The sequence below is a fragment of the Primulina eburnea genome, chromosome 8, assembly GCF_022965805.1.
Source record: "Primulina eburnea isolate SZY01 chromosome 8, ASM2296580v1, whole genome shotgun sequence".
NCBI classification, from domain to species: domain Eukaryota; kingdom Viridiplantae; phylum Streptophyta; class Magnoliopsida; order Lamiales; family Gesneriaceae; genus Primulina; species Primulina eburnea.
The window spans coordinates 39132692-39276870 of NC_133108.1; the positions used below are offsets into that span (position 1 = coordinate 39132692).

The 144179-nt window shown below is 34.3% G+C and overlaps 15 protein-coding genes across 33 annotated transcripts in view; 4 read left to right on the top strand and 11 right to left on the bottom strand.

Moving 5' to 3' along the window:
* Positions 1-8866: 8866 nt before the first annotated feature.
* On the bottom strand, positions 8867-10290 carry LOC140837952 (thylakoid lumenal 16.5 kDa protein, chloroplastic). Its single transcript, XM_073204027.1, has 4 exons — positions 9846-10290; positions 9521-9660; positions 9365-9437; positions 8867-9165 (listed from the first exon to the last, which is right to left on the bottom strand). The coding sequence occupies exons 1-4, from the start codon at positions 10210-10212 to the stop codon at positions 9056-9058; spliced, it is 690 nt and encodes a 229-aa protein (XP_073060128.1). The 5' UTR covers positions 10213-10290; the 3' UTR covers positions 8867-9055.
* A 5967-nt stretch (positions 10291-16257) lies between these two features.
* LOC140839643 (glucan endo-1,3-beta-glucosidase 11-like) lies at positions 16258-19004 on the top strand. Its single transcript, XM_073206483.1, has 3 exons — positions 16258-16578; positions 17252-18288; positions 18751-19004. The coding sequence occupies exons 1-3, from the start codon at positions 16530-16532 to the stop codon at positions 18835-18837; spliced, it is 1173 nt and encodes a 390-aa protein (XP_073062584.1). The 5' UTR covers positions 16258-16529; the 3' UTR covers positions 18838-19004.
* Positions 19005-25407: 6403 nt separating this feature from the next.
* Positions 25408-27401, bottom strand: LOC140839644 (uncharacterized). Its single transcript, XM_073206484.1, has 4 exons — positions 27007-27401; positions 26810-26924; positions 26578-26692; positions 25408-26408 (listed from the first exon to the last, which is right to left on the bottom strand). Exons 1-4 carry the CDS (start codon positions 27105-27107, stop codon positions 25483-25485), a joined length of 1257 nt encoding a protein of 418 aa, XP_073062585.1. The 5' UTR covers positions 27108-27401; the 3' UTR covers positions 25408-25482.
* An 8554-nt stretch (positions 27402-35955) lies between these two features.
* LOC140837954 (expansin-B6-like) lies at positions 35956-37242 on the bottom strand. Its single transcript, XM_073204029.1, has 4 exons — positions 36966-37242; positions 36723-36835; positions 36385-36575; positions 35956-36316 (listed from the first exon to the last, which is right to left on the bottom strand). Exons 1-4 carry the CDS (start codon positions 37129-37131, stop codon positions 35998-36000), a joined length of 789 nt encoding a protein of 262 aa, XP_073060130.1. The 5' UTR covers positions 37132-37242; the 3' UTR covers positions 35956-35997.
* Positions 37243-60816: 23574 nt separating this feature from the next.
* LOC140839645 (actin-related protein 6-like) lies at positions 60817-64271 on the bottom strand. Its single transcript, XM_073206485.1, is given in 8 exon segments — positions 60817-61043; positions 61125-61187; positions 61264-61314; positions 61396-61480; positions 61641-61704; positions 61780-61868; positions 61871-61995; positions 63507-64271. Coding segments are annotated over 8 exon segments (1299 nt in total). The 5' UTR covers positions 64199-64271; the 3' UTR covers positions 60817-60913.
* A 1267-nt stretch (positions 64272-65538) lies between these two features.
* LOC140839646 (uncharacterized) lies at positions 65539-74612 on the bottom strand. 10 transcript variants are annotated; one of them, XM_073206492.1, is made up of 16 exons: positions 74477-74612; positions 74209-74341; positions 73871-73934; positions 73689-73796; positions 72485-72569; positions 72320-72374; positions 71757-72149; positions 71187-71267; positions 70231-70290; positions 68715-68813; positions 68490-68600; positions 67536-67607; positions 67310-67426; positions 67052-67201; positions 66449-66549; positions 65539-66031 (listed from the first exon to the last, which is right to left on the bottom strand). In XM_073206492.1, exons 2-16 carry the CDS (start codon positions 74227-74229, stop codon positions 65704-65706), a joined length of 1845 nt encoding a protein of 614 aa, XP_073062593.1. In that variant the 5' UTR covers positions 74230-74341; positions 74477-74612; the 3' UTR covers positions 65539-65703. The 10 variants fall into 10 exon arrangements, with proteins under 10 accessions (XP_073062593.1, XP_073062589.1, XP_073062597.1 ...); XM_073206488.1 differs by having other exon boundaries at positions 74168-74341; XM_073206496.1 differs by having other exon boundaries at positions 73883-73934; positions 74473-74606.
* Positions 74613-75182: 570 nt separating this feature from the next.
* LOC140839647 (uncharacterized) lies at positions 75183-77955 on the bottom strand. Its single transcript, XM_073206497.1, has 3 exons — positions 77854-77955; positions 75967-76166; positions 75183-75500 (listed from the first exon to the last, which is right to left on the bottom strand). The coding sequence occupies exons 2-3, from the start codon at positions 76146-76148 to the stop codon at positions 75314-75316; spliced, it is 369 nt and encodes a 122-aa protein (XP_073062598.1). The 5' UTR covers positions 76149-76166; positions 77854-77955; the 3' UTR covers positions 75183-75313.
* Positions 77956-79656: 1701 nt separating this feature from the next.
* Positions 79657-90209, bottom strand: LOC140839648 (uncharacterized). Of its 4 annotated transcripts, none has more exons than XM_073206502.1 (11): positions 90159-90209; positions 82452-82665; positions 82189-82272; positions 81954-82084; positions 81758-81855; positions 81385-81473; positions 81205-81286; positions 80621-80775; positions 80476-80546; positions 80192-80306; positions 79657-79958 (listed from the first exon to the last, which is right to left on the bottom strand). In XM_073206502.1, exons 2-11 carry the CDS (start codon positions 82662-82664, stop codon positions 79791-79793), a joined length of 1206 nt encoding a protein of 401 aa, XP_073062603.1. In that variant the 5' UTR covers position 82665; positions 90159-90209; the 3' UTR covers positions 79657-79790. The 4 variants fall into 4 exon arrangements, with proteins under 4 accessions (XP_073062603.1, XP_073062599.1, XP_073062601.1 ...); XM_073206498.1 differs by lacking the exon at positions 90159-90209 and adding an exon at positions 83239-83391; XM_073206500.1 differs by lacking the exon at positions 90159-90209 and adding an exon at positions 83235-83356.
* A 5540-nt stretch (positions 90210-95749) lies between these two features.
* Positions 95750-100757, bottom strand: LOC140839649 (DExH-box ATP-dependent RNA helicase DExH18, mitochondrial). Of its 3 annotated transcripts, none has more exons than XM_073206505.1 (3): positions 98259-100757; positions 96478-96536; positions 95750-96179 (listed from the first exon to the last, which is right to left on the bottom strand). In XM_073206505.1, exons 1-2 carry the CDS (start codon positions 100487-100489, stop codon positions 96488-96490), a joined length of 2280 nt encoding a protein of 759 aa, XP_073062606.1. In that variant the 5' UTR covers positions 100490-100757; the 3' UTR covers positions 95750-96179; positions 96478-96487. The 3 variants fall into 3 exon arrangements, with proteins under 3 accessions (XP_073062606.1, XP_073062605.1, XP_073062604.1); XM_073206504.1 differs by having other exon boundaries at positions 96478-96542; positions 98259-100756; XM_073206503.1 differs by lacking the exons at positions 95750-96179; positions 96478-96536 and adding an exon at positions 96599-97873.
* A 9319-nt stretch (positions 100758-110076) lies between these two features.
* LOC140839650 (translation machinery-associated protein 22) lies at positions 110077-113597 on the top strand. Its single transcript, XM_073206506.1, has 7 exons — positions 110077-110318; positions 110410-110451; positions 110928-110989; positions 111814-111895; positions 111987-112054; positions 112152-112235; positions 113275-113597. Exons 1-7 carry the CDS (start codon positions 110171-110173, stop codon positions 113329-113331), a joined length of 543 nt encoding a protein of 180 aa, XP_073062607.1. The 5' UTR covers positions 110077-110170; the 3' UTR covers positions 113332-113597.
* A 3020-nt stretch (positions 113598-116617) lies between these two features.
* Positions 116618-121869, bottom strand: LOC140839651 (tetraspanin-2-like). 3 transcript variants are annotated; one of them, XM_073206509.1, is made up of 5 exons: positions 121632-121869; positions 120733-120915; positions 120129-120285; positions 117795-118249; positions 116618-116933 (listed from the first exon to the last, which is right to left on the bottom strand). In XM_073206509.1, exons 3-5 carry the CDS (start codon positions 120142-120144, stop codon positions 116655-116657), a joined length of 750 nt encoding a protein of 249 aa, XP_073062610.1. In that variant the 5' UTR covers positions 120145-120285; positions 120733-120915; positions 121632-121869; the 3' UTR covers positions 116618-116654. The 3 variants fall into 3 exon arrangements, with proteins under 3 accessions (XP_073062610.1, XP_073062608.1, XP_073062609.1); XM_073206507.1 differs by having other exon boundaries at positions 117795-118928; XM_073206508.1 differs by having other exon boundaries at positions 117795-118928; positions 120733-120932.
* A 1818-nt stretch (positions 121870-123687) lies between these two features.
* Positions 123688-125234, top strand: LOC140837955 (uncharacterized). The gene is made up of 2 exons (XM_073204030.1): positions 123688-124651; positions 124768-125234. The coding sequence occupies exons 1-2, from the start codon at positions 124450-124452 to the stop codon at positions 125232-125234; spliced, it is 669 nt and encodes a 222-aa protein (XP_073060131.1). The 5' UTR covers positions 123688-124449.
* A 2521-nt stretch (positions 125235-127755) lies between these two features.
* Positions 127756-130977, bottom strand: LOC140839257 (uncharacterized). Its single transcript, XM_073205897.1, has one exon. It carries the CDS (start codon positions 130975-130977, stop codon positions 127756-127758), a length of 3222 nt encoding a protein of 1073 aa, XP_073061998.1.
* A 1606-nt stretch (positions 130978-132583) lies between these two features.
* Positions 132584-136481, bottom strand: LOC140839652 (BTB/POZ domain and ankyrin repeat-containing protein NPR1). The gene is made up of 4 exons (XM_073206511.1): positions 135729-136481; positions 134324-135071; positions 133381-133581; positions 132584-132863 (listed from the first exon to the last, which is right to left on the bottom strand). The coding sequence occupies exons 1-4, from the start codon at positions 136272-136274 to the stop codon at positions 132589-132591; spliced, it is 1770 nt and encodes a 589-aa protein (XP_073062612.1). The 5' UTR covers positions 136275-136481; the 3' UTR covers positions 132584-132588.
* A 5521-nt stretch (positions 136482-142002) lies between these two features.
* The window catches only part of LOC140837956 (IQ domain-containing protein IQM1-like), a 3142-nt gene continuing 965 nt past the window's right edge, over positions 142003-144179 (top strand). The window contains exons 1-7 of one of the 3 annotated variants that reach the window (XM_073204031.1): positions 142003-142196; positions 142563-143059; positions 143168-143282; positions 143386-143451; positions 143647-143735; positions 143861-143948; positions 144047-144179. The exon at positions 144047-144179 is cut by the window's right edge and continues 98 nt beyond it. In XM_073204031.1, coding sequence (XP_073060132.1) covers positions 142680-143059; positions 143168-143282; positions 143386-143451; positions 143647-143735; positions 143861-143948; positions 144047-144179 — 871 coding nt within the window. In that variant the 5' untranslated portion in view covers positions 142003-142196; positions 142563-142679. Of the gene's footprint in view, positions 142197-142317; positions 142444-142562; positions 143060-143167; positions 143283-143385; positions 143452-143646; positions 143736-143860; positions 143949-144046 lie in introns of those variants that run through there. The other 2 variants (XM_073204033.1, XM_073204032.1) reach the window with 2 other exon arrangements.

Genomic DNA, 144179 nt, shown 5'->3' on the forward strand with positions numbered 1-144179 from the left:
AGTTCTTCTAGTTTTTCCCAAAATTCCTTAGCCGATTTCAGTTTACCAACTTTTCTTAACACAGAGTCAGACAAGTTCAAAATTATAAACGAATAAGCAAACTCATCCATTTCAGCCTTTTTTTCAGGAGTTTCAGCAGCAGAATATGACAAGTCTATCGCTTTGAAAACTCTTTGTTGTACCAAAATACCTTTCATTTTCTGCTGCCATATTGAAAAATCTGTTTTTCCGTTAAAAGGTTCGAGATGATATCCAGTCATAGACATTTTCAAAAAACACAACGGTTAACAAAAAAAACAAATTTTTCACACAGAAAAAATTTCAATCACACGAGATCAAAACGAACACAGCGGAAGCAACTTTTAGCCACGAAAAATGAAAACACAACAGGCACATAAAACCTAGAGTTCTACCAGCAGCAAATCCCAGCACATAAATCCGCGGCAAGCGGTTACGCTACTAAATGCAGTAAAAGAGGTTCCGGCCAATATACCAGAGCGAAACTCTAAGTAAGAGTTTCAGATTCCGACGGACCGATGATGACGGCACGGCGTGCAACGGGCAGCAGGCAGCGAGGCGGACGGTGGGCAGCAACCAATGGCTCTGATACCATTGTTAGGTGCCAATCTGTCGTGCCGCTGTATCTTCTTCTATGGCTTGCCAACTTGCAACTTTCAACCAAAACAAGAAACAATGCAATATAATATGTTAGGATAAAACGGGGCTCAGACGAACTGATTTTGGCCTCTCCAAATACGCAGTGAACCAAGGAGAAAACCACAAAGGTTTCCCGACCACAAAACCCGGTTACGATACACACAATAGGTAAACTCGACTAAGGAGAGAAACGACACTAATCGAGACAGCACAAGAAAGAAGACAGCAGATACCAATCTCACCATACTCTCTCGTATATCGCTTTAGGGGTATAGAGGAGGGAGAGAAAAGAATGGCTCACATACACAAAGCAAAGAACCCTGCACGCCGAAGAAGAAGGGAACGAACGGCGCACAACTCAAGCTACTGCCTTCTCTCACAAAAAACTCACGCTCCTCACATCTCTTCAAGTCGGCTGCACAATCTGATAATAAAGGAAAAGATTAGGCGGCCCTCTGTTAAGAAAGGAAAGAAGAGAGGCCAATTAAGCCCTACAGCCCATATGCAAAAAGAGCTATGGTAATGGACTTGGAAAAAGTTGGGCCAAATCCAACACAAACAAAGTGATGATATTGTTACTAAATATGTTAATCATTGAAATGTCTTTGGAAATATTTGGATTTATCAAAGTGTTGTCGATCGAAGTAGCGTGGAGGCAGAATTCGGATCTCTTGCACATGGAATTTGTGAGGAAATTTGGATGAAGAGATTACTGGAGGACAACTGAAGATCTCGTTCACTTTATCTATGAAAGTGTAATGAGATAACAAAAGCAGGAATTTCAATTGCACATAACCCCGTTCTACATCAGTGGAAGACATTTACAAGCCAGCTTGAGGTGAGTGTTGGAAGATATGACAGTATATTCATAATATTTTATAATATTGTGTGTATAAGATATTGATCGATTTAGTATCCTAAAATAGCTCTCTTGTATTGTTAAATAATCGTACATTGTATTCTTTCTTTCATATGGAATAAAATGCAATTCTCGAATAGCTTCCAGATATGATCCCCAAAAGGATTTCTCTTTTAATTTCTCTTGTATCTTTGGACTAGAGAACATGCCAACTGCAGCAACGTAGAGATCAAAGGAATCCATGGTACTAAAGACCGGGCTGTCCTCTTCCAGGTTGAGATTAATTTCGTTCTTGTAGGATTAATTTCCCCTTTGATATTCGCTGATTCTACTGGTTCTATACAACATTGTAGGTGTTTCCAAGAGTATAATATCATCATTCCATGTTGATTGTGGTGGGTTACTACTTACCCTAGCTACTATAATATCGTGCATCCAAGAAATTGTGAGATTGTAATCTCTGCCCTCTACGTGTTTGTGATATTGATTCAATGAGTAATATAAACAACAAAGCAGATGGCAATGATGTACAGCAGAATACCAAAGATTTGACTACTGGTTCGAGTAAGGAACAGCAGATGAATGAACATAATGGCACGAATGAAAGGGGACTGAAAACCCAATCTGAAGCTAACACGAAATCAGTGGAAGCAACACCAACAAATATACACAATCGGCCTGAGATTTCTGAGATGCTGCACAAGAAAGTAAAAGTTTCATATGCTAGTTTGTTCAAACATAATAGAATGGCAAATGCAGATTACAAGTTGGAGAAGGTAGATACTGGTAATGATAAACTCAAGTTTGGCTTAAGTGATATTGACTCTATTGAAGAAACTTATGGGATTTGTCTTCTTGGCTACGTGATTAGTGGAAAACCACCTACTGCAGCACTGTTTGATTTAGTTCGAAGGTGGGGATCGGATATTAAGTTCCAAACACATGAGAGTGGTTGGATTATTTTTACCTTCCCAACCATTGAAGCAAAAGAAAAGGTGTTGTGTGGCGGTACTCATATGGTATTTGGTTATCACCTCTTCCTTAAAGAGATGCCGAAATGCTTCAGATTTAGAGAAGAGGACATGAACTCGGTGCCATCTTGGGTCCAGATTCATGGCTTACCACCGGACTGTTGGAACTTCAACATACTGAGTAAAGTTTCATCTCGGCTTGGTACTCCTATTCACATGGATATGCTTACATTCCAGCGTAAACGGGTTAAGTATGCTCGAGTACTTATTGAAATTGAAGCTTCCAAGCCAAAACTTACTGATATGATTATTGAATTGCCGATTGGTGATGTGGAGATTAAATTCGAATATGAGCAGGAACTAAAATTCTGCACAAACTGCCGCAAGGTAGGTCATGCCAAGGATACATGTATTCATCTCTCTCAACATAATATGAAAGATTTTAAGAGTGGGGCTACAGGTAATACCAACACCCTTTCTAGGGCTCGGTCTAAGAGTGTTTCTTGGCGCCCGGGCCCTTCTCGGGGACGATCACAACATAGGAAATCAGCTGAAGCAGGGCCTTCTCGTAAGCCTTCCTCTGCTCCATCCACTTCATATGGGAAAGCTGCTGGTAAATCCCCTGCAATGGCCACTGATAATGTCTTCCAGACAGATGTGTTACCTGCTATGGTAGATATAACAAGTGCTCAACATAGTGGGGCTGCTGATAAAGGAAAAAAAACCTGTTATATGCGAAAGTGTGGAAACAAATCAGTGTCATGAACATACTCTTGCTGAAGAATTCAAGACAGTGGCTAACAAAAAGAAAAATAAGAAGAATAAGAAAAAGAATCAAGCTGAGGCTTCTGAATCTGGACATAATAAGGATATGGCAGTGTTCTTACAAGACATGGTCGAAACCAGCCCTTGTGATACAGATTACGTGGATATGAATAATACTAGCAACTCGGATAGGTTCTTTGGTAATGAAGAAAAGGGGCGGCAACCCAAAATTGCCTCCAAATCTCAATGAAGCTAGCTTGTTGGAACATTAGAGGTTTACACAAACCTCTAAAACAAAGGTGTGTCCAAACTACAATGGCCACACGTAAAGTTGATATTTTTGGAATTGTGGAGTCCAAGTTTAAGGACAAAGACTTGCTGAATTTTATTAGAATTCGATGCTCAGGTATGAATTACGTTCATAATTTTACTCTTAACAATAAAGGTCGAATATTTGTTCTGTGGAATCCTTTGAAGGTTACGGTTGATATATTGGGAATTTCGGATCAATCCATTCATGTTAATGTTGTATGTTTGGTGACTAACAGCATTTTTTGTGCATCGTTTGTGTATGGGTTTAATACGATTGTTCAGAGGAGGGATCTTTGGAGTGATTTGAAACTGTTTGGTAATTCATGTAGCTTACCTTGGATTGTACTGGGAGATTTCAATAATGTTTTATCTCAAAGCGAGAAAAAATGTGGGTTACCTGTTAAGAACTACGAAACAAAAGATTTTGTGGATTGTGTAGCATCGTTAGACTTGATGGATCTTAGATCAACGGGATGCTATTTCACCTGGGCGAGCCCCTCTGTCTGTAGTAAGTTGGACCGTGTGTTAGTGAATCAAGCATGGTATACTTCGAATCTTGATGGAACGGCTGATTTTGTGATTCCAGGATGTACTTCTGATCATGCTCTTGCGTTTGTTTCAGTTCAAGAGCAGCGAAAACAACAGGACAAGCCTTTCAAATTCTTCAATATGTGGACCCTTTGTGATGATTTTCAGAATTTGGTATCGACTAAGTGGAAATTCATGGGGTATGGTACTGCATAGTTTATTCTCAAACAGAAATTTAAGGCTCTTAAGAAACCTCTTCAAGCGATGAATAGAAGCAATTTTAGTAACATATCCATGCGAGCTAATGCAATGAAGAAGAAGCTGGAAATTTTGCAGGTTAATTTGTTGAAGGATGGGGTAATGCCAGCAGACTATGTTGATATTAAAAGACGCACAGAGATAATTTTAGAGGCCGAGAGAATGTTTATTGCCCAAAAAGCTAAGATCAACTACTTGGAACAAGGCGATCGGTGCACCAAATTCTTCCATGATTTGATCAAAAGAAACAAAAAACGAAATGCTATCATGAGTATCACGAAAGCAGATGGTAATTTATGCACTGATCCAGATGAAATAGCAGATTGTTTTGTGCAATATTATAAGGGACTTTTGGGCACTAAATTCGATAGGTCACAGCTGCACCAGGACATATTCAATGAGGGGCAGTTTGTTAATGACGAAGATTGGGTTACACTCACACAATCAGTCACGGTCTCTGAGATTGAATTAGCTTTGTATGATATAGATGATAATAAAGCGCCGGGCTCTGATGGGTTTGGAGCAAAATTCTTTAAGAGTTGTTGGACTATTATTAAGGAGGATGTTTGTAATGCAGTTTCAGAATTCTTCTCCAGTGGAAAATTGCTAAAGCAGTGGAACCATTCCATCATAGCTCTCGTGCCAAAGAAAGTTGCACCTACTACGGTTAAAGACTATCGACCAATCTCTTGTTGCACGGTATTTTATAAGCTTATTTCTAAAATTCTTGTGAATAGGTTGACAGGGTGTTTGGGTGATCTTGTTGATGGGGCTCAAGCAGCATTTATCAAAGGGCGATCTATTGTTGATAATATTCATTTGGCCCAAGAATTGATTCGCAAGTACGCCCGTAAGCGGGGTTCTCCGAGATGTATTTTGAAGGTCGACTTGGAAAAAACTTATGACACTGTTGACTGGGGTTTTTTGCACGATTCTCTAATTTCATTAAACTTCCCCATCAGATTTGTTAAGTGGATTATGGAGTGTGTTACTACGACATCTTACTCCATTATCATTAATGGCCATTACCATGGACACTTTCAAGGGCAGCGTGGTCTTCGCCAAGGTGACCCACTTTCCCCTCTTCTTTTTACATTATGTATTGAAGTACTGTCACGTATGCTGAAGAAAATGACCCGATCACCGAACTACACTTTTCACCCTAAATGTGCCAACTTGAGGATAACCCATTTAGCTTATGCTGATGATTTACTATTGTTTTCATATGGGGATAGACAAAGTGTTTTCATGACTATGCAATGCCTTGAAAATTTCGGAAACATGGCGGGTCTTCGCATGAACTCGTCGAAATCGAACATTTACATGGCTAGCATTGATGAGTATGTCAAGCAGGATATATTGAACTTCACGGGTTTTACCATTGGGGCTTTACCATTCAGATATTTAGGGATTCCAATTGCAGCGAAGAGGCTTTGTGCGGCGGATTACAGTGATCTCGTGAACAATGTGAATTTGAAGGTGAGTTCTTGGCCTAGAAACTCTTTATCATATGCTGGGAAAATTGAGTTGATTAGATCTATTATTCAAGGAATTGATTGCTTCTGGCTATCCATTTTACCCATTCCCAATTGTGTTCTGCATTCGATACAATCAATATGTCGCAAATTTGTTTGGCCAATGAATCACCCACCTATTGCTTGGTCAATGTTATGTAAACCACTTGTGGATGGGGGCTTGGGGTTGAAAGATTTGAAAGCTTGGAACCATGCATTGTTAGCTAAAACTCTATGGAATATTCATTCAAAGAAAGATAGTCTGTGGATTAGATGGGTGAACCATGTGTATAGTTGTTTTGGAGATGTGTGGAACTGGTGTTCGAAGCAGGATGACTCGCAATTAATCAAAAATATTCTGTGCATTAGAGATGAGATTATCAAATTCGATGGATCCACAGGCGCTGCCATTGCTCGGTTGCAAAGCTGGTTTGGTACGAGTTGAGGGCTTTCTAGAGCATATAATTATTTTGTCCATTCTAAGGGATCATGGCCGTGGAAACCTATATTGGCTAAGAGTTACATTCTTCCTAAGCATCGTTTTATGCTTTGGTTGTTTGCACACTCGAAGCTCATGACTCGAGATAGAATGCCATTTCTCTCTGATCGTAGGTGCGAACTCTGCATGGAAGAAGATGAGTCCGTAGCACATTTATTCTTCAAATGCAGGATTTCAAAGCTTATATGGGACAATGTGCGAAGATGGTTGGACATGAGAAAGATTATGGGTTCACGTAACACAGTTCTTAATGCATTCAGGAATAATTACAAAGGAAACTCAGTATTGACAAAGATGAGAATTACGGCACTCTCAGCTACAGTTTACCATGTCTGGAATCTCAGAAATAGGGTCTTGTTCGAAAAAGAGAAGATAAACATTGAAGCTATCCTCACCAAGATTAAAATTCACACCTACCGAAGTGTACCCGAAGCTTATATGATTTTATTGGCTACTGATTAGTAGAGTTTGAATTGCGTTTGTATGATTATTGTGGTTTTATGAATTGTGGTTATCTCCTGGGGATGCCCAGCCTATTTGTACTATAAAACTTTTTACATCTTTTAATGAATTCACTTCATTAAAAAAAAATAAAAATAAAAATAAAAAATAACTTGCCCGTGAAACTAGTTTCTTCAATGCTAGGTTTCTTTTTAGTCTCCTCCTCAGAAAGCAGCATCATTTATGAACCATGAATGAAACCATTATTGGAAGTAGTGTAGTATCAAGTTACAAACCAGAATGAACTCAGCCACCCAACAGTTCATGCTGGTCATGCTGCGGTGGAACGCTATGTATACATGTTAGCGTTTGGGAAAGATGAAAAAAATGGTCACTTTGTTCATTAAAGGAATCTATTAGGAATGTTTTGCTGGTACTTGAATGTTGCAAGCACTTTATAGGTTGTCAATGATTCAGTTCATTTGCACAAGATAAAAATTATCGAATCTTCGTTTACACATGTTTTCAACCCCGAAAAGATGCATATTTGCTCGATGCCTTACAGTGGAGACAACAAATTTTTAAGAGTTGATAATCCCACATATTGTTCATTGTTTCCGTTTGCTTGATGCATATATATATATTCTATTTTCTTGAACCAAATGAGAATCGTCTTTCTATGTTCATTCTATAAAAAATGGGATTTGAATTTGCCTGGGAACAGGTGAACCTGCCAGAGTATGATATGAGTGCGGAGCAAATGGTTCAACGATATGAGGAATTGAAGGCTAAGCAAGTTAGTTGGAGTTAGTAGGAGTTGTAACTGAGAGCATAAATAAGAAAAGAAAATACTTGTAATTGTACTCGAGTATTTGTATTTGAATGAATTCTCTGAATTTCGATCTACCATTCTTTCTTTCTTCTTCAATTCTCATCTCAATTCTTAAAGACTAGTGATCTCAAATTTGCAACCAATGATAATCTATGAGAAGGCAAAAGAGATAACTTAAGCCTAAATATGTCTTTAAGTATGTGGAATTCATGAAAAGTTCCATGCTAGAAAATCTTGAATAAATGAATGCATGAAGACTAAGGGAAGTTGTGGTTCAAGTGTCCACAATCCAAGAAGAATACAACGTGCATCAGTTTTAGAAGAGAAGGGTTGGCTGAAGATGCGTTGATCAAGATCAAGATTGGCACTACACTGGTGATCAACAAGTGGCCGTTGGTCTAAGTGTACAGTTGATCAAGTGAGTGGGAAAGAGAGAATTGTTTTATCATCCTGAATTCAGAGAGAAATCAAAGAAGAAAGTGAGTGAAATCTTCTCAATCATCAAGAATGTTGTGTTCTGAAAAAATATAAAAGAAAAAGGAATGAATTCGGGGAGTGTGCTTTGTTTCTTTGAGTAATTTCTGTAAAAATGAAACGCATTATCAATGTGAGCATCTCCCGTGGACGTAGATAATTAACATCATTTTGCTAACTTGCCATGCATCAATATAGATTTTAAGCTAATCTGTATCTATTCTTCAGAGCTGAAAGCACTTTTGAACTTTTTGACTTGCCACTTCCTCATCTCATCCCTTGGTGCTTCTTAATTCTTGGAATCACATTACTAATGCATCCAAATAAAGTTTTGTAACAGGAGACCAAGTCGCAGTTCGAGTAGATCAATATAAAAAGTACGTTCTAACTTTGTCTTCTCGACGGATTGGCATCACTTGGTAGTCAACTGGTGAAAGTGATTTACGATAATTAAGCCTCGATAAGCATAGCCAAAACTCCGGTTCATTGCGATCACGACACTTTATAAGCGAAAATCGAAAAGAGAAATGTTGTTCTCGACTATATTCATACTCAAATGCAAGTTGCATGCATGCATCTTACCGGACGAAAGATCTTCATATATCAGCCCAGTTTCGACTGACATAACCAACATATACTTGAGACGAACGTTGGAGATATCAATAAACAAATGACTAGCGTTGGATATATCTGTATTGGATTATATGTTTAGTGTTCTATATCGTCTGTCTTATCTTGCGGAGTTAGATATATAGGGAACTCAACAAATACATCATGCATGTATCTCCCATTTTGTCAATAAATATTTATAGATGAAAGAATAAATACAACTACTCGGGGCAGAGAATACATCCGAATCACGCATCTTCCATATTTTGATATACATAAACCGATTTCCATCCAATAGTTGAAAAGCAGAAGAGTTCTGTCCCGCCATGACGACTTTCAAAGCCCCTTCAGCTTTTGAGCTAATCCGGTTAGGGTAGTCCACTTTTTGAATGAATTTGCAACCGCCACAAAAGATTCTTTAGCGGTTGGAATATCATTCTTGTCAACTGTGGAATGGAAGAGAGATAATTTATTATTTAACAAGAACTTTGATGTCCTTGAGTTGAAAGTTGAGATCTTCTTCCACTTTCTACTCTCAAGCAATGAATGAGAGATGTGGTAACATTTCCAACTCTTGGGATCTTGATGCTTTGTTTATTTGTGTATATATATTGACCAAGAATATATGTTTTAAATGAAGCTCACCGGAGGCGATTAAGGATGCCAAATTGATGTTGAAATTGTCAATCTCTACCTTCTCTTCACCGGTGGAGCTCAACTGCATGCCAAAAGAAATTTTCAGAAACTGCCTGTGAAAAGATAACCCACAAAGTCTTGTGCATCATTAATGAATGAGCCTACCTGGTTGAGAGCAAAATTGACTTTCTGGACCCAATTCGTGTCTATGCCGGGGCCAAGAATCTTGCCTGCTACAGAAATATCCTCTTTTTCAATGGCTTGGCCTACTTTACTGAGTTTGTAAATAAGATCTTGGAGCAAGGCTGCAAGTTTCCAAAATCTCACATTTAGATAAGTCTAATCTAAAACATGAAATCCAAGAATTGGAAAATACCCCAAGGGAAAACGCAGAACCCAAATCTGAAAAACCAAGAAGCTGGAAAGGAGCAATATAAATATATAATATATAGCAAAAAGATTGAGAAAAAAAAAACCCAAGAAAAGGAACCTGTCTCGTTGTCCGATGAGTTTATCACACCCTGTCTCTCAAGCCTCTTCTTCCTGTCTTGCTTCACCTTATCCAGCAGTCCTTGATCATCATCCGCCTCCAGAATCGCCGCATCGGCTTCGGAACGGCCCCTGTAGCCGAACAGCAATGTGGTGGCAGCCACAACGGTTACTGAAATCCCCCTCCTGCTCCATGGTAACGATTTTAAAACAATGGAGGGTTCCTCATCAGCTGCTGCCTTGCACACAATCTGTCGTTTTCGGGTAACTTGGTAAGGAGAGTTCGGCAAAAAGGGTGAAGAAGATGTCGATGGAAGAGATGGGAGGAAGTTGTTTGAATTAGAGAGTAGAATTGTTGATGATGCCATTACTTCTTCTTCTTTTTCTTCTTTTTTTCTTGTTTGCTTTCCTGTTTGATCTTTGGTTGTTCTTGCCTTTTTTGATGCTGGGTTCGTGTCTATTTGTAGCTATAATTTTTGGTCGCCGAGCTGCGTCGTGACACTTGGCGTGGCTGAAGATAAGATTACTGGATTTTTTCCAGTGGCAGTATTGAAGGGGGTAGTTAAGTCATTTCCTCTGGTATCCGATTTCTTGACGTCACCTGAACTGGAATTGCTTGTAATTCAGTTTCAATCGCTTCTACGATGAAAAGAAAAAATGCGGATTATTTATTGTATGAATTTACTATATTTAGGTATAGTTTGGTATATTGTATAAGGGATGGATTCATAAATAATTTTTTTATCTCAAATTTGGTTTCATGGATCCGTTATAAATAATTTTATACAAGGATAAAATAATATTTAATTTTAATTTAATAATAAAAAACACCACAAATTACTTAATTATTCTCAATATATAAAATCTTAAATTCTATCAAATATTTTTTTTATATATTATCAAAATAATGGTGTTTTGAACTCGAGATAATTATATAAATGATTTTTATAATTATTTAAAGTTTCCTCTTGTAAAAAACCCATGTTTTTCGACCTTAATATAAATTAAATTCAAATAAATTTTTTTTCTATATTATATAATATAATAATTATATAAATAAACTCGAGATAATTGTATAAATTATTTTTTAAAATCGCAATAAAATTATTAGTATCACTCGATTAACCTTAAAAAAAATTGATATTTAACTTGACTCACAAAATCAAGAGCTCAATTATCATATTTATATAATATATAAAATTAGGTAAAAATAAATAAATCATGCAAGCATTGTCGGCGGATGAACAGATAAGAAATATGAATTCAAGCAACAACTTTGAAATTATAAAATTTATTATAAGGTTAATTTTGTCATTACAATTTAATATATAAATTTAATCTCTCTTATTAAAATCATATCAAACATTAAATATAAATCTCACATCTTATTTATCTTTAACTTATCCTTAGATTATATATCACATGTTTATCCTAGCGTGTATATCAAATTATACTTTAAGTTATTATTATTGTTTAATTTTTTTTAAAAAAATAGACAAATTTCTCTTCGAAGGATAAGATATATAATTTTATTCAAAAGTCACAAGCATTGTTGGCTGCCTCGCTTGCTGTTGCCTTAAATGGGATCTGTTTTCTTTCTTCAAACAGTAGATGTGTACGGAAGAGATTGCGTGAAGTTGCTTGCAATTGACAAGTGTTGCCATTCTTTTGGTTTTATGGCAGAAAATAGTGCTGCGTGTTGGGACATTTGGCATGGCTGAAGATTTTTTTTCGAGTAACTTCTCACGGCATCCATTTCTTTGCGGTGATCGCATTTTCGACCTCTCGAGTTTATGTGAAGCTACGATAATTAGGAATAAAGAAAATATATGTCGATGAAATGTTTAATTGGTAAATTAATGGTCGATATTGTGTTGATAATTAAATTAGTCTATTATTCGACTTAGTTGTTTGAAATTGCAGACTAATTCAGTGATAGAGTACATTGATTCCGTTGTTATTTTAAAAAAGAATTCAAATTTACCGAAAATAGTTTGTTACTATATACATATTTTATTATCAAAATTCACTACTATTTACCATGTCATTTGGAGAATTAGACCATTTTAAGAAAGATAAGGGCCATAAGGCAAATACGCACATAATGAGTGTATATGAGATCGATGCTTTAGTATTCCCCAACTCTTATATAAAGATCTCATATGGTATGCCGTGTTAAGTCCAGCAAAAATTAACTGAATCAGGACGCTGATAGATATTTTAATATTTTCACACCTTTTGTTTCGTTTTCACTTATTATGCTCTTTGATAATATTCTCATCTTGTTCATTGTTTTTGTTTGCAGATACTAAAGTCATGAATGTCATATTGCTTCGTGAGGCCGCGAAGAAGAAGGCTGGGGGTTCATCCCCAGCACCCAAGAAACCAGTTATCCCAGCAGTCATGACAGGCACGAATGGAAATTACTCTATTGCGTGAAAAATCCTGCTGGCTCACCCACCACTGCGAAGAAGAAGGAAGGCTCATCCTCCTCCATCTCCGGATTCTCATCACTTGGGAGGGGTCGTGTCTCTTCAACCCTGCTCTGACGGCCCTCCGTATTCTTCTCTCGTTCCTGACGAGTAGTCTGCTCTTTAGCAAACATAGATCATTGGTTCCTCTTCATGGTATCGTCTACTGTCTTGTTAATGAATTGGCCTAATTGCTGCAAGGTCAGGTTCCTCACATTCTCATTGGGATGAGGTTGCTCGGCCCTCGTCTCAGGACGAGGTTGTTCATGTCTCGTCTCAGGACGAGATTGTCCGAGTCTCATCTGAGGACGTGATGATACCGAATTAGTTCTCATGCTTCCTCTTCGGCCTACCATCTCTACGTCTCAGCTCAAGTGTTCCCACAGTCAGCGCCAAGTGATACTCACTGAAAATTTAGGATTCGGTTCCAGCAGGTGATATTAGTCCGAGTACAGACCTCGAATTTAATCTAAGTCTGAAATCACGAAGGAGGTCGTTAGAAGGGGGACGGGAGAGTGTCCTGACGTAGCTCCTCCGATGCTCAAGTGAGAAATTGAATATATAATGAGAGAGCAGCTAAGGGTGTTGCTAAAAGTCAATATAGTAAACTTGGTATTTATATATATATATATTTTTTTTGAATGAAATACATTCAATATAATAGGTAAAAAGTGTCAAGTACAAATACGCTGGGCATCCCCAGGAGATAGAAAGAGATCATAATTCAGCACCTAAATAAAACCACTAACAGACAGATATATAGTAAACAGAAAATCAAAGCTATAACATGACAATAGTAGACTGAGGCACACATCTATATGTATGAATCTTGATCTTGAATCCAATAGCATCAAAGTCTATCCTCTCATTATCAAACATAACTCTGTTGCGCAAATTCCAGACATGATAGACAGTTGCCGCTAATGCTGTAACTCTCATTTTAGCCAACAAGGAGTTGCCTTTGTAGATGCCTCGGAATGCTCGTAGTATGGATGTGGGAGAAGCCATTGTTTTGTCCATGCACAGCCAATTTCGCACATTGTCCCAAATAAGCTTCGAAACTTTGCATTGGAAGAAAATGTGTGTAACAGTCTCGTCAACCTCCGCACACAGAACACATTCTCGTAAACTTGGTATTTATAGCATGGGCTTGTAATGGGCCACCTACTTTGGATAGGAATGGGCTGGGGATCCAAAGTTCGGTCTGGACCTGCTCCTGATAGGCCTATTCATAAGGTATCAGATACATTTCAAGATACCCAAAAAACTCGATTAAAACGTCATGGTATACATGTTTCGTGTACATAATATTAATAATGCTAAAGGTATAACTAATATAACGTACAATGATATTTACATTAGTTATATCGTAAGATTTTGTTATTATATTGTGAGATTTTAGGGTGAGTCTCATGTGAGACCGTCTCACGGATCATAACCTGTGAGACGGGTCAACCCTAACCATATTCACAATAAAAAGTAATACTCTTAACATAAAAAGTAATATTTTTTCATGGGTGACCCAAATATGAGATCCGTCTCACAGATACGACCCGTGAGACCATCTCACACAAGTTTTTGCTGAGATTTTATATTAAATGTATCATGAAATTTGGATAAATTGAATTTTTGTTTTGAATTTGTTGTTATGTAAAAAATTTTATACAAAGATTGTTATACATATAGCATTATAGCATTACTCATATAATATATATTTATTTGTTTTATTATAATATATGTTTAATTTTCGAATAATTATTTGGGGAAGTTATTGAAAAATCTCCAATCAAAAAATTTCTTTGGCTTCACTCCCTACCCACAAAATTGTGGTACTATGTCATACAAAATGTGGTACACTTCATGTGGAAATATGGTACACTTCATGTGGAAATGTGGTACTAAAAAAGTACCTAGGGACTGAACACAAAAAAAAATGACGGCTGGGGACTGAACCCAAATTTACGGAAATTATTTTAAATATAACTTTTTATGTTTAAATGATAATTAAATACATTGAAAAATAATTTCCCAAATATATTAGTGTCAGTTTAGAGAAATGTGAATCATTATGAGAAAAATAATAATAATTAAAGTCAGTGTCTATTCCCAACGAAACCATTACACGAAAGTACATCTATATATAAATTCCAATTGCCAAATCGAAAGCGATTGACACGGGCGACTAGAGTTATTCCATACAAGTCGAGGCTTATTCTAATAATATTTTTATTATTATAATCATTTAACAAGTATAATTATTAACTTTTATAAACTAATTATTATTAACAATTAAAAGGGATTTCGACATAACTCGAAAGAACACGTCTTGACGAAAAATGTAGCAAGTTAAAATAAATATATGTAAAACAGTTACTATTCTGCTCACAAACCGTGACAATTTTTGTGTTCACCGATGAGATGACATTCAACTCTTGCATATACAATTTTGATATGTCTTATTACATTCAATATGTGAGTAATACCTCATTGTGGACACATATGTGTGCAATATTGGTTTGCGGCATAACAAAGCTGCACACATAAATATATAACTTATAATTTTGATGTTTTGCACACCTACTATGTTAATCTTTGTATATATTGTTATAATAATTATTTATTAAACGTGATAAAACATATAAACATTTCATGAGATCAATATCATAATAATTATTTATTAAATATGATAAAACATATAAAAAAATTTCCATGAGATGAATATCATATAAACTGTGTTCACAAAAATAATGTAGAACTTATCAAAATTGTAAAATATTGTGTTTATAATTTAAAAGAACACGCGTACACTCTTTTTTTTAAAAAAAAGAACAAGTGTACAGTTAATATATTGTATTTATAATTTTAAAAGAAATACGTGTATACTTTACTATTTTTTAATATAAAATGAAAAAGAAAACTTTGTCGGAATGGAGTTGAGTGGTTATCGTGATCAGATACAACCATTTGGCCGCAAGTCGTTGAAATTGTATAAATTTTTTTTTTTTACTATAAATGCATTTTAATTGGTTACGTAATATATAATTATTTTTAAATATTATATTTTAAAAGTTAGATAAATGTAGTTAAAAATTTATGTTACCAAGATTTACAATAGTTTGAATCGAGTCAACTTAAAATATAACACTTTAGGATTCTTTTTAGGTTTTTTTTTGAGGTTTAATATAGATACTAGTAATTTAAGTTTTAGTTCCCATCGGTAGAATGAAATTTAGAATGCAAGGAAATGTAAAGCCATTTATACTTGGCATTATTCTCTCTTTACAATTGAAGTCATTTTTTAGATAAAATTATGATGTTATTTATCATAATGAACCTAAAAAAATGATAAGGGCTAGCAAAAATTACTTAGTTTTCGAGACTCAATAAGACTTCTATGTTTTTAAATAAAGTTTTACAAAAAAAGAAATCTGATTTGTATGAACATTTAGAAATTTTTGTTCTAAACGGGCTCTAGTTCTAGAACTTAAGTAAATTATGCATCAAAGAGTGTTTGAGTTGATAGAGTATGTAAATGTTTGGTCAATAGTTAGAAATTTGATTTCTTATATCAACACTATTTTCGAGAGAGTTTATGATACATAGCTTATCAAGTATGGTTTATCTTACTTACGTAATTTTAACAAAAAACAAAAACTTGTGTCAGACGTTCTCACGAGTCGTATTTTGTGAGATATCTTTCTTATTTGGGTAATCCATGAAAAATGATCATTTTTTATTGTGAATATCGGTAGAGTTCACCAGTCTCACAAATAAAGATTCGTGAAACTGTCCCACTAGAGACGTTATCTTTTACAAATTAATCTCTCTTTATTTATTTATAAAACCACTTTTCTATCATTATTACAATATGATTAGGATAATACACATTATTATACTTTTTTTTTAAAATTTAAGAGAATCATGGGAACACGTACGCCATTATTGACTACTAATTTGAAAGTTTCTTCGTTCATTCTTGACTGAAAATTATGAGCTTCTGAAGACGTCCGCCAAAACCCCGTCTCCAATCACCCTTCAGACCGCCGCCCATACTGCCACCATCGTAGCCGTTTCTGCGTATAAGCATCTTTACTTCATATTTTGATATATGACATGTGGGCAGAGGTTTTGAGGGTTGGTGATGGGATTTCTACGTAAGAGAGAATTACAAGAATTATTATGTATTGAATGAACTGGGATAATTTGCGGATGTGATGAGGATTCTGCCGTTTTTGTTCTTGATTTTCTTATCTCGGCCTAATGGTAACTACTTGTTTCTGCATCTCTTTGTATTTTTTCCGTTGGGTTGCGTGATTTCTGGGATCTTAGTGTTAATTGCTATTTATTCTGAGTTGTATTTCTCTTTTGGATCGTTTTTTTCAAGAAAGATGGGTTAATTTATGTTTTACGCTACTGGAATTTTAATTTCTGCTTATAGTTTTGAATTTCAAAAATCGAGTATTCTGGCATTCACGTGTACTGCTACATGGTTACATGTGTATTGTATACTACATAATCTTCCCCAAAATGAGTTTGCAAAGTATATGGTGCCAAGTATCTTCAAGAATTTTATGTTGATTGGCCCGCAAACTTGCAGGGATGTAATACTCATGGTTCTCGTAGTCCTTCAAAAATGACTAATTTTTATGTGTAGATTATGGAAAAATCAAACCCCTGCTCTTATTTACACTATTCTTGTATTTTTTATTTGGACCGCGATGATAAGTGTTAAGGTTTTTGTTGAGATGAGTTTATTGGATTGTTTTTTGTTGAACTGAATATGGTCTCGTGAACTCCAGTGAGACCAGTGTTGGGGTAAGCATAAATTGTTTAGTTGGTCACAAGACCATGTACTTATACAAAATTTGGGCAATTTTCATTTAAAGGGTCATTTTCAGGCTCTTCAATACTTCTTATGATCACTTTATTCTTTCAGAAAAATTAACGGTAACGGCATTTACTGGAACCTATGGAATAAACTATGGTAGAATGGCAGACAACATCCCTTCACCCGACCAAGTGGTTTCGCTGCTTAGAGCTGCAAAAATCAAGAATGTCAGAATATACGATGCTGATCATAGTGTTCTGAATGCCTTTAAAGGTACTGGGCTTGAGTTGGTAATAGGACTCCCAAATGGATTTGTGAAAGATATGAGTGCTCATGCTGATCATGCTCTAACCTGGGTCAAAGAAAATGTTATGGCATTCCTACCTGAAACGCACATTGTCGGGATTGCAATTGGGAATGAAGTTTTGGGAAACGATAATGAACTTTCCGGATCTTTATTAGGTGCTGTCAAAAATATGTACAATGCCACTAAGAATCTTGGAATAGATGATGTGGTTCAGATTTCTACTGCCCATTCTCAGGCTGTTTTTACGAATTCATATCCTCCCTCTTCGTGTATTTTTAAAGAGAGTATTGTACAGTTTATTAAACCTCTCTTGGAGTTTTTCTCTCAGATAGGCTCTCCGTTCTGTTTAAATGCTTATCCCTTCTTGGCTTATACTTATAATCCAGATACGATCGACATAAACTATGCTCTATTTCAGGCAACAAAGGGAATATACGATGAAAAAACAAATCTTCACTATGACAACATGCTTGATGCTCAGGTTGATGCTGCTTATGTTGCTTTAGAGGATGCAGGGTTCAAAAAAATGGAAGTTATAATTACGGAGACTGGTTGGGCTTCACATGGAGATCAAAGCGAACCAGCTGCTACACAAAGCAATGCTCGGACTTACAATTATAACTTACGTAAGAGGCTTGCCAAGAGGAAAGGAACTCCACTTAGACCAAGAACGATGTTGAAAGCGTACATATTTGCCTTATTTAATGAGGATTCTAAACCTGGTGCTGGATCTGAGAAATACTATGGGCTGTTTAAAGCTGATGGGAGTATCTCTGATGATATTGGGTTTCCTGGACTTGCATCTTCATCTGCTGTTTCGTTTCGATCGTCCCTTAAGGTATTGTAACCTCTCTCTTTTTTTTGCCTAAAATATTGTCAAATTTTTTTTGTGGTGTGTGATTCTTGCAATACTTATTGTGATATGCGCATAGAAATAATTTTTATTCATGATGAGTCATTGAATTACTAATTTTAATAATGTATAGCAAATAAAATGGTTTCTAGTTTGGTGCTGCCTTGTTGTAGATATATTGTTTAGTTCACATCATGTTATTATTCAGTTGATAGAATTTCACATATATTTGTACAATAAAATGTTACATGGTCACACATTTCGTGTAAAATCCATACATTTCTCATATTGATGCGCAACCGTAATGATGGATTTTGCTATTTGAGTAGAAACCTGTTTGTCACTTGTGTAATTTTGAATTCAAGGCTTGCTACTTTTGTTCTAGTTTTGTTTGTTCTATGGACCTTCTGATTACATTTCCACTTTGTGTTTGTCTCAATCCTTTAGGAGTTTCAAGCAGGAAAGTTGTTTGGATCCTATTCGTCCATCTCCGCAATCACGTCTGCAGTAATACTTCTCCTTCTGAGATTATGACTTCAATTTCTCGTGTGAGTCCACATGATTTTAGTTTTTAAATATCTTTTACTTCTCTAGAGAGATGGCTACATTGTCTATATACACATTATAATCTGCTGATCATTTTAATTATCTCAGCAGTACATATTTGATATTTGAAATAAATCGTTGGGTTATGTTTCTGATGTTCTTTGCCTGGCTAATTTCATCTTTTCACTTTGATCTTGTCAAAATTACATCTTCTCTGGATTCTGTTACGGTTTGGGAAATGTTTTTAGAAAATTATTTTGTGGAATAATTTTAGAACCCATGTTATTTCGAACTTTTGCTCGAGGGATCCTACAAAATTGTGGATCATTCGTTTGATGTGCTGTGACTAAAGTTACATAGAGTTAGCTTATCGCCAGCAAATGCTCTTGGTTCTTGAGCCAAATTTGGCAACTGAGTCAGCATTCTAAAATTTGCCTCAGGCGCCGGCCTACCATACCGAAAAGTTGTTAGTCGGCCAACCTATGCGGCCCTAGGGTGGTAGTTTGGGGAAGTAGTCTGGGTAAGAGCGATTGCACATGTTATTACTGTTGTGGTGGCGGTCTTCCGGAGTTTCCATGATTTTGAAGGGAAAATTGTGTTCTAGGCATGATGAGATTTGGGCAGATCCAGAACATTATAAACAAATGGGTTCATCTAGGGTTAGGGAATCTACCAATATATAATCAATTGTGGGTCGGTCAATGTGACAAGCTCATTAACTTACAAATGGGTTTAATGTATTGACTTACAAATATGCTCAATAACTAAAATAGCTTACCTAGTAACTAAAATTTTTAAAATTCTTTTTTATCACGTCTATCAGCAGTCCTAGCGTCTAAGGTCTAAGCCTAAGCGGCTTAGACGCTAGGCGCTAGTCTAGCGTCCGACTAGCGCACAGTGAATTTTAAACCTTGAACTTAGTCAATTGAATGGATAGTTCATCCTCTCAAGTCTTAACACATCTCATGCTTGTATATTTTAATATTTGTTTTGTTGCTTCGTCTTATTAATTTATCTCGAAAGATTTAAATGTCGATTAATTTGATTTAAAATTACCATGACCTCCTCTATAAATTTTTTTGCTTTTTCTCATATATGTATATAAAATATATAGCTTGCCTGTTTCAAATTCTCCATTATATTTTTGTTGCCAAGCATATACGGTGAATTCGGGTGGTTTCTGGGCCTTGTTGAGGACAAATGTTCTTTTCTTTATTCAGTTGAATCCTCTTTGAATTGCACAGTCTCTGTCGCAACCTACACATTGAAGAACACTGAATCCATGTTTCTAGCTACGTTTGTATGCACTAGACATTTTTTCGTGCAGTAACGGAACAGCATGTTAGAATCATGGACTTAGATTGTAAGAAATGTTCAGTGTTGTGGGCTAGTCGCCGAGCGTGTGTGTAAAACTTGCCTTGTGGTGGAGCAGCATTTGCCTTTTGGGAAGTGCTGGTTCTGAGTGGATGTGGCAGTCCTCCTCTCGCGTGCTTACTTTTGAAAACTCAGTCAGAAGCACACTAGTTATTGTACATACTTCTATCATTGTGTTCGGATCCTTGATACTAATTGTAACTGGACCAGGGGTTGGGGACTTAACACTAAAAGATCCTCAGTAAAGTTTGATATATCCCCAGCTTCTCCATAGGAAAATCCTCAAACTAATTTGGGCTTACAGAGTCCTCTTCAGGGCAAGCTTCCCGGCTCAGTCGCCCGGCTCATGCCCGCTTTCCCTTTACCTAAAAAGAACTATCCCACAGTACCCAAATTAGAGGATGCGTTCAAGAATATTTGGCTGAACCACATTGATAGTATGGGTGCCAACGAACTGAATCGAACCAAATGTTGGTTGTGCTCGGTCTTGGATTTTTATTTTATATTTTCTTTTGGCCTATTGGAAACATAAATTATTTTGTGCTTCACTTAAAGTTTGAATTCCCTCTACTCGTTGGATGCAAATTTAATTATCAAGTTTTATTTCATTAAGCAAATGTTTGAATTCAGGTTCAAAATGTGCGACTTTGCATTCCAAAGATAGCACAAAAAATCTCTAGAGAGAATTTTGATCGTACGTTCAAGCCACACCTGTTTAAACAAATAGATGAATTTAACAAAGTTTATTTATTTATCTCAAATCCCCCTCGCACACAGGGAAAATATGAAGTATATTGAAAGTCGTGGATAATTATTGTAGGAAACGAAATACGGAAGTTAATAGAGATGGGGGCAGCTGAAATACTTATAAAGTTCATTTAAATTTAGTAAATAGGTTCTGTCCTTCACGACTAGATAGTCCTTTGATCTGAAAAAAAGAGAGACTAGGCAGTCCTTCTACGAATAATTCTTGTACAATTTTATAAGTCCATTTAATTACATTAATGAACTATTTCTCTTTTCTGTTTTTTTTGGTTGAGAATTTCTCTAAGTTTACAGATAGGAGGGGTTTGTTTCTTTTTATTACACGAGTGAGCTTTTTTCGCTATCACTCGACTCAAACATATTTCCTATTTGATGTGATCTCGCTGAAATGGATGAGCCGGGAAAAGAGCTTCAACGGATCAAATCAACAATTTATAGTGTTTGAGAATTTTGAGTGAAGATAATGACTTGGACAACACCTGTAAATAAGAAAGTAACTTGTGAATGGGCGTCGGAGGGGTGTCCGGCGTGGTCACTCCGATGCTTAAGTCAGCAGGTTTTTCAGTGAACACAAGCAATATTTGAGAGAAAATATGTGTAATGCTTGAGAATTGAAAAATTTCAGAAATCATTAAATGAGAAGTATACCTGCTATTTATAGTAGAAAATGAGGTAGGTTAATGTACCTTGATTCCGGTGCCACCTACTAAGTATGGCAAGTCGGTTGCTCATACTCTAGCTTCTGATGACTTCTAGGACACTCCAAGCCCAAGTTGTTCTAACAGATTAGACGGCATGTATCAATCATACTCGAGTGTGGTTCAATTCTTCGAGTGTGGTTCAATTCTCGAGGTGGCCCGGGTAGTCGGTTACCCGGATACTTATATGAGAGCTCGGGAGAGGAGAGGCCGGAAGAAGTGCCCGGGAAGCCGGCTTCTGATCTGGGCTATCCAACTGATACCCCGGGTCAGTGATGACCCGGGCCCTTACAGAGGTATCACTATTGGAAGAAAATTATGACATTATACCACAAATAAGAGTTAGTACCGTTTTCTCGGACTCAAGGTACAGCGGAAAATTTAAAATTTAGTTTTGACGTTTAAAATGTTCCTTAAGCGTCATATGATTTAAAATATTCATAGGGTATTTACATCTGTTTATTTTTTCGTATTTAGCGCTGGACATAAAATCAGTCCGGGATTAGCGGAGTTGGTTCTTCTTGTAAATCTCTGCGAACGGGTCTCTCGCCATTGATCGCCTAATCAAGTCGGCGATCGTAGACTGTATTTCTTGTTTAGATCACACTAGAGATCTTAAACAATTTTGTGTCGAGAATGGATCGTCGGAATTTCAGAAATCCGGCAGAGATGTGGTCGTGGAAGTGGTCATAATTTTCTTTGTGAAAAAAATAAGGTGGCCGAAATTTATTTGAGAGAGGAAATGAGACTTGTCTGCCAAAATCTGTGTGTAAAACTTGTGTTATTTCATATGACACTCAATGAAATATTTATAAGTATTGATTTTTGATCACATCAGGAATCCAACTCATGTTAGGATTCGTAATCATAATCCCTTTAGGATACCTGTTTTCATTAGTTAATTAAAATTCTCATGTTGTATATATCCTGCAAAATCAACTATTGATAATGCGCCTATACATATATATATATATATATATATATATATATATATATATATATATATATATATATATATAATTATTAGATTCTAAATTTACTAAATAAATAATTGTGAACTCATTATAACGATCAACGATCAAACGATGTCGATGAACTGATTGTACAAATCTTGTTCTTATAATGAAAATTGAAATTTCGAAGATCAAATTTTTATCGATCGAATCTGCAACCATTGGTATATTGAGAGTTGCAAATGAATTCATAATGATGTGATATATCTTTGAGTAATAACAAGGACATGGAATGTGTAATTAGGAAAACATATTTTCCTAAAGCATGTTGCTTATTCTTATAAGATATTCTTTGTACTATTAACTCATCAGGTCACATATGATATCTTCACTATAGGTAAACGGTGAATTCCTGACTACAATGATTGACTCATATGTATTTCGAAACTACACCCGATCTCGCCATTTGATGACTTTCAATAGAGTCGACAAACAGATCAAAGTGCATACTAGTACGTAGAGCTTTTACGTTGTTCCGCGTCTAAAGAATAATGATATACAATCATAACTGCGGACCATTTCACTTGATAAGTAATAACTACTTGGACAGTCAGAGGGAGAGTTGTTCAGCGCATCATTATATGATCATCATCTATATGAGTGGACATATTCATGCCCTTACCCACTGTTTTCAAAACCGGACCGGACCGGCCGGTCGGACCGGTTCAACCGCTAACCGGCCTCCAGACCGGTCCGGAGATAAGGAAAAAACCGGAAAACCGGTTTAACCAAAAAAAACCGGTTAAAATCCGGTTAAACCGGAAAAAACCGGAAAAACCGGAAACCGGTTAAAACCCGGAAAAACTAGGAAAAGTGGTGTTTATTTGGATATTTGTTGTAATTTTCATCTTAAAAATTAAGTAAAAACTATAAAAACATAAATAATCAATATTTTACTATTTTATTTATTATATAAAATAAATAAAATATTAATTTTATTGATCCGGTTCGACCGTTCGGTGGAACTGGTTGAACCGGTTGAACCATTTTTTAAGGCTTGACCGGTTCGATTAACGGTCCGGTTATAAAAACACTGCCCTTACCAATGAAACATAATGCTTATATAACATATATTAGTCTCTAGCTCAAGCAATATTTATAATTATTTTAGATGGCTGATTCGACTAGTAAAATGTTTAAAATATAAGGTACACTTCTTAATGATTTCCATGATCTTACGTTGCGAGACAGATCTTCTGGTACCTATATAATATTCAAATATTTTATCTATGCAACTTGCATATTATATAGATAAATTAATAAAATCATAAAATATCATTAAAATAAAAATTGTTTTTGCACGATAATCGATAATTTCAAACCACAAGTTAATTTCTTGACATCTATTCTAACAAATATATCATCCACCATGAACAATCAATAAAAATGCGAATCTAATTGATAAAAGATTGAAATTTCACGGCATCGCGGATATATGGCTAGCATGATTTTGTTTGGATGGGAAAACAAAGGTATAATGGGACGATTTTTTTTTTTTTTTTTTTTTTTTTGGAGGAGAATGGGACGAAATTAGGGGAAGACGTGAATAAGGCCCCATGCTGACTAATTGAATTGGAAAAGTCTTCCTTTCCCCAAGGCATGGCACGAATTCTTACTAGGGACCACTGCCTCTCTCCATGGAAATTTTTTGGATAGTCCCGTCCCTCAATGTAACCAATGTTGGTGTTAATGTGTTGTCAAACATCACATCCACTTAATTTAACCTCGATAGGACCCATTCTATCCTGCCCTTTCGTAGACTCCACAAATTTAATATATCGCTCCAAAGTCATTATATATAATTCTCATTAATCTTTTGTTCATTTAGTTGCAAGCAACCCCTTTTTTTCATTTTGATTATTTATAAAAAAATAAAATATTAAATGTCAATGATCCGACCAAAATTTCCAGAGCACTCCCTTTCCGTTTTCATCCTCTCTTTTTGAACCATTTTGCAGAAACAGACAGTGCCCCAAAAGCTTCAAGAATATGATACATCACATACAAGTTGTACAACACCATTGTCACCACCAACCTGGCATTGATCACATGGCATTGCACAGACTTCTTCTATCGTCTGTTCTAAATTATTATAAAGCACACAGAAAATCCAAACGACCAAAAATAATTGTTTGAAAGTTGTCCCAACGTGTAATAGACTGCCTCCTGCACAATATCATTCGAGTGAAATGATAACAAACATGTATAATTGAAGGCAACAATCTTTACATTCACAACATATTTGCAGAAGTTATCAACGAACTTCCGTTCTTGTCGTGAAATGGAACCTCGTCATTGCAATTTTCGTCTCTGGTATATCATGCCAATTACTGAACATCATCCCGAATTAGATTAAGAACGCGAATACTTTAAAAACAAGCAATATGGGGTAACAAAGAAGCTTGTAGTAGCAAACCAAAAAAAAAAAAAGAACAAGGGAAGATAATACCATCTTATGAATCGTTTATCAATTCGAGCAGAGAATTCAAGTGTCTGAAGAAATAATACCTTTATCACATGCAACCATGCAAGCAAACATGGTGAGCTTACACCATGTTCATCAATATGCCGTCCATCGATGGTTATTAATTACTAGATTGATTTAAAATTGCTCATATTTCCGATGCCGATAAAATTAGGCCCTCTCGTTCAGAAGAGTACTATCTAGTTTATAGCTTGAAAGGATGAGTCACAAAAAGGGCTCAAGAAAACTATAATGCATTCGCGATACTTCATTTTCCTCTCGAAAAAAATAATCATGCCGCATAAAATAAAGCAATTGTCTACAAGCCTGAACTTTTCATTTGACCATCAAAACGATTAGAAATATAATCTTGTGACCAAAAACATAGTTCATGGTCTGCATCTCCACTACCGAGCTTACGCTTTCTAGAAACTTCTTCCCCGTTTGGACTTTCAACCTCATAATTCCGATTACCTTTATGCAGCATGGATGGATCATAGGCCGAGGAAGATTCAACAGGAAAGAAATGGAACTCCTTAAAGTTGGGCCGGTTTTCGACCTGAGAAACTCTACAAACAACGCTATCGGTTCCATAACCAGGAAAGTTTTCCCTACTCGAGTTTGACCCTGAAAACCGACCCAATCTCAAGGACAAGTCACACCCTATTTGAGGTTCCTTTCCCTTGATGTCCTTTGGATCAGGTAGCAAAGTTCCTCGAGTAATGCCTGAATCTGCAGCACAAGGGAATAGATTTTGCAAGCTACCGATTTCTGCAGGTTTAGCAACTGAAGAAAAAATAGGAACGCCAAAGATTATAGCATCAGATTTTTGGGATTCTTGGAAGCCCAACTGAGAAGCTTCTGGTTTGAAGTTACCATAGTACAAGGGATATATAGAATCCATGTTGACCAAATTGTTAGATCCCAATTCAGTACACCAATTACTGCCGATACCAGGAAGTTTTTCGCATAAAGATGCCATGCCTTTGTTAGCATCTAAAGTTAGACACTTGTTAGACTCTGAAACTAACCGTGGAGAATCTACTTTAGACGGTTTCTTGAACATTGAGATATTGCCTGTATGTGTAGGTATCTGTATAGAATGGTGTTCAGTGGCATTCTCATTTGAAACATTTGGAGACAAATCAAATGATTCTTGATTTCTTGGTCGGAGGTAAGATCTCGGGTTATTGTTCCTTTGGCTTCTCGAAGCTCTTACTGGAACACATCCCAAATTAAGTGCAGCTGAACAACACAGTTCATTTTATATCAGAACATATCACTATCCCACTTTAACAACCATTTAAACTAACAATAATCAAGAATAAAAAAAAAAAAAAAGAAGCAAAACGCTATCAAAAGAAACAGCGACTAAAATCAAAAAATGTTCATAGAAAACAAACAAGATGAGCACCTTCAACACAAGGAGGCAAAAGCCCTCCAGTCTCTGTACTCTCTTCTTTCCTAATGATCGTATCAATGGCTTCATTAACCCGGTCCCATAGCGTTTCAAGACTAGAATACTCAGCCTACCCAAAGCAAAACATCATATGAACACGGGTAAAAACCAGAATTTGAACACCATTTAAAAAAAAAAATTCCAAGTCAACCCGCATTGAATCAAAGGAAAAACTAAACAACTGAACCTCAGAATTGGCTTTGGAGTAAATAATTTCCTCTGATTTCAAGACCACAATAGGCAGCTTCTCCAGCCATTCTCTATTTTTCTTGGTTGCACCACAGTGATTTTCATGCACAAGCCTGCTAAAAAACAGGGAATAATTTTATTTATTTTTACCTCAACAAACAAGGAAATCAACCCAAGCAGAACAAAACCCAGAACCTGAAAATCTGCTGGATAATCAATCCTCTCAAGGGTTGGTGTCTGTCGCTATGCCAAGCCCTTTTCACACACTCATACGGTCTTGGACCAGGCCTAGGCATCTCCTTCCGCTGAAACACAGTCCCGAACACTTGCCGTGCAGGTAAAATGCCAAAAGAGTCGAATCTATGCAACAAAGGAAAGAGTCTTTGCGAGCCTGTGAAAGCTAAGAGGGAACGAATCTAGCTCTAACTTGGACTTCCACCACTTTCGATCTCCCTTCAAATCTCCAAGCCGTACTTTTGATTTGGATTGTGGAGAGAAATGAGAGACTCCCGTTCTGCTTTTGAGCAGTTCTTTTGTGGTGGTTTCGGTACGGTTAATTATTTGTCCAAGGGGACGTGGTAACAAGTAAGACACTCACTTTTCGGTTTAATTAAAGTTTGGCCAAATAGCATTTCTGTTTTCCGCCCTCACAAAATTGCAAAATAACCACAAAAATTTATATGCAAAAATTTTTGTTTGTGAGACGGTCTCACGGGTCGTATTTGTTAGACGGATCTTTTTTTGAGTCACCCATGAAAAAGTACTACTTTTTATGTTAAAAGTATTACTTTTTATTGTGAATATGAGTAGTGTTGACCCGTCTCACAGATTATGATCCGTGAGACGATTTTCCATGAGACTCACTCAAATTTATATGCAATTGATTTTACGCGATATATTTTTAGCTTTTAGGATGTAATTTGAATCAAATCTTTTAAAATCGAATCGAACTCGTGACCGGTTCATTTCTTTTTTATTTTATTTTTTCAAAATTTGATTATTTTCTTTCAAAAAAATTATTTTTTATATTTTAAATTTGATTTTTAGTTATATAATATATATATATATATATATATGATTATTTGGATTTTTGAATTTTGCTAAAAATTTATATATATGTTATTTTAATAAACTTTGATAAATATATTTTATTATTATGAAAAATCTTCACAGAAAAAGTAACAATATCTTCTCGGTAGATTGTCCACCAAACTCACACAATCGACCTGGATATCATCAATAAATATACGAATAACTAGCCAGCGAAAGAACAATGGTTCAGTAGTTTCAATTAAGTCATAAATATACATTTATTGGTGACCTAACATTGCATGAATATCCATAAAGCACGAGAGAGGAGAGACTTGCTCCAACATTTCGTGTATCTAAGGCTTAGGTAATCAGTCTCTGCTCCACCTTAAGTTAGTTTTCATACCCTAAATCGATGAAACCTTATATTTCAGCGAAAAATCACACGACGAGGAATCCAAATGTTAAAATTTGGCAACATACATCAAATAGAAAGGAGTAGGTCTCTTGTGAGACGGTCTCACGAATCTTTATCTGTGAGAATGGTCGATATTCACAATAAAAAGTAATACTCTTATCATAAAAAGTAATACTTTTTCATGGATGACCCAAATAAGAAATCCGTCTCACAAAATACGACCCGTGAAACCGTCTCACACAAGTTTTTGTCAATAGAAAGAAATATTTTAGATGTCATACATACTTCATTACTTCTATTCAAAAGTCGATTAATCTCACTCCCATTTTCAGTTAAGCGCATGTAGGTAAATAAAAAAAATGGGATATTTGATATTCCAATTTTTTTATTTTTATTTTTTTTAAAAAGAAATTCGACAAATATTGTCGATGAGATTAAAGGGTATAGAGATATCCAAATCATATGGACTATACCCTTGAAGCTTATTAAAAATTTACATTTTAACTTATTATGGACAGCTATGTGTCTTAATAGAAATTTACATTTTAACTTATTATGGATAGGTATGTGTCTTAATTGATAGATTGGGGAGTTATGTCTTAATAACTTAAGAAATTTGTTTTACAATTTGTTTTTTTTTTTAAAAGTCACATTATATTATATATGGATAAGGACATCTCCTTTGGACCCAATTTTTTTTAAAAAAATTAAAAATAAATGTGTCCTTTTTTTGGTCCTAATATCTTCAATGCCACGTGGTAGGTCATATGATTGGTTTTAAACGAATAGCAAAACCCCACCCTCAGAAAATTTCTACAAAAGCAACTTTTGCAATACATACATAATAATGTAAGGCAGTGGGCCACAAAACTATGGATCGGAGATTTTAGGTTAATGTGCTTTGGTTGGGGAACAAATTAAGTCATCCTTTTTTACCCCGACTCATGCCTCATAATAATAAATAAATATAGATATTTTTTTTATTCTCAATCGACAATGGAATACGTAGCATGTAATTTATCAGAATTAGTGCACAGATACACGCGTTGCGTGCTTGTATGATATTTTTTATAATTCATTTGATTTATATTTATAATAAGGATCAAAATATAATGATAAGAAATAGTGTTGGACTGCACTGTAATTTTGATATATAAAATAAAAAATAAATTGAAAAATAAAAGAATAGAAAATTAACCTCAGTAAGAATTGAACATATAACTCCTAAATCCAAAGAAACAATTACTCTATCTGCTGAACTACATATAACTTATATTAAAATTTTAATATTTTATTAATATATATAATTATTAAAACAGACCATGACACCAAAGTTAGTTAGCTTAAGTGTCTCAAACTTAGTAAAATAGCATAGATTATTATATGAAGTAAACACAATTTTTTCTATCATTATTTAATGATTTTTTTTGCATGAAAAAAGTTGTTTTCTAGACATAATTCAGTGTGTGTACGCGCGCGCGTGTGACAATGCACCATTGAAGGTGAGGATGAAAATGACCACAGGAAGGTCATTTAAGAGCTGATTATTACATATTTTCGTAAGGCAAGCGATGCAAAAATTAAATATATGCCTAGATTCAATGTCTATGCAAGGCATTGAATGTAGGGGTGTGTGTGTGTGGGTAATATCAAATATATGGCTGGATTCAATGTCTATGCTAGAATAGACTAGGGGTGGGTGGGCACGTATCGACTCAAGCCGAAAATCATGGAAATGTTAAGGTTTGGATCGAGCTCTAGAAAATTTTAATATTTTCTGCTAATTGAATTAAGATTAGAGTTCAAGATCGGCTAAAAAATATTCTAACATGTTTGCGAGTTAACCAATCGTTGTTATCCTCCATTGGTTATCCACAAATTGGTGATTAACAAAGAGGAATCCAATTGAAGCACTGCTTTCTTGGCAAGAACATTGATGATCTCACTCCAAACAAGTCATTTTATAATTAGAAATATTAGTAAAAGTAAAACTGAAAGGAAAAAAGAAAAAAATAAGAAAAAAGAAGAGTATGCTGATTTAAAAATGAAGAAAACCCGATAGAAACATGCGCTAGAACAAATCTTATTTCATTACAATGAATCGGACTCCACTACAAATGCTAGATGATTAGGGTTGGAAACCTCGTCAATTTTAAATACTATATTTGATTTATAGTTGCATGGAACCCTGCACGCGCGCGCGTACACACACACATACAAACAACCTGAAAGCTTTTCCACTCAAATCAAAATGATAAGGGACATTGTTGCAAGCACCGGGACACTCATTGAGGGTGGTTAAAGGTAACGGAGAACCTGAACAAGAAGCTAAGGGTGTTTGTTGAGTTGTAATACTAAGATCAATTTCACTATACAAGAGTAATTCTTACTGAATTTTAAGATTTGTACAAGTGTCTATTGATTAAAGTCTTTTAGTTGTATCTTTTGGAAACAGAAGAAGAAGAGACGTAAAAGGGTTTTCCTTCAAACTTTCAGAAACAAACCTCTTGTTATTTTACCTTATACAGTCTTTAAGTTTCATCAAGTACTGTTTCCGCACTTTTAAGTAGTCCGCTACATTTTCAAAGATCGAGAGCAGTTTCGGACTCCTAAAAAAATTTGAAGCACATATTTTAATATTTTAGAAGCAAAAGAAAGTTGATCAGAGTGTTCATTTAATTCCTCTTCTAAACAATCATCTGATCCTAACAACTATATTAAAAGAATCTAAGCACCTGATAGCAACTCTCGCAACCATATCCTGATTTAAATATATTTTTGTTTCCTCCATGTGGATAACCGTCGTATGATGCAGTTGCTACATCATCTGCAAATCCACAAACTGTGCCTGAAGGACATAAATATATTATGATTATTTATCCATCTAAGGATGTCCTTCCTTCCCTTTATTTTATTTACTTTATAATAGCAAACGTTGCACTCATTTTGTGATTAATCTTTTTTTTAATGAAAACAACATTCATTAATAAGGTAAAACGTAATTATACAAGTACACTGGGCTTCCTCATAAGATAGAAGAACTCAAATATCAAACAACTAAGTAACTAACTAAAGCAAAATAATAGATACTTCAATTGAACTAGGAAAGTAACGTAAAATAAATATCTCGATCTTACTTGTTGATTCGATATCTGGCTTCTCATTTTTGAACATGGCTCTATTTCTTACGTTCCACACCTGGTGAACCGTAGCTACAAAGGCCGAGTAGTGCATCTTAGCTAGCGTGGAATTCTCCCGATACACTCCTCTAAACGCCAGTAGAATTGCAGCTTTGGGGCCCATTAGTTTCTTCATTCCAAGCCAATGTTTAATTCCCACCCAAAGCATCCCTGTAATCGGACACAAGAAGAATAGGTGTGCCAAATTTTCGGTTGCACCATTACATAGTACACATGTTTTGTCCTCCACAAATTCAAGCCTATCACGGGTGGGAAGCTTACCATGAGCGTACATCCATAATGCAAAGCCATGTTTCGGTGGGATGCAAGCTTTCTGGAGTAAAGGTTTCCATGGCCAAATCCCCACACTCCCAGCAAAGAAATTATAGACACAAGACATAACTCCATGACCATTGAACCAGCTGTCCAACATATTAATTGCCCCGTCCACTGAACCCTGTCTTTGAACTATCGCATCATGGATTCAAATCAGCTGCTTAATAAGTGGAGATTCATCTCTATGCCAATCCCAATACCAAATACTGTGAGATGTTACGATAGATATGATTCACCCAGACAATCCACAAGCCATCTTTGTTAAAGTGTATTTTCCAAAGTGTTTTTGTGAGTAGCTAGCGCTTTGTTCCACGCCTCCAAGTTTTTCAAGCCCAAACCCCCATCTTCAATCGACTTTTACCATTTTCCAAGCAATCGGCGGGTGCTTTGTTGGCCAAACAAACTTCCTGCACATGGCATAGACATCCCGAATGATTGTAGACGGTATTGGAAGGATCGAAAGCCAGAAACAGCCCACTCCTTGTACCACTGATCTGATCAACTCTGCTTTTCCAGCGTACGATAATGAGTGTCGCGGCCAGGAATTTATCTTTAAAGTGTGTGTGATTAATTTTGTATTATTGATATAATGTCTTTCCAAGAAATTTTGTCTAGTCTCTTACTTAGTTTTGTAATGTACATAAAAGCTAATGCCTATTACCACTTCCTGGTCCCGTCGCGTTTCCCATACCATGTTGCTACACCCGGGGCATGACCATCGGTGATAGACAAGTTCGATGATTCGGGATTCAGGCAAAAACAATGTTGTGTTACAAACCTTAAAATTTCAACAATTACTATAACCGGGAAAAAAAAAAGAATGATGAACATGATGCTATAATATATATGAACCAAACTTTGTGTTTGTACTGGTCATTACCAGCCTTTTATATTGTCAAAATTATAACAGAGCTTCTTACTATTATAAGTGTGAAGAAATCCTCCAGAATGATGGAAAAGAAAGTAGAATTAACAAGCAATCAAAAACAGGAATATGCCAAATTTTACTTGGTTTTCATTTAAATAATCCTACGTCCAAAGTTCAGGGTTACGACCCCAATTGAATCCACTATCAAAGATGAGTTTACAATATTCAGAATCTCGCAGAGAGTGTACAAAACCCCTCAACTTAGCAGCAGGATTTTGGGAACAAAAATACGCAACCTATATCTCTCAAAGAATGAAAAAGAAACCATTCGTTTTGGACGAGCTAGAGAAATAAGAACTCTGTATCAGAGAGTCTTCGAAGAAGTTCTGTACATACGATAACAACTCATTCCCTCTCATTTCACTAGTGACCCGGTGCAATCTTAGCAACCCATTTCAGCATATAGAGGCAGAAATAATATTCACAAAGTAACCAAAAGCGTACTTGCGTTAATGCTGAATCAGATTAAACTCTATGGTCAAATTTATTAATCTCACTTTCCTTGAGAAATCAAAGAGGTAATCATGTAACTTGGATACGTTTACCAACTAATTAACTTCAACCCACAAATTTAAGTAAGTTCTACCAGGGGCGGAGTCAGAATTATTATTCAGTGTAGGCAATAATATATTACAATTAATAAAGCAAAAAAAAAAAAAAAACCGGTTAAACAAAAACCATAAAAAATGTGTTGTAAGATTAGAACACAAGCTACACAAAGCCAGAAACATCTGTTAGTTGATGGAAAACATCAGAAAAATGACAAAAAATATTGCGTACAAAACCAACAATCAAAACAAAATCTGATATAAAATATAAATTTTACAAACGAAAAATATGCATAAATTCATTCTCGATTGCAAAAAAATAAAACAGTTGAATGATCGAATAATATTAAATGAAAAAAACGATCTTAAATTTCATAAAATTCTGGATTTTGTTGGGAATATAAAAAATGTGACATTAGTTAATATGAATTGGAATGATTATTAATCAAATCATATGAAGTATGGGGCTTATGTGGAAAAAATTGTATAGAATATTACATATTGTCAATCAGAATAGTACTATCAAGTAAAAAATCTAAAATTTGAGTCTATAAATTAAAGAAATATTTTTGTTGTTTTTTAAGTTAATTGGGGGAATTACACAATATTAGAATATCAAAACTTAAAATTTTTGATTTACAACTTATAATATATATATATATACTTAATTTTTTTCCTAAAAATTATAATATATATACATAGTTAGCTAAGGCCCAGTGTAGGCAAGTGCCCACACTGGACCTTAGCTGGCTCCGCCCATGGACTTCTAGCGATCTCCCGCAGTTTGCTTTTGCTTAAAGCCAGTAATGAAAGTGATAAATTTTGGCTGTGGATATATAATTGGACGTTGGAGTTGCATGGATCTAATTAAAATTAGTCATCAAATCACACAAATATATGGATAAATCTACGTAATTAAAAATAAATTTATTTTCATATATTTTTTTGTTTTCATTTAATTTGATTGAATATTTTTTATGCTTTTAGTCCTTTTATTAAATAAATTTTGCTTTGTTTTTATTTTATATTTGTAGCATTTGATTTTACTTTTATTCCGAATGCGATACCACGCCAAATTAAGCTCATCGTGTTGCATGTAATTGTTAGAAGAAAATCCTTAGATAATCTTGTAAAAACTAAATTTCCTTCGTTCTGAAAGCCTTGATCATATTTGGTATCAAGAAGTGATTACAATCATATTTATGTAATAAGAAAGTGTTGTCGGTGTTTTGAAGACGGTTAACGTTTGTTCTGAACTTGTGGGTACTGGCTTGTAATGGGAATATTTCACCCTACCTTATGGGGCAGTACCCCATGAGGAGATCAAAGGCCCAGTTTTAACCACACATATGTCGGTCCACCAATTCATATGCGGGGTCCACCAATTTTTTTAAAATCAACTGCCCAGATCCTATGGAGGCACTGCCCCACAGGTAGCATCGACAAGATACATTTAGGTCAATGGTTTGGAATGTAAGGCACTCAAATTTTATGCATTGATAGTTTCTTAATTCCATGTAATCGCTTTAGTCTACCAGATTCAAGCGTATTTTGCCTCGGCCCTTGGCAGTCGTGCTTGAGAGAGCATTCATGTATTCCTTTTAAATATTAACATGAAGCTCTCGAGGGGCTCTCTGAATTGGTGGAATAGCCGAGTACGTGAGTGTCTGGTCAATGGTCAGTAGTTCGATTTCTCCTATCAACATCTTTTCAGACTAGCTTGTCGCACAGAGTTTGCTCAGTATGGTTTACTTGACTAACGTACGTAGTTTGCAGACTATTGTCTTAGTGCTGAAGTTAACTCAGTACGCGGTTACGGATTTCTACGTCATAAAAAAAATTGTAAACATGGTATGATGATGAAATTGTGAGAATATGTTTATGAAATCCTGATCTGATGTTGTTTTCGCGAACCAAGAAGATGGCCCAAAATGGTCCTAATACACAGTTTTCGACCCAAATTAGTCTCTGCTTTAGTGTGCGGTTTAACTTTGCAGACCTTCAGGGGTTTATGGTTAGAATAATAATACCGATAAATTACGAAGATCTGGAAAAAAAAAACAAATATATAATAAAATTGGAATATGAAATAATTTGTTAACGACACCATTAAAGTTAAATATTCATAACTATTACAAGAATGACGACCAAGTAATAGTACTTTGTAATAAAAGAATAAAAAATATAAATAATTAGTTTTCATGAATCTGTGACTTCTAAATATAAAAATATTCACAAATTTTCATTAAGGTTGGTGCGAAAATAATTAAGAATACAAACGATATTCTTCACCTAGCTAGTCGTTCAATGCATATTTTCTGGGCTTGATGGTACGAATAATCGAATTGTTGTCTTATCAAGTATTAATAAAAAAAAAAATGGGAATTATTAAACTGTTGTCAGAGTCCAACAAAGATATAAGGTAATTTGGAAAATGAAATTTGGCATGTTCGTTAATTACGTAAATGATACGGCCTCACAAGAGTTTATGTGAATGATAAAATAGGGTTGGCATGCTCACTCATTAATTGTGTTTGGTCGGAGATCCGTCACATAAAATTGTGCAGAAAATGAGCCAGCGGAAAGCTTATTTTATTACAAGGTGTCGAAATTGTCTGCACAATCAAACGATACATTGTGAAATATCCAGGGGGAACAGTACCCATATAAGGGCTCAGTTATTTTTATTTTAATGAATCAAAAATAGAAAAAAATATTAGCAAGCTGGCTGGTTTTCTATAAGATGCATCACAGATTAACACCTGAATGATAGTATTTGCCAGGAGCCCAATCAACGGGAATAACATCTCTGGCAACAACTGATCTTCTTGATTCAATGGTAGTTATCTTCACTGAATAAGGACCTTTTACTCCTTCTGGTATTCCGGCTTCCCATGTCGCACCCCACGATTGTTTCATTGCTATCGGGTTTGAATTTGAAGGCGATAGCTCTATGGCGCCAAGGTCCCCATCTGCATTAACATACTCCACTGCAAATGATAAGAAGTTACGGTTGGATCCCGCGTCGATTTTGAACACTATATTTGATTTATGACTGCATGGCACCCTGAAAGAAAAAAATATGTTTATTGAAAAATAACTTCAAGATGTTGAAAACGTTATAAATTTATATACCTTTGAAATTCGATGTCGATTATTCCAGCTTTTCTCAATGCATCTTCTTGCCCGTGTTTTGCTAAGAGCCCGAAAGCTTTTCCACTCAAATCGAAATGGTAAGGAACATTGTTGCAGGCACCGGGACACTGATCTGTGATGGTTAAAGTAATCGGATATGTTGAACAAGAGGGATGCTTGTTGCATCTTACCTGGAAATAACAACATTTAAATTACATTATGTCGAGTACTGGTGCAAAGTTCTTCTTGGGGATATTCCATGTCTCGTGCAGCCATCTCCAGGTCATTAAATTTATGTTTTTTGACACGCAAATTTATATGGAAAGAATTCTCAGCACCTGATAGCAACTCCCACAACCCTTTCCTGATTTGAATATATTATCGTTTCCCGCAGATATCATGCCATTGTATGGCGCAGTTGCCACATCGTCAGCAAATCCACAAGCTCCACCTGCACGTACATAAAATATCATGTTCGTTTATATATAAATATCAACTTTCATTTATTTTATTTGCTTTTAATTTGTTAACTATCTCATTCATTTTTATTATTCATTATTAGAACTAGTTAGGATTATTACCACTTCCTGATCCTGTCGGGCTCCCATACCATGTTGCTACAGCCGGGGAAAAACCATTAGCCATGGACGAGTTCAACGATTTGGGATTTTGGCAAAAACAATGTTGGGACAGGGATATTAAAATTATCGCGATTACCGTAACCGAAAAAGACCGATTGATAAACATGATGCTTGAACTATATAAGAACCAAACTTTTCAAATGTGGAAAAATTTAGTTGACAGTGAGTGGTGACTGTAGTGTTGTGGTAATTGTGGCTCCATGGCCAACATTTTATAATGTTGAGATTAAAATACTTACCTTGTATATCAAAGTAAAATGATAGCTTCTTACTATTTATTAAACAAAAACAATTATTATGCATTATATATATATATATATATATATATATATATATATATATATATATATATATATATATATATATATTGTATATCAAAGTAAAATGATAGCTTCTTACTATTTATTAAACAAAACCAATTATTATGCATTTATATATATATATTGTATATCAAAGTAAAATGATAGCTTCTTACTATTTATTAAACAAAACCAATTATTATGCATTTTATATATATATATATATATATATATATATATATATATATATATATATATATAATGCATAATAATTGGTTTTGTTTAATAAATAGTAAGAAGCTATATATATATATATATATATATAGATATATTAAAAATTGTGAATTTTTGACAAACACTAAATATTAGTCTTTCACATCTTCGACTAAACATTTTTTAAAGTATTTACAAAAGTACAGTTTAAAATTTAATTTGTGCAAACATTAAATTATAAGATCATATTTTTCTAAAATAAACACTTTAAAAAACTCTGCTAGAATTAATTAAATCGTATATTAGATATTACATATAATAATAATAATAATAATAATAATAAATTAATTGTGTTTTGGATGGAAACAAACGCTTAATTTTTTTTATAAATATATATCTACTTATATGAAAGAGTGAATAATTTTTTTTGGGCCTGTTTTTGTTCCGTAGCCGGTAACCCAAAAGACACGTGTTAGATTCTGGGCCCTCCACCGCAACAAAGAAAATAAAGAAACTTGTGGGCCCGGTTGATAAGGCTGAGCTCCTCTTTTTTCTTTTCCTTCTTTCTAACATTCTCTTCACTTGATTATTATTTCTTGAGTTCAGAATCAATACCAAAATCAACTACTCGCAATCCCGAGGAATTCATCTTTTTGGTCTTCTCTTTCCCGTAAACTTCTTTTTCTTCCCCCCTGTGTGTTTAGTATTTGACGGTTGTTTCTGGATTAAGCTCTAGGTTAGTTACTGGGACCAGATTTATATATATATGTCCAGCCCAACTACACCGCCATCCAGGGTCCATTCTTTCGTACGAAGTTTGTGGAAGCGCTAATCCAATGGCTATTACACACAAATCGGAATCTCCGATACGCCAAATTCCTTTCTGCTTGAGAAATTCATCGTTTGATTTTCACAATGTGCTTTTTATTCGATAAAATTTTTGTAACGAATAGCTCGATTCAATGTTCTGATTTTTCAAGCGGTTTGTGTTTCCAATATCGCATATATTTTCGGTTTCTTTGATCAAATCTGATAAGATTCAATAAAGTTTGGTCGTGATAGACGATGTGATATGGAATTGCTTATATGTGTAATTTTGTACTATTACTAGTATTTAACCCGTGCGATGCACGGGAGGATATTATTAAAAATTAATTATTATAAAAAAAATAGATATTTAAATGGTAAAAAATTAATATAATTATAAAAAATAAAAATAAGAAACTATTTTTTTCGCTAAATTTGAAAAAAATTCTTAAATATGAATGTATGTCGATTAATTGTGTTAACCTAATACAATGACATGGTTCTTGTCGTGTTTAAAATATTAATGTCGATCACCAACCTAAATATATATTTAATTCTTTAATATCTGAAAAACTATATATTACTATTTTTTAACATGTGATAAATAAATATTTTTAAATCAAATTTAATAAAATTAATGATAAATACTTTTTTCAAATCATATCACAAATTAAATTGATTAATATAATCAATGCAAAAGTTTTAATGTAGTTTATGTTTTTAATAGAGTTTAGTTTCATTTTGAATAAAAAATAATAAAAGACATACAATACATAAATTATATTTGAATTAATATAAAAATGAATTGAATTCAAATTTGAACTAAATGAATTGATATAATCAATGCAAACAATAAATGAACTTATCATTTATTATAGTGCATATATTTCAATATTCATGAAATATCTTTCTTTTTTTTTTTACAAATGACATTTTCGCGGAAATTACTATTTTTGTCAAAAAAAACTGCTTTTATATAGATATATATATGTTTCATTTTGAATAAAAAATAATAAAAAACATATAATACATAAATTATATTTGAAATATTATAAAAATGAATTGAATTCAAATTTGAATTAAATTAATTGATATAATCAATACAAACAATAAATGAAATTATTATTTATTGTAGTACACATATTTCAATATTCATGATATATATTTCTTATTTTAGAAATGACATTTTGGCGGGAAATTACTATTTTTGGCAAAAACTCTACTTTTTTATATATATGGATATAGATATAGATTTTTAACACTCAACCAATTTTATTTTTAGAAAATTTAAATAAACTAATTAAATATTATATTTCTTTTTATTAGTAATTTGGGCAGTAAATTACTTAAAATAACAAAAATTATTTTTGGATGATTTAACTAATGAGTGATACTGAACATTGCAATCATTTTTATTTTAAATTTATTTACACAGTTTTTACTTAAAATGATTGATATAATTAATGCAAAATGTTTTAATATAGTTTACTTTTCCAATATAGTTTAGTTTTAATTTGAGTAAAAAAATTAAAAACATATAATACATAAATTACATTTGAAATAATATAAAAATTAATTAAATTCGAAATTGAATTAAATGAATTGATATAATCAATGCAGACAATAATTGAAGCGGCCATTTATTGCAGTGCACCTATGTCAATATTGATGATAAATCTTTTCTTTTTTAGAAATGATATTTTGGCGGGAAATTACTATTTTTAGCAAAAACTCTGCTTTTATATATATATATAGATATATATAGATATGTTTGAAGCAAGAAGGTATAACAATACTTTATTCAGTAACTCGCTGTAAAAGAGTTTCTGCAGTCAATTGCTTCTATTCTTAATAAGCTCGTGAGAATGTTAGTAGTTGTTTGTTAGAATAATGCATTATTACGAGATTGTAGAAATAAGCATTCTCAGAAGTAATTTCTTTTGTTGTGTGCTCAGAGCTCTCAAATTAACTCTTTTTTGGTTGTCAAACTGTATGTATGAATTTCGGCATCTATACCTGCTATTTCATATAATGATTTCCTTCTCTCTTTAAATAGTCATGGTTATCTAGGTATGCTAGCTTGAGCTATCTTACCTGTCCTTAAGGAACATCAAAGAGATAATTAGAAGATGAGATTTGTGGCCAGAGCTGATATGTCCTTAAGTGTTATTCCCTTGCATGTATGAAAAATTATTGCTCTATTTCTTCCAGTGTAATGCTAAAAATGTTAGAAAATGCTTGTTTATCTTAACTTTGTTTGAATAAAAAAATTTAGTTAGGAAGAAGTAAACCTTTATGTGGAGAAGTTGTGGATGCTGTTTCATGTGGATCCCTCAATCTGAGGGAACCTAATGGTAAATGTAGCTGCTTTTTCAACAATGATGTGCTCATGTTAGTTGTTGTGCAAAAGATTTTTGTTAGAAATATAGTTGCTGACTTGAGAACTTCTTCACTTACATTCCAAGTTAAATCTTCCAGGTGCTTCAACTGGACATCCTGAAATCAATAAAGACATTTCTGGGTTTGTAAAAAGGTTCAAGCAGAGGAGAAGTCGAACCAATAACCATGCGTCAGACAGCCTTTCTGATATTGATGATGCTGAGGTATATGCTTCATTAATTCATACCCATCCATTTTACTTACGTTCTACCACTTTAGTTAAATGTATGCATCCATTTTTACAATTGCTCATGTTCAAGTGCATTTTGGCTCTTTGATAAATTCTTCTTTTATATCTAAGCCTTTTTAAAGTTTCTTTCCAATAAATCATTAAATTCAAGTTCTATTGGTGCCTATTTCTGGAATACTGTCAGCATTTGACTGGTCCTTACATTTAATGTTGTTTAGGTTAGTAGATATCTCAACACCAAGGAGGAGATGCTTTATAAAAGGATGTTATGGGAAGCTATCAATGGAAAATATGTAAATGTAATTTCTCATTCCTTCTTCTCTGCCTCTATTCTTTTTCATTGCCAATTTAGACATCTGATAAATTTCTCCCAAAGAAACAGGAGAAGGCAGCTGAAAGAAAGAAAGGTGCCCCCCTCAAGAAAGCTGCTAAAACCATGGAGAAAGTGAAGGTTAGTTTATGCTTAACGATGATATTTTTCATAGTTTGGAGCTCCATTCTATGTTTGCTCTGTAATTCATGATAAGCTCTATGAATAAAAAAAATGGAATCTAAAGAAGTTGCAATCTTATAATATATTCATGGAATTAGTGGTATTAAATATCATGATGCTTATATATTTTTACTTAGATTGCGGTTGATTGTGGATTGTGTTTTTTGTCAGTTTTTATTATGTGTCGAGTATGACAGAATTCTTTTCTTCAGAGGCGAAGTTCCAGAATTAACTATGAAGCTTTGAAAATTCTAAATGAAGAATTGGTAAGCATGCATTTTTATTTCCAAGATAGTCTTCAATCGCCAAGTAATTCTGGTAATGCATTACGTTATTTATTTAATTTGTATACCAGTAAAGCTCGTCGGCATGTCTATGAGTCTTAAACAAAGAATGCACATGCAACATGCTTGAGTAAACATATCGTTGGACGTTTTAAAAAAAGAACGATCATTTATTCATACACAACTGATAAAATTGTAGGAACACGGTTCCAAGGTATCTCAATCTCATATCATCACTGCAGATTCTTGTGCTCTTAGAAATGACCACACGCTAAGCCTTGAAATGAATGGATCTAATGAAAGTAATGACAGTGGTTTCCAGCCAGAGATGAGTTACGACGAAGAGAATGAAACATCTGCCCTTCATAGTGGTGATTTCTATGGTCAATATGGAGATGAACATGACATTGGCGATTTTTATAATTGATATGGAGATGAAAATCACAGCAAAGATTATTTTTTGTTCGATTAGGATGAAGTCTTTTGGAAAAATTAGTTGGACTGGCGGTACCAATAGGCATACGATTTAATTGTTGATATGCTATGAGTGAGTAGCTATCATGCACGAATTCTACTAGAATGGTGTACTCGTTATCATAATTTGTCAGATACGTCCTGGCGTCCTGCATATTGATATTTGATAAATACATATCGAAACCTTGTACATGCAAAAATAGAGATATTCGTCAGATCAAATGTGGTGGTGATCATATTTTTTTTTATCATATCCAATGATATTATGTCTTGCCAGCGATATACTTTTAGGGCCAATTTTTAGTTATTATATAGTTATTGCCAAACGTAAATTTTATAAAAAATGAAAATTAAGTATGACATTAGAATCCTTGAAAGAGATGATATAGATTATAAAACTCAAATCCTCGGCATTATTAATATATAATTATATGGTGGTAACACCGTAAAACTATCTTATAAGTTTATTTTATTTTCATCCTTTAAATTTCTTTTGATTTGTTTTTACTCTTCCTTCCATGAAGTATAGGCATGGTGCAAAACATGTGAGTAATTTTATAGTGTCAACATTAATTTGACAACGTCATAAAAATATATAGCTATAAAAAGAGTAAAGAACAATAAAAAGCAAAATGACGGGCCCAAGACTCCATTGAGAAATGGCAGGACTAACGATCAAACGCAACCTTAGTTTTTATGTAAGACTATTATAGTGTATTGTATTCAATCCACTAGGGATTCTTCAACTATCCCTTTTCCCGAATTTTAAATATCATTTTTTGGGAATAAAATATGAATTCCACCTTTGAATATATTAAATTGTTGATTTCAATTTTATATAAAATTATTGTTATACCATAAATTATTAATTTTTTTCAAAAATTTAAATTGATTTTGATACAATGTCATTATATATTTTTAAAATTAATAACTCAAAATTTTGTATTGATATATTTAGTATTTGCAAATAGTTAAGAAATATAATTATGAAATTTTCTTTTATAAAATTGTGGTGTTGGGATTGAATGTTTAGTTATTTGTGGTGTTGCTGTAACTATAAGCACAAAGATCAATCCTTAAGTCATTCATTACCTTCACAAATTTGAAGATGAAATCTATTAAGTATATTTGTCAAGGTTTGACATTTAACTATGGGGTTCTTGTAACATTTTTAGGTCTCTTTTCAATTTTTGAAACTAATTCTTAGAGCTAGAGTCATTTATAATTCCGATTAACTTGAAAGTTTTGTTACTTTATCAGCTCTTCTGATTTTTTTGTTATATGTTGATATTTACTCAACGTAAAGATATTGAAACTTGATGAACTAGCATATTCTGTGATTGTGAGTTGAATCAAAGTTCTATGGCAGGATCAGAATTGACCATCAGGCTGGAATTCAAATGGTATTTTGATTATTAAAGTATATTGGGATACTCTTCAAAATTAAGATGAATAAATTAGGCTTTTTGAAAATTTATGAAGTTGTGGTGTTTATGGATTGTTGAGAAATAGTTGGACTTTGCTCTGGAATTTAGAGACACTAGAAAGAGATATGTTTTCAACTTATACAACATTTTCTTTTGTGTTTTGTATCTTTTTTCTTCGAAGATCATCTTTGCACAACCATAGAAAATATTCATGTTATTTCTCACAGTTAGGGAACATGTCCTAAAAAAAACCTTATATATCATATGTAAAACTATCCAATTTCATCGTGAAATGAATTTAATATTCTTTGCTCCTTTTTGATTGTAGAACATGCTTTGTAAGGCTATTCTTGCATTTCTCTCGCTTTAAAAAAATATAGCAAAAAAAATTTTTAAAAGGAAAAATCACAGGAGAACGTAGAGGAAGAAGGTTGTTTACGCGATCGACGTGATAGTGGTGGTTTTTTTGGATCGACTCAAACGTTTGTAAGGCTTGGTGTTCTTGAATGGGTTGTGATTGGCTGGGGATTGAAATTGTGCTTTCTACTTGATTTTTCGGAATTTTTAGAATGTTTTATTTGTTTGATTGATTGTTGTGGGTTTGTGGTGATTTTTTTTTATATTTTTTCTGTCACTGTTCTACGTTTGTGATAATGCTCTGGTTTTAAAATTATCACTAAGTTTTGATTATGTGTGACTGATAGGAAGGCAAAACTGGATTGCTCTTGGTGAAAGTTTTTGGCAAAAAAATTGTTTTTGTTGGGGAAATCTCCTTATGTGTGTATGAAATCATATTGGATGATCCGTATCTATCTCTCATATCAATAATACTAAAAGATAGTTACTATGCTGATTGTTTTAGAGTAGCTGCGCGAACCTGGGCAAACACCTCAAGCATTGAGGTGATGATACCTAGTGTATATATATATATATATATATATATATATATATATATATATATATATATATATATATATATATATATATATACTAGAAAAATGCACGTGCGTTGCACGTAAAAACCTAAACTACTGAAAATATATGTACGAAATTTTGATAATATTTATTTGAATTAAAACATGGCTAATAATATTTCTCAACTGAAACAAACCAAGCCATAAAAAATAAAAAAATCATGACCATAGACGGTATATGAATAAGAGAAATTATCTTATCCACTCGACACACTTTCCAATATGCTTCTTGGTTGATTTTGACAACTCAACAACTCTTTGTCGTAGTTTGTTATAATATGCATATAACTATTTTGGTATGCTCAGCAAGTATCTGATCGTCTTTAACATCTTTTATGTTATTTACAATCTTTATCCGGGATCTGACATGCTCATAGTTTGCTTCTTTATCACGACATTTTTTCGGTTTTCTACATTGTTTCTATCTGATAATCTTATTTTTCCGAATATTTTTTTGTTGTTAAATGATTTTTCAGTTTTTGAAAATCATCAACTATAACTCCTAAGAAAAAATGCTTTTACTCGTGATAAGTTTTCACTTGTGACTAAAAGTATGTATAACATATATATTCTTCAACAACATAACCAATGAATAGTGTTGCACCTTCTTCAAATATTGTGATATTTGTGATATCATTTTTATATATTTAGTATCAATATTATCAACATATAGCTATAAGGTTAACAAATTTTTAACAACTATTTCTCAATCACTGTGAGAAAAATACTTGAAATCTCCTCAAATGGCTATATCTTAGAATTGTGTCCTCATTTAATTTGACGCAATTCAAGAAAGTCATCTTGATCGTCATTTTTTGGAAGCTTTGAAATAATGATTGCGTGCATCATGTCATGAGGATGATATAGTTTCAATATTATTTATTGCGCTTAGAACATAATATTATATTATTCATTGAAACAAAATAAATTTTCTTATATCGAGTTTATATTTTGTTTTATAATATTTTATATCTTGTGGAACGATATACAAAATTAATTATTGTATTTTAAAAATCTTGAGAAGAGATACGAATAATGTAATTAAGATATTCATATGAGATATCATTCAAATATATGTCAAAGTATTTGTCTTATTCAATATCTCAACTAATAATATAACCATTTAGATTTCATGAGCATTTTATGATAGTCAAAATTAATTTGATGAAATATTGTAGAATTTTATTTGAATTTCAATATTTGGCTAAGTGAATTTATTTGACGAGGAGTTTTCTATGCTACCATCATATATGTTATGAATTAGCTGGTTAGACACTTTGACTAAAAAAGAGACAAAAACAATCTCGTAGTCACCTCGAAATATATCGAGATAATATTGGAGGAAATAAAGTGAAACTGGCTTAATGTCTCAATAAAATACACAGAATTGATCTATTATATTGTGTCAACAAAGTTTTAGAATTGTTCTCATATTATTATAAATAGAATGAGAATCATGCACAATTTGTTTTTCATGTATTTTTTTTTCTGAATGAAGAATTTTTTCTTTTTGAAAAACTATTTTATTGAAAAATATTAACATTTTATATGACATCCACATGTCGCACAACCATGAAGTAGCAACATAATCATTACATAACACTTAACATACACATACAATTCTTCAATTTCTTATTCATTGTGCTTCGTTGAAATTTAAATCTGAATCATTCTTGATCTTAACATTTTGCTTTAAATATGATTTAATATATATGTATATGTTTCATGTTACTTAGTTGGACCTAATTTCAAATATCTATTAAAAAATGTGCTTGAATTATATCATACGGAAATTAGGACATAATATGTAGGACCGAGCGCTTGCTGCTTTACCAAAAGCTATAGCTAGTAGTAATGGTGCAAATCAAATCTTTTAAACCACACATCTGCTCAAGCACCACGGTTCGACTGCTTTACCAAGCAGAGACAATTATTGCACCCAACAATCTTCCTCCCAAGAATTGAACTCCTTGCAATCAATGAGAATCGAACCCGTGACATTGGCTCTGATACCAATTGTAGGACCGAGCGCTTGCCGCTTTACCAAAAGCTATAGCTAGTAGTAATGGTGCAACTCAAATCTTTTAAACCACACAGTAGCTCAAACACCACGGTTCGATCGCTATGGTGCAACATGTCTCTTTTCTTTCATCCACTATGTTTGTCTTAACTTTTTTGTTCGAAATTTGACGCATTTCGTAGACTATATGTAAGAAAAAACAAGAAATTATATAATTCACAAAAATCATTTATTATTCTCTTCGTACAACAGAAGACCCAAAATATGTGGCTTTGATTGATGTACTCTCATACTTATTTTTATATAAACAACAAGGCACATCATATAATATCAGAAAAATCAATCGCAGCCAACAATACTAACCAAAACGTATAAAAAAATCATAACGCAAAGAACCTCGATAAGAAAAAAAATGATAACTCAAAGTTTAAAAATAATTTATTTAGTACAATAACAAAGAAATTGAAGTATATACGAGCAATAAAAAGCATAAATCACTCTCCAATTAAATATTAACTCATATTATTCACAATTTGTATAAATTTTCCAAAAAAAATTTCAAATAAAGAGAAGACGCCTTATTAATGTCATCGTTTTATAGATATTCATTCCACTTCTTTAAAAAAAACACAAATGAAAAATGGTGACTTGAAATCATAATAAAACCATTTAGAAAAGCAGCCGTAAAAATATAATACAAAGTCACACAATTTTTCTTAAACCATAGAAAAATATTATACTATTGACAAAATATATCTAGCAACAACAAAACATGCGTTAACTTGTGATATAATTAAAATTTAGAATAATGCATAATTACTGAATTAGAACAAAATCGCATGCCAAAAATCTACTGGATATTATATATTTTAATAACTTATCCATATTTGTCGTTCATCAGAGGACTCTTAGACCTACCAAATTTTGTAGTTCACCTATTATTTTCATAATAAATAATATTACAAAAATAATATAAGCAAGAACATAAAAACTCAAATTAAAATGTCTTCTATCAATCTAAGTAAAAAAATTGATTAGAGAATATAATAATGTCGTAAAAAAATTAAATATTGATTTATAGACAGAAGTTTGGAAATATATTTGCTCCAATAAATAAAAAATATTATCTCTTGATATTCTGATACATAAGGTAAAAACGAAGAAATATTTCAATTTTTTAATATTTTGTAAGTCATTTCAAACTAAGTAATCTAAGGAAACAGAAAACATGCATTATGTATTTAAAAATTTTAAAAATATCTCAACAATAAAAAATTGAAAAATAAACATTTTTGTTGGATATTTGATTTTGTTTCTCTTTTCTTTGTGCAAACAAACAAATCACATAAACAATCAAAACACAATCACATGATCAATACAAATGACATATACCAATCAAACAAGTTAACGCTAGGGTAAAAAAACTCATCTCATTGCAAGAACACAAAATAATCAAATGAAGCATATTATTTAGTAATATTTATTTAGCAGCATTTATAAAAAAAATTGACTAAATAACTTAAAAACAGTGTTTGAAATCGCTTACAAACAAACATTTCTCTCAACCACATATCTCTATTGACACATAAAGAGTCTGAAAATATTTTTATTCTAAACGGGAGAAAGAAATTTTGTATGACATTAATATTTATTAATAATTTATTTTTATCCAGTCCGACTCATCTCCCTTTGTCTTCCTATTATTATTTGACGACAATATATAAATTTAAGTAATTAAAATTAAATTAATTTAATAATTAGTTTGATTGAGTTAAATACACTATTAATGATCTTATTAAACTAAGATAAAAAATGACTTAAATAACACCATTAACATGACAAATTGTAAAACAAAAAAAAATAATATAATAGTAAGCTCACAAATGAAAGTCATATATTTAATAGATTAATTAATAGATAATATATTATTTAGTAATATGTATTTAGCATCATATATTGAAAATTGATTAAATAACTTAAATGTTTGCAATGAAATCTCTTACATACAAACATTTTCTCTCAATCACATATTTTTGTTGATACATAAGTAATCTAGATATATCTACCTTCTAAATGAGGAAAAATGTTTTATACGACCTTAATATTTATTAATAATTTAATTTTATTCAATCACAATCATCTCTATTTGTTTTCCCATTATTACCTTAATGTTCGTAATATTAACAATTTATTTAAATTTATAACATTATCATAGTGATTTTCTGTGAATTTGATGTCAATGTAAATATAAAGCAAATAATTTAAATTTAAAAATAAAAATATATTAATGATTATTATTAAATTAATAGATGGAAAAAACAAAAAATAAATATGTATTTATGATAGTGCTTTTATGTGAATTTGATGTCAATGTAAATGAAGGTAAGAATATTTATGTAAATTATTATTATTAAATGAAGATAAGGATATTTATGTAAATTCACAATTCACATTAATATATATAGATTTGTATATAGATATAGATATAGATTAAACCTCGACATATAAATTCATAATTTCTTATTTTATGTTTTGTTAAATATAAATTTTTTTGTATTATTTGTAAAAACTAAGATTATGAAAAATATAATTAATACATAAATTGTAAAAATAAGTTCGAAACCTATAAAAATTTTTGTATTATTTGTAAAAAAAACTAAGATTATGAAAAATATAATTAATACATAAATTGTAAAAATAAGTTCGAAACCTCTATTAACATAATTTTTTGTATTATTTATTTTGATAAAAGAATGTATAACACTATTACTATTATTTGTAAGGTTTTTTCACAAAACCAATTCATTTTTTAAATAATATTATTACATATTGATTCGAATCATTAGTTGTTGAACAAATACTTTGATATTATTTGTAGTCATGCCATGAAAGTGAGTGAAAGAGTAATAAATAATAATTAGTCAATGAATTAATAATAATTAACTAATTATATAAAAAGATAAAATAATGTATAACACTATTACTATTATTTGTAAGGTATTTTCACAAAACCAATTCATAGGAAATTCATAATTCAATTGGTATATTTATATAGTCAATGAATTAATAATAATTAACTAATTACATAAAAGGAAGATAAAGTGTCTTTAGTTTACAATTTTAATGAGGATAATAGAGGAAATTCATAATTCAATTGGTATATTTATATAGTCAATTAATTAATAATAATTAACTAATTACATAAAAGGAAGATAAAGTGTCATTAGTTTACAATTTTAATGAGGATAATAGAATAAAAGGAAGATAAAGTATCATTAGTTTACAATTTTAATGAGGATAATAGAGGAAATTCATAATTCAATTGGTATATTTATATAGTCAATGAATTAATAATAATTAACTAATTACATAAAAGGAAGATAAAGTGTTATTAGTTTACAATTTTAATGAGGATAATAGAGGAAATTCACAATTCAATTGGTATATTTATATAGATATATATATATATAGATATATATATATATATATATATATATATATATATATATATATATATATATATATATATATATATATCTTTATTTAAAGAGTTATCTTGTAAAATTTTCGATTTTGTGAGTCAATTATAATCCTTATCCAAACAAATGCAAATTGAAATTGAAAAAATAAGTTTTTTTTAATCTTGTAACTTGCGCGTTTTTTCGTTTTTAGTAATATTATTGGTCAATCATAGTGTTGACGTGTCACCAGAGACGTCAGCATTTTCTTGTACCATGTCAGCATTTTTTGTGCTAAATTAGCATTTCCCGACACCACATCATCATTCAATCAAAACATGACTAAAAATAAATAAATAAAAAATTCAAGTTAGTGCATTACAATCGTGAATATCACGATAGCATAACAAAAAATGAAAAATTTATATATTACTAGCTAGTCCAAAAATATTATTGTCCCAACTTAAATGTAGGGCTAGTTTGATAGCAATATTCACCTAACATATTTTTTTTTTCGATCTGCCTTTCGAAAATGTTTCTTTTATAAAAATATATTGAAAAAGGTGCTCATGCATAGTTGGTTTTGTTTGAATGGACACATTCTTCATTATACATAGGTTAAATTATGGAATTAAACTATTTGATTTATATAAATTAGTTCTGATTTTTATTTATTTTTTAAAAAAACTCAATATTAATATTATTGTCTAACATTAATAATTTTAATTATGGATTGAACTATTTGATTTATATAAATTAGTTCTGATTTTTATTTATTTTTTAAAAAAACTCAATATTAATATTATTGTCTAACATTAATAATTTTAATTATGGATTAAACTATTTGATTTATATAAATTAGTTCTGATTTTTATTTATTTTTTAAAAAAACTCAATATTAATATTATTGTCTAACATTAATAATTTTGAACAATTAGTTTCACTATCTCACATATATCATTATATTATTTTTCTCTCTGGGTATATATATTTATATATATATATATATATATATATATATATATATATATATGTGTGTGTGTGTGTGTGTGTGTGTACATGACAACAGGTGGGACATGATCAGGGTCCAGGAGATGAGGAAAGATCGTGATTAGAGTGGAGGCTCCGGACTTGGATTAGAGATAGGGTTGGACACTTGACATTAGATGTTTAAACCTTAGTTGAATAAATGTATGTGGTACAGGATTTGTACTTTTATATACTGAGAAGTATATATGTATGTTTTATGTCACTACGTCCGCATTTTTAAAAAAAATTTTAGACCCTGTTTTATAATTGATTTTATATATATATATATATATATATATATATTTTAAACAGGAAAAATATTTTTTTGCTTTGTCAACTAACTTATTCCATTTTATGTTACCCTATTTACATTGTAAAAAGTCCTATCTTTAATTTGTTTTATGTTACCCTATTTACATTGTAAAAAGTCCTATCTTTAATTTGTCGGAGGTTTACGTTAGTCCAAATCCCACATTTTTATTTATATAGATGTTCGGGTCTGTCACTCTGTCAAACCTCACATTCCAGTTGGATGGATTTTTCTTTTAAAAAAAAAATTATTCAAATTTCGGGTCTAAGTTAATTTACTAGTCAATTTTTTTTTTTTTCTGGTCTTGGTACATTAAATTTCTATGATTAAAAACACAAAAAACAAAAAACAAAAAAATTTAATGCACCAAACCCAATTTAGTTTTAATTTTAGTATATTTAAACTCAAAATTAAACAAATTAATGAAAAAGTTACTTGTTGGGATGCCATGAGTGCATCTACTAGGTAGAGCAATTGAAATGTAATGTTTGGACTTTTATATATATAGTTAAAAAAATTTGAGTTGCATTGTCATCATCACACTAGTAGAATTTCATTGATTTACTGTGCATATTCAATGAAGTCGTAGGTAGATAATTGTCGAATTAGACGCACATGAAATAATAGGGTATTATTGTACTTCGTATTACCACCGAAGTCGTATCCAAGAAATTAGCGAAGACTTTGGCCAGTTCAATGAGGAAAAACCGGTCCGAAATTAGACCGATGCCGAAGTAAAACAACGTCTTCTACGTCATCGATTTCGTAAAGTGCAAAAGTAATATCTTATATATACTGCATAGTTTACATTGAATGACGAAGTAAATGTGTTGTATAATTTCACATGTTTTGTATTTTTGTGAAGTTATTGATGTGAATGAGTTTGGAGTAATGGAACTAAATTAGCGATGGTTATTGAGTGTTAACACAAAAATCGTCGCTAATTAGCGACGGTTAATCCAAATATCGACACTTCATTATTTTTTTGTATTATAGTGAAATAATTTAATATGAAGAGTTATTTTGTATTTTATTATTTTATCATTAGGTTAAAATATAATTTAAGGGAAATAAATTAAAATTATGGTTCATTTTTTATTTCACTAAATATAAATTTCAATTTTTTTTAACTTTTTACTTCATAAAAACTTGTCTAAGTAAAAAGTTAGAAGTGAAGCCCGTGTCTTTTAAATTGTGGAGTAAAAAATAATATTTTACTTCGCTAGGGTGTTATTATCGAAGTTGATTGGTATATACTACTTTATAATTAACAATCGTCGAAGTAACTAGTGGCGAAATAAAAACTAATAATTCTACTAGTGTCAGCTATAATTTTTGGTAAAAAAAACCAAACATTTCGTCTCCAATTGATATCAGATTCAAAGTCATATGTTTGATTTATATGGATTGTAAATGTTGCAATTATTATAAGAAAATTTTAAATTGTACCATTACCACCACTACTATTTTTGTAAATTGACAAGTTTTACATTAATATTTTGTAGACACTCCAAAATATTAAAATAATTTTACAACATATTATATTCTTATAACATGCGACATCAATCAAAATATTAAAGTTAAGATCAATTTATGGTTCTTATTACGGCTCTGGTTCTTGTTTCAGTTTCGATTCCACGGATCTTGGGAAACGTTCGGGTCTATATTCGGGTCTATATCACGCCCCAGTGACGGGGTTGGTCGCCACAAGCGTTGCTCTCAAATTTACATTCGAAAACAACAAGTCTCAGAAGTACAAAATTCAGAAACCAGTCTTTTATTCGTAATACTGAATATTTCATTGTCTGATACAAGCTCAAATAACTAATGTTTTACATCGAAAATGTAAAACCAGACATAACAATGTCTTAACAGATGCAGCGGAAAATATAATTTATAACTGAGAAATAACAATCTTTTTCACTATCCCCAGAACTAATTCTGCTCTTCTTCTTCTAATGTTTCTTCCTTATTCTTATCTGAGATGTGTTTGGTGGATGATTGATATAGTCGTCACTCACTAAGCGGGGATGGGAATAACTCCAAGTTTTCAAAATCATTTCAACAGAAACAATAATAAAAATAATATAAAGAAACTCTTATTTTCATAACATGAATCGGTATTCAGGAATAACATGTTTCATAACATAAATCAGAACTTAAAATTTAGCAAGCAAGCACTGAGAACGTTTGTGAATTTCATGGCTAAAATGATATCAGTCATCTATATGTTCTCTCCTCTAAGGGATGAGGCCAGTAATCGGTAATCAGAATTCAGTAATAAGGAATGTTTCAGAAAATATATTCCTACAATTAGTTCACTTGGTTTCAGTGCTTCAAAAATCAGAGATAAAAAATACATATACTTTGCTTCAGAACAGGAATCATCAAACTGGTTTCAAGATATTTATACATAAGCCGACTTACTGTAATTTGCTAGAAAGTTTCGGTTGAAGTCTAGAATTTGCTTGCTCTCGATACTGGATTTTACTGCTCGAATTTCAAGTGATAACTCATGTCACGCCTCGAAACTCAGGGTTTTGACACCGGTGTTGTTTAACATTCACACAATCGAAAACAACCAGCCTTGTAGCACAGTATAAACCAAACCAATTTATATATCATAATTTAAACGAAAATAACCATTGTCTTTACAATACCGAAATAAAAAACGACTGAGTTTAATGCGGAAACGTTCAACTGAATAATAATAAGCTTAAACTTAAATATAAAGTCTTGATTGATCACCAGCCCCAAAATTGGTCTGATTCATCTTCCTCGAGTTCCTCTTCGGGTTTATCTGGGAAGGGTTGTAAAGGGGATGAGTATTTTGGGAATACTCAGCAAGTGGGGGCGTATCGAGCACAAGAAAACAACATGCATAATTTCAAAAATTTAAACATTTATCACATGACTTGCATACATAATCCATAGCACATGCATAACATTGACCAAGCACTGAGATTCATCTACTTTTTATGGTTTACTGATATCAGTCCCTAATTTTTACTCCTCTAAGGGGGTGAGGCCGTATAGCGGTTATATCCCCCACCGCGTAAGGGTACGTCATGGTTGGGATTCCCACCCATATACAGTTGACTCCTCACAGTGCTTAAAACCGTGTGACAACCAACACAAGAAAAAAAGGGAATTTGTACTCGACTATTTTTGAAAACCGAACACATGCATAATCCGAAATGTAACTTTAAAACAGCTCACTTACAGTATATCTTGATGCTAAAAATGTGGATGCTCGGCTTCGGGAAGTGGATCGTTCTTTGTTCTTGCTCAGACAGCGCTTCGGCTCGATTTCTTGGACGATTTTTGTGCAGAGTTTTGGCTAGGGAGTCACTGAAAATTTCGAAAATTTCAGCTAGGGATTTCGAAATTGTAGTGTCTTGTGGAGTGGGGGTGATGGCTTATTTATAGGTGAAGGGAAGGGAGCTAAATTTGGTGCATAAATCATGTCCAAACTTGGCCTAAATCTCATAATTTTTGCTCCCAAAATCCATTCCATGATTGAATTATTTGGCTACCTAATTTGTTGGATTTAATCATTGATCTTCTTTCAACCTTGCTTGGCTCAAAAATTGTGATGCTAGGTCAAGGGATTTTTTAGCCAACTTGAATGATTTAGTTTCCAATTTACCTTGTATCTATCCACCTCAATCATAGGCATGTAATCTACTAGGATTTTCGAAAATTTCTAACAATATTCATGCCTTAATTCTTTTGATTGGTATGATATTCAGATCTTGCAAAATTTCCCTTCCAATTTTCGAAAATTAGCATGCCTTAGTGACGTAGGTGTTGTTGACTTGGCCATAAAGATTTTCCAACAATTATTTCCCATAAGCATATCCTATTTAATACAATAATAAAATCTTATGCTAAACTTTCCCTACAAATTATGAATTACATTATTGAAAAAATTTCGCTTCTCACAACTCAATATTTGTGTAACATCATTTCAGATATTTGAGGGTGTTATATATAGGCAAAATTTTGATTGTTAGCCTCCTAATTAATGACCATAATATGTCATTATATGCCACTAACATTCTTTATTCCATGTTAAATGCTTCAGTTATAAGTCATAAGCAGAATCAATAGATGTATGCTGGAATTTCGCGCTACTGAATTCTTCTACTGCTGGATTCTATCTGATGAAAAAATACCAGCTTCTGAAATATTAGTTGCTGCTGAAATTTTTGTATTGCTACTGAATATTGATATCTGCTGCAAAATGCTCTACTGCTGTAAATTCGGGTTTTCACACACACACACACACAGATATATATATATATATAGTTTAATAAATGAATATAATATACTTATTGAATATTTTTGAAAAACTTAAATTAAAATTAATAATTATAAAATAATGTGAATAACCATGATGATCACCTCCATATTAGCCAATTTAATTATTTGAACTAACTGAAAAATAATTTGCAAGTTGATAAAACCAGGTGGTCGATTTTCCATCTCCGATGAAAGTCCGAGTTCTGAACGACATATTAGTTGTATGAGTCAAAACTTTGTTCATCAAAGCAAAAGATGCGTCAAAAGTTGTTCAACATATTGAGTTGTTGAACAAAATAAAATCGGATTTGCTTTGCAAGTTGATAAAACCAGGTGGTCGATTTTCCATCTCCGATGAAAGTCCGAGTTCTGAACGACATATTAGTTGTATGAGTCAAAACTTTGTTCATCAAAGCAAAAGATGCGTCAAAAGTTGTTCAACATATTGAGTTGTTGAACAAAATAAAATCGTATTTGCAATAATAAACAAGTGTCTGGCGAACATTCCTAGTTAGAAATCTTCCTTTCTGCTTTCAAGATTTGGATTTGACACATAATTTCGAATTGCGAAAAGCCTACTGATCTTCTAATCCCCCTTCCCAAAATACCACTTATGGTCACTTCTGGATTTAATAAGATGCTACTATGAGGATATTATTATGTAAAGGTGAATATCATGGTCATCTCCATGAATGTGTCACAAGTCACACATAATTTCGAATTGCGAAGAGACTATGATCTTCATATCTCCCTTCCCAAAACACCACTTACGATCACTTTTGGATTTAATAATATGCTACTATAAGGGTACTATTCTAAGGCATCGTTTGATTCGTGTGATAGGATAAGTAAATGATATATAATAAGAGTGAATATAAAATAAAAAGTAAGGATAGATAATATATTATGATAAATTATATGATATTTGACATATATGTATGTAAATGTGATCGTTTATCAATACATATGTATAGTTTGGTACATATGATAGGATAAACATGTGATATATAATATAAGAATAAGTAAATGATAAAAAAAGATGTAGGATATTATATTTAATGTTTAGTATGATTTGAATAAGAGTGATTAAATTTATATATTAGATTGTAATGACAAAATTAATCTTATCATAATAAATTTATTAATTTCAAAGTTGTTCCTTGAGTTCATATTTTTTATATGTTCATGCGCCGATAATGCATGCATGATTTATTTATTTTTACCTAATTTTATATATTATATAATATGATAATTGAGCTCTTGATTTTGTGAGTCAAGTCAAATATCAATTTTTAAGGTTAATCGAGTGATACTAATAATTTTATGGAGATTTATAAAAATTATATATATAATTATCTCGAATTCATTTATATAATTATCATATTATATAATATATAAAAATAAATAAAAATATTTATTTGATTTTAATTTCTACCTACTAGCATAGATTTATAAAAATTATTTATAAATTGAGGGTAATTAAGTCATTTATGGTGTATTTTATCATTAATCTAAAATTATCACACCTAATAGAAATGACATTTTATGCTTCTAAAAAATTATTTATCAAGGGCTCATCATATTATAATGTGCTTTTTAAAAATATACCAAACATGGGATAAGAATGATTATTTATCAATCTCTCCCTTATCCCATGTACCAAACTATGTCATAGAGTTTATTGATTTTTCAATATAGACTCATATATATTATTAAGTATTTTACTCTTAGATATACCATTGGGTTAGCGCGCAGCTTAAAATTCTTTGATTGAATGTGTGTTAGAATTTAGAACTTGGTCGCTTATCCTTTGAAGAGTTACTCTGTCATTTACCATGAGTAATTATTTTCATATCTCAATAACATTAGATCATATGGGTTCCTTATATTTAATAAAATAATGAAATTCAAAATTATTCTAGTAATTGTGATGAATTCATATCATGTTTATAATACGACCTGGAGATGGCTGCACGAGACATGGAATATCCCCAAGAAGAACTTTGCACCAGTACTCGACATAATGTAATTTAAATGTTGTTATTTCCAGGTAAGATGCAACAAGCATCCCTCTTGTTCAACATATCCGATTACTTTAACCATCACAGATCAGTGTCCCGGTGCCTGCAACAATGTTCCTTACCATTTCGATTTGAGTGGAAAAGCTTTCGGGCTCTTAGCAAAACACGGGCAAGAAGATGCATTGAGAAAAGCTGGAATAATCGACATCGAATTTCAAAGGTATATAAATTTATAACGTTTTCAACATCTTGAAGTTATTTTTCAATAAACATATTTTTTTCTTTCAGGGTGCCATGCAGTTATAAATCAAATATAGTGTTCAAAATCGACGAGGGATCCAACCGTAACTTCCTAGCATTTGCAGTTGGAGTATGTTAATGCAGATGGGGACCTTGGCGCCACAGAGCTATCGCCTTCAAATTCAAAACCGATAGCAATGAAACAATCGTGGGGTGCGACATGGGAAGTAGGAATAGCAGAAGGAGTAAAAGGTCCTTATTCAGTGAAGATAACTACCATTGAGTCAAGAAGATCAGTTTTTTTAGGATTTGTGATTATTTTTTTATATTTAATTATTATTTGGATCACAATTATGCAACTATATTAAATATGAAATTTATAAGAGATAATGTGTGAATATTTAAATTTAAAGAAAGTGGATATTAATTTTTAGGAGTTAACGTGTGAGTATTTGAATTTATTGATAGAGATATTTTAGTAAATATTAATTGGTGTCACAAAATCAGACCAAATTTTGTTAGTATAAGGGGTTCTTGCTTTATAAAATTGTATATACATATATATGTTCATAAAAATTAATGATGTCACAAAGCCACACCAAATTATGTTATTATAAGGTGTCCTTGCTTTATATAATTGTATAAAATTATATATATAGTTTTGATATTTTGTTCTCCAACTGTACCTATTTTCGTGTCCACCGAGAAGGCTTGAAGTAGTAATTCAAAAATGTAGAAAACCAGTAGAATTGACCTTCCACAGAGCTTATTTTTATTACATCAATGAATCAAAGGATATATCTTGCAATATCCATCGACACACCCACATAATAAGGGCTCAATTATTTATTGTAATGAACCAGAAAAAATTTCAAAAAACAGACTACCTTGGCAAATAATATTCTAATCAGATGTATTATAGATCAACATCAGCATGATAACATTTGCCTGGAGCCCAATCAACAAGAATCACATTTGTGGGAATGACTGATCTTCTTGATTCAATTGTATTTATCTTCACTGGATAAGAACTTTTTACTTCTTCTGGTATTTCTGCTTTCCATGTTGCACCCCATGACTGTTTCATAACTATGGATTTCGAATTTGAAGGCGATAATTCTACCACTCCAACGTCCCCATCCCCATTAACACACTCCACTGCAAATGCTAGCTAGGTAGTTGGGGTTGGAATGCTTTATAATTGCATGACGCTTATATCTTTGAAATTCGATGTCGATTATTCCAGCATTTCTCAGTGTATCGTCTCTTGCCTTTGCTTAGCTAAGAGCCCGAAAGCTTTTCCACTCAAATCAAAATGATAAGGAACGTTGTTGCAGGATCCGGGACACTGATCTGTTTTGGTTAAAGTTATTGGAGATCCTGAACATGAGTGATGCTTGCTGCATCTTACCTTGAAATTGTAGTCCAATTAATATATTTTCATGCTTTGTTGATTTATTCGAACCTTTTGATCTACCGAAACAAAAATTATCGTAGCATTCCAGAAGCAGAAACAATAAGTAAGAAATAGCTGGTCAAAGGCTCTTGGGCTAGTGTATTTAAGCCATGCTTGTAAAATGTTTCAAGAATTGATTATTCAAGGGTTAAATGACGGTAGCTTGTATGTATGTGAAACAATCAACATGGTATTGCAAAGATGGGCGCTGAACATAACCTTTGGAGGTATCATTCTTAAAAGTATCAGTCCTTTTAGAACGATGTCTCTATTTCATTTTACCGCAACCACAACCATGTTTCCATGCAGGGCTTTGATCTTATATGTTGCAGCCGGTGCGTTGCCAGAGGCACTGGCAGCACTTCGGGATGCACATCTGCCTGACACAGCAGCGATGTTCATACTTGTTTGCCGTGAAATCCATGCAAAATTTCTCTCAAGCTTGGATTCTGAGGAAGAGACATCTTCAATCAAAGATAAGCTGTCAAACTTACCTGGGCTGAACCCCGTAAATGATGATGTGATTGCAGTAAGTGAATATTATGGACAGTACCAGAGGAAACTAGTACATCAGTGCATGAACTCTCAGACTTACAGTAGCTAAACAGAGTTAGTAGCTTCTAATTTCTCCCTGATCCTATTGTTCTACTAAGTATTTTTATTAGCATATGCTTATATCAAGGTGTTATTCAAAGGTTATATAGTTCCTTATTTATTTGCTTTTCATTTTTTGACCCATCATCTTTGCAGATCCCGACCCTTCTCGGTGGACGGTGGGAACCTTCCTGGCTTGATTTTTTTTTAACCGTGGCATAGTTCAACAAATGTGTGCAGGCTTTTCTAATGTGTAGATTTCAACGAATTGATGAATGTAATTTCATTATGCCAAAGATTCAAAGGCGTGTAGGCAGCACAACACCAAAGAAGAATTGCTGCTGCTTGTGGCTGTATCACCACCTGAAAAGTGATATGCACGCATCACCTAGTGTTGTTTGTGGTATAATTGTTGCATTATTATTCATTCATTACACTTGTCAAGCGAGAACTATACAGCTTGTATCATTTAAATTCAATAATATAATTTTTTTAACTTGAACCTCCAATATTTTTCTCAATTTTGATCCTTGAAACATTCACAAAACAAGTCTTGAATTCTTCTAGCCACGCCAAGAAATCTCCTATGCGACAAATCACTGCACGTGCAGGAAGCATTTGTAGATTTTCCTTTCATTCGAGAAACAATTGTATAGCACTTCGTTTTATTGTTGCACTCAGTATCATATTCTTATAGCGAATTGAAGAAAAATAAAACATTACAGAAAAGCATATTTCTGATCAAGAAACGACAGCAATGGTCCTTGAAATATGCATAAAATCAATCACACATGCTGTACACAACCGGGTTCTAAGGAGAGACTCTCGTACAACATTACCTGGACGATCTCCAAATTAGTTAAAAAATCTCTTGTGACACCTAGCAGATCCGCACTCCTCGTATTCGGACTTGGTAATACACATAGCCTCAAAATCAGGACTAGATGCTAAAAGAGATCCCCCACGCCAAACACCTATAATTGGACTGTGGAGCAAACGCAATCGAGTCATATTCAGAAATGAAACATGAATCATTTACAAAAATATTCAAGAGAGAGGTGTTTACTCTTCTTGAGTTGTTATTTTCACTTGGTAGTCATCACGAATAAGGGGTCGAAGTTCTCTTTCTCTGGTTACATTAATTAATGTTAGTATCCGAGCTGTATCAAAAAGAAAATTCAGAGAATGTAGAAGATGATGCTCACAGTCTTTGAGCAAATCGACGGAATAATGTGCTGCCACCAGTCAAAATAATACTGCACAGAAGATTGTAAAGAATTGAAGAAAATCCACAATAAAATTCCAAGATAACAGAAAATTATATTTTTTTATGCTACCTTTCATATAACACAGGGTGAAGATGAGGATGGCAGGAGTTGACAGCTCGGATGATACACTCTGCAAGTCCTGCCTGGTTCATTCCTGCGCAACATTGGCATTGCCGAAAAAAATACAAATTGCAGCTGTTTATTATACAAAATTGAATATAGAACAGAATCTAATACGTTGCTGACAAATATTGATTAAGCATGGATTTAACAAACCATTGATAACCAATTCAAGTATGGACTTGTAAACATACCCAAATCAGCTGGTCTAAATATCATCTCTGGAACTAGGAACCGCTCATTGGTCAGACTAAATTCCTACAACAAAAGGTTCATTTACAATTTGGGAGTACAATAAATGATTGTAAAGAACTTGAACAAGATGAGGAATACATTTTTGGTAAGGTCAATATTTCTCCTGTCCTGACGTTTCTCAGCAACATCATGACACTCCATGTAATCCTTTTCTCCTGCAGGGAAAAAGGTGCAGCATCATCCAAGGAGATATGCCTCTTTGCTTCATCAGGATCTTTCACAAAACCCTTCATATAAGTGATGCCATCAGGAAGCACGTAAGTACACCTAAATATATTATCGTTACCAGGTCTCCTGTACATTCATTTTCACGCATGAAAACATGCCAAAATGAATTTCTAGAAAGTAAGAGTTCATAATACACAGAAGCGGGAATCAGTCGATGCATAAAATTGGAGTATAAGATATCATTTGATGATGCGGTAAACCAAAAATGCATCACCTAAATCACATGTGCAACATCAAAGAGATAATACAAGGTAGTATTTCAGTATTTCCACGGATATTACATAAACATAATACCCTGAGTATATTTTCCTGCAGGCTCCTATAAAAAAGATTAGGCTTACACTGTTGGATAAATTTGTCACCACATATGACTTAATCGCGAAAGACCTAACATATTGTCAATATATTTTCCTACATGGTAACCAAGAAAGGAACAAGATGAATTCCACTGCTAGATAAATCATAAAGAGCAGAATGTTTTACATCAACAAATAAACATGACAACGAAAGAATTAAAATTCCAATTAATGGTTTAATTTATAGTTGTTAAACCAGGTAAATAAAAGTAAGATATTTTATTTTTCGAAATAAATGAGGATTCAAGATGGTAAACCCAGGAAATCTTGTTAACATGATTCCAATTGAAGTAAGGAAGTGTTTCGGAGATACTGCAATAGGCTGGATGACTATATTCTTTGATAAGATATCCGAGATAAAAAAAATAACTCGAGTGTAAAGAGAAAGTATTACTGTTCCAGAATACAGAAACAATAAAGAAGATATTGAGAGTTGAACAGCCACAGCCAAAATTTTAAATAACACTAGCAATGTTATACGAATTTAATCGTGTGTGCTTCTTGCTACTGCTTAGCACTTTTGCTTTTTCTGATATAACTTGGTAAATTTTGCACAAAATATTTCACGTACTTCAAAAACTAAAGATCTTACCAAAAGCTCGAAGGAGATAGCCAAACTATAGTATTTCAACTTTGTCACTACATGTGTTAACTGTTAAGTCCATGATTGGGAAACATAAGACCGAAAGTAATATCCAAACTTTATATGCACACGTTGATCATCGAACAATAGGCAATAAAGACTACCAAGACCACCCAAATACAACATATAAAGTTTACTATCATCTGTCATTTTAAATATGTGAATTCATGCTTTTTTTATTCCATGATAGAAATCTCTTTTTTTGCCTCAAGCTCGAGCTCATAGTAGATAGCTCAACTGTGGCTCAAGCTCAACGTTTTACTTTTGTATAAAAGAATTGTTCAATTATAAAATTATATTTAGTTACATTATTATTAAATAAATCTTCGATATAGAAACCAGTTATCTGTAGCTTTGACCACGGAAGAGATCATTCACGTAAAACTCAAAAAACTACTTCATATGGACTGAGCATTTGAATTTTCTCAATAATGGCATTTCAGTCGGCTAAAGATTTCAACAAGCTACTCGCTGGGGATAGACAAGATGAGTCGTTGTTGTCAACCTAGTTAATTCAACTTCAGAAACAAAACAAGCAATGCAAAGACAACGAACTCAAGGCAAGAACGCATACGCACCTGGCAATCTTGAGGTCTCTTTGAACATCAAGAGAAACAAAGCAAAGCCTCTCTTTCACATCATCCATTATAAAGCTCTCATCCATCACATTCACACTCCTATAACTCACCAACTCCTTCAGATAATTCGTCAACGCCTTCCCCCCAAGATCCATCCTTTTAACACCATAATTCAGCGTGAAGTTCTGAAACACCGGCGCCGCATGAGTGAAACTGAACCCGCAGTCCACCACCAAGCTACACTGCGCTTTCGAAATCAAACCGTATGGCCTCCTAGACGCCTCATACAAATGAACAAGCGACGGCGAATCGGCCACGAATAGGGACCTGAAGTTGAACTCTTCGAAGATGATTTCGTCGACGGAGCGTTGAATGGAGGGGAGCGTGAAGAGGGGTTGGGTGAGGAGAATGGAGGTGTTGGGGGGGTGGATTTTGAGGAGGGTGGTGAAGAGATGGGCCCATATGGATGACTGGAGGTCGGGGTTGATGAGATGGCCACGGTCGAAGGGGCGGCGGAGGGTGGCGGAGGTGAGGTCTTCAGATGGGGAGAGGAGTTGGTCGGCCAGGAGCCACTTCTTGGAGGAGGGCGGGCGGGCGGTGCAGTTGGGGACAATGCAGGTGGGGTCACGCTCGCCGCCGAACCCTGCTTTGATGAGGCCGCCGCCGTTGTCTAGCACCACCACGTTAGACATTTTTTTCTCCGAGAGTCTCTGGAAATAGCACTCTGAAATTTTATATCAGCCAAAAATTCAATCTTGAAAAGAAAAAAGAATTACATTTCAATTCATAAATGCCCATTTACTCTTTTATCAGTAATAAATAAGAATTATAATATATTATTAAAAAATATGAGGGTGCATTAGATGGAAATACAATCAATAACTACAAATCCCAATGTACAATTCATTTCAAAAAAAAAATCCCATGTACAAATTATACACTAATCTATAAAGAAAAAATTGTTCATGTATTCCAAAGAAAATCCATCAAGACTTTGATTATTCTTGTCATTTTTGGATTTTAGTTTTAAGTGCTCACTTCCTTATTGTCACCCAATTCTATGCTTCAATCATCCACTTCTTTTCCTTTCGTTTTTCAAAAATTTTAGAAACATATTTTAAAGTTAAGTTTGTACAAACTCCATAGATATATGAATTACATTCTAGAGAAAATAACACGTAGAGATGTCAATGGGACATGTTTGACCCTCCCACTGAAAAAACTTTGATCCATCGCTCATCCTACATCGGTTAAATATTCTTTGGACTCACCCCACCTCGAATACGAAACGAGACCGAGTAAACCCGTGAGACCCAAATTTTTTAAAATAAAAAAATAATATTCTTCTCACATGACTAAATTATGAAACAGACAAGCCTCTAAATACAAAATTGTGAAAAATTAATTTATGTTTTCGACCACACTTAATAATAACAAACAAAGTATTTTCATGACATAAAAATTACGTAAAAAAAAGAGTTACTAGCTCTCCAAAAAAATCTTGACATCCCCAAAAATAAGTCATAACATAATTTAAACAGATCAATATAAAATCAGCGAGTAAGCAATATTTAAGTCTACTAAGATGAGGACCAACTATTCTTCCATTTTTGCTAAAAGCAAATTCAAATGCAACAGTTGACTTATGATAGCTAAAATCATTATGGTTGAGGTGAGCTACTAAAAAAATGAAAATTAATAAAACTAAAACCCTAGAATATTTATATCTACATATATGAGACGGATATGAGACGAGTATTATAGAACCCATGACCCTCCCCATATCTGGACGAGTCTGAAAAATTGGACCTGAGACCAACTCCATGACCCATTTAATATGCCCAAACCCACCCCATACACGTTGGTCCATTGCGAGTCTGGTAAAACCCGAACCCATTGACATCTCTGATAACATGCAACATGCATGATCGGCAAACGTGACTTAGTCTGGGTTGGATTCAGAGTTCGCCATGGCTTTCATGCTTTATTTGGACTACACATTTAACTTGATTTGTATTTCGTTAAACGCAGATTTACGCATATAAATGAACCCTGGGCATTACAAAAGACTTTCAGATGCGTCCATTCATATTAACACCTTACTTTCCAAAAACATAGGATATAATCAGACTCGAGTAGTAAAATGTATCTCCGATTTTTTCTGTACGGTGCTCCGAGTATAGCGATGAATGATAATCTAAAGTATATCTTCATCTTGTTGAGGATATCTTGAGGCATCCTCAATTGGCAGTGAAGGAGGAGTTCCGGGCGGAATACAAGCTGCGCCATTCTCACCAGCACATATACACAGTGCCTCGGCATCCCTGAGGATTGTGTCGAGGTCAATATGACCACTCAGCTCATTGATAAATTTTAGAAGGGAGTCAAAATCCATATGTTCCCCAATTATCTTATTTTGGTATCGCTTGAGGATCGCAACACAAACATAGAGATGCAGATGCTCGCTTGGATAATGAGTCCATAGTACCTCCCACATACGCATTGTCTTCTCATATTCGAATTCCCTGCAATAATCAGAATCACCCACTGAGCTAACTGAAACATAGATACAACGTTCATGAACAATACGTTTTTCTATCTCTAACGTGTTTTCCAAATTTATATTGACACAATTCTTTACGCTTACAGCTCAAAAATCAAATAGAGGGTGCATGTGCTTTGTCTTGGATAGGAATTCACAACATCCACCTCAGTAGTCTTTTATGCTACATCATTTAATTCATGCTTAAGGAAATAATTTAAGAAAAAAAAACTAGGAACCCGACCGTGGTTTAAAACCTAGAAAATCAAATGACCATGATTTCGCCATTAGCTGCCAACCTGAAGGTGGTTATTTCTTTATTGAACTAAATGCAAAATTCAAAATATCTGAGATGAGATGAGATGAGATGAGATGAGATGAAAGCAGCAGTCTCACTTGCCTCTTAAATTGTATAAGAATCCAACGGAAACAGAAGAAATAATTCAAGCAGTCATTCTGCTGAAAGTAGTTATGCAATGGGCTGTCTAACAACTCGACCAGCTGCATGATATAAAAAATATATAAGTTACTTGTGTTGAAAAAAACTCGGAAAAAAAAACCATATTATAGCCCAAGTGAAACACCTAAGATAAGCATATGGAGCAAAGCGTCAGAAAAGAAGACATGTTGAGCAAAGTGCAGTGACCAAGATATGTACGGAAAGGCAAAAGAGAGAGAGAGAGCTCCAATTTTAAAAGCTTCTAGCAGGATAACTTTTAATTTGATCACACAACAGTAAAAAATCTATTTTTGTGGTTTCCAGCACAAAAATATCAAGTGATCATGTGAGCACAACATAGACAAAGGACATGAAAAAATTCCTGGGAAATTATAACCAATGTAAATATCAATGTCATGTTGAAACCTGATAATCGAAAGCAACAAGTTTGCAACAATAATCATAGAACTACAAAAAATAATAATAAATCCACTTCCCGTAACATAATCAATAGATGAAATGCACAGAGATGCAAAGCGATAAATAGTAACAGAAAGAAAGAACCTTTGACAATGCAAAAAGTTGAGAGTGCATCCCACTTTGGTCACGATTGAAATTGGGTCCTAAGCGTTCCATAAGCGAAACAAAGCACCAAAAGGATTCTGATTCTTCTCTCATGACATACACAATGGGAGAGAGGAGATCACTCATGCCCTATGAAAAAAAAGTATTAGCTAGCAAGTAAATATAGGTATTGACCATGGAAATGCGAAGAGTGTTTCACAAGCACTTGTCAAACTTATAAGGCTTAAAGTTGGCTACCTGACAATACCCAAGGTCAAAATTATAAAATGAATACGTCAACAGAATGTCATGTAACAGATACACGTTGGAATTATCATCCCCATCATAAAATGAGAGAGACCTGTCAGTCCTAACCTGGAAATGGAAAACAAAATCGGAAAAACATTATAATTTTAATAATTTTGTAATGCATCATGATCTAAGAATGCATATATGAGCAATGAAATGTGCTAGAAGAGTATACCACATCTTTATCGATAAGACCTTTTCTCTCCCTGAATTTAGTAAATCTTTTTGCCTGCTCTGGCGAAATGCTCTGCAAAAATTGGAACTAAACTCTTCAGATAGATTGCAACTAGGCCTGCAGGATATATAACACGACTTAGGAAGGAAAACCTTTAGATATAATAAATTCCAAACATTATTCTAAATGCTTCCTTTGAGATCTGTCATGAAACTTCACTTTCATGTTTAGGACAATGCCCAACTGAAATTTTCACATTACATAAAGTATCTTATTTTACAAAACATTCACTCTAAATATCAAGTTCAAGCTAAATTGTTCCATGCATGATTGATATAACACAAAAACCTGTAGAGAACCAAACCAGCATTTGCCTCATAGTTGAATAACATATATATTTAAAAAGCTCAAGCTTGATAGAAATGTAAGACCAATAGACCATTAATATATCTAATCTGCCCTGGATCGTGCAGGTGGAAGACTTTATAAAAGCCTAGAGCATAATTTTTTTAGTTATTTTTTAGCAAAATAGTGGTGAAGATGAAGCCAAAAGCTCCAACTCTCTACCATATTGAAGGAACCTCCTATAAGAACTAAAATATTAGGAAGGGTATTTATTTTTACTCTCCAGAGGAGTTGTCGAAGGACTTTGCTTATGTATTACATCTTGATGTTGTAAAAGTTGGGCCCTTATTTTAGGCTTAAGAGGACAACTTGCATTCAAAAATACGTGTTCCCTTTCCACGGTTAAACAATAAAAATTATATTAAGTTCATTATGCAGTGTGCTAAAAATTCTCAATTGAATACGAAAAGAACTCAAAAAATCTCATTTTAAAATATTCTCAATTGAATAGGAAATGCAAAATAATTTGTAACCAGATAATAAAAATCAATATTATAACAAAGAATTACTCCTGAAATATACGTAACAAAGTAAACATTATCCACAGACCTGCCACTGACTTTTTAATGTTTCATACTCTGACTTCTTAATGGATACAAGGTATTCCCTCTCGGCATATGTTGAATCATATGAATGATAACCTAATAAAAATTTCCAAACCTGTAAAATTACAAGGGAATCGACATCATAACTGAGGAGAAAAAAGGTAAATATATCATTCACAAACATAAAGTCCTCCAGCATCAACACGAAAATCTCAATCATTAAACATACCTCCTTTCGCATATTGTGCTCCATGCCCCCATAGAAAATTCTCTTTCTCAATGTTTCTGAATCCACAATTCTCCCTTTTAAATCCGAGAAGGTAGCCCACTGCAAGTACATATTTTAAATCCAAAGTTCAAACCAGACATAATATTCATGTTATAAGCAATTGCTCTGGTAGTAAATAAAATGTTAAAGGAAAAAGCAACAGAATCTTATTGTCCATATCAATGATGAGGATAAACAAGTTAACCAAGGAGAAAAAAAAAAATCAATGCATATTTTACAAGTTCAACTGAAACAGGACAGATTCATGAACACCCTAATACATCTCATCCTTTATTTCTTATTTTTTATTTTTCCCCTTATCATCCGTGAAAATGTATTTCTATTTCATGGTTTTTACAAGAAGCGAAGGCAGCGCTACGTTGGGCTTCAGTCTCGTTTTCAATTTTAAAAATTTGAGGAGTTTCACAATAATTTTAAAATGGTATTTGGATAAAATGATTTATAATTAATTTGACATATAATGAAGTGGCGCTGTGCAATAACTATATGAAATAGCAAAATCATACAATAATTAGCTGAGAACCACGAGGGAAAAAAGAGGGAATACTTAATAAGTTTGATTTCGAGTAATTGTCTCGGAAATTGGAGTAACATTTAAAATTACAATTTATGAAAGATAACTTGGGATAGATATTCAAAAAGAACTTGTTCAAACAAGGAATGAAGCTTTCAAATGGCAAAAGGTTCACTCAAACATTCATCCCAACCAGCACAAGTTTCAGGACTGAAGCTCTTCCCTAAATGCGATTAACCACCAAAAATAGAGGTCCTTCAAAGAAAAAAAAAATGTCTCAGGGAATTTCTTATAAAAGAAAGATAAGAAATTTTATTAAGATAGAAGACAGGCTAAAATGGTAAAAGATACACCACACAGCACAGGGTATCTAAGATAGTGAAGACAACTGCTAAACCTGCTTGAGTGAGATCGCAAATAGCACTTCAATTGGTTCTTGCACTGCCAGGCACTTAACTTGTCACATCTTGGTTTTTCAAGATTTGGTCCAAATACGGGCATTTAAGACAGGTGCTTTGCATTCATTTTATTCTACCCAAAACTCAACTTGGAAACCCATGTACCTGACCCAACCTGATAAGGTAAAAATTCAAGAAACGCCTGCCTATTTGTTCAATCCCAATACATTTGCTACCAAAGAGCTTCTGTAAATTCAGTCATGAACGAATCTCATTTTTCATGTATGCACATAAGTCAGAATTCTTATTAACTCATATCACATCTCATTTTTCATGTATGCACATAAGTCAGAATACTTATTTACTCATATCACACTCAATAAACGAGTAATATTTTGCATGTTTACCAGTTTCAGCAGTGTGTCGGCTCTTGATAATGAGTAATAACAAAGGAAAAGCACAAATGAAGGACTGTTGCAACACCCTACTATAGTAACAACCAAAAGGCATCCGAGCACAAGCAAAGTTCAAAATATCATTTTACCTCTTCATGTCTCAAAGGTGGCTGACGTGGTTTTCCCCACACAAGTGATAATTTATCAACCTGCCAAGGGAAGAAATATATAGGTTCACATCTTATTGCAGTTTGAAATAATAGATTGGCTCTCTTTAAGAGGCGAACCAAGGAATAAAATTCACAGGCTGTACAAAACATTACAACACCTCGCGCTAAGCAGAAAATTAGGATGATCAAAATGAAGAATTATTGATTCGGGCAAATGAGACAAGTAGTTTACACAATCCCAATTCAAACAGACATTATTTGAAATATACATGGAATTAGATAGGGTCTTAGAAAGTCAAGTTGCAGGAAAATAGACAAGTAGTTCAAGCAAACTAGCTTTTATTTTCGTATCATAAACCAATTTCTGCAGTATAAATCAATTTCTGAATCCATTGGGTCAGAAGTAAGGGAAGGGGCATGACATCCAAATAAAGCAAAGGATATCACATATACTGGTTCTAGTTTTAATGAATTATAAATAGGTAAATAGATCATTTCTTTTCACAGAAATCTGATTTAAAAAAAATTCAGGTTCGCCAATGATAAATATAATGGCACTTGTTTCAATGGATTTTGAATAGGTGAGTTGATTATTTCATTCACAGAAATCTGATTTAAATACATTTCAGGTTTGTTCATGATCACCCTGCATGCAAAGGATTCCTCAACACTAATACATGGAAAACAGTTTCAAGCCACCAAACTAAATTGAGAATTGGTCAGAGCAAATACTCCATTTAAAAATTTCAGATTCAAGATTTACCAAGTAAATTAAGCCAGCAAACAGAAACTTAGTATAAATGTCAAAGTAGATCGACTAGTAACACCCACAACCGTACCTCTAAATGATAAGGATAACATTCTCAATTTAAAAAGATGATACAAATAATATAAAGGTGAAAGGAGATGCTCAACGGCGTAGATCCTTTGTATACCTCCTTAACATTGATAAGCTCAAATATTCCCACATTGGTGGCTGCTTCTTCACCAAAAGATTGTTTCCTAGAAAAGGTTTTCTGTGTGGAAAGGACAAAGGCCCGAGTGAGATGGCCTGATTTGGGACTTAAGCAAAACTAAATAATTGATTTGTGAGAACCAAGTTGAAAAACAAAATTTGACATTCTGATAGGCAGTATTCAAGGCAATTATCATTCCCCAGATTATCATTTCCAAAACAAGATTAGGCATGACAAGGCCATGGTATTCCCAAGGATGCTTCAACAATTGATCCTAATTTTCCACAGCGAAGAGACTAACCACATCAGGTGAATATGCATTAACTAACTCCGTGTTAGCAGTTTATAGCGAAATGTAGCCGCTTATAAATTCAGAAAACAGACAGCCACCATCCTCTTGGAATCCACCCAGATATTTTATATGGAGCTTTTGAACCAGCAAAGGTGTTTTTCTTAATTCTAGAGGACTAGTAATCAAAAACTGATAAATTGCAAGCATCCTTAAGTCGAAGTTATAGAGAACCATTAAAAGGAGAAACCATGAAGCACCTTTCGTGGATCAGATGACACAGACACTCTAGGAACATTTTCAGAATCATCAGATGCGCTGGGGTGATACTCCTTAGAAGACTGATCACGCTTCCTCTCTTCAATAGGAAAAAATCCATCAATATGGCCATCCCGAAAGAGCTGGGAAGTTGTTTCTCGAGCAAATCTGGTAACGAGTGAGAACTTCTCCAGCACTTGAATTGATAGATCCCGAGCAGGATCATGACGTTTCCGTCTCAACCTGTCATTTTCCAGAAAACTACTACCAAAGCTTTTATTAGAAGCATCCTTTTCATGATCATCATTAGAGGGAAGTTTATTAGCCAAAAGAGTTGGGGACGTGACATTTGAAACAGGAACAGCCCTAGGAAGTTCCAAAGAAGACAGAGTTCTCTGAAGAAGAAAGGGTCAGCAATGGATATCAGCCTGATTATTGGTCAATTTCATAGCTATGAATAGTCAATATACGGCTTATAAATTAAGCAAAAATCAAATCCAATCTCTTATACACATAGCTTATTATATAATCTGCCAAGTGCATATGCAAATAATTATTCAATTACCTGCAGAGGATTTTGAAAATCATTCACAAGAAAGACATTGACATCTTCAGCTGACCTGGAAACAGAACACCAATCAACTAGATAGAATTTGGGTAAATAGCAAGCAAGTCTTGGGTTTTAAAAGCAATAGAAATTACATTCGTTACAGAATTGCAGCAAATTTACCTCACAAGAAAAACATGCTGCTTAATGGTAGCAAGAAATTGTCTCAATCCACCACTATAGAAATATAGGGGAGGAAAAGCTAGTCCTGAAAGCAATACAGAACATGAATTGAGGTGAGTGAATCTATGCAAGATGGCGAGGATAACCATGTAAACGAGATCCAACAAAAAAGGTTTACTTGGTGGAATATCATGGTATGATAATGAGAATAAATATTTTGTCCAGAAAAGAGAAACCAAGAGAGAAAGTAAAAGGTGGAAAAGAAGAAAATAACGGGATTCATTCACATTATAATCAAGGAAAGAGCATGGATATGACTGCTAAAAAGAAAAAGAGAAAAAGCTCAGCTTGCCTGATAAGGCCAAGGACCTGTTAAGTTGTTAACAAAACAACTCATGCCAGAAAATGCTAAGCAAAGGAAATTCAGCAGACGCAATTACGAAATTTTCGGTTCTTTCCTCGTGCTTACCAAAATAGGAATGTTAATATAGGATAATCATTTTACAAAAATTTTATGGCTAATTCAATTTTGATTCCAAGAATTTTTTAATTTTATTTTATTTTATTTTATTTTTTGAAGAAGATTCCAAAACATTTTAACTCAAACAGATGCTTTAACTATGCTACTACAGTATTAATTACCTTGTTCTTTATAAATGGTGAGGTGTTTTAAAAGTATTCGATAAAATGACTAAATTTTCTTAACAATTATTGAATAAGTGCTGCCATGTCATGCAAGCAAACAGATATGATAAAATGACGAGTTAAGAGGGTGGAGGCGGGGATTAGGGGGCAGAGGCAATGATAATAGGTATTGGGAACAAAGTGATGCAACTATGAATACAAGAGTTTAATGTCATAATACGCAGGAGCCCAGGATGAAATACTAGAAGTATCCATGAACTATTTTGCTAGCAACCGTGACTTGTCTATAGTTAGTTTTAGGGTGACTGATGACTCATGCCAGGGATCTGATTAGCTGATATATCCGGGATTAATTCAGTTTCTTGAAGAAAGTGCAAGTCCCAATAGGAATATGATTAAAAAAAAAAAAACATTAGACAGAACCTCCGCACCTTTCCCATCATCTCAGTGATGTAGGTCAAAGAATTAAAAAAATGCATATCACATGCCCTAAACAATCACTATAAAGTATGCCCTTGGAAATGTTGAGAATCAGTAGGGATCGCGAGTAAAATGATACCTGATGACATAACAACTATAACATATTGCCAACCCAGTGTTGGGGTGTGTCTACGTATTGACCGAATATCTGAAAACGGCACTGCCTTAATGGAATATAGATTTTTATCTGCAAAAAATCGTTGAAACATAAAAGTTTCAAGTAAAAAATGTAAATATCGTATGTCACGAAGGAGAAGTTACTTGAGATCACACCTTGCTCAGACAACCTACCCTTCGAGCTTTGTTCCTTGTAAGGAACCCATGACTGCATTCAAAATTTAAAGATTATTTCAAGGACATATAAAAATAGATTAGTTGTTGAGAAAATTATATTTTCCACCATAGCTTCCTATAGATTCTTACAACATATACACTTCCATCGTTGAAGAATAGGAACCCAAACACAGTATCCTCCAAACATAGTACAAGAGCAAGAAAATTCTCAAAACAAAAAGTAACATTCGTTTTCCTCTAGTATAAGTTTAGAATGATGAATACCATAAAAACAGAATTCCCTTGCTTAATCATCTTCAACCGACCTCTGATTCTCTCAGAAGCATTCCGAGTAGGATGGATTGCCACGTTATCCTTCGAATACAAGATTTCCCCTTCCTCAGTCTCGTTCAATGAGATGTGTTTACTGCTGTATGCCCCAGCCATGAGTGAAGATCCCTAATTACGTAAAAAAAAAATCCATACGGAAACCCAGAACAAAACCAAAATCAATCCCTGCATACAATAATTGCGGTATTGCTCTCAAAGCAAACACAGCTAAAATGATAATCCATTTCTTAATTCATAACTGACCACGCGACGACACGATGCAGGGGAGGAGAAGGCAACGGAAGATTATTTAAGCCAACACGCTTGGAGTTGAATAAAGCCCCCAATAGCTTACATGTTTTAGCTTTTTCCCTTCAGCAAAGAAGTCAGTCAACTGTACAAGAAAATAAATATTTTTTTTTCATAGATTTATCTAATATAGAAAAATAATAATTGTGGAACTCACGTCATGAAAAAAATTTGACAATGTTTTAATTTTGTTTTTAATATAATCTGAATTGTGCATCTAATAGAAAATATATCAAAACTATACATACATATATATATATATATATATATAAAAGTTTTTTTTAACAAATTTATTATTTATATTTTAAATTCTTATGAAAAATAGTATATGCTCTAGTAATTTTATTGATCTTCTGGTTTGATACAGTCCTCTTATCATGTAAGTTGTTTCATAATTTTTGCCTTCAAATATAATAATATATTCCGTCTCTCCCAAACACATTCATTTTAACAATTTATTTGGATATATCTCCCAATATAATCATTAATGTTTAATTTAAATTTGATCTCTCTTGAGAATATATATATATATATATACATATTTATTATGTTATAATGTTGATAAACATATTATATTTTAATAGTATTTTTGAATGCAAGCATAAATAAAATTTATAGGAATTGACACAATATGACGAAATCAATTCTAAACAAACTTCACTTCAGTCAACAAAATATACTAATTATTGGGGAAATCGTACTCAACATTTGTTTCTCAGCTTCAAAACTTCTCAAGAAAATCAAATTAGTTAAAATTAGAAAGGTAATGTGTGTCATTTTGAACATAAATTTTCAGGGGTAGTAACCAGTAAATGTGAAGCCCCTTCCGATAATCTCACCGGCACAGAACCATGCAAAACACTCGAGCCCAAATAAAGCTGCAATGCCAGCATCCTCAACCTTCAACTCTTGCCTGTGCTTCCACATATTCTTGACACAATCAAATTCCTTCCAGAATGACTCTGTACGACCTGGGATGCTGCCAATGGAACAAACTCACAAAAAACTTAAGAGGACAAACGCATCGTTACACAAACAAAATCTCAAATATGATTGATTCCAGCAAGCAAAGAGCTATCGGAATTTCATGACGAAAAGAACTAACTGGAGGTATATTCCTTCATGTGCGACCTCAAGTTGTGATAAATTAGAAGAAGAAAAAAAATCAAAGCAAGAGAAAGCCACCGTCCATAGAGTAAAGGGGCAAACACAAAGATTATGATCTGGTATGTAACATGTAACACAAAAAATAAAGCCTCTATACTGAATGTCAGCTCAGAAATAATACATTAAAATAAAAATTGTCAAAGCTAAATATTCACAAAAGATGAGAGATCAAACTTCGTTGCACTTTGCATCACAGAATGAATTTCATAATTATCAAGTTCCAATGAAACAAGTTGAACAATTTGAAAATAAAATAAGAAATATACTGCAAGAGCAACCTGGCAAGACGAGTGTAAAACAACTGCTTAGATAGCTCATTACATTTCTCCACAGTTGGTGGCTCCACAATGTTTTGTTTGTTCTGCTCCAACAACTGCTTGTAGTAGGTTGTTCCATTCTTGGCCACGAATTGTGACACTTGGCAAGCCTTGGCTTGCACTTGATGTAACTTGGATGCCATTACCTCCCGAAATAAGTTCTACACGAACAGTTTCAAGCAAAAAGTTAACAAGAAAACAGAAATGGTCATGTACGAGAGTTTCAGAACTGAGACAGATAGATACCATTCGTTGATAGAACACCACACACCTTTTATGCACTAAAGTTTAGGGAAAAGATATGAAGGGAAACTAACCAAAATTTTTTACTTCAAAATTTCAATTAACCACAAATATACTTTTGCCAGGATATTTCTGTCGTATAAATGCTTCTAGCAGATTCCATATTATCTGTAGGGTCTAAACTGAACATTCAAGTCCTTCTAGTTTGTGTTATCAAGTAATGGTCCAGAATCATAAATTTGCTATAACTAACGTCTCACAATCAGGGGCGGATTTAGTGTAGGGCGAACGGGGGCCACGGCCCCTCCCAAAAAAATTTAAAAAAATTTTTTAGCGACGGTTGTGACGGAAACCGTCGCAAAATGCGCGACGGTTTTATCAACAACCGTCGCTATATGGCGGCCACGGCCCCCCCAAATATTTAAAAAAAAAATTTTAGCGACGGTTATATAGAAACTGTCGCGGTTTAGCGACGGTTTTACAAAAACCGTCGCAAATTCCGCGACGGTTTATTGTAACCGTCGCCATATTGCGACGGTTTTAGAGAAAACCGTCGCAAAGGTGGCCCCCCAATGCCAAAATCCTAGATCCGCCCCTACTCACAATTGTTAAGTAATGTATCTACAAGTACAAGACAGTCCACTAGCTTATTAGTTTGCTGATTGCATCATATTTGGGTAACAGATTCACCTCACAAGCCTATGTTATTGAGCCAACAAAAAGTACACCTATTTGATAAGCTGTGATTTGTCATACTCAAATACTAAGCAAAGACCAGAATAAAATCAATAGTATACACCTAAAACAATATAAAGCTCAGTTCAATGACCATTCACTCCAAACCACAACCAATATCGGTTTTAACTATTCCCAACCTTTGAAAAATTTCACTAGTAGGAAGATCATGATCCCAGCAACTGTGTTTGAATTGAAAACATACAGAATGATAATTGAACCTGGAAAACGTATCTAAAAAACGCAACAAACATTTGCAAAAAAAATGAGCGATCAAATAGCCCTCCAACAAAACAGATGACCATCTCACTTCAAACAGATGCCTGTTTACCGAACCGATGTAAAATGCACAGTTAGGTACACGATTTAAATAATTTTTCACTGTTGGAGTAAATTTAGAAAGAGATTGTTAACTGTAGATGAAATAATCGAGTGGGTGAATCTATAGAATTGTTGTTTGAAGCTAAATTTGCACATTGAATCAGGGAACAGCTAATTAACAGATTGGAATCTATAAACCCCGATTTGCACAGAGAAGCTATAAAGGGGCTCCACTAACAATCTCTTTGCTAGACATTTTTCAGGCTCCAAATCAATTCTTCTTCATCTCAAACTAATCAAATCAAAGGGCGTAGTACCAATCCGGATTCCACATGATACATTTCCTGGATACGTCCACCCTCAAAATAACACGAAAAAACAACAAGAAAATAATTGAATTAACACCAAGCCGACGCACCAAAACCCTCAAATCAAACCCCAGAAATGACCAATCAAAATATACATCCGATTAATATGCACAAAAGACAGAACAAATGTAGCACAAATGAAATCTCTGTTGCCAAAAAACTACGCAAAATATCAAGTTACCTGGATTCCGGCCGGAGAAAATGCTTAATGGGCGAGGATTTTATCACTTCTCTCCCCGCTCAGCTGAAGGATGGTTTACTTGCCAAATTCATAATATTAATTTATGTATTTTTTATTATTATTAATTAACGACTAAAAATTTTATTAGGTTTTGCCTAGGTTTTATTTTAAAAAAATTCATTCAGTATATTTTTTAAAACTAAGGGTTTTGTATTTTTCAAACAATAATTTATTTTCCTATCCACCATTTTACGTATGTTTTTCTAAATGTTTATTATTTTTAAATTTTTTTTTAACTTAACTTGTAATATTTTGCACCTTTTATTTTTATTTGTTTTATAAATTTTAATTTTTAATTTACACATTTAGAGTACGTAAAATTTTTAAATTCGATTTTAAATTTTTTAAAAGACTTAATAAAGATCATAAATTCAAATGTCCTTTTTTAATTTGAGTTTTTATTTTTTATATATATAAAAAGTCGATTGTACAACAAAAAATACTAATGTGTGTTATATATACATTATATTTCATAGACAAAAACTTGTGTGAGACGGTCTCACGAGTCATATTTTGTGAGACAGATCTCTTATTTGGGTCATCTATGAAAAAATATTATTTTTTATGCTAAGAGTATTACTTTTTATTGTGAATACCGATATAGTTTACATGTCTCGCATATAATGTTGAGTAGGTATCTTGTGAGACAATTTCACGAATTTTTATCTATGAGACGGGTCAACACTACCGATATTCATAATAAAAAGTAATACTCTTAGCGTAAAAAGTAATAATTTTTTATGAATGACCCAAATAAGAGATTTATCTCACGAAATACGACTTGTGAGACCATCTCACACAATCTCTATAATGTTAAACCCTTTGAAGAAACTAAATTTGATAATTTTAATAGATGCCCAAATTTATCCTTATCTTTTTTTTAGATATTTAATTATTAAAGTGCAAAAAGATAAATCGTTCGCTATAAAAGTTCACTCCTTGTTTTCTCACCATCTCATCATCATAATCACTATTTGTTGACATGATTTTTTAAATATTTCGGGTCAACGCTATCCAATTATCGTGATGGAAGCAAAAATTAAAATTAGATTCAAATTTTAAAAAATAGTTTTTAATATCAAATAATATATACTCTATCGTACAACGTATGTCCTCAATGCACTAGTATTAAATTATAATTATAAATATAGAAAAATGCAGCTAAATAAAGTGTCATTATTTTCTAAACATACAAAAAGGAAAAGGACTATTGAATACGTGGGGATGGCACAAATTCGAAGTCCTCGAAATCTACACGAGCTAAGCTATCAAGCACCAAGCTTTTTCGCCAGTTTGGTTTGTGCAGCGAAAATGCATCCGACATGCTTATTCAGTAATTTGTTCGATGGTAAGGAAAACATCTTTTGGCCGAGCTTGGTTTCCTGTGTTCTATTAAAAAAAATAAATTGTGCTAATTAACTCACGAGACCCGATTCTTCACTAATGAGATGTGCTTTTAAAAATCATCTATTTTATTGATACAAACTCACAATACCAGCGTGGAGCAAAATATAAAAAAGTTATTAGAAAGAAGACCAAACTCAAACAAACCGCAACAGGAGAATATTTGTATGTGACACAGACGTTTCATATCAAGCTTTTCTGGTTGTCGAGTTTTTGATGTGAAGAGGTCAAACTTTGTTTGCAACTTTGCAACAAAGTTTTCAGTCATTTTTTTTATCAATAAATAAAATATATTATTCAATCAAAACCAATAAAAGTTACTCAGACTGGAGATAGCAATGCTTCAAGAGTGTAAAATTGGCATCCCGATGTGAAAATTGCTTTCTTGGGTAACATGACCAAGAAACACGGGGAGAAGTGGGGATCGATATCAAATCTTTCAGAATATCTGGGTTCTTAAATCAGCAAATCACTTAACTTTGTGACGTCGACTGAGAAGCAAGTTGAATCCAAGCGAACTCCTCTTTATAAGCCTTGTTTCCCCAACATGAGGCCTCGCATGTGTACACAACAATAGTTGCCCAATCAAGAGAATCCTCACTGTCTTTCACATGGAAGTAATAGAGCAGCTGTGGTAAAACCTGAAACCATCGACCAGGAAGAACATGAACAAAAAGATTCGAGGGAGAGTCAAAGTGTCAAAAATAGCGATCATTTGAGTTTCAATTGGTTTTAAGCTTGTGAATGCGGGAACAATCTATTTGAACCATTGACAGGAGAAGAAATTGACAGTTTCGAGGGATTTATTTGAGCCAATCTATTTTCATCAATGTTTGAAAAATAAATTTATGATCTATATGCATAGAGACAGCACCTGAAATTCAAAACCACGAGTGCCACCACAATAGTTACACTTGGGAATGTCTGGTCTCGATGGACGACCGCTAGAAACAGGCCACAGTGGTTTCGCTTCAGCGTCACTGGAATACCTGCTTGTCGAAGAAATGAATAGGAAAGTTGAGATAAGAGGGATGTCGAGATTCACGAATCCTGGTATTATTCGATGTTCCCATTCGAAAATCTTTTAAGAGGACAATAATAACAACGAAGAAATAAACAAAGAAACATAAGTTCCTTCTTTTTAACCAATATGATCACCTCAAGATCTGGTCTGGGGCAACAGATATTCTCTTCTGGAAAAATGCCCAGCTCCTTTTATCATCATCTCCCTATCACAAAGGAAAAAAAATAGATACACACTGCAATTCAACAATTATCAAAATCAATTAAACAAGAAGCTTGCCTCGAGATCTTTCAGCAGTTTTGTGCAAGATCCATCCACACGAGTTCTAGGAATTATTGAGCTAGCAGTATCATTATCGGTAGACATCTCTGTATCAAGTTCACACTCATCCTCATTTGTGATCTCATACTCTGGCCAAAGGGAGTTGCTGGCAGCTATTGGCAAATACAGTACCAATATAGATTTTATTTAAAAAAATTGTGTGTTGCCTTTAATGAACACCAAATTATCTCGAAGAAGCTTAAAGTGTAATTCCACAATGTAGGACAAAATGTCACGCCAAAAACATGGAAAGTGAAAACCTCTTGATAATTGAGAGGCAGCAATCCATATCTATTCATTTAGGCATGATAATATTATATTTTCAGAAGTAATAGCTAGCTGAAATACTGAATATACTGGATGGTACAATGAAATCAACCATGTATGAAAAAAAAACTACAGGAAGATTTATTCATGTCATGTCAGCAATTCAGCATATCAATTTCCGTCACATTCAATAACCACTATAATTTAGATGGTGGAGAAGCATTATTTGTTCGTTCAAAAAGGAACAAAAAGTTATATTTCTGTATAACTGTTACCTAGTTCCGTTGATCTTGCAGATGTCTCCAACTGCTGACAGCCAACCTTATGGCTTGAGCCACTTGATCTCCAGTGAGCCACCTGCAAATAGTCATGACTCTAATGACTCCTCTATTTGATAGCCTGATAGATTAATGTCATATGCCTCATGCACAGAGCAGCTAAAACAAACCAAATACCTGGTGTTTCCCAGAACAATAACACACTTTTCTACAGCTACCACAAATTTTATCTCCTTTCCATGTACCACACCAATTGCAGAGTGTTGCTGGAACAAATCACCAGGCAAACAGAAGCAAATCATTATACAAGGAAACACCAGCATCATGTCGAGAAACATATAAAATGAAGCAAATATATTATCCTAGTCCATCTTATTCACAACTACTACCACCACATGGAACTGTGCATTTCAGTCTTAATTCGTATTTTTTTCATATTAGTCTTTCTTGTCAGCTAGCATTATCAACGAGCAGACCTATTTTCAGAAGTTTAGACGGCTACAACATATCGATAAGAAGGTATATATTAAGATACACAAAAAAAAGTTACCTCCAGCTGTCAAAGGCTGTTCAGTTCCATCTTCATGAGGTGCTTCACTGGAGTAAAAGGAATTCTCGCGTGGCAATTGACACCGAAAAACCTTCACGCTTTAGAAAACAGGTCGGCATCATAAACAGAAAACATGAAATCGTAAGTCTATCAGCTCAACAAACATATAACAAAAACTAAGACAAAAATGCACTACCTTCTAGAGAGCTTCTCAGGACACCGCTTCCATTGTTCATGCTGGTCACGAAGAAGGCAAACCATTGATGGACACATAAATACAAACAGTGAGCGGTGAAATGTCCACTCCTCCGATAGTGGAGCGTAAACCTACAAAAGGCAAGCAACATATACATAAAAATAGAGTACATTTTCAATGTTTTAGTAAAAGAAAATGAAAACCTACCAAATTCTATTCACAAAAACTAGAATACCTGGAGCAGGAACTGCAAAGGGTCACCACAAAAATCACAAAGATTCGATTTTTCTGAAGGAAAATTAACTGGATCCAGCCAAGCCTATCCACAACAAATCAAATAATTATCCACTATTTGGAACAGATATCCTTGAGGACACTAAAATCCACTTCTCCTTCATTTGTTATAAAACAATAATACATAACACAAACAGCAAGAGTCCATGCTTTCGTAAAACTAAACTTATAAATCTTATGAAACATGTTGATAAAAAAAATTACCGGAGTACCACCCGCTTTGCTGGGGAAATACTGTCGAAGCAATGACCATTTATTTTTCGGTTTGACCACAAACCCTAAGGTCATTGGTATCCGCTCCTCTTCTTCATCGCTGATGTCATCTTCGGTATCATTATTTCGACCTTCATCTTCCTCTTCATCAAGGGGGGATATACGGAGACTATTGAGGTTTGCTCCATTCAAATCGAATTCCATTCTGCACAGATTATGGATATAGTCCAAACTACGAGAATCAAACTATGAGAATTCCATGACTTGTAAAACAACCTTTTAACACTTGACAAAGAATTTATCCAAAAAAATCTGAATTTAATTTAAAAAGAGAAACCACCCACTTTGTCTGATTGAAACATAAATGCACAGAAACCAAAATTAAATTAACTACCCAAGCCTAATTATTCTAAACTCGGATCAACTAGACAATTACACAGTAAAAAAATCTCCATACAACAAAATAAATAGCGATAGAAATCTTAAAATTTACTCCAATACCTAATTTCGATCATGTGAACATTCTTTGATTCCCCAAAACAATTAAAATTGCGAGCCAAAGCAAAATTTAAAAAAAAAAAATATGCCAAAAGATTCAATATTTTCGAAACCTCAAATCACCACCTCGACCATTAAAATAATCTTCTAATCCAAAACTATTGAAATCAACATCAATTCAATGACATGCGAAAATAAATCTACTCCAATCCGATAACACGACAAAATCCACAAACGTAAAACCGCATCTATGAAACATGAAGGTAAGAATTTTACCGACCGATTGAAGAAATCTGGAAATCCACTAGTAAACTGCCGACGCCACATAAAAACAAAACCCTAGCAAAATCGGGGGAGAGGATCCCCACTGTGGGGAAGAGAGGGTTGTTTGGATGCTTTTGGACGGACACACACGTGTATTTTAAAAAATTAGTTATGTATATATGACTAAATTTAGGCCCTCATAAATAAACGGGAGAAAGAGGGTACGGTAACGTGCAACTAATATATCACCGGCTTGGGTGCTATAAATTTTGATTTGTTGAATTAATTAATGAGAACAAGATAATAAAAATAATAATTATATATTATTTTTAAAATAATCAATTAATTGATGTAAAATGTATTATTATTAAAAATAGAAAAAAATATAACAATTAAATTATATCAAATCTTTTGATAGAATAATTCAATGACAAATTAATAATAATTTGACTTAAAAAATTAAATATGAACAAAAAAATTAAATAAAATATAAATTTTTAAATAATTATATATAGTAAATTCGTGTTAAATTTATTTTGTATGAAATAATAAATATATATATATATATATGAAATATATATATATATATATATATATATAGTTTAATTCTATTAAGTTAAAAATTCAATATTATTATATTTTTATTGATTGTTAACAATTTCTTCATATCATTCATTCTGATTTAATAATAAACATATACATAATTCAAGAAGAATAATAATAATATATCATTAGTTTCTATGTATTTCAGTTTTTCAATAATATTATAAAGATTAGATATGTGAGAGCCCGTTATCCTAATAACGATTTATTAACATGCAATCATGATTAATCAGTAAACAGCGGAAAAGTGAGTTAAAAATTTGTGTTTGGGACATATAAAAATTTCGACATGACCTTCGAATAAATAAGGACATACTAGGAAATCAAATACTCAAAATACACAACATATGCCATCAATAAACATACAACATAAAATGTTAGGTGACAAGGGTCCCATTTATTTAATGGGATGTCGGATGAATACAATTTGATCTTTGCCAATTTGTCATGATTGTCAAATTTGATGGGCTATGACAAGAAGCCGAATGGAAATTTTCATGCACGGGGAGCTCTATAAATTGAGCTCCCTCCGTCTCAGTTTCAGCATCCCAGAAGCAATTACAAAGCTTCATAAATAAGAGAGAGAAAAAAAAGAGAGTTTTTTTTTGTTCTCTTGTGTGAGTTAGAGAAAATATTTTCTCGGTTATACTCGGGTTGGGAGTGTAAGATATTTAGGCTACGTTTGGTTGGAAGGATAGAGTAAACTAATGATTAGTACGTAAATGATAAAGAAAATGATTGTGATAGGATTGTAATATATGGTGTAAAATAATATTATGTTTGGTAAGATTTTTAAGTGTAGGATAATTTTGAATTTTTTGATGAAAAGACGAATTTGCCCTTCCCATTCGCGACGGCGACAGTGGGAAATGGTCTGCCGGAAAAGGTCGGCGGGTGAGAGGGCCTGAAACGATGGCCGGAAAATCGGCGACGGTTGATCAACAACCGTCGCTGGTTTTTGAGAAACCGTCGTCCTGAAAAACCGTCGCTCTTAGCGACGGTTTTTTGAGACAACAGTCGCGATTTGCGACGGATTTTTGCAAACCGTCGGTAAAACGGTTGGCCGGTGCTCGGCCGCGGTCGGCGGTCCTTCGGTGGTCGGCCGGCGGCGGTCGTGGCGGTAATTGGTGGTGAGTTTGAATTTAGGAGAAGGGTAAAATTGGAAAAGTAGGAGGTATTAAGAGTGGGATAAGTTATCACACCTAAATTATCAGTATTATTTGTCCAACAAATTGTAGCTACAGTGCGGGCTTTTTCCTATTGTCACGGGCCCATATATTTGATCAAATAGTTCGACGGAACAGATTTTTCGTTCTGGCGGTTACAGATAAGAGATTATCTGTATAGTAAGAAGCTGCATCAACCTCTATCAGGAAAGAAACCGAAAAAGATGGAGGATGATGACTGGGAGCTCCTTGACCGACAAGTGTTAGGTGTCATACGATTGACCCTAACAAAGAATGTGGCACATAACGTGGCAGAGGCAAAAACCACAGAAGAGATGATGTCCATTTTATCGGACATGTACGAGAAGCCATCAGCAAACAACAAAGTGCATCTCATGAAAAAGTTATTCAACTTGAAGATGGGAGAAGGTGCTTCGGTGGCTAAACGCATCAATGAATTCAACACGATTGTTTCTCAGCTAACATCGGTTGAAATTAATTTTGATGATGAGATTTGTGCACTTATTCTTTTGGCGTCTTTACCAAATGTTTGGGAACCAAAGCGGGCAGCAGTTAGCAACTCTGTTGGAAAAAGAAAGCTACAATTCAATTATGTCAGGGATCAGATTCTTGCTGAAGAAGTTCGCATGATGGATTCGGGTGAAGGAACGTCATCAAGATCTGCTCTAAATCTCGAGAACAGAGGAAGGGGCAGGAGTAGCGAAAAGAATTCTAACCGATGGCGCGGTAGGTCCAAGTCAAGAAAAGGAAAATACAAAAGCAACTTTGAAAAGAATTTGAAGTGCTGGAGCTGTGGTGAAACTGGTCCCTTGAAAAAGAACTGCAGATCAACGAAGAATAATGCCAATGTTGTCACTGAGGAAGTACATGACGCTCTGCTATTATCCATGGAAAGCCCTGTTGATTCTTGGGTTATGGACTCGAGAGCTTCGTTTCATACCACTGGTGATCGCGATGTATTTGATAATTACATCACTGGCGATTACGGAAAAGTTTTCCTGGCGGATGGAAAACCCTTGGAAATTGTTGGTATGGGTGATGTACGAATGAAGATGTCAAATGGATCTGTCTGGAAAATCAACAAAGTCAGGCATGTACCAAAATTGACACGCAATCTGATCTCGGTGGGACAGCTCGATGATGAAGGCCACAATGTGACCTTCGGTGATGGTTCCTGGAAAGTGAACAAAGAGCCATGATTGTTGCTCGAGGAAAGAAAACTGGAACACTGTATATGACTTCCAGTTGCAGAGTCACATTAGCAGCTGTGGATGCTGGAGCCAATTCAAGTCTATGGCATTACAGACTTGGACATATGAGTGAGAAGGGAATGAAGATGTTGGTGTCAAAAGGAAAGCTACCAGAACTAAAGACTGTTGAACGCCAATTATGTGAAAGCTGTATCTTTGGAAAGCAGAAGAATGTGAGCTTTTCAAAAGGTGGTAGAGAACCGAAAGCAGCAAAGTTGGAGCTGGTTCATACTGATGTACGGGGACCATATCCTGTTACATCCCTTGGAGGCTCGAGATACTATGTCACATTCATTGACGATTCGAGTAGAAAAGTTTGGGTTTATTTTCTGAAAAATAAATCTGATGTTTACGAGACCTTTAAAAGGTGGAAAGCCATGGTGGAAAATGAGACCAATTTCAAGGTGAAGTGTTAACGGTCTGACAATGGTGGAGAATATGAAGATGATGAGTTCAAGAAATATTGTGCACAGAACGGGATCAAGATGGAGAAAATCATTCCTGGTACACCTCAACAGAATGGTGTAGCTGAAAGGATGAACATGACCTTGAATGAACGCGCAAGGAGCATGAGATTGCATTCTGGATTGCCAAAATCATTATGGGCTGATGCTGTTAACACTGCATCATATCTGATCAACAGAGGACCTTCGATACCGCTTGACTGCAAAATACCCGAAGAGGTTTGGAGCGGCAAAGAAGTAAAGCTTTCTTTCTTGAAAGTGTTTGATGTCTATCCTATGTTCATATTGATTCAGCAAGCAGAACAAAACTTGATCCGAAATCAAAGAAGTGCTTCTTTATTGGTTATGGAGATAATGAGTTTGGTTATCGTTTCTGGGATGACCAAAATCGGAAGATCATTCGGAGCAGGGATGTAATATTTAATGAGAAACTTCTGTACAAGGACAAGTCAGACATTGGAGCTGGAGATGAATGTTCTGAAGTCAAGAAGACTGATGAAGTGTCATTGACATATATTCCTGTGAATGAATCGAAAACCAGTAACCGGGAAGATGGAGAAGAAACTGCACAAGATGATGACCCACAAACTCCGGTGATTGAACTCGGGAGATCTTTGAGAACCATTAGACCACCTGAGAGATACTCCCCTGCACTTCACTATATTTTGCTGACAGACAAAGGTGAACCAGAGACCTATGAAAAGGCAATGCAAAATGATGATTCAACCAAGTGGGAGTTGGCCATGGAAGATGAGATGGATTCACTGTCATCCAATCAGACGTGGGAGTTGACAGAACTTCCTCAAGGCAAAAAGGCGTTAACATAACAAGTGGTGTACCGGTTAAAAGAAGAGCATGATGGTAGCAAGTGGTACAAAGCAAGGCTTGTTGTAAAAGGCTTTCAACAACAAGAAGGAATTGATTACACCGAGATTTTCTCTCCGGTGGTTAAATTAACCACTATCAGGACAGTACTTGGACTAGTGGAGAAGGAAGACTTACATTTGGAGCAGTTGGATGTAAAGACTGCGTTTCTTCACGGGGACCTAGATGAAGAAATTTATATGAAGCAGCCACAGGGGCTTTGAAGTACGGGGAAAAGAGAGAATGATGTGCAAACTTCAGAAGAGCTTGTACGGTCTCAAACAAGCTCCAAGACAGTGGTACAAGAAGTTTGATGGATTCATGAGTGAAAATGGTTTCCTAAGGTGTCAAGCTGATCACTGCTGTTATGTGAAAAAGTTTGACGGTTCTTATATCATACTACTGCTATATGTAGATGATATGCTGATAGCTGGAGCTTGTCTGGAAGAAATTGATAAACTGAAGAAAGATTTATCCAAGGAATTTGCCATGAAGGATTTGGGTGCTGCAAAGCAAATCCTTGAAATGAGGATCTTAAAAGACTGGGTGAATGGATTCTTAAAGTTATCTCAAGAAGAGTACGTGAAAAAGGTGGTTAGCAGATTTAATATGGATGAAGCTAAATCTGTGAGTACTCCTTTGGCTAGTCATTTCAAACTAACCAAAGCACAATCACCATCGACGGAGCAGGATCAGGCTTATATGAATAAGGTTCCTTATGCTTCTGCTGTCGGAAGCCTCATGTATGCAATGGTGTGTACTAGACCAGACATAGCACATGCAGTGGGAGTTGTGAGCAGGTTTATGAGTAATCCAGAACAGCAACACTGGGAAGCAGTTAAGTGGATTCTCAGGTATTTGAAAGGTACTACTAGCTGTTCTTTATTCTTCAGGAGGTCAAAATTGGGCTTACAGGGTTTTGTCGATGCCGATATGGGTGGTGACCTGGATGGCAGGAAAAGTACTACTGGATATGTGTTCACATTAGGTGGTACAGTTGTAAGGTGGGTGTCTAAGCTGCAAAAGATTGTTGCGCTTTCGACCACTGAGGCTGAGTATGTTGCAGTTACAGAAGCTAGTAAGGAGATGATATGATTGAGATTCTTTCTGGAAGAATTTGGGTCAGAAGCTTGAAGATAGCATATTACACTGTGACAGTCTGAGTGCGATTTTTTATTTAAAAAATCATGTTTATCATGCTAGGACAAAGCATATACAGTTTAGGTACCATTTCATCAGATCAGTGCTGGAAGATGGAGTCTTGATGCTGGAGAAGATTCCTGGAAGTAAAAATCCAGCTGATATGCTGACGAAGACGGTAACCATTGACAAACTGAAGTTGTGTTCAACTTCAGTAGGACTGCAAGTATGAAAAGAAAGATATGAGTTGCTGCAATGATGATGTGAAGACGTGATTGAAATCAAGTCTTCAAGTGGGAGAAATGTTAGGTGACAAGGGTCCCATTTATTTAATGGGATGTCGGATGAATACAATTTGATCTTTGCCAATTTGTCACGATTGTCAAATTTGATGGGCTATGACAAGAAGCCGGATGGAAATTTTCATGCACGGGGAGCTCTACAAATTGAGCTCCCTCCGTCTCAGTTTTAGTATCCCAGAAGCAATTACAAAGCTTCGTAAATAAGAGAGAAAAAAAAAAGGAGAGTTTTTTTTTTGTTCTCTTGTGTGAGTTAGAGAAAATATTTTCTCGGTTATACTCGGGTTGGGAGTGTGAGATATTTAGTGTATTATTGTATACACTTGTTGTAATATTTCTCCGGTTATAAAAGATTTGCAGTAGCTCCGTGGACGTAGCCTATCTTGGGTGAACCACGCAAATCTTTGTGTTCTTGTTGGTTGTTTTATTCCGCAATTTTTGGATACTATATTATCATCGTGGTCGGCATCACTTCGGGATAATTTCTCAACATAAACATGTGCCAGTCAAACACAATCATGAGGTCGAACCACATGTACCACCTGTCATGTCCACACACAAAAGACACGACAGCCCCCTCTCGGGGGTCAGCAACCCCAGTACGAGACATCAAAAAACCACGATATATGACATAGAAATGCAATGATGTCATGCATGAATGCAATGCATGAATAGGTGCAAGATATCAGGATATCAGGAATCAAATGATCGATATCAACAATCATATATATATATATACTTGAGCTGGTCCACGACTCAACGGACTGTGCCTGGCATATGGCCCAGCCTCGAAGCCAGCAACTACCTAAGCCGGACCGAATCAATGTAGCCAAACATCTCCAGAACTCCATATCATATCATATTTATAACGGATCTCAACCGAAATATAACTGGATCTCAATAACAGATATGCTCAATATGATATGTTCAGTGGTATTGATGTGTCTAACTAAAATAAAATGTGTGTGAACAAAAGAAATATTTTATTTTATTTTGCACATCAATTACCAACTGAAAATATGCAAGTCAGCATATAATAGCACATAAATCAACAAATAGCAAATAAATCATACACGGGATCATCAGATGTCTCTGTCAGACATTGTGAAAATAAATGATCTCTACGTACCTCAACTAGTAACTTAAATGCTCAAGAAAGTCCTGGAAATGCCAACTCAGACAATTCACCTGAATATTAATTTAAATGATCTTATCATCATATAAAATTCAAGAACCATTTAAATTTACTAAAAATCTAATTTCAACAATTTAGGCATTTTAAATTCCTAAAATTCCAATATTCGACTAAAATGTCTAAAATCAATCATTTTTATTTTAATTAGTCACAAAGCATCGAACTAGCTGATATTCGCTTTATTTCTCTCACTAATTCGAAAATATCTAATTAAATATTCTGAATTTTTCCGATACCTCGAATCAACTCAAAGTTTGTACCCGCATCCAAAAATATAACCAATATCAATATTGATATCAAATTTAACCAAAAATGGAGCAACCCTTGAACAATTTCTGAAATCATAAGTTATACTTCAATATATATATCAAAACGAAGCTTATGACCAAAAGAACAAAATCCCTCAATTAATTTCCGAACTCCGGCGACGTACGGCGAAGATTTAACGAAGAAACGGGCGACGGGTTTCCGACGGGTTTTCGGAAATCTCGATTTTTCCTATGAAACGTGGTATCAACGGAAATCTTACGTCGAGAGCTTTCCAACCGTATATTTACCTGAATATTTCGGCGACTGGTGATGGAGATATGGGCGGTCAAAATGAATGGCAATGGTGAGGAATTGAAAAACAGAAGCTCCGGAAAGAAGAAATCAAGCGCAGCTTACGAGGAACTAATATGAGGATGATTAGTATTATTTTATATATAATATATCTTATATATATATATTACTATTGGCAAAAACTTGTGTGAGACGGTCTCACGGGTCATATTTTGTGAGACGGATCTTTATTTGGGTAATCCATGAAAAAGTATTAATTTTTATGCTAAAGGTATTACTTTTTATGGTGAATATGGGTAGGGTTGACCCGTCTCACAGATTGAGATCCGTGAGACGGTCTCACATGAGACCTACTCATTACTATTATACGTGTGTGTTTATCTTTTATTTTTTCAGGATTCGAAATTTGACCCGATCTATTTTAGTTCAACTCTCGTGTGCTATAAAACTTTAATATGCATTTTAATATCGTCTATAAGCCGATATTTCCTAATACATATTTTAAACACACAATTTAATTATTTGACTTAATTATTTTAAATTCCTCAATTTAAAATAATTAATCTTAATTATTTGCTAAATAACATATAATTAAATCGGGTCATTACAATAAGTCAAAATTGTGAAATTAGAAGTAAATTTCAATATGAAAACAGAAATAAATAATTCTTATATTTTGAACATTCAGTTCAGATAACACTATATCATACATTTCGAACCTCCAATTTAGTTAACATTATATCAACGTGAATTATTTATTTTTGATTCATATTAAATATACATCGAATTTTCACGAGTTTGTCTTATCTTATCTTTATATTGTCTTGAAAAAGTGAAATACATGAAAACTAATAATGTGTTTGTATTATTTGTATGAGTGACTCTCATGTGAGACCGTCTCACAGATCATAATTTGTGAGACGGGTCAACCCTACCCATATTCACAATAAAAAGTAATACTCTTAGCATAAAAAGTGATACTTTTGCATTGGTGACCCAAATAAGAGATCCGTCTCACAAATAAGATCCGTGAGACCGTCTCACACAAGTTTTTGCCTATTTGTATTCGTTTATTGTTAAATTAAAATTTTTAGATCATTTTATTCAGATAAATGATATGAAATGATTGTTACAACTAGTAAAAAAATTATCATTAATATAATACAATTTAATTTTAAAATCATTAAACTTAATAAAATTAAACTATATATATTATTTCATACAAAATAAATTTAACAAAAATCTAATATAAATAAATATTTAAAAATTTACCATTTTGTTAAATTTTTTATTTGGATTTATTTTCTAAGAAAAGTTAATCATTAATTTATTACTGATTTATTATATCTGGAGATTTTGGTTTTATTTAATTTTTCTGTAAGTTTTTTAAAATTTTAAAAGTAATATATTTTGCATGAATTAATTGAATATTTAAAAAGTAATATATAATAATTATTTTTATTCATCTTGTCCTATTTAATTAATTGAGCAAACCAAAAATAGGAAAACAAAAGTTTTAAAAAAAAAGTTTTGACAGCACAGCGCCATATGCTGTTTCTCTTACTGTGGATCCTCTCCCCAAAATCGATGCACATATTTCTGCTTCGTAGTGTTTGTAGCGAATTTACATACAATTTTTGGGTTCGTTCGATTCTAGGTGGAGATAGTGTCCACATTCTATATGAATGGTTGAGATTCTGGGAAAAAAAAATTAAAAAAAATTTGGGTCAGAAAAAATTCCGACCCTTGATACCTTAATCCCAATTTTTGGGGCAATTTGTCCGGATGCAAAATCGTGTGTACGTGTCTCATATAGTCACACGTTTATATATGTGTTAACGTTTTTATTAAGAGTAACGACTTTTGACTTTAGCCCGGAAAAATAAGGATAAATTCTATTTTATAGATTTACACAAATATTTTGAATAATCTTAAAAATTTTAAATCACTTAAATTTAGTTTGTATGATTACGCTTATTGTATTTATCCCAAATTTATAGACTTTTTTGTTTTTTTCACGAGTTAAAAACAAGACAAAAACTTGTGTGAGACGCTCTCACGGATCGTATTTGTGAGACGAATCTCTTATTTGTATCACCTATGAAAAAATATTACTTTTTATGCTAAGAGTATTACTTTTTATTGTGAATATAGGTAAGGTTGATCCGTCTCACGGATTATGACCCGTGTGACGGTCTCACATGAGACTCACTCTAAAAACAAATGCACCCTATATATTCGAGATTTATATTTTGTTTAAATCGATCAGCATTCTGAAATATCTAATTTTATTTTTAACACCTAGATATGAATATTATTTGTTGATCTATAAACACAATACAATTTAATAAGTAATGGAAGATAGAAAGAGTTTTCCTATTTAATATTTTGGCAATGAATAATAAATAATATTTTCTAAATGACAAATTTGTTTTGCCTGTGTCTTATGTTTTGTCTACCTAAACTTGCCATTAATGTTCCGAATATAAATCCTTTCAACTTCTTGTAATCCCCAATTAATTGTAAAAAAAAAATATTCAAACATTTTATAGAAAATTAAGAATTAATTAATATAAAGTATACATGACAAACTAGACAAACCCTTTACGTTATAGATTCCAAAAATTTCAAGGCCATTTAACACATTCCTCTTACAAAATCAAATAAAATTATTCTTTTCAGGTTCTTTCATCCGAAGATGAAATCTCCATACTTATAAAGTCTACCAACAAGAAAGATTTATCAAAAGATGTATTAGATGATTTTACATTGAAGAGAACACTTATTTATTGATCAATTCTCATCCGATAAAAAAGTTTAAAGCTATCATCAAGCAAGAGAAAAACTGAAATATGTTTTTCATAATATTATTAGTTATATTATTCTAAGTTTTATTTAGGGATTAAGATTTCATGATACATTTTATCTTGATTTCAAACATTTGCTTTTGTAAAATTTTAATTATATTGTTACAGTCGACTTTATTAATGTAATGAAGTTTCATTGTTCAATTGAATGTGTTTCGAAATTTATCATTTTCATATTTTAATATTTTATTTTTCTTCACAAAATTTATAATTATAATTATTAATAGTGAACATAATTTTTGTTATATTAAAAATGTTAACTAATAAAATTTATATATACTCTAGCATATACTGAAAAATGCAACACAACAAATTAATACTCGAGTATATACTGAAAAATTATTTTTAAATGTATTTTTTTTGGTTCTTGCTTCTGTGGAGTAACGTGACGCAAAGTTTTTTTTTTTTCTTTTTCATTTTATTTCACAATAATTTGATAAATTATGAGAAAACATCATATTTTGATAAAAATATTTCAAAAGTACTATAATCTAATATTCCACCATTAATTGTTCTATATCACAACAATTTCATTATTTAAATGAAAATTAATCTGCAAAATATAGCACCTAAATCATAACAAATGTAAATAAATATCTACAACAGTGGATACTTACAACGCAATGCAATAATTTGGTTGAAACTACAATATAATTTCTTATGATATGAACAAAATAGTGCATAGGCAAAAACTTGTGTGAGACGATCTCACGAGTCGTATTTGTGAGACGGATCTCTTATTTGGGTCACACATGAAAAAGTATTACTTTTTATGCTAAGAGTGTTACTTTTTATTGTGAATATGGACATGGTTGACCCGTCTCACAGATTATGATCCGTGAGACGGTCTCACATGAGACTCACACTAGTGCATAAAAATGGTATCCACAACAGTACAGTAGTATAAGGCAACAAATTAACAAGTGTCAATCAGATTCCCATCCAAGACATCAAACTTTTCAGAGTAACCAATTAATAAGTAAAAACAACACATTATTCAGAACATAAATTTTACAGAACAATTACAAATTATACTATGTCAACAAAAGAAATCAAGGAAAGCTGTCCAGAAACACTTTGTACACCACATTTTTGGTTTTTGAGTCTTCAACATTCTTAGCCAGATCCGGTTTAATCAAGACCTTTGTATTCATCACAGTTGTGTCTCTCGAATGTGCAACATACAATTGACCATGCAAGAAGACGGACTCCGGTAACTAGACATCGATAATTGGAATAGTATGCCTTTGAGATTTATCAATCGCCATAGCAAAACAAAGACGAATAGAAAATTGTTTCCTCCTAAACTGGAAGGGATAACCTTCATTATTTGTAGGCGATAATGGTATGCGAGGGATCAAAACTTGATGTTGTTCTACTGTAATCTCAGCATGTATAACATTATATTTGAACTCTTTACAATCAATCAAAAAGTACAACATTAATTCCGCACAGAATGCAAAACAAATATAAATGCCACTCTTGGGAAGATCAAAATACTGAAAACAATGAAGGGAGAAATGCTGAAAACAAAGAAGGATGATGTACGACCAAATTAAATGCATGATCAATGAGGAAAAATGACGAGCATATCCTTTCTCCTATAAATCAACTCCTATAGAACAAGGTTAATACAGTAAATAAACAATTAAAAACTAATATAGATATATAGATATAGATTTATGAATCTATATATGCATGGGTTTTCCATCTTACAACTGAGATTCTTTATATTGCTCATTTCAAGGATCGAAATTCCAGGAGACTACAATCATCATCAAATCCTCAAATCAATATGATGATAAAATTCGAATAGTATCCAAATTCAGAAAACAACTTCACTGCAGCACAGATGGTGATAACATACGCTTAAAACAACATAATTGAAGTAGAAAAGTCCAGTAGTCACCACATTTTTATCTCTAATTAATTCATAGCAAAAATAACTTTGTCCCACGTAGCAAAAACCATAATAATTAATCAAACCTCGTATATCTCTGGATCCATACCATTGCCACCTCTCTCCTCTCACCATGACCCGAAACACAAGAGCTCATAAGCATAAACATCACAATCACATAATACAAGCGGAAAACATATGTTTAATTTGATTTGATATTGCATGGTAGTTTAGCTTTCGTGAAATAGAAGTCACAATTACAAACTCACAAAGAAGTTGTACAACAATGGCAGCCTAAACTAAACGACCTGGCATATGACTACAAATTTTTCCCACTATTGACTAATAAGATGTTGCAGCCGCATATAACTATAGATACTAACATCTAATATCAAAATTTTTTACCGTGACAACAATTATATTCTGTAAGGTCTCTAGATCACACATTTATTTCCTTTTTTGCCTGAGCATGTGATTTGGTATCCGACTGCAGTTAAATCCATTCTTGTTTACAAACCTCACCTCCCAGTGAATCTAAGATCACAGTTTGCTATAGAAACGAACCAAACCATTGGGCGGACGGTAAATAACGAAACATAATGTGCCAGCAAGTATAGTTCATCTAACCTGAAAAATAAGTACAACAAAGAAGGTATATCAGAGAAAAATCAAATGATTCTGTGATTGAGGACAATTTGACAAAAATAATCACATAAACAATTTTGTTTTATTTTTTTGAAAATTCAAACATGAAAGTTTTTCTCAACGTGTTTCACAAGAGATACATGCATGTAAAAGTAATTAAGAAAACATATCCTAGATGAGATATACTTTCCACTGAAAGGTATTCTAACACATATTATCATTTATGAGCCATAACATGAAAGTAAAATCGAGAAATAACAAATAATATAACCAAATTTACCCATAATATTTTATGCGGTCACATTCTTAGCATGCTGTCCTTTCCTCAATATCTCCTGCCTTTTCCTGATTAATGGAATAAGTCGAAGTTAGGATTCTGGTGTTCATAGACATTAAAAAAAAATAAAGCATCGAATGTAAGCATGAAGTAATGTAAATCTTGAAACACAATAGAAATTGCTAGATTTTATCTATTGCATAAACTAGATGAAAAATAAACAGAATATAATAAAGAATGAAGCAACTAAGATTAATCATTGATGCATTGGGATGATTAGTTCTTAGCGAAAATAATTGACTAAATTAAATACAACCGCTTGTGTTTATGTTGTTTAGCTTCATCGTTCTCACTAGTTTTAATGCTACCTTTAAATTAAACCTTAACTGCTTGTATTGGGTTGATTAAATGATAAGGGTTAATTTAGCACGCTTGTTTCTATTTAACTAAAAAGTGAGATACGTATTGAAGTTCCAATTGTGAATATTTGAATGTAAATGGATATCAATGCATCGATGATCAAGTTAATAAATTTCGATAGTGGAGTCGAGCAAAACCAAGGTAAGTTTTCATTGATTGTTAATTTGAATTTTTTATTTTGCATGATAATTAATTATTTTCTGGTTAGATTTAATTCTAAGAAAAACCTCTTCATTTATTTAAGTAATTTAATTTTTAGCACAATTAAAGTCATCGTTCCTACTCACGCTACTACACATTTATTAATTTTGTTGAATGAGGATAATTTGAGCGTGACGCGACTGATCGCTACCAGATTTCTTCTTGTATTTATGGTGGAACAAGAAGCAATAAAATCTCAAGCTTGAATTTCTAAATTTCTTTTATAAGACAAAATCGTGGAGATCTCTCAAACGAGCCCGAATCTAAGTTCAAAATAGGTAAACAAGGAAGGAAAACACCACGACATCATCACAGAATAAAACGACTCACCACTTGTTAAACGCTCCATAATGCGATCCCAAACCCATGCACATAACACCTTAAAATGCATCCAAGTCATTGATTCAGGCCAGAACACACATTTTCACATAACTTTTGCCGTCTATCTTATGGTAAGTAGAACTGTCCTAAGTTTGACAGCATATTTTTCTCCAACATACGAAACCAACAACTTTAATTCTCACAGGAGTCAAACCATCAGCCAAGAAATATTTTCTCAGACTCAACACTTTGTCAAAAAGCCACTACAACGAACTTAAGCTGGTTTCTTTCATCATTTTACAGTAATACCATTTCTTAAATCAGATAAAAAAAGTCAAAGGAGGACCATAGCCACAAAACCTTCTGCTTCTCTTCTCTTTCACAATACTACATGACCAAAGTCAAAGGAGGACCATAGACACAAAACCTTCTACCTCTCTTCTTCTCTTTCACAATACTACATGACCAAAATCACAAAAGGAAAAGGATGAAAAAAAGGTTAGATTTTAAACCTTTCATTCCGCATGGGCTTATCATTTGAAATGGCAAAAAGTAAAACAAGCTTATAGAAAAAATTTATTCAATTTTTAATTTGCGACCAAATACCTTCTTTAAGAAAGCATAATAAAATTGGTGAAAGAAAAAGCAAAAGCTTCGGTGATCCATTCCATTTCCTAGGATGCATAGCATATTAATGTTGTGCCCAACCAATAAGCCTATTGGTTAAGCATATGGTTTCTTAGTACACAGGTTCATGATTCCAAGTCAAACGTGGCTAAAATTAAAGTAAGTATTAAACTCATGATGCTATGTTCATCGTATAAATAAATAATTTAACTTACTTTTGATGTAGTTTAATAATTGACGTTGGCCTCTCGTAATCATCTTCCTTTTTTTGCTGCTTTGATTTACCTGCATTTCTTGATTCCGGCTTCCAGCATGCATTGATGAGTGATTCACCTAACAACTTAGCAATATCTGTGGCCATAGCCTCAGCCTTCTTAACATATGGAAACCTTTCCTCCTCGAAGTGATTAGACAACCATAAATACATCGACAATACTTGGTGCCTAGTCTCAAGATCCAAAAGCTCTGAATCATTGCGAGCAGAACATTTGGGTATGCCCATTGCTACATTTACAGGGAGCTTCTGGGCATAAGAAGAGGCAAACCTCAACAGATGGTACATGGCTTTTGGATCCCTGATATTAACTGGGGCGAAGCAAAAGTTAAAACGGTCTTCCAAAGATAATCCCTGAATCTTCTCCAACATGTTAGATATTTTCTTTATATGATGATGCTGGCACAGAAAATACGACCCGTCTAGACGGCAATTCGCTACAAATTTTTCCAGAAGATGAGAGAATTTCATATCAGGAAGTTGAGCTGCAAATAACTCAACTTGCTCGAAGAAAGGGAAAAGTCCTACTTTCTTTACATTATCAAAAGGCTTCTTTAAACACTCAATCAAGTAGTCCAAATCCTCTAGCTGCAGGGTGGTGGTCAGTCCTTCAGGATAACGACTTCCTCTACGACCAGCTCTTCCGGCAATCTGTTTCACCTGAGATGCTGGAACTGGAACCATTTTATCACCATTATATTTTGAAAGATTATAGAAAACAGTCCTTCTTATATTTAAGTTCAGACCCATTCCCACTGCATCACTAGCAACCAAGACATCAAATTCGTTATCTTGATTGTTGAACAGAGCTGCCTGCTGTCGACGGGTCTCTGGTGGTAAGGCACCATATATGACACAACAGCGGTGTGTTGTGTGCTTTTCAATAGCTAATTTAACTTCAAAAATCTCTCTCCTCGAAAATGCAACTATACAATCTCCCGATCTCACATTTTTAAGATCTCCTAGAAGAGTCTTCGCCTCAACCACCAGAGGTTTGAACCTCTCATAATGCTGTTCTATCAATTCATCTCCAGTACCTAAACAAATCGTCCTGACTACATTTAGAACACTAGGGTCACCACATAAATGGATCTCATCAGCCTTTAGCCCAAGCAATGCTCTAGTCCATGCATATCCTCTGCAGGAATCTGCCATCATTTGAATCTCGTCTATCACTGCCACATCATACAACTCATCTGTCGATACCATCTCAACAGTACAAGCAACATGGTTCGAGAAAGGAAATTCCTTCTTCTCCTGCCCAGTGATAAGGCTACAATACACACCCAATGCGTTCACTTTATCAAAAACCTCCATTGCTAACAACCTAAGAGGACTACAATAAACTCCCTTCTTTGCTTCCATAAATCTCTGCAATGCATTATATGTTTTCCCACTATTGGTTGGACCACAATGATAAATTATCTTCCGCTTCATTGCCCTTGCAAATGGGAACCATGACTCAGGCTTTGTCATGTCAGCTGACTCCACCATTTTCCGGAACATTTTAATGTCATCCTCAAACTCGTCAGCACAAAACTCGACAAATAGGGGGAATAAGAACTTATCAGACTCATTACCAGGGCCGAGAGACACCAAGAACTTAACTATATCAGTCTTCAACCTTTTCAAGAAAAGATTAGAGAACTTATGAGCTGCCGTGGGGAAGACTGAGGCACCGATATATATACCCAGAGCCTGGTTGGAAGCCCAACTAGACTTGGAAAAACTCCCAAAAATCTCCGTCACAGCATCCCAATCACTCCTGGATTGCTTTTCACCATGCAGAGTATCTTTAAGCTCTCTGTATATTTCCGCCGGATCACGGTTAACTATGTGGCAAAAGCTCAAATCCTGTTCCCGTGTCTCTGAACCTTCACCGTTAGGTTCAGACATTATTTCTTCACAATCAACTTGACTAGGCTCGGGCTCACGTTGGAAACTTGCAGTTGAATCTAAAATGGGTTTGGTTTCTTGAGTTCCGGACAGCGTGCAGAACGAATGTCGATGAAAATTAAAGAAATTACCAAATTCTTTAAAATGAGCTAAATCGGTAGATTGCCTCGGAATTTGAGGGTGGAAATGGCGGAGACTGTTGGAAAGAACCCTGTAAATATTTCTGTTTTTGAAGGAATAAAGGTAAAGCAGGCGGCTTGCAGGCCCTCTTGCCATTTTCAATCACATAGCAGAAATAAAACGATTCTTTCTCAAATCAAAGGGAGGATTAAAGCTGGTGACCTACGTCTCATAAACTCTCTGACTCGAGGTTGGCGGTGGCGCGTGCTCAGCAATTGCCAGAAAACACAATCCTTCATTTGCCGCTATCGTTTTCAAAATATAAAGGAGAAAGATTTGATCTTGCGGGTTGGGGAGGAGATGACGGAGAAGACATGAAGCTCATGTTTAGGGATGGATAGGCTTGGGCTCGTCCAGGTAGGCTTGGGCCTCCCCAGTTAAATATAATTTTTTTGAATGAATTATCTCAATCATAAATCATATATCGACAAAAATTTGTTTGAGATGGTTTCACGAATCGTATTTTGTGAGATATATATATTTTATTTGAGTCATCCATGAAAAAATATTACTTTTTATGTTAATAGTATTATTTTTTATTGTGAATATCGGTAAGGTTGACCCATCTCACAGACAAAGATTCGTGAAACAGTCTCATAAAAGACATATTCAATCATATTTGTCAATTAAAATTATATAAATAAAAAATAAATGAGATTTTTCACGCACTGTCGTTTTATGACCATGTATCATCGGTTTTTTCTAATCTATAACTTTCATATTAAACACTTAAAAACTAAAATATTGATTATTTTGTTTAGATCATCCGAAAACAATACATATGAACTCCGATTAACAAATATTTATTATATTTTATTAGTATGATAAAAAAATTTATTTTATTAGTATGATAAAAAAAATTTATTATATGTTTGAGTTGATAATATCATAATATAACCTCAAATAAATAAATAAATAAATAAATATATATATATATATATATATATATATATATATATATATATATATATATATATATATGAAAAAGTAATCAATACAATAAATAAATTTGAAAATAAAATATGTATTTAATTAAATTTATTAATGATAATTTAAACTAAAAACAATTTAAGTTATAAGATAAAAGTGATTTTTAGTTTGACTATTTACAAATTTATTAATTTATAAAGTATTTAAATATCAGTTAAACTATTTATAATAATTTTATATCAATTTTTTAAGTTATCAATAATTCGTGAATAGTGTTGAAAAATAATATTTAAAATGTGTGTATTGAATATTTGAATGTTGAAAATAAGAGTTGTAAATATTGAAAATTAGTGTGTGATGATGTAGGTGATGATGAATTTATTTTTGGATTATTTGTAAAGATTTTCTATAAATAAATCTCTCATTTGTGAAGAAAATTTAGAGAAAAAATATTATAAAGTGTGTAATTTGATAGATTTTGAGAGTTTGAGATTTTTATTTTGTATCATAAATTTTTACTTTTTCACAACACGTTATCAGCACGAAGTTCTAAAAGACTTGCATACTTTTCCAAGCTCCAAACAGAAGAAAAAGATACAAAAATAATAATATTTATTTAATTGTTATTTATTTATTGTGTATTTATTTAATATATAATATAATATTATTATTAGAAATAATAAAAAAAAATTTTCAAAAATTTGTTATAAATCCTGGGAGGATGTTAAGACAACATCACACACTCTCGGTAAGGGATACGACAACTATAAAAGCCTATAAGGTTTTTTAACAAAATAAATTATGACACTCATTATAATAATATGATATGATATACATAATTATTTAAACATGTCTCATATTATATACATCATATTATTACCATAAAATTATACAAATACATATATTTATTTTTTGTATACCAACGGTCATAAACGGTAACAAAACGGCTAGTTTTTGCCCTATAAATGTGATCTCACAAACACATTCAATCATTCCAACTTTCTCTTCTTCTTTAAAAATTATTCTTCATCAAATTTTTCGAAGAAAGAAGATGGCTTTCTCAAGGTTATTTTTAATTATTTTGGTTATCATACTCACGAGTCTTGTATTTATCGGAGAATATCCTCCTCGTGTGTTTTCTTTATTTTTACAAATGCTTGTACATGTTGTTTATCCATTACTTTGTATTGCAATATTCATTAACTAATAAAATGCATCGTAATTTTTTTTAGTACCAACATGTCAAATTTGACAAAGCTCGAATTTGTTGCGCTTGACATCACGGGAAAAAATTATATGCCATGGACTCTCGATGTAGAAATGCATCTTGAGTCATTGGGTCCAAGCGAGACCATTAAAGAAAATAGTATATCTTCATCACAAGAAAAAGCAAAAGCTATAATATTTTTGCGTCGACATCTCGATGAAGGTTTAAAATGTGAATATCTCATCGAAAAAGATCTCATGGCTCTATGGAAAGGATTGAAATAAAGATTTGAACATATAAGGGAAGTTATACTTCCGACCGTCCGTGATGAATGAAATATGTTAAGATTCTAAGATTTTAAGAAAGTCAGTGATTACAATTCAGCGATGTATCGAATAATCTCGCAGCTAAAATTTTGTGGACATGAAGTCACAGAATTGGAAACACTTGAAAAAACATTTTCCACGTTTCATGCATCAAATATTACTCTACCACAACAATATAGAGTACGTGGATTTGCGAGATATTCTGAACTCATCGCCCGTATTCTTGTGGCGGAAAAGAACAACGAGCTATTAATGAGAAATCATCAGTCCCGACCCACTGGATCAACAGCATTTCCAGAAGTAAATGTTGTAAGTAAAAATGAATTTAAACTTGGAAATCAAAATCAAATTCAAAGACAAGGTTTTGGTCGAGGTCGTGGACGTGAAATTGGTCGTGGTCGTGGACGCGGCCGTAGTTTTGAAAATAATCGAGATAGTTATTGTTGGGTGCAATAATTGTCCTTGCTTGGTAGAGCGATCGAACCATGGTGTTTGTGCTACTGTGCGGTTTAAAAGATTTGAGTTGCACCATTACCACTAGCTATAGCTTTTGGTAAAACAGCAAGCGCTCGGTCCTACAATTGGTATCAGAGCCAAGTTCATGGGTTCGATTCCCATTGATTGCAAGGAGTGCAATTATTGGGAGGGAGATTGTTGGGTGCAATAATTGTCCTTGCTTGGTAGAGCGATCTGTAATGCCTGAAGTAATATCACAAGTTGTTGATTTAGTAATGTGAGAGTACTAAATAATTAACATTTTTTTAAGAGAGAAATATGACATATGTTGGTCATATGAAGTCCAAATGATTTGAAATTTGGATATAACGTAGAAAACTCAAAGATGTAAAAGTTTCATGTTTTGAGTTTTGGAAAATTTGGTCGTTTGACTGGTCCAAAGAGATATACCGGTGTTAAAATGTTAAATATTATATTATATTATATTATTTTATTAATATAATATAATATAATATTAAAAAAAAAAAGAAAATATAATGAGTCGGTGGAATTCATTCAAAATGAATTCCACCGAACTCATTAAGGAGACAGATACGTGAGGCAGTAGAGAGAAGGAAGAAAAAGAGATACAGTTTTAAATTTTCTTTCTGATTTTGTGACTTATTGATTTATCCAATCGACGAACCGACTTCAATTCTGGGATCGTTGATACGAGGTCTTCGATTTGAGGTATAAATTTTGTAGTTTTGGTGATGTTAGAAATTCGTCGATTTTTGGAATAAATCCGATAAATTGTTAAATCATACTGAAATTGAAGATTGTTGAATAGTGTATGATTTTAACGAAGTAGAGAAAATTATAGTGATGTTATTTTGAATTATTCCTAAATTATTTAATTAGGAATTTTTAAACGTTGGGTTGAGATTGGAGAGTTGTTTGTCAGTTGTTATTAATTCTGATTATATATTCGGAGTCTACGAAGTATAGGCTACACGTTGATATAAAGTTTTCGTAATTTGACGGATGTTGTAAAATAGCCTATTATTTGATGTTAAATTAATTAGGGTGTATTTGATGGTAGTATTGTGAATTAAATACATCAGAATATTAAATTGTTGAAAAATACGAATTTATAATCGAGTTTTATATTTTGTTGAATTAATTGTTGTTGGGCTATTTATTGTAGTATATTGAGGCTGTTATAACTGTGTTGATACGGTGATAATGATCTAATAATTATTGTTGAATTATTTAGATACACCACAAGCCTCGGGATCAAAGAAATAGCTAGATTTTATATATACTCGATTATCAGGTACGTGTTGACGTACGAGCATATGTTGTTATTGTTTAGTATTGATGAATACTATTGCGTTGAACGATGATAAATCACCGGAATTGGGTGATTTGATATTATAGTTGTTGTTTATTATTGTTGATATTGTTGACTATCGTTGTTGGGAGACTTCTCGTTGATGTTGTCACGTTGATGTTGTTCGTTCAACGATATTGCTGTCGCCGGAGTTGGGGTGCGACGTATCGTTGATGTTATTCGTTCGACGATATTGCTGTCGCCGGTGTTGGGGTGCGACGTATCGTCGATGTTGTTGTTCGTTCGACGATATTGCTGTCGCCGGTGTTGGGGTGCGACGTATCGTCGATGTTGTTGTTCGTTCGACGATATTGCTGTCGCCGGTGTTGGGGTGCGACGTATCGTCGATGTTGTTGCATTGTGATGTTGTTGAGGTTGTTGATGGCTGATTGTCCAGAAACGGCAAAGGGGGTATTTCTGTTATCATTTCAGTTATATCTTATGTTGTTGTTAGTATAACTGTTATGTATTACGATGATGATTGTTGTATATGCTCACCCTTTGGGGGCTGTTTCTGTTGGGCAGGTTACAAGACTATGCGTGAGACAGGATAGTGGTGAAGGACTAGGTGTGTCTAGTCAAACAGTCCTGTAGTTGATAGTAGATAGAGACAATATAGTTTATTGTCTTATTTGAGTTGTATGTGTGTATTTATTATACTGTTTCTGCTGCATTGACGTTGATAGGGTGGTGATTGCACTATTTTTGTCGTATATGCATTATATTATTACGTCGTCGAAAATAAATTTTTTTATGCATATGACGTCACATGTTGCATGATTACGTGGCGAGGTTTGGGGCGCCACACGATCGAACCATGGTGCTTGTGCTGCTGTGCGGTTTAAAAGATTTGAGTTGCACAATTACCACTAGCTATAACTTTTAGTAAAGCGGCAAGCGCTCGGTCTTACAGTTATTTTTATAACTCATCTCAAAAGAGCGTCCCAAACCATCCACTGAAAAAGCATCATGAGAATACAAGTGTTAATGAGAATCACTCAAAAAGATATGAAAGTTCTTGTTTCAGATGTGGTACTCCAGGACATTGGTCCCGTATTTGTCGAGTCCCTGAGCACCTTTGTAAACTTCATAAAGAATCATTAAAGAGGAAAGAAAAGGAGACCAACTTCACTGAACGCAGTGACCGTTTGAGTGATTCCACTCATTTTGATGCTGGTGATTTTATGAATGATTTCTCTCGAAATGATCAATATGTTGGTGGGATAGAAATGAACAATATTGATGCTGCAGATTTTCTCAATGATTTCTCTGAAAATTAACAATATAGTGGTAGAATATAAATGTACAATTATTTATTTTTCATGTATTCGTGTTTTATTGTATAATTATGATATGTGTTATATTTAAATATATATTGCCAGTAATTTATTTAATTGCATATTTTTTTGAAGTTCAAATATGGAAAATGCTATGAGCAAAGCTGAAGTTTGCATACCCGATAGTGGTACAACACACACTATCCTCCGAAATAAAAGATATTTCTTGGAACTAAAACCAACAAAAACAACGGTGAATACAATATCAGGTCCTGTAGACTTGATTAAAGGATGTGGTAAAGCACAATTTTTATTACCTAATAGTACAAATTTTTTGATCAATGATGCTTTATATTCACCACAATCGAAAAAAAATTTGTTGAGTTTGAATGATATATATTCCCATGGATATGATACTCAAACAATGAATGAAGGAATGAGAAATATATGTGTCTTACCACATACAAATCAGGAAAGAAATATGTAGTTGAAAAACTACCAATGCTACCTACTGGATTGCATTACACATATATAAGTCCAATTGAATTAAACATGGTAGTTGATAATTCTTCAATACTGATCAATTGGCATGATCGATTAGGACATTCTGGTTCAACAATGATGCGAAAAATTATAGAAAATACACATGGTCATCCGTTGAAAGACCAGAAGAACTTTCAGAATAATAAGTTTCAATGTAAAGCAAGTTCTCTTGGAAAACTTATTACAAGACCATCACCAGCCAAAATCCAAACTGAATCACCAATGTTTCTTGAACGTATCAGGGTGATATTTGTGGACCAATCCATCCATCATGTGGACCATTCAGATATTTTATGGTATTGATTGATGCCTCCAGCAGATGGTCACATATATGTTTATTGTCAACTCGAAATGTTGTATTTGCAAGATTACTTTCTCAAATAATAAAATTGAGGAATCAATTTCCCGATTATACAATCAAGAAAATTCGACTTAATAATGCTGGTGAATTTACTTCCCAGACTTTTAATGATTATTGTATGTCTATGGGAATCATTGTTGAACATCTTGTTGTTCATGTACATACACAGAATGGATTGGCTGAATCATTGATAACACGTCTGCAAATGATTGCTAAACCAATGATTATGAAAACAAAGCTCTCTATTTCTATATGGGGACATGCAATTTTATATGCTGCTTCATTAATTCGCATCAGACCAAGTGCATATCATAAATATTCTCCATTGCAGCTTGCATTTGGTAAAAAAACCAGACATTTCTCATCTGAGAATTTTTGGATGTATGGTGTATGTGCCTATTGCACCACCACAACGAAAGAAAAGGGGATCTCAAAGAAAGGTTGGAATTTATATCGGTTATGATAGTCCATCAATCATTCAATATCTTGAACCTCAGACAGGCGACGTGTTCACAACACGTTTTGCTGATTGTCATTTTAATGAGGAAATCTTCCCAATGTTAGGGGGAGAACAGAAACATACCGAAAAGGAAATTACATGGTATGTATTATCATTATTACATCTGGATCCAAGAACAAAACAATGTGAAAAAGATGTACAACAAATAGTGCACTTGCAAATAATAGCAAATCAAATACCAGATGCATTTGCAAACACAAAAGATGTAACTAAATCATATATACATACTGCAAATGTCCCTGCTCGAATTGAAATTTCGAAGAAACAAATTGAAGATACTCATGATGTCATTCAACGCCTGAAGCGTGGAAGGCCAGTCGATTCTAAGGATAAAAATCCTCGAAAAAGAAAATTCATAGAGAAACACGATGATCACAAAATAAATAATGATGTTCCTGGAGAAATACATGATGATCACAAAATAGAGAATGTTGTTCCTGAAGAAAAACATGATGATGAAAATGTTCTGTCAGAACCACAAACTGATGAGAATCATGAAATCTCTATCAATTATATTAATACTGGAAAAATATGGAACCGAAAAGATATAGAAGAAATTGATGATATATTTTCTTATAATGTGACAATCGACATCATAAATTATAATGAAGATCATGAACCAAAATCTTTTGGTGAATCTAAAAATCGGCAGGATTGGATAAAATGGAAAGAAGCCATCTAGGTTGAATTGGATTCGCTAAATAAACGTAATGTTTTGGGACCTATAGTCCTTACACCTGAAGGTGTAAACCTGTTGGATACAAATGGGTTTTTATTCGAAAGCGAAATAAGAAAAATGAAATAGTAAGATATAAAACTCGACTTGTTGCACTAGGTTTTTCTCAAAGGCCTGAAATTGATTATGAAGAAATGTATTCTCCTGTGATGGATGCAATTACGTTTCGGTATTTGATTAGTTTGACGATATCTGAAAATTTAGAAATGCGTCTTATGGATGTTGTTACAACTTACTTATATGGATCACTTGATAGTAATATATATATGAAAATCCATGAAGGATTTAAGATGCCTGAAGCACAAAATTCAAAACCCAGAGAATGTTATTCTGTGAAATTACAAAGATCATTATGTGTCTTAAAGCAATCCGGTCGAATGTGGTATAATCGACTAAGTGATCACTTGATGAAAAAGGGATATGTAAATAATTCAATATGCCCTTGTGTTTTCATTAAGAAAACAACATCCGGATACGTAATTATTGCTGTATATGTTGATGATTTAAACATCATTGGAACGAATAAGGAAATTCAAGAAGTTGTGTCATACTTGAAGGAAGAATTTGAAATGAAGGATCTTGGAAAAACCAAGTATTGTCTTGGTTTGCAAATTGAACAAAAAGAATGCGGAATGTTTGTCCACCAGACAAATTATACAGAAAAGATCCTTAAACGTTTTAATATGGATAAATCAAATCCTTTAAGTACTCCAATGGTTGTTAGATCATTAAACATAGAAAATGATTCATTCCGTCCACGTGAAGATGATGCAGATATTCTTGGTCCAGAAGTACCATATCTAAGTGCTATCGGTGCCCTTATGTATCTTACAAATTATACAAGGCCTGGTATATCTTTTGCCGTAAATTTGTTGGCAAGATTTAGCACATATCCAACAAAGAGACACTGAAACAGAATTAAACATATATTCCGTTATCTACGAGGAACGACAGACTTGGGACTTTTGTATTCAAAAGATGCTAATCCAAGTATAATTGGTTATGCCGATGCTGGATACTTATCTGATCCGCACAAGACACGTTCCCAAACTGGATATGTATTTACTCGTGGAGGCACTGCAATTTCTTGGCGTTCACAGAAACAAACGCTCGTAACAACTTCATCAAATCATGCCGAGATTATTGCACTACATGAAGCAAGTCGTGAATGTGTGTGGTTAAAACCAATGACCCAACATATCCAAATCTCATGCGGATTATCATTTGACGGGAAGCCTGTGATACTATATGAAGATAATGCTGCATGTGTTGTTCAAATGAAAGAAGGATACATAAAAAGCGACAGAACTAAACATATTCCTCATAAGTTCTTCGCATTCACCAAGGAGCTTGAGAAGAATAAATGTATTGATGTTCGTCACGTTCAATCAAGTGAAAACTCATCAGATCTCTTCACAAAGGCACTTCCTACGTCCATATTCAGAAAGCACATATATAATATTGGGATGCACAATCTACGAAATTGTGAAGAATTGTTCGTGTCAACATGAGAGAGAGTTTACGTGACTGTACTCTTTTTCCCTTACTATGGTTTTTATCCCAATGGGTTTTTCCTAGTAAGGTTTTTAACGAGACAGTACAAAAACATGTAATGAAGACATCATCATATCATGATCATCATCACAAGGAGAAGTGTTGAAAAATAATATTTAAAATGTGTGTATTGAATATTTGAATGTTGAAAATAAGAGTTGTAAATATTGAAAATTAGTGTGTGATGATATAGGTGATCATGAATTTATTTTTGGATTATTTGTAAAGATTTTCTATAAATAGATCTCTCATTTGTGAAGAAAATCACAATTGAGTAGAGAAAAAAATATTATAAAATGTGTAGTTTGATAAATTTTTAGAGTAAATTTTTACTTTTTCACAACAAATAGAACTATTTTTTTTTTGGTACATATCTATGCACGATGATATATATAAAGGTCATTTATTTATCACGGCCTCTTAAAACGCTGTCGTGTGACGTGAGGCTCCCAAAGACGATCACCGCCGCGAGTGTCTCTCCACAAGTTTGCAGTTATGGCCGAGAAGCCTGAACCGGTTAGGGTTTCATACTGCGGGGTTTGCGGATTACCCGCTGAGTATTGCGAGTTTGGATCCGACTTTGACAAATGCAAGCCATGGTTGATCCAAAACGCCCCTGAACTTTATCCAGATCTTGTCAAAGGTTTCCCCTTGAACCCTAATTGTACGAGTATGATCTGTAATTCGAGATACTTTACCCTGTTTTCTTTTTTCAATCTACGTCTTGGTTTCAGAGGCTGGCGCGGAGCTTCTGTCCACTTCTATCTCCTCCAATGGTACTTCTGCACACACACAAGTATCTCTGTTTGTAAATTTTTTTCGACTGTTTTAATCCTGTATTTCGATGCATTTTTAGCCTTATATATTGATCCTGTATTCAGTTTGTGTAACTTGTTCTTCTCACTATTTTTGTGAATGACTAAAAAATACAATGTGCTTCTTTTGAGCTTAGAATTATGAAACAGATAGAGGATGTTATACAGCAGTATTTCTTATATCATTTTTCAAATGAAATGTAATCTTTTTTTTTTGGTTGAAGTACTTGTATTTATTTATTTGTGTTTTTTTAAAAAGTATCTTAATTTGCATTACCTCAGCGTGTTTTTCCATCGGTTGTCGCTGTATAATTGAATATTTGAGTGCATGATTTGAAAGTGAACAACTTTTTTTGTTGTCTTTTGATTGTCGAACACTCAAACCTATTAAATTTACTTTGGCTTGCTTTTTGAACTACTCTTCTTGATTTCAACAGGTTCTTCTTCTCAACCGAAGGAAGAAGTAAAACGATTACCTGGTGGGAAAATTAAAAAAAAGGTACGATTTTTGCAAAGAATATTTTCTCATGCTAAGTTTGAAAGCCACAATTGTATTGTAATTGTGCAATTTTTTTTTTGTAAATAATGGGTTGGAATCTTAGTTTGCTTTAGATTTAGTGAATTATTTTTGAATGGATGTTTAGCAATGATTTTTCGCATGCAACTGCCAGTAAAATGGTATAAAAATAGATTTACTGGATTCGGGAAGATGCAGCCAAGATTCTTATTTTATTTCTTATTTCTCTTTACTTGCTTGCTCAGGTAGTTACAGAAATGTTCTCATATTATATTTTTTGAATCGAGAATCTGAACATAATGTAGACTGTAGTGCATGGTTCAGTTACCATAAATTAATCGATAGTTGCTTATATGGAGAACATAGCATGTTGAAGCTCTATCTTTCTCCAGTTTCAAGACTTTAGGATTTAGGAGCTATGTCACCTGAAGCTTTTGTTTATGATCAAGTCGCACACAGAGCAACCTATTAGGTGTATCATACACTGGCTTTACTCTAGCATCTAGTCCCCAGCTTGGATTGTATCCCTAGTCTCTATGTAATATTTTTAATAATTTAAAATGGAAATTACTGCATACGTGCTTGACCATGAAATTCAATGGGAGGTTGTAATAATGTATCAATCACAATGATGGGTGTAGTGGGCACCCAGTTCAGGTTTTATCAATATCATTTGCAAACACTGATATTTTATACAGTTTTGATACATGATATGCTCTATAATTGGTTTCTAGTTGCATGATGAATTGTCTGGTCCATTTGAGTTCCACACACAGTGGCAGTATTGAAACTTTCAAGTTCTGCAGGAGAAGCCGGAGGTAATAATTGAAAAGGTGACTCGAAACAAGAGGAAATGTATCACCACTGTGAAAGGCCTTGAACTTTTTGGTAAGGGTGTATGCTCCTTGTATTTTACTTTTACTATATTATCTCTTGGTGAAGGTTCTATAACCTGCTTGTTGTACATTTCAAAATTTAGGGGTTAAACTAAATGATGCATCGAAGAAGCTTGGGAAGAAATTTGCCACTGGAGCTTCCGTTGTCAAGGTATTTTGCATTAGCAGCATAAACCTTTTCGACATAAGTATTCAAACATGTAAACGGTTTGCTTTTCCACCTTTCTGATATATGATATGTTGAATAGGGCCCCACCGAGAAGGAACAAATTGATGTTCAAGGAGACATCGTCTATGACATTGTAGAGTTTATTACTGACACCTGGCCAGATGTAATTTCATGCCTTCTTTTTTTTCTTTTCAAGTAATATTTTCTTTGCTTGCCTTGCATATTTGGATTAAAATGATGCCGTTACTCATTGCTAAAATGTAGGTGAATTTTATGTTTATTCTACTAAAGTTTATATTATTTTTGGACATACATGACCTTGTGTTTATTTGCATCCATATAAAAGCAAAGATATTGCACCATTCTTTATCATTCCTCAAGTCCATTGTTGTGTGCGAAATTTGAAAAAAATTAACTAGTCTAGATCAGTAATGTGCTTCTGAGTTGGTTGTTGGATTGAGGTAACGGAGGAGTTCATGCAGAAAGCCCATGGAAGATATTATTTCTCAGTTGATGCTTCACGTAGATTATAATTTTACTTCAAATCAATTTCTCTTGCTGCTAAGTATTATACAATCATGCTGCTCTGAAACTTCTTTCCATGGTGCCTAGGTTGTAGTGTATGTATTTGTTCATGCGTGGCAATTTTTGTGTGTGTGTTTTGGTGTCATTTCATGCAAAATATCAACGAGAGCATGTCTTTGAATCTGAGTACTGGAACCCATGGTTCTGTCATTTAACAAATATGTTAATACAGGGCTTAGAATTTTGACCTTGCGTTCAGCACAGTGCTCTGCATTATAATATGTATAACTCAAGGAGGGATTACAGCTTGGCCTAAATTGGATGACAGCTCCATTACCAGGACAATATATCTTTAATTATTCTACTTCTTGTGCCTACACGCAGCTTTAATAAGAAATTTCCATCAACTTAAAAGAACATTTTGCATGTTTCCAATGCAAAGACAACTTTATTCTTGTTATTAAAATTTGTTTTTCGTCTTTAAAAAATGTAAAGAAAAAACTTGCCATGAATCACTTTCATGAAAATGGTTCTTTTGCGTATGTAATTGGTTATATAATCCTTTTTTTAGCTTAATTCTTTAAAATGAACTGCAATTTGTGCTCATTTTCTCAATATAATTCAACGTTTTTGCACCGGTTGTGAAATTGATTGAAGGGCTTACCCTCTTGTTTTAGGTCTCAGAGACCGTCATTTTCTTTATTGAGGACGGAAAAAAGGTTCCAGCTGTTTAATTGTGAAAAATGTTTGCAATATCTCGGTGGCGGCGTAACATATGGAAGGAAATTCTGAAATATTTTGGCTTTCCCTAAAGTTTTGGAGATGCAGGACATGTGCAACGTGTTGACATTATCACGCATGTGGTATAATATCTCACATGCCGTTTGATCTTGCATTTCAGAAACATGCTTACTTTATAAATTAGTATGTATAATAGCTATCTTGATGCTTTTATATGCGTATTTAGACAAAATAAAGATGAAATTTTGATCCTGGAGCATTCCTGTTCCATGACATGGTCTTTTTGTTTATGTCTCAGACTTGTGAAGGCTACTGTTGATTTTCCATCTGCCTTTACGTCTTGTGCACTTTTTGGAGACTATAATAGCCTTTCAAACTGTTCTTAGGAAACTACTTGGATAACGATGTGCTTTTGTGTTTGTTTCTGAGATACACTTCTTTGTGGTAATCCGATACCATTGCTGCTTTTGCATGAATTCTTTTATGGTGCAATTGTGGAGATTAATTTGAAATTCATGGATTTCGATTATAATTTTATTGCAACGAAACAAAAGATCAAATCTTAAATCCATTATTTACTTATTTACACTATGTTACATAAAGTATAGTGAATTTCGAAAGACATCATTATTGGGTGAATTTGAAATACTTGTTAACTGACATGAAACACATAAATTTAAAGTTAATGGTCTTATGATATTTGGATTTGGAATGCCGCTGGTTTCATTTATTTGTTAGGATTTTGTTTTTTGTTTTTTTTTAGATAATTTCCAAAGCCAAAAATACTTAAAAATGTAATTATATTAATGTGTAGATGTTACTGAGGACTAGTATTATAATGCAATTGTTTGGAACTGACCTGCTAAGGATTTATACCAATCTTCATAATCTTACAAACCTTAACCTTTATTGACGAGCTTTAGGGCACTAACGGTACAAATATTTGTTTCAACCTTTTTCTTTACTTTGTTAGAGATGTAGATGTAGATGTAGATGCAGCTGAGTCGAGCTCAAGTGGCACCTAGGAGAGCTCGACGGGAATAATATAATTAATACTCCGATTCGAGCTCGACTTTGATCAAGTCTAGATTTTAAAGTTGGAGAACTTAACTTGGATAATTTTGAGTAACTTAGGCTCAACAAGTTTGATTTTCTTAAGCGACTGCTGATTTGACTTTAAGCACGAGATTAAACGTATATTACAAAATTTTACTTTAATTTTGTGAAATTAGCTGTTAAATGTGTAATTTATGATGAGATTGATGATAAACTTGAAATCTAAATAACATTTAAGAAAAATAAAGAAGTTATTCTTTTCTTGAAGTCGACCTATTTAACCCGAGTAAGTAAGTACCTTTGCAATATTATTCACAAAGAAAGCAAATCGACCTTTTGAGTCCTGAGGAGTGAGCAACTCGAACCAAACTAAATTGTCAGTCTTAATATAAGTTATTGATGATTGAAAATTCTTTGGTCGGGTGATAATATCAATTTTGGGTCGAACTTGGTTTTCTTTTCTTGGAAAGTGTTCCATTTGGAGCCATAATGTTTGTTCCAATCTTCCCTTGATTTGTAGTGCAGAAGATATTGTTTGATCTTGATATCAATTTTTTGACAGAATCGAAGTATTTCATTATTCACTTCATCGTAAATCTTTGTCTCGTTGGGGCTACTCGAATGAAGTAGTCCTGGAGTATAGAAGATGTTCTCATATGCTGTAACTGCAGACATTCGTTTATCCCATCTGGAAAAATTTAAACACAAAGAACAAACAAGTAAATTAATTGTAAAATATGAAGAAAAAATAAATAATAATAATAATATCAATCAAGTTAAAAAAGGTTGGGGATTGTAGAGTGATTGCTTGTCTCGGTTAAATGGGTAGAGGAGGATGAGTTGAGTGTTGATCTTGGGAATGAGATTGACAAGAACACCAGCATTGAAATCAAGAATCCGAGACTTTGGCACAAACAAATTCAGCCACGGGTGAGTCGGTGATTGCGGGGTTTTTCTTAAAAAAATAATTTAATTTTAATTTTTTTTTTCTAAAATAATTTGTTAAAAAAACATTTCAATTCTACTGCAATCCGCGCTTACCAAGTGCGGACGGTGCTCAAGTGGAGTACCGTCCGCGCTTGGTAAGCGCGGACAGCTGCTCCTCGTAGGATAATTTGTATCTTTTCACAATCGGAAAACACATCAACGATCCACACTTTTATAGATAATATAGAATAGATATAGATTGATGATACGATACAGACACGTTAACAATTTTCGATAGAATGTCGACCTAAAAAAAAGGCTGGAAGGAAGAAAAAAATCCAAAGTTATAAGTGGTTCCAAAACTCATGTAGTATGGAGGTCTGCCTTTGAATCGAGCTAGGCCCAGCTAATAAGATACGGGTGTTTACCATATATATCTGAAATTCAAATTTCGATTAACGGATACATAAAACACTTATTTGAGTACCAGTTGAAGTAACACACAAGGGTTAGTACTATCATTTTTAAGACAAGATCTAGTAAACTGGATTTTCAAAGTTCTTGATATACACTTCTCTCTCTATGTATATATATGTGTGTATATTTGATACGATGAATACTTATCGTGAACACTTATATGAGTATAAGTTGAAATAACGTTTTGTCCATTCAATAAGTGAATGCTAACGAGTTTAATATATATAGTTGTTCAATGTCTTTTTATTCATCTTTATCTTTGTACAACAAAAAAACTCCATATATAGTAACTTTATTTGTCCTACAAGAATGTATAATGTCCTAATATATGAAACTCATATTTCTCGCATAAAAGTCAAACTCGTAAAATTTAACATTAATTGGATAAAATAAGAATAATAAATAGCTTTTTTTCCCTTTCATTTTGTCAAAAGAAACTCTAGCTGACGCTTTGAAAGCTACATATATTTTTAAATTCTAATTATTTTTAAGCACTTGTGTTTTTCCTAAACAAAATTCTTACAAACATACAAACGGTTATAATTTATTCTGATTTTTTATATCAGATCAAAACATGAGTAAAATCAACAGTTGAAAGCTTTCAAAATTTTCAAAGAAAGGGTGAATTGATAGGTCCAAAAGCAAAAGGTAAAGCACATGATTCTTATTCTTTCAAATTGATGAGAATAGGAATATGAGCATGTGATGGAGTCCATTAAATTTTATTCCTTCAAAATTTAAGGGAAAAAAAGAAAAAAAAAGAAAGAAAAGAATTTATTTATTTATTTATTTTTTTTAATAAAAAAACTGCATATAAAATTGTAGAAATAAAAATTAATGTATATTTTTAGAAGCATCAACCCTTCTTAGCATTTCTGTATGCACTACAAGCTATGAGATAAACCCAAATGAGAACCACCAATGTTATGATTAGTATAATGCTGACATTCCTCCATTCCTGCCTCAAGTTTTCAAGCAAACCAGCTTTGCAAGAGTCACAGTTGTAGCATAATATTCTCGGATCATTGTTCCAAAGAGCACAATCCGCGTCTGCTGCTACGTTCGATGATCCGATCCAAGTCGTGGGACTCGAGTACTGCAACCCACATATTATGGGAGGCTTGCAGCATCCTGACTGTAAATCAGCTTATACCAATTAGTGGGATGATGGATGATGGAGTAATGTATACAGATATTTCTGGAATCTCTATTAATTCATCTGTAGATTAAAAAGAACCTTTTTTTGAAGATGGAGAGAAGTAAGAGAAAACAAACCTGCCCTGTATTCGACAGCTAACCACAAGTGCTGATATGATCACCTTAACTCAACAAAATTTAGTTATAACTTTATGCATGTATGCATTTTCTATTCTATATCAAAGTCAAGGAAAGAAAATAATGATAGAAGTGTCTCTTGAACCAAGTAAAGATCATTTCAGCAAAACCCTCGAGCCTCAGCCCCTAAACTAACATACAAGTCCGAGTCCGTTCGACCAATCTTGTGAGCAGTCAACTAGCTTCTTCGATGCTAATGGTCAATGGTTGTTAGTTCGTGGTTCGTCTCACACTTTCAACCAACTAAAAAGAAACACTAAACTGTATACATGAAGACAGCGAGAGAAAGAACAAGGGAAGAAGTGTCCCTTTGAGTGGTAATCAACACCACTCCCCCTTAAATATTTCATTCATCTCACAGTTCATAACTCAAATCAACCTTAATTTGTAATGTCACAACATGTCAGGGTAGTTTTCTTACATCTCGATGAACTTATTAACAAACTATTAGTCTATTACAGTATTACTATCTCACTCTGTAAAATAAATCTCAGAAAATGCTAGTGTACAATTAAAATGTTGTTCTTTATTTTCTCTCTCCTATGACAAAATAACATGAACAAACAAACAAACATGGACTGTATATGCTAGGACGCATCCATATATGTGAGTCCGATACTAGATTTATATGGAGTATTAACTAATGAACTCAATTGCATACCTCAAGAGAAGACAGATGACCAGCAAAGAAATCAGCAGCAGAGAAATATCTGTTGGCAAGCTTAGAACATGTCTGAGTATCCGCCAAACAAGCCCATATCTTCCCCCAATTATCATTGCCTGTAACCTGATCCTGAAGCCAAGAGGAAAAACCTTCCAGCCTGTACTCCCGGAATCCCACTTGGGGAATGGAGTAGGCGCCGTCAGGGCGTGTGACCACAAAGGCCAGCACAAGGAGGACGAGAAGCACCACTATGAGCATAGCCATACACACCAAGTACACTCCCAACAGGCCTTCTTTTTTCTTATATGCGCCCAGAAATCCGGTGAGGGCCACGACTAAGAATGCGATTCCGATGAAAAGGAGAGGCCATCGAATCCAATGGATGCAGTCGTCTCCTGGTTTAGAAGCAAGCCATATGCCAGAGGAAATTATAGGGATGGAGCACATCAAGGCTACGAAATTCAGGATTGCTGTTAAGTTACTGCTCACTGCCATGTTGCATGAATACGAACGCTCGAGCAAAGTGTGATAGTAGATGTGTATGAAAAATTAAGAGTCACTGTTTGTTTTCCGGTTGCTCTCTTTGGTCAGGGTGTGATACTAAATTCAGCGGGGAAAAAAGATTACTCTCAAAATAACAAACTTATGCTTCCACTACCTTAAGTAAGATTTTTTTTATATTTTATATATATAAAAAAACATCATTTACACTTTTTCCCAGTGGAGAGTTTGTCACTCTCCACATCTTATTGACTGTCCCATTTCCTTCTTGATTTTACAGAACTTTGATATGATTATGTTTATTTTTTGTTCTTTTTTTTTAAAAATAATTATGGCATATATTATTTGTTTATAATTTCCTTTTATAGCTGCTATCATATATGTCTTCATTTCATCTGTGTCACAAGAAAACTCTCCCAAATTAAACAAGATATATAGGAGTTACTGTAATTCTATTTAACTTCAGATGGTCACACTAATTTTTCCTTTCCATCTTGCAAAATTTTTAAGGAAACATTATCGCTATTTACGACCACCAACGACCACATTCGATCCCCACACACACGTTACAGTCATAGATGTATTAGCTTCAGTATTTCTCTGTAGTTAGGAACACGAATCGAAAGAGGCCTGTCAACACTCAACAAAAAAAATGATAATTAAATTTTCCGCACCTAATGCTTTCTATAATTCTTAATGTGTTACTCCCACAAAATAGATTATATTTTATCTCCCTCTCTCTTCTCCAAGATATGATCCTGAATTTTTAGTACCAAACCTTCAGATTGGAATGTAAAGTACATTTCCAAGCATTGAACATGGTCACATTGTGTGATCTTATTTCAAGAATTTCCTACAAACATATATAATGTACAAACACTTTACACAAGGAGTCATCCCTAGTATCAAACAACAAATCCGTAGCTATACACAATTGGTAGGATTTAAGGAATTATGTTCCAGTTGATTTCGCTTGCTGCTCCTTCGGCCTCGTGGAGCTTTCGAAGTTCAGATCTCCAACGCCTTTAGGGGGGCCGATGCTACAGTGAGCTGTATTATGTATTTCAGTGGCATCTTTTATTTTCTGAAACTGACAGAAGTATTTTTATTATATATTCACTCTAAAGTTCATTATGTGCCACTGATACAGAGTAAAATTTTTTTGTCTCCAATCTGATAATAAAAATAGCAGAAAACCCTCGCCCAGTGACATTTAGCGTGCTTTCAAAAATGCCAAGCACTCCAATGACGTGCATTCATGAGAAATTATTACTGTTCTTTAAGGTTTTTTGACCCTTCTACTCTCCCATGATGATTCAAACACAACTCTTTAATTTTGTTAAAATTGAAGATTTCGTTCCTCTTCTTCCTTAACTAATATCTGTCAGAAAGAGGAGGTCTAGAAAATAACCCATTGATAAAAATAGATCTTTAGTTATGTGTCTAAAATTTGAATGTTCTGTTTTATTAGGCTACAGACAATGCTTTGAATTACTTAGGCGATTAAGAGAACAAATTTTTAAGAGCAGCGAGAGATGAGCATAAAGGCACATAATTTGTGGCCACGAGTTCTTTAGCAAAATATTTCAAATCTGACTACAGTTTTTACACCTTTTCAGCAGAAGGATTTAGCTGTTTTAATTATCACCGGAGGCCAAAAATCATTTCACCCAGTTTAGAACTAAACAACTTGATATCAAAGCCAGATACCACTCAAATTTTAATCAAGTATTATCTGAAACGCAAATTCTTAACCTCAGGCGGCATTAAAGGAATTTATTACCAACAGCAAAAGCAAGAAAAGAAAAAGAACAGAATTAGCTAACTTACTTTGGCAAGGGAACATGAGAAGGACTCAAGCGGTCCATCTGCTCCACAGTAAAAGTGGAATTGAGGAAGAACCTTCACATTTAAACTCTTGCACAAGGTCTTGTTTTCATCGAAATTGACTTTCAAGAAAACAATATCGGGATGCTCATCTGCTGTTCTGCAAAGCTCATATTGTAACAAGCAATTAAACTACAAGAGAAACTGAAAAATGAATCACAATGTGTAATGTATGGAGGAAAATAAATTAGATCATGATTTATTTTTTCGAGGTATGACATACAGATGTATTAACTTCAAAATTCTCCCAGGCTAACACTGATTTCAAGTGAATTGGAAAAATCGATCTTAGGAAAGATCTCAAATTAGCATAGGTTCAGACAAGGATTCTCCAGTGTACCATTGAATGATTTACCTTCTTCTACCAAGTAACCAAGCTTTCACTCCACATAAATTTCCTTTTGTACAAGTATCTTGTATTCAGGTCATTTACATCAATCACATGTACCTCAATGCGTAGAGAAGTTTAACTTGATGGCCATTGAATAATCTTTCAATAGACCATCCTATCATCAGGGTACTATAAAACCTGGAAAATAAAAATTACATTGGGAAATAATGCTCGGCAAGAAGCACATCGTGTTCCATAGAACTCAACAATAACTAGTTTATCTCCAGCCTCACTCAAGGCGCTCAAGAATTCTTGTGTGGATTGAATGCCTTTCATATTTGGGCATGCATATCTTCCCCACCACTTGGGCAGCTCAGTCTTAGCGACATTCACATGAATCTAATACCAAACGTCACCTGATGAATCAGAAAAACAGATTCAACAAGCAGTTTTCTAAAAGAGGGAAAATTTGAACCACAGGATAGCACACTGCAAGTCATAATCTTTTTAGACAATGTGATTTGTTCACTGGATAAAAGAGAAAATATCAGACTTACTAGTTACTCAAATACTGTTTACATTCATGCAGTGAACACTGCAAACTAATAAGTTGACAAAACAACAGCAAGCTTTCATTTCATTTTTCTATTCCCAAAAATTAGTATTACTATCTGTTCAAGAAGTCCCAAAGAACAGGTTTACTGCGAGTGTTAAGAGAACAAATGAATTAGAACAAGTAAAACTAGAATCAAATCAGATAATTGGCTCCCAGATCCTTGGGAGTGGGAGTCTAAATGGATTAAAAATGTCACTCAGGTTTACATCTAAAAGATAGAATAACCATATTTCAATGAATTTGTGCATTAAATTTTGAAGCTTGAAAACCAAGCATGAAAGAAAGAAGTGATGTTTCGCTAAACTCGATCTGCTGATATTCTATCTTATCCCCTTTTCAAATTAGAAGACAAGAACAAAACACAAAGAAATTAATCTTCAAGAAACAATCCTTGATCAAGTTTTTTGCACAATATCAGCAAGCAAAAGCACTTGTTATCAAATAAAATCCATGCACATATCCAAAAATTGATTAAATTCAAGAAAGTTAACGACTTTACCTTAAAAGATGTTAGTTGCTTGCGGGGACTAAAGGCAATTGGAGGAACAAAACTAAAACCAACAGATAAACTTCTGAAACAGAAACCATCCTTGTATTTGACCAACGCGCAGAATTTAAAGACTATGAGAGTGAGGTTAAGCGAGAAACAAAGACAACTGTCAGATAGTCTTACAACATGAGCCATTTCACACACGAAATTCGCTTAAACTCTCAAGTGTGCTCACTGTTGGTGTTGTTTACGCACAGTCCAATGATCTAAAGTTAAAACATACGCTGTTTACATATAAATAAATTCAATTTTTTTTCCAAATATAAATTATATATCATGAAACTAGAATAAATAATCAATAAATCTTCAACATCATAGTTGTATTTGTTTCCAGTGACTGTCAAACCTATTTTTTTTCTTTGTAGTTTTTGATTCACACGAAAAATGTTTATATACTCTCTAGGCCGACAATTGTATTCTCATATGAAATTTTGTACAAATAGTGAAAATTTGGTAATAATATATGTTATATGTGATGCTGTACGAAATTCGGGTGACCAAGTTATTACGAGAGATTATCCGCTACTCTTGCGCCCACACCAGTAAATTTCGGGGTCGCCACCTACGTCATGATATGAGGTTAGAGGTATCGGGAGATACCCTGCGACAAATCCTCCAACACTCAAGTTAGCAAACGACTTAAATATGTACTCACAAAAGCTAAAGACTTTTGGAGCATATTAATGAGATAAAGTCCTTACCCCCTTAAAATGGAGAGATAGCTCTTATTTATAGACTCTCATGATGGGCCCTGGGCTTGAATATCATGGGCTCTTTATTGAGCTCATTTCCCTTAATTAATGGCCCATGACAATCTTTACAACCTTAATTAAATTCTAATTACGCCAAACTAATATCCACAAAACTAAACAATTCTCTAGATTAATACCCATCATAAGCCCCTCACTCTCGAATACCTACACTTTACTGAAGGTGATCGAGAGTACTAATTAAAAAAAATTTTCCCCACGCTCCTAATAAGATACAGAAGATTTTATTTGCTCTCCATTCTAATCCTGCCACTAGGTCAAACTACTCCCTATTAAGGGTCCCACACGCCTCACTTTTTCCTTTACTCCTACGCCACCATGTCAGGTACCCCTCCTGCTTTTCTTCCTCCCTTTATGAGTCATTTGTTCTTGTTTTTATATTATATACATATATTCTCACATGCTTTTCCCATTTTTTACTGTGCATCTGAAAAAAAAGGCTAGAAATTTGAAGTCCTCCCCCCTGTTGTTTTCTCGCACAACCGTGCACAAATTCTTCTCCATTTACACGATTTTTTTTTTACCCAATATCGAGTTTGAAAAAAGTTTTCTTTCTTATCACTTGAGTGTTTGGTTGTTCTGTAAACCGCGAGAGGTGATTTTCTCGGGGGAACCAGAGTTGCAGAGTCCTGGAGTTTAGTTTGTTGTGGGTTTTTTGTGCGTTTTGCTGATTTTGGGAAAAGGTTCGTGACGGTCTTGGGCTGGGCTGCGGCGGACGCTGGTCTATGAAATCTCGTAGGTAGATCGGTTCACGTGGTGTAGTCACGCGATGGCGCAAGCTTGCTAGTTCTCCTCGCAGCATGCGGTTGCAGGAGTTGCTATTTTTTTTCTGCAGTATGTGGGTGCCGTCGCTGGGTTTGGGCTGGGGCAGTTTGCCAAGAGTTGGGTTGGGTTGGGTTGGGTTGGGTAGTTTTGTGCAATGGGTTTAGGTTGTGGTGAATTGGGATAGGGATTGGGCTAGTATTATTCAGGGGATGGATTTGGGTTGGGTTGTTTTGGGCCAGGGATTGGGCTAGTATTATTTGGGGGATGGTTTTGGGTGGATTGGGCTAGTATTATTTGGGAGATGGATTTGGGTTGGGTTGTTTTGGGTCAGGGATTGGGCTAGTATTATTTGGGAGATGGATTTGGGTTGGGGTAATTTGGGCTAGGGACTGGGTTGGGTTGATTTGTGGATTGGATTTGGCTTGAGGTAATTTGGGCTAGGGATTGGTGGCTTGGGGTAATTTGGGCTAGGGATTGGGTTGGGCGTCTAATGCTACTTCTCTCAGGTTAGCTGATAAAATTCAAAACTTCTTGCAGGGTGTGCGCCTCGTGGTAAGGAGTACTCTCTACTAATGGCTAGTCGTACGCACAAATCTCCCCTTTCGAGTGATTTTAGTTGGGACGATGTTTCAGATACTTATTCCTACCACCCTGACACTCCGTCCCTCTTGAGCGATTTGGGTTCTCTGGGCGACCTGACCCTTCTTGGTGACTTGGGTTCTTTGGGTGATGATGATTTAATGGATGATCTTGAGACTTCTTCCCTTCCCATCCCCCAAGTGTCTTTAGCCTTGCCTTCATGGTTCCTCGTTTGGCGATAATCTTGATCAAGAAGTTATTCTCGGGGACCTAGATCGGAGCCTTCTGACTCCTCAGGATGTGAAGTGTTTGAGGGGTAAACTGGGAATTTCGTCTGACTATGAGTTTAAAGCTCCTGGACTGGGGGATTCTTATCACAACCCACCCGCAGGGTATTTCACCGTGACCTTGGCCCATTTTAATAGTGGGTTTTCCATTCCTCCCCATTCCTTACTAGTCGAGGTGACTCGCACCTTAGGTGTAAGCTTCAGTCAATTGTCCCCAAACTCACTTACTTATTTTCTGGGATTCTGTCATCGAGCAAATGAGTTTCAAATTCAGGCTACTACTTCTCTGTTCCATTCTCTTTTCTCAGTACGATGCCTTAAGCTGACTACTCCGTCTATTTTCAACCTCGTGCTGGTTGCAAGTTTATGGTCAGACTACGCTCGACTCGAGGGGATTGGCGGTCCCATTTTCTTTTTGTAAAGGATAGTGGGTGGGACGTAACTTCAACTTGGAGCTCTAGTTGTAGTGTTGTGAAAATGAGAATGATTCATCGACATTTGCAAGTTCAGTGTCAAACCCTGGGGTTTTTTGATGATTTATTCGATCCTAAGAGTTTGTTGGCCAGCGGTATCTCTTTTGTTGCTCTAATTGTCTTTTTGCACATCGTTAATATTCACTATTTTTAACTTTTACGTTTGAATTATGAAATTTTGATGCTTTATTGCCCCCTATTTTTCTTGTAGGGTTGCGTGTGAACTTGGCCACCCTTCAAGCTCGCGAAGACACTATGGGGAGGTCTCTTTCTATCGGAGAGAAGAAAAGAGTTGATGACCGGCGCTACCCTCCCGCTCCTCGACCTTCTATCCCTACTTCGGGGTCACACCCCCCGTCTGGTCGTGGAGGAGGGTCTAGTTCTCAAGGTCGTCAGGGGCCTCATCCTGTGTCCACTGATAGCCATGCTTCTGGAGCTGTTGTGGATAAAAGAAAGGACCAGTGTACTAGAGGACATGATGATGGCAAGAGGAAGGGTGAAGTGGCCACCCCGCCAAACTTTAAGAAAGGTCGTGGAGATCCGATATCGTCTTCTCGAGGCTCTCGGAAGAACTCTGTATTCTCGGAAGGAGTTAATGCTAAGGAGAAAGTGAGGTCTTTTTGGGATATAGATGACCCTGATATGAGATGGAGAAAGGGGAGGGGAGATGATATGTGATCATGACATGGCTCATTTGGTCCCTCAGCCCCCTGCTGCTCTATCCCACTGCCTGGCCTTGATAGGTTGCCATGTGGTTTCCTCGCCCCTCAGTGTCTTTTCTGTAGGGACGTTTATGTGATGTAACCAATTGTCTCTTGCTTTTCAGGCTGTGTCTCTGGCCTGTGCTTACCAGGCTCGAGAGGAGAGAGGTCGAGCTGAGGAGGCTCGATTTCGTCGAGAGCTCTCCCAATTAAAGGAATAAAATGAACGTCTTCGATCGGAGAACATGAAGTTCCAAGGCGATCTTTCTTGCTTGACAAAGAAATGTGAGGAAAAGACCAGAGATGATGAGGAATTGCGTAAAGAGCTTGATTCCCTCTATGACAAACACCATACCGAGGTGAAGACTGGCGGGATGTTCTTGGCTTCTAAGACGGGAAAATCCTTTGTGACGGGTGTTGAGGAGAAGGCACTAGCAGTCTTTCGTGCTTCTCCGGCCTATGCTGACGAAGTTTACAGTCACGCTTTTGGTCTCCGTGATGAGGTGGTGCGAGACTGTCGTCTCCAGCTCCGCTTGACAGGCTTGGTTCCTGAGGAGGTGATTATGAGGATTTCACCTCATGTGGCAGAGTTGGACGACACCGCTCAGGTTGACCCTCTGCCAGAGTTTCCTCCAGCGGGGGATGTTGACTGCGAGGTCATTGGTGCGCTGCACTTGCTCCCTGCTGACGAAGCTATCGAGGATGGATGATTTTTGCCTTTGCCACTAGACCTGTCTGAGCTTTATTCTAATATCATACTTTTGCTCAACTATTTTGTCTAGTCGAAGTTTATTTTGATTACTATGTCATCGAGGCATTAATTTTTGTTTTCTCTCGGTCATACTTTATGCTCGCTGCTTAATTAAATATGAATTTGGGCATAATTAAGCCTCTGTGGTCTCGACGGGAAGTTGTTACCCAAGCGTAGGTATCCGGGACTCTATTTTGGTGACCTCTTATAGTGTCTGCGCACTTTCTCGCTGGGCTGGCCAAGCCTCTTACGCTTGGGTGGCTCTCTATGACATCTTGGGTCTCGCGATGACTTTCGCGCGCGTTACATATATATATATTTGTTTTGGTTCTTTAATTAAGTAAAATGAAAAGATGATAAATGCAAGAAAAACTTTAAAATTTATTGATAAACGCAACTCAGGTAATAACATCTTGTCACTGACTGCTCTTTAAGTAAAAACAAATAGAAACACGTAGTCTATGCGTAAAATTTCTTTAAGTTCGCAATGTTCCATGTTCTTGGTAAGGTCTTCCCATCTGGTTGCTGAAGTCGATATGCTCCTCCTTTGATTATCTCGATTACTTTGTACGGGCCTTCCCATTTTGATTCGAGTTTACCTACCTGCCGCAAGATTTCTGCCCTCCTCAAGACTAAGTCCCCTACTTGAAATGACCTATGCTTAACCTTGTTATTGTATGCTCTGGCCATTTGCGCTCTGCACCTTTCTACACGGAGTGATGCCTCTTCCCTAAGCTCGTCTATGAGATCCAAAGATAACCTCATCGCTCTTTCGTTATCCGCTAGAGTATAATTCTGGACTCTCATGGAAGGTTCTCCTATCTCTGCGGGAGCCACTGCTTCTGCCCCATAAACCAAATTAAAGGGTGATTCTCCGGTAGAGGTGCGTGACGTAGTCCTATAAGCCCAGAGGGCACTCGGCAGTTCGTCCACCCATTTGCCTTTGGCTGCTCCTAATCGGGTTTTGAGGTGCTGCAAGATAGTACGATTTGTAACTTACGTTTGTCCATTCGCTTGGGGGTTTCCTACGGAAGTGAAGAATTGCTTGATGGAAAACCCCTCACACCACTTTCTTAATTTGGAACCTGAGAATTGTGCTCCGTTATCTGAGACGAAGGCTTGTGGTATTCCAAACCTACAGATAATATTCTTCCACAAAAAGTTTATTACGTCTCTTTCAGCTATCTTAGCTAAAGGTTCAGCTTCTACCCACTTCGTGAAGTAATCGACGGCCACAAGAAGGAAATTTCTCTGCCCAGAAGCTATGGGAAATGGTCCCACGATATCCATTGTGCAAAAGGCAAGGGGCTTTCTAAGGGTTGCAAGAGCGCAGCTGGCTGGTGATTGATATTCGCGTGCTCTTGGCATGCACGACAGTGTCTTACCAACTTTTCTGCGTCACGCCTCATTGTGGGCCAAAAATACCCTTGTCGCAGAGCTTTACGGGCCAATGACCTTCCTCCTAAATGATTCCCACAAATTCATTCGTGAATCTCTCGAAGTACGTAGTTAGCATTACTGGGAGCGAGACACTTCAAGTACGGTAAGGAGTAGCCCCTTTTGTACAACTCATTATCTACTATTGTAAATCGAGCGGCTCTTATCCGAAGCTTTCGGGCTGTAGAAGGATTTTGTGGTAGGCTTCCTTGCACCAGAAAACTGATGATTTCATCTTTCTAGCTCGGTTCACCCTCTCCAGCACACAGAATGTCAAGAGTTGGTCCCTCCGTTTCTTCCTTAGTAATGGCTAGAAAAGTGACCTTCTACTGTCAATATTTGTCATAGAACTTGCCATCTTGGCTAACCTATCTGCTACTTCATTCTGGGCCCTGGGTATCTGCTTTATCTCATAGTTCTCTAGACGTGAGAGCAGCTCATTAACCCGGAGCACATACCTGGCCATCTTTTCCTCCTTAGCCACATAAGTCCCTTGAAGTTGGTTAACCACAAGCTGGGAGTCACTGTGCGCTATCAACCTCTTTGATCCTACGGCTAAAGCTAGTTTTAATCCTACTATAATAGCCTCGTACTCTGCTTCGTTATTTGATGCCGAAAATTGAAGCCTTATGGAATACTGAAACTTGTCTCCCTGAGGATTTTCTAACAATATCCCGGCTCCACTTCCTGTTGCAGTGGAAGATCCATCAACAAACAGTGTCCAAGTGGGGCTGGAACATTCTGCCTCCATTATCTCCATTTCTACTATGAAATCCGCCAGAACCTGGGCCTTGACCGCTGGGCGCGGTTGGTACTTCAAGCCGTACTCGCTCAACTCCACCGCCCATTTGACCATCCTACCAGATGCCTCAGGGCTGGAGAGTACATTTTTCAAGGGGTGGTTGGTCAACACTACCACTTGATGTGATTGGAGGTAAGGACGTAGTTTCCTTCCACCAGTGACCAGCGCCAGGGCCAATTTTTCGATATTGGTGTACCGAAGTTCTGCACCCTGCAATGTTTTGCTCACGTAATATACTGGCTTATGCTCGCGCCCTTCCTCTAAGGTTAGCACTGTGCTGATTGCTTCGGTCGAGACTGCTAGATAAAGGAACAACGTATCTCCTTCGCACGGTTTTACAAGTAAGGGTGATGTGGTCAAGTATTTTTTCAAGCTGCTGAAGGCTTGTTGACACTCGTTCGTCCATTTGAATCTACTTCCTTGTCTAAGAACTTTAAAGAATGGCAGGCCTTTATCTGCCGACCAAGAGATGAATCGGTTAAGGGCGGCGATCCGTCCTGTTAACTCTTGTATTCCTTTCACCGTCTTCGGAGGAGACATGTTCAAAACTGCACTGATCTTCTCAGGATTAGCTTCTATCCCTCTAACTGAGACCATATAACCTAGGAATTTCCCTCCTCCGACCCCGAATGTGCACTTTTCAGGGTTTAACTTCATTTTATACTTTCTCAGAATGTCAAAGCATTCTTTGAGATCTTCAGTGTGGGTTGAAGCCCGTATGCTCTTGACAAGCATGTCGTCTATATACACTTCCATGTTGCGCACGATTGTTTTTTCAAGCATCTTGTTTACCAACCGCTGGTAAGTTGCCCCGGCGTTCTTTAATCCAAACGACATCACCTCGAAGCAGTAAATTCCTCGATCAGTTACAAAGCTTGTTTTTTCCTGATCGTCAGGTGTTAGCCGAATTTGATTGTAGCCTTGATATGCATCCAAGAAGCTAAGCATTTCGCACCCGGCGGTGGAGTCTACCAACGAATCAATCCTTGGCAACGGGAAAGGATCCTTAGGGCATGCTTTATTCAGATCAGTGAAATCTATGCACAACCGCCATTTGTTGCCCGACTTCGGTACGAGTACGACATTTGACAACCACTCTGGGTACATGACGGGGCGGATATACTCGGCTGTTAATAGCTTCTCTACTTCTTCACTGATATGTCTGCTCTTCTCGAGACCGAACGTTCTTTTCTTTTGCTTGATTGGTTTTATCTTTGGATCTGCTTTGAGTTTGTGGAGCACATACTCCTGGGGTATTCCGGGAAGTGCTCCATCCTTCCAGGCAAATACATCTGCGTTATTTCTCAGAAAGGCTGCCAGGGCTTCTTCCAAATTAGTCGGTAAACCTGTTCCAACCTTGACCTTGCTCTTGGAATTTCTTGGTGTTACTTCTATACTTTTCAGTACTTCTGCGGCTTTAAGTCTCTCGTCTCTTCCTGATTCGCTCTCAACAATATGAATCTCGCTGTTTCCCGGATGATGCTCCAACTTCTGCTTATTTCTGGGTGATGAGTCCTTTGGGGCAGCCTGCCTCTTTCGGTGACTTGATGTCCCCTGCAAGGTGATGGCATGACATTCTCTCGCCAATCGGCTATCACCAGTGGCCTCCCCTATTCCTTCGGTTGTGGGGAACTTAAGTTTCATGTGATACGTAGAGCCTATTGCCTGAAACAAATTCAAGCTAGGTCGCCCCAAAATAATGTTGTATGCTGACGGAGACTTCACCACGAGAAACTTTACTATCTTAGTGGTCCTTAGTGGGTAAGACCCCAAGGAAAGGGGAAGCAAAACCTCTCCCAATGCCTCAACTACCTCTCCCGCAAATCCAACCAGAGGGGTGTTTACCGGGGCTACTAGGGCATTGTCAATTCTTAGTTTTACAAAAGCGCTATAAAAAATGATGTCTGCAGAACTTCCTGAATCCACTAGTATCTTTCTCACCCAGAAATTGGAAATGGTGGCGGAGATGACTAGGGCGTCATTGTGTTCCCCACGAGGGAACTCCAGGTCACTGTCACCAAATACCATATCTCCTTTCGACTGGACTATCTCGAGCACGGTGTGTGATTTGGTACTAGTTGCAGATGGAAGTTCTTGCAACGCTGCGCGAATCAAAGTTTTTCTCGCCCTATTCGAATCCCCATATGCCGGGCCTCCAGAAATTACTGCGATGATTCCTCCAGTAGGGAGGTTCTCCTCTATCCTTTCGGGCCGTTTCCCTTGGTCGTTGCTTCCTCTCAGAGGGCTGGGCTTGCGCTGGAATTCCGGGCGCTTACTGTCCTGCTGGTTTCGTGACTTATCCACGAAACTGCCCAAGTATCCTCGCTTGATGAGTTTCTCTATTTCTGCTCGCAGGACAAAACAATCTTCTGTGGTATGACCTTTGTCCTTGTGAAAACGACAATATTTGTCAGATTGTTGTCTTTTCGAGTTCTCTTTCATAGGGCGAGGGGGCTGCAAAAGACCTTGCTTCTCGGCTACCACTAGTATGTCCGTCAAGCATGAGTTCAGCGGGATGTGCTGGAGATGAGGGCTCTGAGTTACCTGCCTTTCTTCCTTATTGACCCCGAATTTCTCATCCTCTCTCTTTCTTTTTACAAGATAACGAGGTTCTACTGTTTCTTCGATGCGAATGTACTTTTCTGCTCTTTCAAGTAATTCTTCCAAAGTGTTAGGGGGTTTTCCCGCTATTGACTCTTTGAATCTCCGGTGACGAAGGTTTTGCTGCATGATTCCTGCCAGTAAATCGTGATTGACGTACGGGACCTCATGAACGGCCTGAGTGAATCGCTGCACGAAATATTTGCACGAAATAACAAATATTTGTATCAATGACTCATGTCTTTTTTCGGATGAAAATCGATACAAACAATAAAAATGTGGAACTAGCATATGATATTCAATATCAACTCTTTTATATCATATACTTGTAACGATCATGAGTCATTAAGCCGAACCAACATGGGTCTAATGGCCCATGATCGTTACAATACTAATATATGATATTTGAGCACACAAACATGTGTAGCAGATGTTGACATTAATATAATTGTTCTAATTTTATATTCAAAATTTTCTTATTTTTTTTTATTTTTTTTCGGAAGAGAGACCTTTCACATGTCTGGTGAGACCTTCCACCTCTATATGGCTTGTTGTCGGTGCTTCGTATGGCTGTCTATTGATGGCAACTTTTGATCTTTCCTATGAATGCAATCATGATATATAATAGAGGCCAGCTCAAACTCTCGAACACACCAGGCATATCAACTCATCCCTCGTTCCTATTGCTTCTTGTTCTGCATAATCTGCTGATATAGTTCGGGTATTAATTCAGCTTGCCAGTGTAGTGATTTGTGCTACTGTCATTACAGGTTTACTTGTTGTATTCTAAGAAACAGTCGTCCATTTTGATCATCAAGCACATACAAGAGACAATTTTTTTTTAAGAAAATTGTACTTGTTACAAGCCTCGATTTGGTTTACTTATTCTTGTTGTTTTTTCATACGCGAAACTATACCTTCCGATAGTATATTTCTTTTGTTTCGTGCTTTGTCTTTACATACACAAAACTGTTGTCATTCACTGTTCTTTATCTTTAGTGTTCATATTTTCACTTTCAGCAAATTGGCTAACATATTCATAAACATAAATTTCGATTAAAAACAGGTACGAATTTACCGTAGTTAAATACTTAACAAAATAATATTATCTAATCTGATTAAATAAATTCACGTATTGTACTGAAGTAATTTTTATGCAAAATAAGTATAAAGTTTTTTCAGCCCAAGATATGAAACAATACAACATTTTTTTATGACGTAAGCCAGCAACCGCTATTCTTCTATCATATTGGATAAATATTTGAATTAATGTAATAGTCTTGCTAATCATATTATGAGCGGGTCTTATGTGATAAAATTTATTTATAAAACAATCTATTTTCTTTAGATAAAATTTATTCAATAATAAATACTTTTGGATTTTGGGAAATATTATCTATAAACATATATTTTTAATAATTTTCGCTCAGTTTTCTCAAAAAAAAAATAATAATAATATATTGGGGTGAGAAATTTAAATTTTTGTCCCCTTTGAATAGAAAAAATATCTTCAAGATTTAACTAATTCAAGTATCGATTCAACCAAAATTATTCCAAACAAATTATAGCTTCTTTATTTTCCCAACATTCATTACAACATAATATATTTAATTGTTTATATTCATGTAAATTAACGAAATTACAACTTACAAAACTATGGTACACCTGTAAAAAAAAGAGTTGGAAAACTGATGTATACAGTTCTTGAAAAATACAATTGTCCAAGCACTTTGTCAAAATTTACATTCTAAATGTAAGTTTACCATTCGGTTTCGTCAATCCAATAGACGATGACGACGAAGATGATGAAAAGTTGATTGTGCGGTCAAATTCTTCTTTATCTTCTGTAAATGCCTTGCTGAAATCTTCTTCAATTTCCATCCGCCTTTGCTTTTTGGAAGGGCACTCTTCGTGAGGATCAATCTGCAGCTTAGCTATCTCCGGAAAATCGTCCCCATCCATGATCTTGTTTAGAATGGCAGAACAACGAGGAAAGAAGCGCTTCCCTAGTTCCACTGTCATCACAATAAAAACAGGTAGATAGACTTAAAAAAATTAAAAGCTAAAACTTTTAATTATCATTTTATGCGAGCCTAAGAATTTTACCATCTAATAATCAAAATGAAAGCTGAAATGAAGTCTTCTTTCTCTAGGAACACATACAGGAAGATGAAGAGTTTGTGCACTGGTAGTTACCACGTTTGAAGAATTGACAGTCAAACATATAGAGGAAGTGGATGATAAGATGGGACATTTGATCGTATACAAATGTCGCGTCTCTAGAAAACTTAATTTCAGCAAGTCCATCTCTAATATCTGACTATATAATGAATTCAGTCGATTATTCCAATGCACTTACATGTTCTAATTATTTAGTATCTGTTCTGGTAAATGAGGATATGTCCTAATACTTTACAAATTATAACTAAATCACATTTTGTTGGAACATTCTTAAAACTAGGAAACCTTTTAATACACCCAGTGAAACAAGAAAAGAGCCAAAAGGCAAGTAAACACAAAAAATTTCTGTACCAGTTTTTGAGAGGGCTCTCAACCTATTCAAATGCTCCTCTTTCATCTTGAAAGGTGACTCATTCAAGTCAACGCCCGTTCTCTGGGCACCACTCATATTCTTCTTCATAGCAGTTAAAAGGAAGTTATCAGTTCCGTCTACTTGAGCAATATCCATGGCAACTTTAGCTTCCATTGGAAATAGAAGTTTGGCCATCGCAACTGAAAGGTAAAAAGTCCAGTAAAATTCAACCACGATGTTGTAGACAATTGCTTTAAACCTTTATAAGTCCCCAAATGGAGAAACGATGAATAGCTCGTCTATAGTTCAACACATGAAGCAAGCATCGAAGATTTTACCAAAGCATCTATCATTATTTGATGAATTTGGAACCAGGTCATCCAATCTTAAGGCATTATGAGCGTAAATACAGATTGGTCGTAAAAAGACAAGGCAGGTAAATAATAGATAAAATATGCTCTGAATTCATGAATGTTATGATATGTTTTAAAATGACAAAATATGCAGCATTTCAAGAAGTTCTGCCTATTGAAAGTATTTTGAAGGAGAATGTACGAAGGACACGATTCAAGCAGTGCTATGCCTTATGAAGAAAATGATATCATTTGAGAGGAGAAAGAAGACGAAAACCAAGAAAACAAATAATTTTCCATTTGCAGATTGTTTGAGAACCAACACATGATAATTCAAGTGAATTACTTCATCTTCAAACTAGTTTCATATGTCGCAACTTCTTACCATTTTTCAACTGAAACCTGTGTGGAAATAAATTATTTTTCCTTGTTCCACCAGTTAAACACTGTGACTGAACCATTTAGCTGAAGTGATTCTAGAGCGACACGAAGTTTTAGATTGTTCACAAAAAGAAGTTGAAAGATAAGCTTCGAAAGCATGCTAAAACTCTTAAGACTAAACAGAATGAAAAGTGCCGTAAAGATTTACCTCTATTCTCGAGGTATAGTAACTTCTTGCGCAAATCATCACCGGCCATAGCTAGAGACATTGCAGCTTCTCCTAGTAAGGGATCTCTTCTCTCTGCTTGTTCCAAAATCTCTATGCATAACCGATCCTTGGGAGTGGCTTTCCCTTCCTCCATACTTTTATTATAATCAACAGCCCTTGTCAGTCTCTTTGAGATCTGAAGGGCTTTCCTGCCATCTGAAGTAAGATCAGATGGCCTAGCCCCCTTAGTTAACAGAGACACGATTATGTTTGGCTCTTTTCTGATTGCGGCAACATGAAGCACGGTGTATCCCCTTGGATTCCTGTGGTTTATGTCAGCGATTGCCAGATCAAGAAGTTCTGTGGTGGTTTTAGCATCACAATAAGCAACAGCAAAATGGAGGGCACATGCGTCATCTAAATTAGTATGCCCTTCCTTAAGTAGCATTCTAACTAACTCAACATCATCAGACTCCAAAGCTCTGTGTATTCTCTTAATATGTTTATCAGGGAAACTGTTGTTCTTGGGTGATTGTAGGCCAAGCTCCATGCGCGAGTCATTTATTTTTTTCACGAGGTGAGGAGGCAATGCTCTATCAAGAGTAATGACATCAACATCAGACTTGACAATAATCTCAATGGACCTTACAAGCAAACTCTCACAAGCTATGCCACACAAGCTCGCAACAGACATAACCATCAATACATCATCTGCTAGAGCCTTGTCAAGAATTTCCATCAGATGCCCCTGAAAGGACACACATATTTGAACTTATGAACAATGGACAACACCCAGGTATCCAACTAAAAAGAACAGTACAAGAGTAAAGTGTCATATCGGGGATGATAAAGGAATTCAGAGTATGAGAACACCCCTAAAACGCCAATAATAGAGAGCATCAACTTAAATGCCATCCAACAGCTAACATGTTCTTTCTTCGCTTCCTCTAACCATTGGCGTTAAAAGACAGATAACCTTCTTAAAAGAATTTTAAACCTCCATAACATATCATTTTGTGGCATGATTTAGTTTTTCTTTACTTTCTTTTCCTTCATGATTGTTTTTTATCACTTTGAACTGAGTTCAAGGCCTGCTATAGCCACATTGCAAATCCAATAATTGACGGTCCCGAGGAAACCACTTGGACCTCAAATGTCCAAAGGACAAAAATACATGTACAAAATAAATTTTGTGTATGATGCTGCAAGACAACCATAATTTTCATCATTTAGCAAAGCCAAAATACTGCACGAAGCTTGAAATATAAACCCAATGCAACGACAACATCAACCTTAGACTTGAAACCAAATAGGTCGCTCACATACATTATAAACACGAATCACATAACAATTCAAGAAAAATAAAACAATCTACTTCATAGACCATAGAAAACCGTATCAATACCTGGAACCTGTCAACTAACTCTTTAATATGAAAAATGAAGGAGGCATACAAAACATCCACCATGTACGCCACTGCAGGCCTGCAAGCCAAATGGGAGCACTCATCATCCACACACACGCACACACCCTTGGGCGGAGTCCTAACTTTTCCACAGTAAACATATGAGAGCACTGTCACCAACGCATCATATCCCACATCATATTCCTTCATCACCTCCTTCAGGTCAAATTTCGCATTCCTCTCCCTATCCACAAACAAATTCTTGAAAAACATACTCCTAGCAGCCAATATACACCGGTGGACGGGGATTTCCCTGCCAGAGGCAGCGATTAATCTCGCGTCAGCGAAAAAGTCAAAGTCCGGATGCGATGACGTGTGGAAGCATATCGATTCTAGCTTGTCGGAAAGGCGCTTAAGTGCTGCAACGTCTGGAGGCAGATCACGCGACGGCGAGAGCGACGATTCAGTGGTGGCGGCGGCGCAGCAGGTGCTGCAGCTCCCACCGCTGACGTCGTTGGAATCTGAAAACGCAATTCGACTGTGCATTTGAGGTCAATCTCAGCACCCAATGAATCGTCCCTTAAATCTTCACAAAATCTATGCCCTCGATCCAAGAAATCGCATAGCCTACAACTAACCGACTTACGACACGAACGATGATTACACAATCTCTGTGTGTGTGTGTATATATATATATATATATGCTGTATGCACACAATATTTCGGAGAGATGAGCTTCGCGGCGATGAGGTCAGAAGAGAGAGACAGCGGGTAAGAAAATGGGTTACAGTGACGTCATTATATTTTGTTTGTGCATATTGACCCTAAACAAGGATGGAGATCTTTTTTTTTTGGGCAAGTGGCAAGATTTCTCCAAGACATAACTTGACTAGTCGATATTATATATATGGCATAAGATGATTATTTTTTAACTTTAATTATCGTAAAATTTTGATCAAACATGAGATAATCCAAATGTTTTTTGGATTTTTGAATCTTATCATTTCCTTAAATGCGTGTTCTTTTAAATTTAATAGCTTCAATCGACTCAAATAATTGATTATCATTCTTGATCTATATGAAAAATAGTTATTTGTGTGCGGTGGTAGAGCAGCGTTTAGCCACGGTGACCCAATTTTTTTTAAAAAAATTATATATAAATTTTATATAATTTTGAATTAATATAATATTAATTTGGATAAATCGATTTAAAATATTAAAAAAATTTAAAATTTTATAATTGAGGTGTACCATTTGAAAATTGAAACACCTGATCTCAGAAAACGTACAGCAAAATCCCGGTTTGTTTATTGTTTTTCCGACAAGTGGCTGGTCCAAATTACGTCATGGATGATGTCATTATTTTTTAAATTAAGTTTACTGTCTTATCCTTGCTAGCTATTAAAAAATTTAAATTTAAACAAGTTGAGGAAGGCTGATCAAGAGAGGCCGAACCCATGGCCGAGTCAGATTATTAATCTATATATGCTCAAGTTTTAAGAAATTTTTAAAATTGAGTTACTCGAACTCCTACAAAACCGATCCAAAATTAAAATGTAAAAATTGAAAAAAAATAATTTAAAATTAGGTCACTCGAGCTAAAATAAAACGTAAAAATTGAAAAAAAAAAAAAAATTAAAATTAGGTCACTCGAGCTAAAAAAATGCCACCGGATGACCATATAAACAATTTGACAAAAATTTGTGTGAGACGGTCTTATGGGTCGTATTTTGTGAGACGGATCTCTTATTTAGGTCATTCATGAAAAAATATTACTTTTTATGTTAGGGAAAAACTTGTGTGAGACGGTTTCATGGGTCGTATTTATGAGACATATATCTTATTTGGATCATTCATGAAAAATTATTATTTTTTATGCTAAGAGTATCGTTTCTTATTATGAATATGTGTAGGGTTGACCCGTCTCACAGATTAGTATCCGTGAGACGGTCTCACATGAGACTCACTCTTTATGCTATGAGTATTTCTTTTTATTGTAAATATCAGTATGGTTGATCTGTCTCATAGATAAAGATTCGTGAAACCGTCTCTCAAGAGACCTACTCAGTAATTTTGAATAAGGAGGCTAAATTAAACATAAATTGTTAATTTATAAATTGTATCGCAGATACCAAAATGATTGTTTTGTTAAATTTTCATTTAAAAATGGCCAGACGGAGTTCAGGATATAACCCAGATCCTACACATGGTTTAGCCCATGTACTAGACTAACAATCTTTAATATTATGTAAATGCTCAAATCTATAGTAACTATAATTATATTATAATTATATAAATATCAAAGGTAATATATCTCACTAACTAGCATATATGTTTTGGGATAATATCAATAATTCGTTATGTTATCGACAAAAAAAATAAAATAAAATGGCGTTAAAACTCTCCCTAAAAATTTATTAGCGACGATTTTATTCGACGATGATGTTAATATTTTCTAGTAACGTTCGTTGGTGTTTGTTGAATTCATTTTTTATGCCTTTTATATGTGTCTAATCCAAGTTTGGATATGATTTTTGGGAAGATACGAGAGCATCCCCAAGATTATTAATGAACAAAATCTTTAGTTTTTCATCCATTTGTAGAATTTAGATGATATATATATATATATATATATATATATATATATATATATATATATATATATATATATATATATATATATATATACAACACACGAATTTGTTACCTTGCACACCAGGTGTGCAGGATATCATGAGCACCGCCTACGTGGCGGTGCATGATTGGTCAGTATTTTTTTAAAAAACCAAAACAAAAAAATTTGTGTGGCTGTGGGCCTGCCACGTAGGCAGACGCCCACAGGTATGCAGGAAAAGAGTGTGCAGAGTATCATTGATATATATATATATATATATATATATATATATATATATATATATATATATATAATTAGATGAATATATTGATTTTATTAAACTTTTGAAGGTTTACTTTATTTTTGGGGATATCAATAATAACATGATTCGGGTTTTTCAATATATTTACCACACTTTATGATAATAAGTACGAGAGTGGGTCTCATGAGACCGTCTCACGGATCTTAATCTGTGAGACGGGTCAACCCTACCCATATTCACAATAAAAAGTGACACTCTTAGCATAAAAAGTAATACTTTTTCATGGATGACCCAAATAAGAGATCCGTCTCACAAATACAACTCGTAAGATCGTCTCACACAAGTTTTTGCCTAAGTACGAGAGTTATTTTGCTCAAAACAAAAAATATTTTATTAATACATAGATTGGCTAGTATATTCACAAGAAATCGATGCTCTAAGCATAAAGATTTTGATGGATTGAGCCTGCAAACCAAGGAGGCAAGTAAGTAGACAACCCAATTATCTGATAATAATTAGTATTTCTCTGAATGCATAGGATTTTTATTTTATATAATTAATGATTAAAATTAATAAATATTAGTGTTTTAGTAATTATTAAAATTATTGATATAATATAATCAATACATTTAAATTTTAAATATTATTATAAAAAAATATTATATAAAAAATGTTTATGTTATTTGATGTAAAATGAGAATAACAATTTTTTGTCGTTAAAGTAACTCTTCATGATTTCATACCTAGAGTAAATTCAAGGTCTGTATTCGGACTGGTATCATCTACCGAGACCGAACGCTAAATTCTCAGTGATAATTAATTATAATTAGGATACAACTCTTGCATGAACTTGTGAATTGTTTGTAATTTTCTTCATATAATATGAGGGAGGGATATTATTTTATTATTGAAAAAAATATTAATCTATGTTTAAATATTTCATAAATATTAGCTTTTATCCTTAAAAATATTTAGATCAATTACCTTCCATCCAAATCTTAAATCTTGTTGTCTTGCATTAATGACCAGAATTATATTTAAGTCACTCATTAGAAAAAAAAAATGACAAAAACATGTGTGAGACGATCTTACGAGTCGTATTTGTGAGACAGATCTCTTATTTGGGTCATCCATGAAAAAATATTACTTTTTATGCTAAGAATATTACTTTTTATTGTGAATATGAGTAGGGTTGACCCGTCTCACATATTAAAATCCGTGAGACAGTCTCACATAAGACCCACTCAAAAAAATATTATTTTGTATGCCAAAAAATATTACTTATTATTATAAGTATGGACATAGTTGACTCGTCTCACGAATAAAGATTTATAAGATCGTATCACAGATGATTTAAGATGTAGGATAATCTCATTCTTATCATTTATACAATTCTACTCCATAAAATAATAGTAATAGTTGGACAAAAATCGGGAAAAAATATTTCATTACATATTTTAAGGAACTAGTTAGGCTAGAGAAGAGAAGATAATCGAACTTAAGGTGCCGGCTAATTCGAGTAGGGGGTGAGACCAAATAAGCTACAAGCCCGATCTTCTTGATATTTGACATTCGAGCTTTGGAGCAAATAACTAATACCAAATTATTAAAAGAGAGATTGCATCGTCAAAGGGGAGCCACTTGCAAATTATTGATGCCACCTTCCATGGATCAATTATTTTAGGATAATATTATGAATAGAGTGTCAATTATTATTTTTTAAACAAGTTGAAAATATGAACAAGTCTAATATGAGACCATCTCATGGATCTTAATCTGTGAGACAGGTTAATCTTACCGATATTCACAATAAAAAGTAATATTTTTTTATGGATGATCCAAATAAGATATTCATTTCACAAATATAACCCGTGAGACAATATTTGAATTCTGTCTAGATAAAGTTGAACTAGAAAATCAAGTCTACGATACTTTGCAGTTAATGCATAAAACGGAAGGCTGCCGCTCCAAAAACAATTAAATTACAGTAAATATACATGCAATTAATGAACACAAATGGAAGGCTGCGCAAAAAAGTCAAAAGTTGTAACTCCAATCCCCGCGCTATTAATTAACCTAAAAATTACTATTTGACTGATGCATATTTATATAATATAATGTAATATACTAATTATAAATGTATATATTTATATTACTTATTGACCAATTGGAATTATTGAACTTGACCGCCACATGAACTTTTATAGTTTCGTAAGCATTTGTATATATTTTTATATGTACAATCTTGTCAAAATTTCAGACTTAATCACACTTAGTTTCATTAAAAAGTATTATATATATTAACATTTTGAAAGGAAACTAGGAAACATGACTTGCATACGTTAAGAGTTTCGTCTTTTTAGAATATCGATTTTTTTAAATTTTAGATTTGATCTCTAATATTACAAGAATTTGTGTCCTAATAAAAAACTATTTTCTTTATCTTGTGAGAATTTATTCAAAGAATCCATCGAAACAAGCCTCTATATATTTAATAATAGTTGTTGAACAAAGCGCGAACGAGATACGAAAGAATAAAGAGAAAATATTTAAAGCTCGGGAGAATTTCATGAAGAACTCGTAAAAACGAAGCATCGTTGTTTCACTGTATCGGAGACATTTGAAGACAACACACGTACAAAATATTGATCGAGGAATTGTTTTGTTGTTTCGAATTTCGATCACACAGATTTTTGTTATTAGGTTTTGGTTATATATTTTTATTCTTGATATTTCATGATACAATTGACTTCCTTGACTTATTAAAGAATATAGATTTTTGGTTTCTTCATTTTGTATGCTTGATTTCTTTTCTAATAATTATTTTGTCCAAACACATCGAACAAGTGTGTTCTCTTGTCTATAACTAATTTGGATTTTTGACAATTATATATTGCACGTAACTTTTCCAACCAATTTTCTAAAATTAATTAAGACGTTTTGAGTTTTTTTTAAATAAATTTATTACAGTTGATAATTAGAAATACCTAATCAGTTAAAATTGATAGTTACTTAAATTTAAAATTAGAATTAAGCTATAATTCCTTGGATAAAGTTAAAGAGTAAACTACATAGAATAATACCTAACAGATTTTAATTATCATATTTTAATATTAATTAATCACATTATTAACCAGGTTAAGTACTATAAACCGAACATGACATGCATCGCCAGCATGACATCAGTACAACCTCGGTTTTCTTGTTTTCCTCTCTTTAGAATTTCATTTTTTTCAAATAAAAAAAAAATTTCTGGTTGACCTTCTATATTTTTCAAAAATCCCACAAATTCAATTTTTTCTTAGAAAAGTGGACCAAAAGAAAGATTTTCTTTATGGAAGCTGCGTGTTAAAGCTTGCTTTCTTTGACCATCACCTCTCTCTCTCTGTCAAATTTTTTTCGCCTCCGAAGAAAAAATAGTTCAAAATACAGAGCTTTGAATCAATCAAAACTTGTGCTTTCAAAGAAACTTGAATCGGACTGATCACCATTTTTGTGCATTTCCATTTCAAGAAAAGCTTTCAAGGTGCAAACTTTTGTGCTGAAAGAATTCAAACACCACTTTACAGTCCACATCTACGCGTGTTTATAGGTATTCGAAGTTTTCAAGATATGTTAGCCGTGCATATATATATAATATATACATATATATATATATATAATATACATATATATATATATATATATATATATATATATATATATATATATAAAAGAGATGGTGGTGATCATTTTTAGATAACACATTTTGCATTAAAAACAATAAGATATAATATTTTCGTTGAAAAGAAAAGAAATTGCAACAAGCTGATCAGTCTTCCCTTTCTGTTGCATTTCTGGTAAATGTTGATGGCTTTTTGGGTTCAATGGCTTTTCTTGGATTTTAGCTTTTAATAGTTATAGTGACTTTTTTGTTTTATTTTGTTACTGATGCCAAGTTTCCCGACGAATTATGCAGGTGAGATCGAGCCTTGAAATCTTGAATTGGACTATCGTTTCTATAGTTTTCTGTTTTTCAAGAAATTGTGAAGCAAAGTCTTTTTAATCTGTCAGTCCGGTCTCGATATATCAGACGATGACTGTGAGAGCTGACAGCATAGCGAATTCTGGAGCCCTCGCCATGTCAAAAAGCGTGGAGAGTATGAGTAGGCAGAACTCGTTTAGTTTTCGAAACCGCGAGCCCATAAAAATAGTATTGGAAACCACACTTTCGTTCAAGGATCTAGTCCAAGATATCCGAAACTCGGGATCTGACTATGACTCGAAGGCAAATGGCGTATGCTATGGGCGTAAATTAGTGTCCGCAGCTGCTTCACTCGCCGAGCCCGCCTTCATGTTTACTCCACGGCCCATTAGCGAGCTTGACGCGGCTGCCGTGAAACTACAAAAGGTCTACAAGAGCTACCGGACTCGAAGAAACCTTGCAGATTGTGCAGTTGTTGTGGAGGAGCTATGGTTCGACATCATATTTATTATATATATAGTTCTTCTTTGTTACTTGTTGAAACACATTTTCTTGTATTATCGCCGCTTAAAATAACAGGTAGTCACGAACATTTGTAGGTGGAAGGCTTTGGATTTTGCAGCTCTTAAACGGAGCTCGGTGTCGTTCTTCGATGTGGAGAAACCGGAAACTGCTGTTTCACGGTGGGCTAGAGCGCGCACCAGAGCTGCAAAGGTCGATTCTCGACAGCCGTTTCGTATTCGCATTTTCTTTTCTTTTTTTTATTATTTTGGGTTGGGTGTTTTGGATTCTGATCTAAGGATTGGACTTCTTGCAGGTCGGGAAGGGATCATGTAAGCATGAAAAGGCTCAAAAACTTGCTCTAAGACACTGGCTTGAAGCAGTAGGTCCCCGGAACCTTTCACGTGCTTTAAATTTTTTGCAATTTGTGGACCAAAATCATCAAGTTTGCGAAGTATATACATATATGTGCATCTATAGAACTATTTAAAGAGTAGGAGGATATCTTCTACTTTCAACTAGGCTTTTGATATCTTGTAACTCATGTTTTTTTTTTTCTTGGCTTGATTTTCTGCAGATTGATCCACGACATCGATACGGGCACAATTTACATCTATATTATGACATCTGGTTCAAAAGTGAAAGTGCACAACCATTCTTTTACTGGTGCCTACTCATCGAATCCTTTTCAACCAAACTTAAATACATCAAAATTCCAAACCATGTATCCTTCATATACCGTCTGCTGTTGTACGTTCTTCCACTTATGTTGTTTGTTAAATATGTTGAAGGTTGGATGTCGGAGATGGGAAGGAAATAAATCTAGAAAAGTGCTCAAGAACCAACTTACAACGTCAATGCATCAAATATCTTGGACCCGTAAGCCTTTTCGTCTTAGAATTCTTGATATTACATGAACATACATATCATTTGCTTAGTGATTTTTATAACATGCTTACCTCAAATGTATGCAACAGAAAGAGAGAAAAGCATATGAGGTCGTGGTTGAAAACGGGAAGCTTGTATACAGACAAAGTGGTGTTCTGGTCAATACTGTCGTGGGCTCGAAATGGATTTTTGTTCTCAGCACGACAAGAACTTTGTACGTCG

Excerpts from the sequence above, each read along its gene's own strand:
- LOC140837952 (XM_073204027.1), bottom strand. The coding sequence starts at position 10,212 with ATGGCATCATCAACAATTCTACTCTCTAATTCAAACAACTTCCTCCCA. Across the intron at positions 9,438-9,520 it reads TCAATTTTGCTCTCAACCAG|TTGAGCTCCACCGGTGAAGA; the intron begins GTAGGCTCATTC and ends TTTGGCATGCAG. Across the intron at positions 9,166-9,364 it reads GGCATCCTTAATCGCCTCCG|TTGACAAGAATGATATTCCA; the intron begins GTGAGCTTCATT and ends TCCATTCCACAG.
- LOC140839643 (XM_073206483.1), top strand. The coding sequence starts at position 16,530 with ATGAGGATTCTGCCGTTTTTGTTCTTGATTTTCTTATCTCGGCCTAAT. Across the intron at positions 16,579-17,251 it reads TTTCTTATCTCGGCCTAATG|AAAAATTAACGGTAACGGCA; the intron begins GTAACTACTTGT and ends TTATTCTTTCAG. Across the intron at positions 18,289-18,750 it reads CGTTTCGATCGTCCCTTAAG|GAGTTTCAAGCAGGAAAGTT; the intron begins GTATTGTAACCT and ends TCAATCCTTTAG.
- LOC140839644 (XM_073206484.1), bottom strand. The coding sequence starts at position 27,107 with ATGCCTAGGCCTGGTCCAAGACCGTATGAGTGTGTGAAAAGGGCTTGG. Across the intron at positions 26,693-26,809 it reads ACTCCAAAGCCAATTCTGAG|GCTGAGTATTCTAGTCTTGA; the intron begins GTTCAGTTGTTT and ends TGCTTTGGGTAG. Across the intron at positions 26,409-26,577 it reads TTTGCCTCCTTGTGTTGAAG|CTGCACTTAATTTGGGATGT; the intron begins GTGCTCATCTTG and ends TGTGTTGTTCAG.
- LOC140837954 (XM_073204029.1), bottom strand. The coding sequence starts at position 37,131 with ATGTTTATCAATCGGTCTTTTTCGGTTACGGTAATCGCGATAATTTTA. Across the intron at positions 36,836-36,965 it reads CCCGACAGGATCAGGAAGTG|GTGGAGCTTGTGGATTTGCT; the intron begins GTAATAATCCTA and ends ATGTACGTGCAG. Across the intron at positions 36,317-36,384 it reads ATCGACATCGAATTTCAAAG|GGTGCCATGCAGTCATAAAT; the intron begins GTATATAAATTT and ends TTTTTCTTTCAG.
- LOC140839646 (XM_073206486.1), bottom strand. The coding sequence starts at position 74,457 with ATGGATTATCATTTTAGCTGTGTTTGCTTTGAGAGCAATACCGCAATT. Across the intron at positions 74,342-74,406 it reads AGAGCAATACCGCAATTATT|GGATCTTCACTCATGGCTGG; the intron begins GTATGCAGGGAT and ends TTACGTAATTAG. Across the intron at positions 71,268-71,756 it reads TGTCATCTGATCCACGAAAG|AAAACCTTTTCTAGGAAACA; the intron begins GTGCTTCATGGT and ends CTTTCCACACAG.
- LOC140839647 (XM_073206497.1), bottom strand. The coding sequence starts at position 76,148 with ATGGCATCCAAGTTACATCAAGTGCAAGCCAAGGCTTGCCAAGTGTCA. Across the intron at positions 75,501-75,966 it reads TTTTACACTCGTCTTGCCAG|CATCCCAGGTCGTACAGAGT; the intron begins GTTGCTCTTGCA and ends TTCCATTGGCAG.
- LOC140839648 (XM_073206498.1), bottom strand. The coding sequence starts at position 83,285 with ATGTGGCGTCGGCAGTTTACTAGTGGATTTCCAGATTTCTTCAATCG. Across the intron at positions 80,776-81,204 it reads TGCAAGATCAACGGAACTAG|CTGCCAGCAACTCCCTTTGG; the intron begins GTAACAGTTATA and ends ATTTGCCAATAG. Across the intron at positions 79,959-80,191 it reads CTCGTGGTTTTGAATTTCAG|GTTTTACCACAGCTGCTCTA; the intron begins GTGCTGTCTCTA and ends CGATGGTTTCAG.
- LOC140839649 (XM_073206503.1), bottom strand. The coding sequence starts at position 100,489 with ATGGCAAGAGGGCCTGCAAGCCGCCTGCTTTACCTTTATTCCTTCAAA. Across the intron at positions 97,874-98,258 it reads ATTATTAAACTACATCAAAA|TATTGTGAAAGAGAAGAAGA; the intron begins GTAAGTTAAATT and ends TTGGTCATGTAG.
- LOC140839650 (XM_073206506.1), top strand. The coding sequence starts at position 110,171 with ATGGCCGAGAAGCCTGAACCGGTTAGGGTTTCATACTGCGGGGTTTGC. Across the intron at positions 110,319-110,409 it reads TTATCCAGATCTTGTCAAAG|AGGCTGGCGCGGAGCTTCTG; the intron begins GTTTCCCCTTGA and ends TCTTGGTTTCAG. Across the intron at positions 110,452-110,927 it reads CACTTCTATCTCCTCCAATG|GTTCTTCTTCTCAACCGAAG; the intron begins GTACTTCTGCAC and ends TGATTTCAACAG.
- LOC140839651 (XM_073206507.1), bottom strand. The coding sequence starts at position 118,292 with ATGGCAGTGAGCAGTAACTTAACAGCAATCCTGAATTTCGTAGCCTTG. Across the intron at positions 116,934-117,794 it reads GTCATCTGTCTTCTCTTGAG|TCAGGATGCTGCAAGCCTCC; the intron begins GTATGCAATTGA and ends GCTGATTTACAG.
- LOC140837955 (XM_073204030.1), top strand. The coding sequence starts at position 124,450 with ATGGTCAGACTACGCTCGACTCGAGGGGATTGGCGGTCCCATTTTCTT. Across the intron at positions 124,652-124,767 it reads TAAGAGTTTGTTGGCCAGCG|GGTTGCGTGTGAACTTGGCC; the intron begins GTATCTCTTTTG and ends TTTTTCTTGTAG.
- LOC140839257 (XM_073205897.1), bottom strand. The coding sequence starts at position 130,977 with ATGCAGCAAAACCTTCGTCACCGGAGATTCAAAGAGTCAATAGCGGGA.
- LOC140839652 (XM_073206511.1), bottom strand. The coding sequence starts at position 136,274 with ATGCACAGTCGAATTGCGTTTTCAGATTCCAACGACGTCAGCGGTGGG. Across the intron at positions 135,072-135,728 it reads AGTTAGTTGACAGGTTCCAG|GGGCATCTGATGGAAATTCT; the intron begins GTATTGATACGG and ends GTGTCCTTTCAG. Across the intron at positions 133,582-134,323 it reads ACTATACCTCGAGAATAGAG|TTGCGATGGCCAAACTTCTA; the intron begins GTAAATCTTTAC and ends TTTACCTTTCAG.